The 122294-nt window shown below is 44.2% G+C and overlaps 3 protein-coding genes across 3 annotated transcripts in view; 1 reads left to right on the top strand and 2 right to left on the bottom strand.

Annotated features, from left to right (window-relative positions):
- Positions 1 to 1790: 1790 nt before the first annotated feature.
- LOC138357699 (srfA-induced gene J protein-like) lies at positions 1791 to 3666 on the bottom strand. The gene is made up of 4 exons (XM_069314687.1): positions 3655 to 3666; positions 2886 to 3218; positions 2292 to 2426; positions 1791 to 2093 (listed from the first exon to the last, which is right to left on the bottom strand). The coding sequence occupies exons 1-4, from the start codon at positions 3664 to 3666 to the stop codon at positions 1791 to 1793; spliced, it is 783 nt and encodes a 260-aa protein (XP_069170788.1).
- Positions 3667 to 3876: 210 nt separating this feature from the next.
- LOC138357698 (alpha-2-macroglobulin-like) lies at positions 3877 to 79037 on the top strand (the record flags this gene model as incomplete). Its single annotated transcript, XM_069314686.1, is given in 16 exon segments — positions 3877 to 3940; positions 12663 to 12888; positions 14282 to 14510; positions 20575 to 20801; positions 29133 to 29215; positions 31383 to 31498; positions 32156 to 32168; positions 32171 to 32286; positions 32289 to 32307; positions 34932 to 35065; positions 50726 to 50830; positions 57885 to 58158; positions 58904 to 59055; positions 61749 to 61961; positions 72185 to 72586; positions 78852 to 79037. Coding segments are annotated over 16 exon segments (2409 nt in total), but the record flags the coding sequence as incomplete, so codon positions are not given.
- A 23849-nt stretch (positions 79038 to 102886) lies between these two features.
- The window catches only part of LOC138357585 (alpha-crystallin A chain-like), a 78173-nt gene continuing 58765 nt past the window's right edge, over positions 102887 to 122294 (bottom strand). The window contains exon 6 of the mRNA XM_069314544.1: positions 102887 to 103202. Within this exon, the coding sequence (XP_069170645.1) occupies positions 103131 to 103202 (72 nt within the window). The 3' untranslated portion in view covers positions 102887 to 103130. The remainder of the gene's footprint in view (positions 103203 to 122294) is intronic.

The raw sequence follows: 122294 nt of genomic DNA, 5'->3' as shown, positions 1-122294 counted from the left end.
AACGTACCTGCCAAGTTGTCTGCCGGCGGCCTGGCGGAATGTGGTCAACTTTAATTAACCTTTTCGCATTTCAAAAGTTTTAGGGCAGGAGTTTTAGGTTAGGTGTTACCTGCCGTCCTGTTCTGTAATGGCGACTTGGTTGGTCTCTGTTGTGGTCGAGTTGACGAGTTTTCTCTGGTGGGTCTCTGGTATGGTCGAGTTGACCAGTTTTCTCTGGTGGACGTCTCTGGTGTGGTTGAGTGAACTAGTTTTCTCTGGTGTTGTCGAGTTGACCAGTTCTCTCTGGTGGGTCTCTGGTGTGGTCGAGTTGACCAGTTCTCTCTAGTGTGGTCGAGTTGACCAGTTCTCTCTAGTGGGTCTCAGGTGTGGTCGAGTTGACCAGTTCTCTCTAGCGGGTCTCTGGTGTATCCGACGGCCTTGACGTATGGGTGTTTGTATTAATGATATGACATTTGTGATCAGATGGGATGTTGTCATGTATGTGTTCTTGTTGCAAGATTTCAATGACAGTTCTCGAATCTGTGTGTATGATAACATGTTGTTGGTGCTCAGCAAGAGCATGTTCCAAAGCCTTTTGAATGGCTAGCATCTCTGTTTGAGAAGTTGAACACCCGTTTGAGAGTTTCTATCTAACTACAAACTTTCCTGCCTTAACTGCAGCTCCGGTTTCTTGTCCCTGCTGGTCTACTGATCCATCTGTGAAGTAAATGATGCTTTCAGATGCCAAGTTTGATTCTATATTCATCTGTGCAATGATGCATAGACGATGAGGATTAGTCCTAGTTCTTTATTTACTTGAATAGTCATAATCTTAGTCTGGTGCCAGGGATTCCCATGGGGCTGCAAGATGAGGTCTGCGTGTATTTCGTGCTATCCCTTTGTAATTCTATTTATAATTTCGAATGTATTGCATGGAGAGTCCACCTGGTTTTTTTAAAGCTCTTCTATCCCAAGTAACTTCTCTAGTGATTATATTTTTGAGTGAACTGATTATTAGTCTAGTAAATATCTAGGTCAGCATGCAGGCAGAATTCCCTTTTACCATTATCTCAACCCCATATTAGTTTAGTTTCTAGTCTTAGGTTCTGTATTTTTAGTCCATCTGGGAGTCCCTGTTATGACTCGCTTGCATCATTTTGAATAACCTCAACCATTGCCCACTGTTCATTGTTAAATGTTCCTAGTAATGTTGCTATGCCGTTGGCAGTACCTACTGCTCTAGTGAAGTCAAATATGTACTAATGCAGACCTCCAGTTTTCCACAGAAGCCTATTTAAGACCTTCAGTCCTGCAACATGATGATAATGGGTCTGTAATTGCCAGGTTCTTTTGGCTTAGGAAACGGAATTATGTCTGCTTTCTTCTAAGAGGTCGGTAGTTTACCCCAGATGCATCTATAGCGTCCAATATGGCTTATTCTCCAGCGGGAAAACCTTCTTGTTTGGTGAAGGGAGTGCCTCATTCGTTGAATGTAGCTATGTTCTCATGATTAGCTGTCAACCTCTCATGATTTACTTGCTCTGACCGTTGCAGTAAGCAGATGTTTAAGCTGCTCTCTCTGGAAATTGGAGAGGAAGTGTCTCAGCCTCTTGTAATGGTTGAATATATGTCTGTGGTCGGAATGATCACCCTGATATGGCTTTAATCTGGTCTCATGTCTCTCCAAGACTATTATGTTCATTAGAGTTTGACACCACTCAAACTATCTTGGTTCTTTCATCTCTTTAGAAACTCATCTTGCTTCAGATATCACTGCTCTTAGCAGAGTTCTTCCTTCTTTCAGAGGCTTTCTAAAGATGTTGACTCAGCTCTTCCTCTTTAACTTCTTTACTGTAGAACAAATAATTCTTTCGTTTTGTATTATCTGGGATGATGACTGGAATTGCTTTGCTGCAGCTACAATGACTTCCTTGAGTCTCGTGTATGTTCACATCTTCAGGTGGCGAGTGGTGGAACGATATTGTACATTTTTCCTGGAAGCTCTTGCTTGGTTCATCACTGACCTGGAAGCTTTTGCTTGGTTTGACCTCCTGGAAGCTCTTACTTGGTTCATCGCTGACCTCCTGTAAGCTCTTACTTGGTTCATCGCTGACCTCCTGGAAGCTCTTACTTGGTTCATCACTGACCTCCTGGAAGCTCTTACTTGGTTCATCACTGACCTCCTGGAAGCTCTTAATTGATTTATCACTGACCTCCTGGAAGCTCTTACTTGGTTCATCGCTGACCTCCTGGAAGCTCTTACTTGGTTTATCGCTGACCTCCTGGAAGCTCTTACTTGGTTCATCACTGACCTCCTGGAAGCTCTTGCTTGGTTCATCACTGACCTCCTGGAAGCTCTTACTAGGTTCATCGCTGACCTTCTGGAAGCTCTTCCTTGGTTCATCACTGACCTCCTGGAAGCTCTTACTTGGTTTATCACTGACCTCCTGGATGCTCTTACTTGGTTCATCGATGACCTCCTGGAAGCTCTTCCTTGGTTCATCACTGACCTCCTAGAAGCTCTTACTTGGTTTATCACTGACCTCCTGGAAGCTCTTGCTTGGTTCATCACTGACCTCCTGGAAGCTCTTGCTTGGTTCATCGCTGACCTCCTGGAAGCTCTTACTAGGTTCATCGCTGACCTCCTGGAAGCTCTTACTTGGTTCATCACTGACCTCCTGGAAGCTCTTGCTTGGTTCATCGCTTACCTCCTGGAAGCTCTTGCTTGGTTCATCGCTGACCTCCTGGAAGCTCTTACTTGGTTCATCACTGACCTCCTGGAAGCTCTTACTTGATTTATCACTGACCTCCTGGAAGCTCTTACTTGGTTCATCGCTGACCTCCTGGAAGCTCTTACTTGGTTTATCGCTGACCTCCTGGAAGCTCTTGCTTGGTTCATCACTGACCTCCTGGAAGCTCTTGCTTGGTTCATCGCTTACCTCCTGGAAGCTCTTGCTTGGTTCATCGCTGACCTCCTGGTAGCTCTTGCTTGGGTCATCACTCACCTCCCGGAAGTTCTTGCTTGGGTCTTTGCTGACCACCTGGAAGCTCCTGCTTGGGTCTTTGCTGACCTCCCGGAAGCTCTTGCTTGGGTCTTTGCTGACCTCCCGGAAGCTCTTGCTTGGGTCTTTGCTGGCCTCCCGGAAGCTCTTGCTTGGGTATTTGCTGACCTCCCGGAAGCTCTTGCTTGGGTCTTTGCTGACCTCCTGGAAGCTCTTGCTTGGGTCTTTGCTGACCTCCTGGAAGCTCTTGCTTGGGTCTTTGCTGACCTCCTGGAAGCTCTTGCTTGGGTCTTTGCTGACCTCCTGGAAGCTCTTGCTTGGATCTTTGCTGACCTCCTGGAAGCTCTTGCTTGGGTCTTTGCTGACCTCCTGGAAGCTCTTGCTTGGGTCTTTGCTGACCTCCTGGAAGCTCTTGCTTGGGTCTTTGCTGACCTCCTGGAAGCTCTTGCTTGGGTCTTTGCTGACCTCCTGGAAGCTCTTGCTTGGGTCTTTGCTGACCTGGAAGCTCTTGCATGGGTCTTTGCTGACCTCCTGGAAGCTCTTGCTTGGGTCTTTGCTGACCTCTTGGAAGCTCTGGCTTGGGTCTTTGCTGACCTCCTGGAAGCTCTTGCTTGGGTCTTTGCTGACCTCGAGTCTTGCCTAATATTCAGTTATCATCGTGTGAAGGACGTACTAATAGTAGCATTGATTCGTATTAAAACAACTGGAGACAACGCCAGATATATTATGCAGTTTAATTTTCTAGCAGTTAGTGAAGTTTCTTGACATTATCGTTTGAATTATTATTGGTATTGATGTTCTTGGTAAGTTTTGTAATAAATATAGTTCTTATAGTCTCTGTTATTTGTGAAGCCTTTCTGCCATTGTAAAACATGTATTAATTCTTTAACTTGTTTTTCAGAACTCTGGTTTGTTCGTCTTCAGCGACTTGACACTAGAGACGAGACCGTGCGAGGAAGGTAATGTTCACTTCTCTTCATCAACGGCCTCTCTTCCCAATGTCAAATTATCAATGTTTATTTTATCATTCAGCTGTTTTTCTCAGACTTCTAATTGTAACTGTTACATGATTGTAACTGTCTGTATTTCTACAAATATTTTTCACTGTTATTTGTACAGCATATTTACTGCCAAACAAGACCAGGAGCACCTTTCTCCTCCTACTTCCATAAAATCACATCATATTCAGCATGTAATAGAATTCGGAAGTAATAAGTCACAAATTTGAAATGCACATTAGTTGTCCATTTAGATTTTTCAACTGTTAACATGTAAATTTATATTTTTATATCAGCTCTAAGTAAAAAGCCCGAAATTTATAATAGTAGTAGGCATCCTTCAGTCTCGGGAGACTATGGAGTTGCGCCCTAGTTGTCAATCCTGGTGCAGCGTCTGGTGTGACTGATGAGGCCAATCCGAGAGTGGCAGTCCATCCCACACCGAGCACAAACGAAGTCCGATTCTGGTCTGTCTTCCTGGTTACCGGCTTTCCTTCTCTGTCTCTTTGCCTCTGATTCCTTGGCAAGTGACTCCTCGAACTTGGAGAGACCTCGTTGAACAGACTGCCTCCAGGCTGAACGGTCTGTAGCCAGTGTCTCCCATATAGCAAGATCGACGTCCATGGCTTTCAGGTCCCTTTTGCATACGTCTTTGTACCGTAGCTGGGGCTTGCCTACTGGACGCTTTCCCTGCCTCAGCTCTCCATACAGGAGATCCTTGGGGATCCTGCCGTCGCCCATTCGCACAACGTGCCCGAGCCAGCGCATTCGTCTCTGTTTCAGCATTGTGTACATGCTGGTGATTCTTGCTCTCCCCAAGACGTTGTTGTTTGTCACCTTGTCCTGCCAGGTGATGTCCAAGATGTGTCGAAGGCAGCGCATGTGGTAGGCATTCAGCCGTCTTTCCTGACGGGCGCGGAGTGTCCAAGACTCACTGCCATAAAGGAGAGTGCTCAGGACACAGGATCTGTAAACCTGAATCTTAGTATACTCAGTTAGCCTATTGTTGGCCCACACTCTCTTTGTCAGTTTGGACATGGTAGTAGATGCCTTACCGATGCGTTTGTTTAGCTCCGTATCAAGAGAGAGGGAGTCAGAGATTGTGGAGCCCAGGTACACGAAGTCGTGAACAACTTCCAGTTTGGAATCAGAGATGCCGATGTCAGGTGGGGAGTCCACTCCTTGTCCCATGACTTGTGTTTTCTTCAGACTGATGGTGAGTCCGAAAGCCTGAGAGGCCTCGCTGAAGCGGGTTATGAGCCGTTGGAGGTCTTCAGCTGAGTGGGCAGTGACTGCTGCGTCGTCGGCAAAGAGGAAGTCGCGCAGACACCTCAGCCGAACCTTTGTCTTGGCTCTCAGCCTGGCGAGGTTAAAGAGCTTCCCATCCGACCTGGTCCGGAGGTAAATGCCTTCCGTGACAGATCCGAAGGCGTGCCGCAGCATAACTGCGAAGAAAATCCCGAATAGGGTTGGAGCCAGTACGCAGCCCTGCTTTACTCCACTTCGGATGTCAAAGGCGCCTGATGTTAGGCCATCAAAGACCACGGTGCCCCTCATGTTCTCATGGAAAGATCTGATGATGCTGAGGAGCCTGGGTGGGCATCCGATCTTGGGGAGGATCTTGAACAGGCCATCCCTGCTGACGAGGTCGAAGGCCTTCGTCAGGTCTATGAAGGCTACAAAGAGTGGCTGCTTCTGTTCCCTGCATTTCTCCTGCAGTTGTCTGAGGGAAAAGACCATGTCGATGGTGGACCTGCCAGCTCTGAATCCACATTGTGATTCTGGATAAACTCTCTCTGCAAGTACTTGGAGCCTCTTCAATGCGACTCGAGCAAACAGCTTTCCGACAATACTGAGGAGGGAGATTCCACGGTAGTTGTTGCAGTCGCCCCTGTCACCTTTATTCTTATACAGTGTGACGATGTTGGCATCCCTCATGTCCTGTGGCGCATCTCCTTCTTCCCAGCAGAGGCAGAGAATTTCGTGCAGCTCTATGAGCAGGCTACCTCTGCAGCACTTCAAGGTCTCAGCAGGAATGCCATCTTTGCCAGGAGCTTTACCAGAAGCAAGGGAGTCTAGGGCATCGCTGAGTTCTTCCAGGGTCGGTTCACTGTCGAGCTCCATTAACACAGGCAGACACTCAATGGCGCTCAGGGCATCTTCGGTGACTACATTGTCCCTGGCGTATAGCTCAGAGTAGTGCTCGACCCAGCGCTTCAGCTGCAGTGTCTGGTCCTGAATCACCTCGCCAGTGGCAGATTTCAGAGGAGCGGTCTTCTTCTGGATTGGGCCGAGGGCCTGCTTGATGCCGTCATACATTCCCCTTACATTGCCTGTATCCGCTGCAGTCTGTATCTGGGAGCAGAGCTGGAGCCAATAGTTGTTGGCACATCGCCTGGCGCTCTGCTGCACTTTGCAGCGGACGGCCCGAAGGATCTGTAAGTTGCGCCGACTTGGGCAGGCTTTGTAGGCTGCCAAGGCGTTTCTCTTCTCTTCGATTACAGGTGTCATCTCTTCCGAGTGAGCCTCGAACCAGTCTGCCGACCTGCCGGTCTTCTTGCCAAAGGTGGAAATGGCAGCGTTGAACACAGCGTCTCTGAAGTGCTCCCATCTTTTACAGGCAGTGACCCCAGCTGGGCCAGGAAGAGCTTCCTCGAGCACGTGTGCAAAATCTTCCACCTTGTCCTGGTTGCGGGTCTTGGTGGTGTCGATGCGAGGTCTGCCCGCCTTTTTCGAGTGATGAATCTTCTTTGGTTGCATCTTGACCCTGCTACATACCAGGGAGTGGTCGGTGTCACAGACAGCACTCTGGTAGCTACGCGTAATCTTGACGCTGGGTAGACTTGCACGCCTGGTAAGAATCAGGTCAAGCTGGTGCCAGTGCTTGGATCTGGGGTGTCTCCAAGATACTCGGTGTTGAGGCTTTCTGCCGAAGAACGTGTTGGTGACACAAAGACCATGAAGGCAGCAGAGTTCTAGCAGACGTTGCCCGTTCTCATTCATCCTTCCTATGCCGAATTGACCCAGGCAAGTGGGCCAAATGTTGTGCTCGGCACCCACTCTGGCGTTGAAGTCGCCGAGGATGAACAGTGGCTCCTTTACAGGGATTCTCGCTATGACTCTGTTGAGGTCATCGTAGAATTTTTCCTTTGCCTCTGCTGGAGAAGTCAGGGTTGGTGCATATGCACTAATTACATTGACTGGTCCTGTTTGGGAGTACAGTTGCAGAGACAGAAATCGTTCGGTTTCCCCCATCGGTGGCATAATGTGTCCCAACAGTGCATTCCTGACGGCAAATCCCACACCATGTTCTCTGGTCTCATCTGGAGGTTTTCCTTGCCAGAAGAAAGAGAAGGTCCTCTCTCTCACAGATCCTGATCCTGGGAGCCTGGTCTCTTGGAGAGCAACAATATCCATCTGCAGCTTGCTCAGCTCCCTATCGATGATTGCTGTTTTTCGGGCGTCATTGATTTCTTGCAGGTCGTCAGAGAAACCTGGTGTCAGTGTCCTGACGTTCCATGTGCCCAGCTTTAGGGCAGTTGATATTTTCTTCTTTGGTTTGGTATTGCTTGGTGCAAAGTTGTCGGGCCGCTTGTCAGTTTTCACCCTAAACCCCACGCACCCAGTGAGGTTAACGGACCGTGGCGAGGCAACACCTTATTGGCTGGGGTTTGCCCAGCTTGAGGCGGGCGGTAGCTGCCCAGTGGGGCGCGATGACCCCTCCCACCGTCGGAAGCAACCCCTGGCGTCACACTCTTCGCCAATCGAGCAGAAGACTTAAAACCGGTAGACTGTCGCTTCCCGTGTTGGTTCGACGCTGTGAGGCGAAGCTGGAGTGTCCTCTCCAGGGCGCAAAGCCTGGGTAAGTAGATATGGAGGAGAAGCTGTTACCCATGCAGCAGGTCCCCCCTCTCCACGTTGCTGAAATTATCCAATAGAGAGGCAAATGCCAATACGCATGGTTCCAGCAACGTCGCAGGAGCTGCCAGAACGAGGTCGACGTCAACAACGAACTGCCTTAGGGGCTCCAACTCCGGATTTTTCCTCGAGGTTGACTCCTGAAGCCTTCCCAAAAACAAGGGTATGGCCGCAAGGCAGCGGAGGTTTAAAATCAGGGTTTTCCTTCCCCTAGATGGGCTGCCTTCCCAGGCTATCGAGTCCCATCTACACGGATGTTAATTTGTTAAATTACACCAAATTTATAATACTATAATATAATATAATACAAATTACGAAATTTATAATACTAGTAATAATAATAATAAGATATTAATTAAGTCAAACTCAAAGACAAATTTTAGCTGATCCTCGAGTTCTCACACGCTTGAACAGAATAAACTTAACATAGTTAGAATGCAGAAACATTTCACAGCCTCGATTCGAAACAAGCAATTTTAAACGATTTTTAAGCAATTTTTTCCTCCCAGTCATAGATGTACAAATATCGAAGGAATCAAGTATTTGTAATTTGACACAAACACAATAAATGTGTCATATGTCCATCACGAATTTAAGTGTCTCCAACAATCTCTGTTATAGCGATTGTTTGTTAGATAATATAAGTGATAAAATTACACATTTTAGTTTGCTTCAAGCTCAGTAATGTTAGTCCACATTAACATAAGCAAATGTTCTGCAATTACTCTCTTAATGACCAGAGTAATTGGATATGCTGACTCAGACTGGAGGCGTGGGTCTGTGGTGTAGGTGCACATGTTACCCCTGCTAGTGTTGTGCACACTACCGTGGTGTAGGTGCACATGTTATCCCTGCTAGTGTTGTGCACACTACCGTGGTGTAGGTGCACATGTTACCCCTGCTAGTGTTGTGCGCATGTTACCCTTGCTAGTGTTGTGCACACTACCCTGGTGTAGGTGCACATGTTACCCCTGCTAGTGTTGTGCACACTACCGTGGTGTAGGTGCACATAATGTTACCCCTGCTAGTGTTGTGCACACTACCCTGGTGTAGGTGCACATAATGTTACCCCTGCTAGTGTTGTGCACACTACCCTGGTGTAGGTGCACATGTTACCCCTGCTAGTGCTGTGCACATGTTACCCTTGCTAGTGTTGTGCACACTACCCTGGTGTAGGTGCACATGTTACCCCTGCTAGTGTTGTGCACACTACCTTGGTGTAGGTGCACATGTTACCCCTGCTAGTGTTGTGCACACTACCGTGGTGTAGGTGCACATGTTATCCCAGCTAGTGTTGTGCACACTACCGTGGTGTAGGTGCACTTGTTACCCCTGCTAGTGTTGTGCACACTACCGTGGTGTAGGTGCACATGTTACCCCTGCTAGTGTTGTGCACACTACCTTGGTGTAGGTGCACATGTTATCCCTGCTAGTGTTGTGCACACTACCGTGGTGTAGGTGCACATGTTACCCCTGCAAGTGTTGTGCACACTACCTTGGTGAAGGTGCACATGTTATCGCTGCTAGTGCTGTGCACACTACCGTGGTGTAGGTGCACATGTTACCCCTGCTAGTGTTGTGCACACTACCGTGGTGTAGGTGCACATGTTACCCCTGCTAGTGTTGTGCACACTACCTTGGTGTAGGTGCACATGTTACCCCTGCTAGTGTTGTGCACACTACCTTGGTGTAGATGCACATGTTACCCTTGCTAGTGTTGTGCACACTACCGTGGTGTAGGTGCACATGTTACCCCTGCTAGTGTTGTGCACACTACCGTGGTGTAGATGCACATGTTACCCCTGCTAGTGTTGTGCACACTACCGTGGTGTATGTGCACATGATGTTACCTGGCTGGTGTTGTGCACACTACCGTGGTGTAGGTGCACATGTTACCCCTGCTAGTGTTGTGCACACTACCGTGGTGTAGGTGCACATGATGTTACCCCTGCTAGTGTTGTGCACACTACCTTGGTGTATATGCACATGTTACCCCAGCTAGTGTTGTGCACACTACCGTGGTGTAGATGCACATGTTACCCCTGCTAGTGTTGTGCACACTACCGTGGTGTAGGTGCACATGTTACCCCTGCTAGTGTTGTGCATACTACCGTGGTGTAGGTGCACATGATGTTACCCCTGCTAGTGTTGTGCACACTACCTTGGTGTAGGGGCACATGTTACCCTTGCTAGTGTTGTGCACACTACCGTGGTGTAGGTGCACATGTTATCCCTGCTAGTGTTGTGCACACTACCGTGGTGTAGGTGCACATGTTACCCCTGCTAGTGTTGTGCACACTACCTTGGTGTAGGTGCACATGTTACCCCTGCTAGTGTTGTGCACACTACCCTGGTGTAGGTGCACATGTTACCCCTGCTAGTGTTGTGCACACTACCTTGGTGTAGGTGCACATGTTACCCCTGCTAGTGTTGTGCACACTACCTTGGTGTAGGTGCACATGTTACCCCTGCTATTGTTGTGCACACTACCTTGGTGTAGGTGCACATGTTACTCTTGCTAGTGTTGTGCACACTACCGTGGTGTAGGTGCACATGTTATCCCTGCTAGCGTTGTGCACATTACCGTGGTGTAGGTGCACATGTTACCCCTGCTAGGGTTGTGCACACTACCCTGGTGTAGGTGCACATGTTACCCCTGCTAGTGTTGTGCACACTACCTTGGTGTAGGTGCACATGTTACCCCTGCTAGTGTTGTGCACACTACCTTGGTGTAGGTGCACATGTTACCCCTGCTAGTGTTGTGCACACTACCTTGGTGTAGATACACATGTTACCCCTGCTAGTGTTGTGCACACTACCGTGGTGTAGGTGCACATAATGTTACCCCTGCTAGTGTTGTGCACACTACCTTGGTGTAGGTGCACATGTTTCCCCTGCTAGTGTTGTGCACACTACCGTGGTGTAGATGCACATGTTACCCCTGCTAGTGTTGTGCACACTACCGTGGTGTAAGTGCACATGATGTTACCCCTGCTAGTGTTGTGCACACTACCGTGGTGTAGGTGCACATGTTATCCCTGCTAGTGTTGTGCACACTACCTTGGTGTAGGTGCACATGTTACCCTTGCTAGTGTTGTGCACACTACCGTGGTGTAGGTGCACATGTTATCCCTGCTAGTGTTGTGCACACTACCGTGGTGTAGGTGCACATGTTACCCCTGCTAGTGTTGTGCACACTACCTTGGTGTAGGTGCACATGTTACCCCTGCCAGTGTTGTGCACACTACCCTGGTGTAGGTGCACATGTTACCCCTGCTAGTGTTGTGCACACTACCTTGGTGTAGGTGCACATGTTACCCCTGCTAGTGTTGTGCACACTACCTTGGTGTAGGTGCACATGTTACCCCTGCTATTGTTGTGCACACTACCTTGGTGTAGGTGCACATGTTACCCTTGCTAGTGTTGTGCACACTACCGTGGTGTAGGTGCACATGTTATCCCTGCTAGTGTTGTGCACATTACCGTGGTGTAGGTGCACATGTTACCCCTGCTAGGGTTGTGCACACTACCCTGGTGTAGGTGCACATGTTACCCCTGCTAGTGTTGTGCACACTACCTTGGTGTAGGTGCACATGTTACCCCTGCTAGTGTTGTGCACACTACCTTGGTGTAGGTGCACATGTTACCCCTGCTAGTGTTGTGCACACTACCTTGGTGTAGATGCACATGTTACCCCTGCTAGTGTTGTGCACACTACCGTGGTGTAGGTGCACATAATGTTACCCCTGCTAGTGTTGTGCACACTACCTTGGTGTAGGTGCACATGTTTCCCCTGCTAGTGTTGTGCACACTACCGTGGTGTAGATGCACATGTTACCCCTGCTAGTGTTGTGCACACTACCGTGGTGTAAGTGCACATGATGTTACCCCTGCTAGTGTTGTGCACACTACCGTGGTGTAGGTGCACATGTTATCCCTGCTAGTGTTGTGCACACTACCTTGGTGTAGGTGCACATGTTACCCCTGCTAGTGTTGTGCACACTACCGTGGTGTAGGTGCACATGTTATCCCTGCTAGTGTTGTGCACACTACCTTGGTGTAGGTGCACATGTTACCCCTGCTAGTGTTGTGCACACTACCGTGGTGTAGGTGCACATGTTATCCCTGCTAGTGTTGTGCACACTACCGTGGTGTAGGTGCACATGTTACCCCTGCAAGTGTTGTGCACACTACCGTGGTGTAGGTGCACATGTTATCCCTGCTAGTGTTGTGCACACTACCTTGGTGTAGGTGCACATGTTACCCCTGCTAGTGTTGTGCACACCACCGTGGAGTAGGTGCACAACGCTGTACGCATAAGGTAAATGTTAATTAGTGACACCAACATGGATTATCAACAAAAACAGCGCCAGCTGCTGGTCCTTGATGAACGGGGAAGCAAAAACACTTCAATTACGTATTTAGTAAAAATAAACAAAATATTAACGTTGAGCGAAATAATGTTTTGTGTGTTAAAAGAAAAAGTGTGTGTTATCTGCAACTTTTTAACAAATATTTATTAAAATAAAATAACAATATATGAATAAATTATAATGGAGTGTAAGTATGTTTGATATGTGACCGCCTGCCTGAGGAGGGCAGGAAATGTGTGGTGGTGGAGACAGTGTTGCTTGTGAAGTATTGCTAGCTGGGCTGTGCTGGGAGACCCGAGACACGCCGGCTCTCGCCTCAATTATATTAGAGAGGTGGGGGTAATTACTTAACTTGAATCATCTGATGAACATAAAAACTCTTGACTTTACAGAGCGTCTTCAGTTTTTGCCCCTCCCCCCCTTGGTATGGGAACATAGACCTGTGGGTGGTTTTGGTGGCGGCCTCGCTGGTGATATTGCGCCCGCCGCCGCCCGGCCTCAGTCACCCCCGCCGGCCTTCGCCACAGACAGCGCCAGTAAGGAAGGCAGCGAACAACAGCCAGATGTTCCTAGGACCAATTTCCCGGAGACTTGGCTCTGGGACATCATCGTTGTCCCGTAAGTCTCCAACTTATAGATTTATGTGTGAAGGTGTTCCGTTTTGTTTGTCTGTGAACACTGACCTTCACAGACCATATTGGGGGCTGTATTTGGTCTTTATTTTCAAAGGTTTCCAGCAATAGTTCAAATTCAAAATGCATTATAATCCACTTTCATGCAGAACACGACAACTGACATTTCATTCTACTTAAAGAACTTCACACTTATCTTCCTCTAGTGTCACGCATTCATGCACTGTTTATTGGTGGGTGGAGGGGCTGGGTGTCGACGTGTCGGTGGGTGGAGGGGTTGGGTGTCGACGTGTCGGTGGGTGGAGGGGCTGGTTGTCGACGTGTCGGTGGGTGAAGGGGTTGGGTGTCGACGTGTCGGTGGGTGGAGGGGCTGGTTGACGACGTGTCGGTAGGTGGAGGGGTTGGGTGTCGACGTGTCGGTGGGTGGAGGGGCTGGTTGACGACGTGTCGGTGGGTTGAGGGGTTGGGTGTCGACGTGTCGGTGGGTGGAGGGGCTGGTTGACGACGTGTCGGTGGGTGCAGGGGTTGGGTGTCGGTGGGTGGAGGGGCTGGTTGTCGACGTGTCGGTGGGTGGAGGGGCTGGGTGTCGACGTGTCGGTGGGTGGAGGGGCTGGGTGTCGACGTGTCGGTGGCTGGAGGGGCTGGTTGTCAACATGTCGGTGGGTGGAGGGGCTGGTTGTCGACGTGTCGGTTGGTGGAGGGGCTAGGTGTCAACATGTCGGTGGGTGGAGGGGCTGGTTGTCGACGTGTCGGTGGGTGGAGGGGCTGGGTGTCAACATGTTGGTGGGTGGAGGGGCTGGTTGTCAACATGTCGGTGGGTGGAGGGGCTGGTTGTCAACATGACGGTGGGTGGAGGGGCTGGTTGTCGACGTGTCGGTGGGTGGAGGGGCTGGATGTCAACATGTCGGTGGGTGGAGGGGCTGGTTGTCGACGTGTCCGTGGGTGGAGGGGCTGGGTGTCGGTGGGTGGAGGGGCTGGTTGTCAACATGTCGGTGGGTGGAGGAGCTGGTTGTCAACATGTCGGTGGGTGGAGGAGCTGGTTGTCAACATGTCGGTGGGTGGAGGGGATAGCTGTCGACGTGTCAGTTGGTGGAGGAGCTGATTGACTGTGTGGAGTTGCACGTGATGGTCAATTGTTGTACTGTAACCGGAGGGTGATGGGAAATTGGTGCAGCGTAAATTACGGCCTCCTGAGATGCGTAAGTATGATGAGGATGATGAACACTCCTTCACTAATCATCACTTCTACTGGGAAGTTCTCAGTAATAATTGAAATCAGAATATGTATATAACCAGTGTTGTAATAATTTTGAACTTGGTTACAGTTTTGGCATTAAGGTGTAAATGAAATAATTAGTGTTGTATGTGGTTATTGGCAGGTCGTCAGGCGTGAGCACCCAGCAGGTGACTGTACCGGACACCATCACACAGTGGGTGGGCAAGGCCGTGTGTGCCCACCCACAGAAGGGCGTAGGACTCTCCCAGAGGATGTCCATCACCACCTTCACCCCCTTCTTCGTCGACCTCACCCTTCCCCCCTCTCTCAAGCGTGGAGAGATCCTCCCCGTCAAGATGTCTGTCTTCAACTACCTCGACCAACCCATACCTGTAAGTCCGCCTCTTTATCTCTGACTTGCCATCAACACTCACACACACACACACACACGCACACACACAGACACACACACACACACACACACACACACACACACACACACGGGGCCTCGTAGCCTGGTGGATAGCGCGCGGACTCGTAATTCTGTGGCGCGGGTTCGATTCCTGCACGAGGCAGAAACAAATGGGCAAAGTTTCTTTCACCCTGAATGCCCCTATTACATAGCAGTAAATAGGTACCTGGGAGTTAGTCAGCTGTTATGGGCTGCTTCCTTAGGTGTGTGTGTGTGTGTGTGTGGTGTGGAAAAAAAAGTAGTTAGTAAACAGTTGATTGACAGTTGAGAGGCGGGCTGAAAGAGCAAAGCTTAACCCCCGCAAAACACAACTAGGCGAACACACACACACACACGCAAACACACACACGCAAACACACACACACACACACACACACACACACACACACACACACACACACACACACACACACACACACACACACACAACGACGGGTAGTAGGCCAGCGACGGTAGGAGACACACGCGATTAGCGAGGTCCGCGGAAATTCGTCAATTTCTCGGGACATTGAAGGATTATTGAGGCTAGATCACACCTCTCGCAGTGTGTAGCTAGCAAGGTGCTACATAGCATAGTCATATCGCTAGCGATAGTGCAAAAAAAACAAAGTGTAGCTAGTGGAATCACCGGTGCATACAGTGTGGAGGACCGAGTAGTGACCTGACCTGACCTGACCTGACGGCCAGGTGGGACGGCCCGCCGTGGAACTGCTGACTGTGTTTGTTGGGTGGTGACTGTGACTCCAGAGATTTGTGTAGAAAAGAATCGACATCGTCAATCTACTAGCACTAAGAGAATCACCAAGTGGAAAGGCGACGACTGAGCACCATCGTCAATCATACATCATCATTACTCATCTAGTTGTGTGAGCGGGAATCATACTAGTATGTACCCCCCCTCTCTGGTCAAGTAATCAGGTGTACAGTGTGAGGTAAAATATTATCAAATTCTTGTTCAGGATAGTATATATATATTTAAAATCTCGGTGTGGCTCATTCTGGTTAGAAGTTACCGCTTCCGGGAACTAGTAACACACGTAAATGCACGCACGCACGCACACGCACGCACACGCACGCACGCACTCAAGCCCACACGTATGTATGCACACACACACACACACACGCACACACAGGCTAGAAAGGATTAACACCTTTCGTGGAAAGGAGATAAAACCTCTCATAATCCACCCCTCTCTCTTACCTGCTGTAAGCTGAACACCTCACCTCCTAGTAACCCCATCCCAAGCGCACACACGTTCTCTCTCTCTCTCTCTCTCTCTCTCTCTCTCTCTCTCTCTCTCTCTCTCTCTTGCTCTCTCTCTCTCTTGCTCTCTCTCTCTCTTGCTCTCTCTCTCTCTTGCTCTCTCTCTCTCTTGCTCTCTCTCTCTCTTGCTCTCTCTCTCTCTTGCTCTCTCTCTCTCTTGCTCTCTCTCTCTTGCTCTCTCTCCTCTTGCTCTCTCTCTCTTGTTCTCTCTCTCTCTCTTGTTCGCTCTCTCTTGCTCTCTTTTGCTCTCTCTCTCTCTTGCTCTCTCTCTCTCTCTCTCTTGACAAGGGACAAAATGGCAGGAGGCCGCAACAGGGAGACGGGAAGCAGCCAGGAAGATCAAACAAAGGAATTGCTAACCCAAGTTCTGGAGGAATTCAGGAGGGAGATGAATGAAATGTGGATTACAATTAACAATCTGCAAAGTGAGCTAGCATCAGCAAGGGAGGAGATCAAATCTCTCACAGAGAAAAATAAAGAGACTGAGCATCAGATTATCATCTAAAGGGAAGGTGGGAATGTTACATTGGAAGGAAATGCCTCTGTACCTGATACACTTGCGGATATACTGAAAAAGAGCTCAGAAGCAATGGACACAGTGAGGGAGGTAGCGATGCAAGCAGCTACGTCACAGGAAGCAGCAAGGTGCACCACTCAACTGCTGGAGAGAAAAAGATCAGTGGTAGTTGTAGTCATCAAAGAACAGGAAGGATCCAACAGGCAAGAATGGAATGGCAAGGATAGAGAGGCAGTACATGGGCTACTGAAGGGGTTACAGATGGTAGGGGCTGTACATAACATAGAGAAGGTTTTCTGGTTGGGCTGGTACAACAAGGACAGAAACCGACTTTTAAGGTGGTGTTTACAACTAATCCACGAAGGAGGACATTCTCAAAAGGAGAGTCGTCTGCAGCATATGGAGGGATACCAAAAAAGTATTCCTGCAGAGGTACAGGACGAAGGAGGAGAGAGCCAGGGCAGCAGAGCAAGGAGAAAAGCGCAGGGAGTGAGGAGCAAACCAGGAAATCACAGCCCTCAACACAACAGTCCCAGAGGCAAGAGGAGAACCCAAAACCAGCATCCAAGCAACACCAGAGGGGAGGGCAACACACCACCCCCCTCTGCATAGAAACCCTCCCTTCCCCTCACCCTACCTGCCCCCACCAAACCCTCCCTCCCCCCCCCCCCCCCGCCCCCATTCTGACCCTGACACCCCTTCATTCCCATCATGTCCCCCCTCCCACCTTTTTCCCCCTGTCCCCCCTCCCCCTTCATCCCATACCCTCCCTATCCCTCCTCCCCCCTCACCCCGTATCCTCCATGTCCCCCCTACCTCCTTAACCCCACCCTACCTGTCCCCCCTTCCCTTAAACCCCCCACCCCAAAATCTCTGAGACCCTGCAAACCACCTCACAGATCCTCTCACCCACGGAACAGCTTCCCACACCAGCAGAATGCTTGCCAAGAAAGGGACATGAAAATGAACAGAAGAAAGTGAGCTTCAAGGCGATGTACACTAACATAGATGGGATTTCAAATAAAACAAGTGAACTTGGAGAATGGGCACTAGAAGAAAACCAGACATAATAGTACTCACAGAAACAAAGTTAACGAAAATCATAACAAACACAGTGTTTCCTCAGGGCTACTATGTAGTGAGGAAAGAGAGAGAAGGGAGAGGAGGAGGTGGTGTAGCTCTGCTACTAAGAGAAGGTTGGAGTTTCGAAGAGATGGTAATTCAGAACTGTGAAGGTTTCAGTGACTACATTTCAGGCACCATAGCAACTGGAGGACAGAAAATTATTATAGTAGTCATATATAACCCCCCACCGAATGACAGAAGACCCAGACAGGAATATGATAGAAAAACTTGGCCACCATCAATATAATAGAGAGAGCAGCTTCTGTGGCTAGCAGGAACGGATCCAGACTTCTAATCATGGGAGACTTCAACCATGGGAAGATAGATTGGGGGAGCAGAGACCCACATGGAGGCCCAGACATGGAGAGCTAAGCTGCTGGATGTGGCAACAAGAAACTTTCTAAGTCAACACGTCAAGGGACAGACAAGAATGAGAGGAGGGGATGAACCAGCCTTGCTTGATCTGATATTTACCCTAAATGAGTCGGATATAAGGGAAGTTAAGTTGGAAGCCCCCTTGGGAATGAGTGATCATAGTGTATTGAGCTTTGAGTACCTGGTTGAGCTGGGAATTATCACCCCCAAAAAAGAACTGGGAACCAAAGGGCTGGCGTACCGAAAGGGAAACTATGAGGAAATGAATAAATTCCTATGGGATATACATTGGGACACAGAACTCGGAACCAAGTCCGTACAAGACATGATAGACTATGTCACCCAAAAATGTCAGGAGGCTGTAAGCAGGTTTGTCCCAGCCCGACAGGAAAAACAGAGAAGCAAAGGAAGAATCCGTGGTTTAATAAGGAATGTATGAAAGCAAAGGAGCTGAACAAAAGGGCATGGAGGAACTTCCGTAATAACAGAACACCAGAAAGTAGAGTGAGATACCAGAGAACCAGGAACGAGTATGTCAGTGTGAGAAGAGCAGCTGAGAAAATGTATGAAAATGATATAGCTAATAAAGCCAAGACCGAACCAAAGCTACTACACAGTCACATCAGGAGGAAGACAACAGTGAAGGAACAGGTGATGAAACTTAGGGTGGGCGAGGACAGGTACACAGAGAATGACAAAGAGGTGTGTGAAGAACTCAACAAAGGTTCCAGGAGGTCTTTACAATAGAAGAGGGAGAAGTCGCGGCGCTAGGAGAGGTGGCAGCAAACCAGGTGACCTTGGATAGGTTCGAAATTACAAGAGATGAGGTTAAGAAGCACCTATTGGAGCTGGATGTGAGAAGCTGTTGGGCCGGACGGAATCTCACCATGGGTATTGAAAGAGTGTGCAGGAGCACTTTGCTTGCCACTCTCCATAGTGTATAGTAGGTCACTGGAAACGGGAGATCTACCAGAAATATGGAAGACTGCTAATGTAGTACCAATATACAAAAAGGGTGACAGACAAGAGGCACTGAACTACAGGCCAGTGTCCTTAACTTGTATACCATGCAAGGTGATGGAGAAGATTGTGAGAAAAACCTAGTAACACATCTGGAGAGAAGAGACTTTGTGACAACCCATCAACATGGGTTCAGGGAGGGTAAATCTTGCCTTACAGGATTGATAGAATTCTACGATCAGGTGACAAAGATTAAACAAGAAAGAGAAGGGTGGGCGGACTGCATTTTTTTGGACTGTCGGAAAGCCTTTGACACAGTACCCCATAAAAGGTTGATGCATAAGCTGGAGAAACAGGCAGGAGTAACTGGTAGCGCGCTCCAGTGGATAAGGGAGTACCTAAGCAATAGGAAGCAGAGAGTTACAGTGAGGGGTGAGACCTCAGAATGGCGTGAAGTCACCAGTGGAGTCCCACAGGGCTCTGTTCTTGGGCCTATCCTTTTTCTGATATACGTAAAAGATCTCCCAGAGGGTATAAACTCATTCCTCTCAATGTTTACTGAAGACGCCAAAATTATGAGAAGGATTAAGACAGAGGAGGACAGCTTGAGGCTTCAAGAAGACCTGGACAAGCTGCAGGAATGGTCGAACAAATGGCTGTTAGAGTTTAACCCAAGCAAATGTAATGTAATGAAGATAGGGGTAGGAAGCAGGAGACCAGATACAAGGTATCATTTGGGAGATGAAATACTTCAAGAGTCAGAGAGAGAGAAAGACCAGGGGGTTGATATCATGCCAGACCTGTCCCCTGAAGCTCATATCAAGAGGATAACATCAGCAGCATATGCCAGGTGGCTAACATAAGAACGGCCTTTAGAAACTTGTGTAAGGAATCTTTCAGAACATTATATACCACATATGTCAGACCAATCCTGGCGTATGCGGCTCCAGCATGGAGTCCATATCTAGTCAAGCATAACACTAGACTGGAAAAGGTTCAAGGTTTGCCACCAGACTAGTACCCGAGCTGAGAAGTATGAACTACGAGGAGAGACTACGGGAATTAAACCTCACTTCGTTGGAAGACAGAAGAGTTAGGGGGCATGATCACCACATTCAAGATTCTCAAGGGTATCGACAGGGTTGATAAAGACAGGCTATTTAACACAAGGGGCACACGCACTAGGGGACACAGGTGGAAACTGAGTGCCCAAATGAGCCACAGAGATATTAGAAAGAACTTTTTAGTGTCAGAGTGTTGACAAATGGAATGCATTAGGAAGTGATGTGGTGGAGGCTGACTCCATACACAGTTTCAAGTGTAGTTATGATAGAGCCCAATAGGCTCAGGATCTTTACACCTGTTGATTGACGGTTGGGAGGCGGGACCAAAGAGCCAGAGCTCAACCCCCGCAAGCACAACTAGGTGAGTACAGTCTTCTAGGCTTCCAGCGACACAGACTGTGCTACACAGTCTTCCTGGCGTCCAGCGACACAGACTGTGCTACACAGTCTTCCTGGCTTCCAGCGACACAGACTGTGCTACACAGTCTTCCTGGCTTCCAGAGATACAGACTGTGTTAGGCTTTGCTCCTTCTTCTAACAGTGACTTACGATAATGTCTAACCTCCTCATTCTAACTTAAGTCATGCCATTCACAGATCATCCTGGAGCGGTAACTGCTTCAAGTCACTCAAAACATTAATGATGCCATTCATTCTATGTGTCTACTGTCTTGGTTTAGGTGTCTGTGAGGGTGCAGGAGAGTGAGGAGTACCAGATCTTGGAGGAGGCGACTGAGCAGATTGTGCTCGGGAAGCGTAGCTCTTGTGTCCCGGCACACGACAAGGTCGTTCACATAGTGAGGATCAAACCCCTGGTGATCGGAGAAGTCAACATTAGCGTAGCTGCCTTCGTCGACCATGAGTACTCGCAGCCCTGCGGCTCCGGAGATTCATCCATCAACAGAAGGTCAGCAAAATATTCCTTCTTTCCTCACTACTCATCAGTTCAAGTCATGATGAGGATTTTAATAATAATAATAATATATATATATATATATATATATATAATAATAATAATAATAATAATAATAATAATAATAATAATAATAATAATAATAATAATAATAATAATAATAATGATAATACACAAGTAAATAATCTTTATGTGATAATATCTATGATAAAATCAATTTGAGCAATGCGGCAGAGTGAAGAACTCCATTACCAGCCTGAGTGCATAGGGATTATCCTTTGCCCCTGCCAGAGTGCATGGCAGATTATCCATAGGTAATGGATAATCCGCATGCACTCTGGCTGGGGAGATGAGGCTGCAGAGTTGGGGAGCTTCATGCTCTCCTCTGCAGGCTGAGGTTCTGTTCTTTGGTCACTGGTGGGCGGTTTGTTCGTTGTTGTCTTCTACTTCTCTGGCCAAGAATGATTCAGGTGGTTCCCGGAGGGGTCCCGAGATGACTGATGCCTGGCAGGTCTTCGTGCTCCCGATTCTGCCGTGGGTGCTATGTTGGCAGACCCCACTCCCTGGGTATCCCGTTCTTTGTGTCAGGAAAGCTAAGCAGCTGTGGTCTGCCCTCAGGCCTCTGATATTCGTAAATATGCACTTTGGCTGCAGTTTTTTCTTTAAAAATGTCGAGGACTTTGGGGCTTAGAGGTTTACATGGTTTAACCGGGTCTTGTGGGCCCAACACAGTGGGCTCAGTATCCAAGAACAGCGCCAATTCAACGCCGAATCAACGTCATCAACGTTTAATTTACTTTGATAATGCTGATGCATCGTCGAACCAGCACCACTCTTGGATATTGTGCTCACTGGGGATTTGGTGAAAGTTCCTGGTCCCAGTCGGTCTTGTTTGACCTAAGACCTGCCGTTTCTCCTCATCCTCCCTGATTAGTTCCTTGTTTGCCTTCTGCTCTTTAGTTAGCTTCAAGAAGCCATGAAGCGGCTCCTCCACAAAACTATCATTGAATATAATAAAACGCCTCGTTCTGGTGGCTCCCAGACTCCATCCCTGCCAGGTTAGTCAGTTCCTTGTGCATCACTCCGAACTGACCTGCAACAGGCTCTTGGCAGGGCTTCGAGCCGATTGGTGCCGGCCATAAGTATTAACGGGCGTGACTAGTTTTGAGTGAACAAATTGTTTGGAATGAATAGTTTGGCAGGTTTGATGCTTCATTTCCCATGAACTCTGCAGTTGTCTGTCAAGCTTGACTGACTTTCTGGATGGATTCCTCAGTGAGGATGTTGACAAGTCACCTGCTTCTTGCACCTCACTCAAGAGGCCAGGTTCTGGCTTTGATCTCCATATAACATCTGATTTTTCTATCTACTCTGTGATTGTGAAAAAGTAAAGCAAAGTAAGGAAGAAAGGAGGGGATAAGGTTGGATAACATGGATAAAGTTGAGGGGGGAACTAAGGTAGAGAGAAGCGAGTGGGGATAAAAACGGGGGCGAACTGGAAGAGTGGAGGTAGGAGGAATGAAGTAGGAGGGGGAAGGAAGGAGGGATAAGAAGGAGTAGGGAGAGTAGACAAGACTGTTATTCTGTTATACTATCTATGATGTTATACTATACTGATATTCTAAGATGTTCTGATGTTTGCTGCCACCACCTGTCATTGAAACTAAATATAAATTCCACTTAAACAATGTGACAGGAGTACTGTTTAATTTATCACTTTCTAAATAAATTCCTAAGTAAACCCGACTGGTTAAGTGAGGCGAGGTGGCGCGCGAGCTCCTCTCATCAAGCCACACCTTCCCTCACTCACCTCACGGTGCCCTCACTCTCGTTCCTACCTTGTTCATCTCGTTATTTCTCTAGTCTTAACTCTTACTTGAGGGGACATTGGTTCAAAGAGAGGACTGAACAAAAGTCAAGCTTGTTATTCTACACATAGAAATTTATCGAATCAAATTATTTAAAATTATTTCAATTTACAGCAATTGATATTTAACATTTTAACATCCAATTATTTAACATAATATTGACCAAATTAAAAAGGGGGGGGGGGGTACCCACTCCATGCACGCCCACACCATACATGGCTAAATGGTTTAGACTCTACTAGCTTGTCACCACTAAGACACACTTCTGGTTTAAGACAATGCATAACTGAACTCTTACCTCACTAACAAGTTCACCCAGGGGTGGGTGATGGTGTTACGGCCCTCTCGGGACGCAACGGGGTTCTTGCTCTGATGTTGTTAGAGGAAGATATAGGTATCCGTTCCCAAGCCAGTAGTGGCTATCAAGGGATGAGATCCGTGACGCAAGTAACTTAAAAGGGAGTAGGGAAAGAAAGTCAAGAACTTAATATTATACTTAACACCATCACCGATTAAATATATAGAATAAAAGAGTACACAAGGGGGAGGGATATTAACACTTTACAAGGGGATCAACACTGTAGTCTTCTGCTGGAGACTATGGATCCTCGAAGCTAGGTGCTGAGTCCGCGGTGCTTTCTTCGTGGCCTCAAGACGTGTCCTCTGAGAACGCCGAGCCTACCCTGGCCACAGGTCAGCCACAACACACGTCCACTGGGGGCACCGTCGTGGAGGCCGTCAACCACACGTCCAGCAGGTCTGCTGGCAGGTACTGAGCCACCAAGGCTGGTACGGCCACTCCACGAACGATAAAAGGGGTACGCCCTAGACAGGAGTCTCGTGTGATATCACCAATCACCCTCCTGTCCTCAATACCCCAGTGGATTATCGTCTCCAACCGTCGGTCCCGGGTAAATCCTTCCACTGCCACTCCACTGGCAGGCTTAACACACCACAGTGTTCTTCCGGGGGGACGACGTCACAACAGCTGCAGCAAACTTCACAGTATGGAGACTGGCTGCCTCGGGTAGACTGACTCCACCTTCAACACAGTGGTCCCAGGTCGGCTCTGTAAGCAGACACGTCATCAATAACAGGGACACTAAAACACCACACTTACAGGCTCAGATACAAACGCCCGACATATCCACTCCATAGATGGCGCTGTCGTCGGAGCACCACCTCACCAAAGGTCAGGAGCGGCGGTGTTGAGCGCTGAACCAGACTGGAAACTGGTCCTCGAGGCCAGTACACGCTGTCCTCACTAGGTGTCGTCGTTCGTTTGGCGGGGGTTTCGGGAGCTGACCCACAGATGGCGTGTTTGTCACTGCTCCAGGCACGGACGCTGGATCCGGGTTCGTAACACCTCCCCACCAAAAGGAATTTGGTTTGGGGTTCTATAAAAAACACAAACCAAATTAGCAGGGCGACACAACTCCAAATGGACTTACTTATACTATGAACTGGAGTGATGAGGCTGTCTTGTCCACAGAACTTTTCTACTAGCCATTTCCGGCACAACGGGAACTTGCAGATAGAAGGCAATGATCTGCCTGACGTAATCTTCCACGTCTCCACTGCGATGTCAAGCAGGGGCATCATCTCACACCTCTCTAGTACGGATTGGTTTTGACACGATCTGGGGTGACTCGACACTTCCCTATGTCGTAGCACCGATGATGGCTGACCACAGACGGCATTTCTGGTGCCAGTCTGATGGTCCTTCAGGGAGACAGGAACCTGGAATACAGGGGTCTGATAATTCAGAGTGATAGCGACAATGGGCAAGTCAGTACTTACTATACACTCTTCTACTAGGCCCACACCTAGTTCCAACAGGGCTGCTTGCTCACCGAAGATTGCATTCGCTCTGCCCCCGTTAGGTCGACCAACGTTCCGTATAACGCTGTGTTGAGGCTCAGCAGTCACGCGGGGGGTGTCAACCTGTTGGAAACAGTCACTCACATTATCACATATCGTACCTCCTGTATCATCTATTACCTCCCAGGTCCCTTCTTCAACTGCAACACTTGCAGTACAAATCTCCAATCCCTGGGACCTCTTCGCGATGTTCATGGGAGCCATCATTCGTCGGGTCGTCCACCGGTCCTCACTGAGAGCACAAACGAGAACACATACGAGAATCAAACAAAGTATCGCTAAGAAACAAGAGGCCAATTGAGGGATAAGCTTCCCGAGCCAGTCATGTCCATAGCCGGCAACATCCACACGCCTGGCTTGGACCGAAGAGGGCACTAGACCTTTTGAACACACCGCACCTACCTCTGACGTCTGGGGAATCTCTGGCTGGTTCACTACACGCTGTAACTTGCCATACCGCAAGCACACATCCGCCTTCGCTCCAGACTCGTTGGTATCCGTGGGTGCCCGCACACAAGGCCTCTCTTCTTGCTCAGGTACCTCTGCCTTCTTAACTTCATGTTCCTCGTCGAGAGAATCAGGAGACACTGCTAGAATATCGTCGATCTGCGGGTGAGAGGACAAATTAAATATGTTCACATCCGGGTCTGTCTTTACCAGGACATTACCATTGCCTGTTACCTCAGACCGTGCTGTTCCGGTAGACTCGTCCGCAACCTTGGGAAGATTGATGCTCCAATCTGTCACCAAGTCGTTGGCTAGTACCACGTCAATCCCAGCCACAGGGAGGGTATCGACTACTGCCAACACACATGTGCCGCTGAAATAAGGCGTGTCGAGATGTACTGGCACTAAGGGGGCGATGTACTGCGTCCTAGGAAACCCAACCAGGATCACCTCTGGTCTCCCATCCACACTTACTCCCTCGGGTAACGAGCTCTTCACAATCAGGGACTGGGCTGCTCCACTATCTCTGAGCACTACAATTGATCTACCAGTATGATCACTCGTTACATACCCGGTTGAAGTGTGAGGGGCCAACAAACTTGGTCCTTCCTGCGTCGTCGTAGACTGGTTTCCTACTGGTGATGTAACACAGCTCATCAACATCACCTCCCTTCGTGCGCTGCCACCTCTTCTGCCTCGGCACCTAGCGGCTATGTGCCCCTTCTGCCCACAAGTCCAGCACACCATGTTCCTCCTCGGACTACGGTGTTTCGGACTACTAGGACTTGTTCTTCGAGGGCTACTTGGGGGAGTCTTCTTAGCACTTTGTGGGACGGGTCTTTCTTCTTCTTCGTGAGGTCTGTCAAACCGGCGCTGGTAATTCCTCGGGACGTACTTAGCAGACGGCCTATGAGTCAGGATGTACTCTTCAGCCATGGTGGCTGCTGCACTCAAGGTCTCTACCTGCTGTTCCTCCAAGTACGTCTTGAGGTCTCCAGATAAACAATCCTTGAAGTCCTCGAGCAGAATCAGCTGTTCGAGGTCTTCCCTGGTCTCCACCTTCCGAGAGGCACACCATTCTTAAAAAAGTCGCTCCTTGATCGTGGCGAATTCGGTAAAAGTGTGCTCTGAGGTCTTCTTCAGGTTTCTAAATTTCTGCCTGTACGCCTCAGGTACCAATTGGTACGCCATGAGCACAACCTTCTTCACCTTGTCATAATCGCTGGAGTCGTCAAGGGATAACGTAGAGTAGGCGATTTGGGCCTTCCCAGTCAAGACTGACTGTATCATGATGGCCCAATTCTCCCTTGGCCACTCCAAAGAGGCAGCGACTTTCTCGAAGGCTGCGAAGAACTTCGAAACTTCTCTCTCGTTGAATTTGGGGACCATTTTGATATTCCTTACCGGATCGAAACCGCTTACTCCAGTTTGTCTCTGTCCAGCGCCTAATCTTAATACTTCTAGTTCATGTTGTCTCTGTCTTTCTTTTTCTTCTCTCTCTCGCTGTTTCTCTTCTCTTTCTTCTCTCTCTCGTTTCTCTTCTCTTTCTAATTCTAAATGCCTCATCGCCAATTCTTTTTCTTTCATCTCCATTTCTTTATCTTGTCTCTCTCGTTCCAATTCTAACTTCTTCCATTCAATTTCTCGATTAATTTCCAAGGCACGCATCTTGACTGTTAGGAAGCTGATATTAAGCTCACCTGCATCACTGTCAACGTCACTGCCCTTATCTTCCTTTTCCGTGGAAGCTATTTCCTCACCTTCCCTTGTACTAGGAGTCTCGCCTTCCTGTTTCTCTTCTGCCTTCAGGTGCCGGTGAACCTTGGACAAGATCTCCACACGGGAATCACTGGCACGGATCTTGATCTCCAGGTAGGCGCTCACTAGTACAAGTTCCGGTTTGCTCAGATACTTTAATCTGGCAAGACAGTCCTCTCTGTTCAGAAAAGCCTGAACATCGTCCAGATCATCGATGGTAGCTTTTTCTGCCATTGTCACAGATGGAATACTCCACTAGCACTTAACACACTGCTTACACGTTAGCACTTAACACACCGAGCACTGTTCTACGCCAATATTGCACCAAACACTGCACTTGCCAATATTGCACGTAATCACTCCGGGCACCGCACTACCCAATATTGCACCGAGTCCAAGCGAACACATCGCTCTACAATATTGCACTGAATCACTGAGCATCGCACTAGTCAATATTGCACTTAATCGCTTAATCACAGCGAGCACCGGACTGCACAATATCGCACTTAGTCACTGAGCACTGCACAGGACGTATAACGTCACAATCGTCACACAGGGGGAATTATATACAGGGATTACGCCACTTCACCACCCCTGTCAAACATACTTAACAAGGGGACGGATCCCGCTGGGGATGCCAATTATGTTACGGCCCTCTCGGACGCAACGGGGTTCTTGCTCTGATGTTAGTTAGAGGAAGATATAGGTATCCGTCCCAAGCCAGTAGTGGCTATCAAGGATGAGATCCGTGACGCAAGTAACTTAAAAGGGAGTAGGGAAAGAAAGTTTAAGAAACTTAATATTATACTTAACACCATCACCGATTAAATATATGATATTAAAGAGTACACAAGGGGGAGGGATATTAACACTTTACAAGGGGATCAACACTGTAGTCTTCTGCTGGAGACTATGGATCCTCGAAGCTAGGTGCTGAGTCCGCGGTGCTTTCTTCGTGGCCTCAAGACGTGTCCTCTGAGAACGCCGAGCCTACCCTGGCCACAGGTCAGCCACAACACAGGTCCACTGAGGGCACCGTCGTGGAGGCCGTCAACCACACGTCCAGCAGGTCTGCTGGCAGGTACTGAGCCACCAAGGCTGGTACGGCCACTCCACGAACGATAAAAGGGGTACGCCCTAGACAGGAGTCTCGTGCGATATCACCAATCACCCTCCTGTCCTCAATACCCCAGTGGATTATCGTCTCCAACCGTCGGTCCCGGGTAAATCCTTCCACTGCCACTCCACTGGCAGGCTTAACACACCACAGTGTTCTTCCGGGGGGACGACGTCACAACAGCTGCAGCAAACTTCACAGTATGGAGACTGGCTGCCTCGGGTAGACTGACTCCACCTTCAACACAGTGGTCCCAGGTCGGCTCTGTAAGCAGACACGTCATCAATAACAGGGACACTAAAACACCACACTTACAGGCTCAGATACAAACGCCCGACATATCCACTCCATAGATGGCGCTGTCGTCGGAGCACCACCTCACCAGAGGTCAGGAGCGGCGGTGTTGAGCGCTGAACCAGACTGGAAACTGGTCCTCGAGGCCAGTACACGCTGTCCTCACTAGGTGTCGTCGTTCGTTTGGCGGGGGTTTCGGGAGCTGACCCACAGATGGCGTGTTTGTCACTGCTCCAGGCACGGACGCTGGATCCGGGTTCGTAACAGATGGCTAATCACCAGCCCGGATGGAGGAGCTGGTTGGATGTACTCACCTTTGCAAAGGTTCTACTCTCACTGCTCAACCACCTCGCTGGCCGAGCCAGGGGTGGGTACTCTCGCAAGCCAGAACATGGCTTCTTTGTTGAAAGTACTGCCGTCAGCAAAGCTGTGCAGGCTCACCTCACCAACTACCACCTCGCTCTCGACTAACACGCACACACGTATACACTCACACACAATTACAACTCACAATTATACGTGAAAGAGTGCAAAATACTTGCACTGTTACATAAGTGCAAAATACTTGCACTGTTACATAAGAGCAAAATACTTGCACTGTTACATAAGTGCAAAATACTTGCACTGTTACATAAGTGCAAAATACTTGCACTGTTACATCCAGCAGGCCAAAGACCACTTGGGCTCCACCAGAAAAGAGACATTTCATTACATTTAGCACTTTTTTCTAGATTTTTATCCCTTTTTGTAAAAAAAAACTCGTAAAAAAAAAATAGAAAATTTTAAGAATAGTGAATAAGGGTAAACCAGAACCTAGAGATTAGCACACTCCAAGAGATACACTTAATTCATCCAATACAATCATAATAACTTTGTAACAGTTCTTCATAAACTAGCTAAACAGTATGCTAGTATAAATAGAACGAGGTGGTTTAAGTACTTTCCTATAATCGTTTTCAGAGACTCACTGATAAAACCCATCACAGTGGAGGCCGAGGGGTTCCTGAGAGAGAAGACCTGGAGCAAGTACATCTGCTCTAAAGGTAAGGATTTACCATCATTGTTGTGTAGCCGTGTACCACCCTCAGTGATCAGTGTGACTGTCACCCTCAGTGATCAGTGTGACTGTCACCCTCAGTGATCAGTGTGACTGTCACCCTCAGTGATCAGTGTGACTGTCACCCTCAGTGATCAGTGTGACTGTCACCCTCAGTGATCAGTGTGACTGTCACCCTCAGTGATCAGTGTGACTGTCACCCTCAGTGGTCAGTGTGACTGTCACCCTCAGTGATCAGTGTGACTGTCACCCTCAGTGATCAGTGTGACTGTCACCCTCAGTGATCAGTGTGACTGTCACCCTCAGTGATCAGTGTGACTGTCACCCTCAGTGATCAGTGTGACTGTCACCCTCAGTGATCAGTGTGACTGTCACCCTCAGTGATCAGTGTGACTGTCACCCTCAGTGATCAGTGTGACCGTCACCCTCAGTGATCAGTGTGACTGTCACCCTCAGTGATCAGTGTGAGTGTCACCCTCAGTGATCAGTGTGACCGTCACCCTCAGTGATCAGTGTGACCGTCACCCTCAGTGATCAGTGTGACCGTCACCCTCAGTGATCAGTGTGACCGTCACCCTCAGTGATCAGTGTGACCGTCACCCTCAGTGATCAGTGTGACCGTCACCCTCAGTGATCAGTGTGACCGTCACCCTCAGTGATCAGTGTGACCGTCACCCTCAGTGATCAGTGTGACCGTCACCCTCAGTGATCAGTGTGACCGTCACCCTCAGTGATCAGTGTGACCGTCACCCTCAGTGATCAGTGTGACCGTCACCCTCAGTGATCAGTGTGACCGCCACCCTCAGTGATCAGTGTGACTGTCACCCTCAGTGATCAGTGTGACTGTCACCCTCAGTGATCAGTGTGACTGTCACCCTCAGTGGTCAGGTGACTGTCACCCTCAGTGATCAGTGTGACTGTCACCCTCAGTGATCAGTGTGACTGTCACCCTCAGTGATCAGTGTGACTGTCACCCTCAGTGATCAGTGTGACTGTCACCCTCAGTGATCAGTGTGACTGTCACCCTCAGTGATCAGTGTGACTGTCACCCTCAGTGATCAGTGTGACTGTCACCCTCAGTGATCAGTGTGACTGTCACCCTCAGTGATCAGTGTGACTGTCACCCTCAGTGATCAGTGTGACTGTCACCCTCAGTGATCAGTGTGACTGTCACCCTCAGGGATCAGTGTGACTGTCAACACTCGGCTCGTTACTTAAGCTCTAGGCCCAACTCTACATTGGTGCTTCACGCGTCTCTAACGACCAGATCATTTTGCATGATCATATGCCATCAGTCCCATCTCTCTCTTACACTAGACTCCTTGAGATGTTTGGTGATATTGACCTTGTCATTATACTGATAACCGATAATTAATAATAATAAACAGATAAATCACACTAATGTGATATATATCAGAGACTATCACCTGGAGCTGTTTAGTGAGTGGTGACCAAGGCGCTGCCAGCCGCTTACTCCACCGCGGTACAGTGGTAAGGTCAGGCGTCGGCAGCTCACAGGCAAGGAAAAGGTGGTAGAAGAAGAATGCTTGAACAATGGGTAGAAGAAGGATGCATGAATAGGGTACTGGAGAGAGGGGAAGATTGGAAAAGGTGTACAGGAGAGAAGGTATATCTGTAAAAGAGAATGTCTGCTTGTTAGTCTATCTTCGGTTGGAGGCGATGGTTGTAATTAGCCTCATTCAACTTTCCATGGTGAATTGTTATTGTATTGGTAATTGTCAAAGGTGGATGCATTCGGCTCCTCATGCCCCTCTTTAAGTTGGATTTGCTCCTGTTGCTACAAACACCGACTCTAAGGACAATCAAACCAATATTATTAATTTCATAGTTTGCTCACAGCAGATTTCTCGGCTGTTACTGGATGGAGGGAGGTAGGATGGGAATGAGAGAGAATTAGGGAGTTGGAGTGAGGAGGAGGGGTTGAGGGGGGGGGGGAGAGACCGGACATCGCTGGGTACCCCATCTAGAGTTATATATTGCAGTCCTCACACTGCTCTACCAAAATTTTGTTCCAGTGCTAGTCATTATTTTTGTATTAGAAATGACCTACACAAGACTTGTTTTAGGAAATACTCATTGTATATTGTTTAGATATTTGGTGAAGTATATTTGTTGTTGTTGCAGACTTTGAGACTTGGCGAGGAACTCGCTGGAGGCGTGGGAGCTGGAGACCCCACAGGTCATGGTGGAGGGGTCAGAGCGAGGCTGGGTCACGGCCGTCGGTGACCTCATCGCTCTCACACTCGAGGTACTCACTCACTCATGTTCTCTGTGATAGTTATGTGTAAACCTTAAACCATAGGGACTATCTTGTTGAGAGATCAGTGTAACAAGGTGAGCAATATCCCCCCATATGTTGGTTACATACTAACATGCATCAGAGTAAACATTAGTGCAGCTCAATACCATTGTCAGGTAAGATATTCTGGGCTCTCATATCACCTGTTTGGGCTTCATGATCTCTTTATATACACTAATTGATGAAAATAAAAAATTATATGCCTTATCGACTTTCATGCTGGATACTATAGAACAATTAATGCTCCATTCTCTATTTTTAGAAAATTTTGTAGTGTCCCTTTCTTTTGAAGTTAAGTAAATTAATGAAAACAATTATTTTTCAAATATTTAGAACAATAATTCAATCTCCGTTTTAATATCATCTTATATAGTTCTTATAGTAGTCATTTTAAATATAATTTTCCTTCTGATTTGACATCACAAGAAATTATTACACTGTAATTTCTTGTGAAATGAAAGAGACTTGCTGATGACACTAATAATAAAGTGTTGCATGCACTTTACATACACCGTGTTTGCATGCATACAACGGTGGATGCTTGGTGCATGTGCAAACGGCTTCTTAACACATTATAACCCAGAATATTTCCATAATTCCTTGAAGAATTTGGGGAGCCTGATCGGATGCCGTACGGGTGTGGGGAGCAGAACATGATCAACTTCGTGCCCAACATCTTCATCATGCAGTACCTGAAGGCCTCCAACCAGACCACCCCGGAGACCACAAGGAGGCTTCCCTCACCTACATGAAGACCGGTAACCTCATTATTATCTCTATCTATGTAAGGACAGTTAAGCCAATATTTCTGGCTATGGTCGGTCTGAGGTCTGACAACGTGGGTGATGACTGGTCAGTACCTGCTGTCCCTCAAGCTAAGTAATGTTGTTGTTTTAGATTCAGCTACTCGGAACAAAAGTTCCAAGCAGCACGGGCTATGGTGATCCCGTATTAGTCATCAAAACTACGGCCCACAATGGTTCCTGGACGTGGCCCATGTTTAAAACCTGAGTTAATACTAAACGCGTTAGTTTACTGTGAACAAGTTGTGGGCCGGAGTTTACATGTGCTTCAGAACAACTCTGGCTGTCTCGTCAGCAAACTCTAACAATGTGGTATACGTCTCTTATTAATATCGTCGTCAGGCCAGAGATAGTCCGTACTTGGGCTTATTCCAGGTCCCCCGTAGTCAACTATAGCTAACCCTGGTGGCTCTACTACACTTTAGAAACTCTCGAGTACCCTTATTTACTGCTAGGTGAGTACCTATTTACTGCTAGGTGAGTACCTATTTACTGCTAGGTGAGTACCTATTTACTGCTAGGTGAGTACCTATTTTCCCTAGGTGAGTATCTATTTAATGCTAGGTGAGTGGATTTAGGTGGATTTACACCTATTTACTGCTACTTGATTACCTATTTTAACCGCTAGGTAAACATCGTGCGCAGGGAAAAAATGTCCAACCGTTTCTGTCCGACCTAGAGAATAAATCCCGAGGTTATTAACCAAATACGTAGACCACTGTGCTAACAATAAGCATTTGAAACTACACGAACCAAACTAAGGAAGGGAATTATCAGGAGATAGCGCCAAGTCATCACGACTATATAGCACTTGGAAGGGGTCAGGATAAGGATTTGGAATGGGACGGGGGAAGTAATGGTGCCCAACCAATTGGACAGTTGGGGATTGAACGCCGACCTGCATGAAGCGAGAACGTCACTCTACCGTCCAGCCCCCAAGTGGTTGGGTACCAAACTAAGGAGGTATATGCTAATTTTCACAAAAATTATAATTGATAAAATACCTTTAAAACGCCGAAATTTGTACTCTACTGTCGATGGCATCCAGAGTGTGGAACACCGCGGGGACCAGATGCCGGGTTACCACTTGATTGGTATCTGGCTGGCTCACCGTTACAGCTGGCTCATTGTTACAGCTGGCTCAGTTAGAGCTAGCTCAACGTTACAGCTGGCTCGCCGTTACAGATGGCTCAGTTAGAGCTGGCTCAACGTTACGTTACAGTTGGCTCACCGTTACAGCTGGCTCAGTTACAGCTGGCTCACCGTTGCAGCTAGCACAAAGGTACAGCTTGCCTCACCGTTACAGCTGGTAGGCAGTTACAGCTGTAACGGTCGGCAGCTGGCTCATCGTTACTGGAAATTATAACAGAGTGTGGAAGTAGGCTACAGGGCAGACACAGCTTCAGAAGAGGAATTTCAAGATTTACATATCGTGAAAAATATGGTGAAAGTCCAAGCTCTTATAATGGTAGATTTTAATCACTACACAATGGATTTTGGGTGAATCCAAAATCACAAGCCGAAGAGGAACAATTTCTCTTGGCCTGGTACAAGACTCATATTTTTATTCAGCACGTGGTACAGCCCCACACGAGGCAGCAACACTCTGGACCTTGTGCTAACACCAGAGGAGGTCGTGGTCGATCAACTCAGCAAGAGAAGCACGCCCGTTATATTCTAAGATAGAACACAATTATAGAAACCCATATAAAGGTCTGGAACGATAACGTTCTAGACTGCTTTCGAGGAGTTCCTGTATGATGCCGTTCCTGTATCACAGAATGATACAGAAACTGCAAAATATCTCTTGGCAGTCAGAGACGTGAAGCTTCGTGGGGAAATTTAAAAAATTTAACACTGAGCTTGGATCTGAGTGAGTACAAGAAGGAAAAGTAAAAGGAGGAGGAGGTGGATGACGGGTTGTCACCAGTGCTATAACAGCAAGGCAAAAACCTCTGAAAGAATTAAGAGTCCACCAGGAGGCACACGGGTTCACACATATAGAAGGGCTTTTATTTCTCTGCTCAGGGCACAAGAACAGGTAAAAGGAACTATGAAAGAAAACTTGCTCAAAATATAATGAAAGGTCCAAAGTATATTTATGCCCACCAGAGAAGTAGAATAAAGACAAAAGACTCGATAGGACCCTTCGCAGATAAGTCCAACCAAATTTCAATTAATGATAAAAAGGCAGCCAACGCTATGAATACTTTACATCAGTGTTCACACTAGAAAGATTAGACAATTTAAAAAATACAAACAGATGTTTTAAGCAGAGGAAGAAAATGAATTAAGCAATATTCCCATAACGTGCAAAACAATCAGGAAGACCGTCGAAATACCCGTCGAAGTCCTGGGTAAATACTGGTATGGAAACATGTTTGTTGATTTGTGTTACAAATTTCGGGATACCGTAACAGACGTGTAGATCACTTAATTGTTTCTAGTGCAGGTGAGACATGTATATGGCTATTGGCTTTCTGTTTTTTCTTTAATTTTTATGCTTTTGTTATAAGAGCGTGTTGTAGTAACTAGTTAATGTATTAGTTGGCAATAATTACATTAGTGGCTGCCTGCAGGGTACCAACGGGAGCTCCTCTACCGTAGAGGTGACGGCTCCTTCAGCGCCTTCGGCAACGCTGACGACTCCGGCTCCACCTGGTTATCGGCCTTCGTCCTCAAGTCCTTCAGCCAAGCCCAACAGTTTATTATGGTGAGTGGACCTCCTCTTGCTGTGTTTTACATTACTCTACACTCAAGCATTCATTCTAAGCCAATTGTTTCACGCCAAGCTAACTTGAACTTCCTAGCGTAAATGGCGGTCAACAGACGGAGCCCAGCAGATGGAGCCCAACAGACAAAGCCCAACAGACGGAGCCCAACAGACGGAGCCCAACAAACGGAGCCCAACAGAGGGAGCCCAACAGACAGATCCCAACAGGCGGATCCCAACAGACGGAGCACAACAGACGGAGCACAATAGACGGAGCACAACAGACGAATCACAACAGATGGAGCCCAACAGACGGATCCCAATAGACGGATCCCAACAGACGGATCCCAACAGACGGATCCCAACAGACGGATCCCAACAGACGAATCCCAACAGACGGAGCCCAACAGACGGATCCCAACAGACGGATCCCAACAGACGCATCCCAATAGACGCATCCCAACAGACGGAGCCCAACAGACGGAGTCCAACCGACGGATCCCAACCGACGGATCCCAACAGTCGGAGTCCAGCAGACTGATCCCAACAGACGAAGCACAACTGACGGATCCCAACAGACGGAGCCCAACAGACGGAGTCCAACAGACGGATCCCAACAGATGCATCCCAACAGACGGATCCCAACAGACGGAGTCCAACAGACGGATCCAACAGACACATCCCAACAGAAGTAGTAGGGATGGCAGTCCACAGGTCATTTTTTTAGGGGGGGGGGGAATTACCTGTGCGGGCCAGGGTTTTCAGGTAAATTTAGAAAATTACCTGTGCGGGCCAGGGTTTTCAGGTCCAAAATCACCTGTGCGGGCCAGGGTTTTCAGGTCCAAAATCACCTGTGCGGGCCAGGGTTTTTCAGGCGAATTTGGAGAGTCACAAGATTTGGAAGTAAGGAGTTCTTATCAGAAAAATAATTTCCGAGATCTTAGAAGTTTGTTAAAGTTCTTATAATGAAAATAAGTATGAAAATCTTAAAGAAAATTTTTAGAAAATATCGTGTTTGTGTCACAGCATTTCCAGGTGAACTCTACGGACATATTTTGCCTGTTTTCAACTTCTGAAAAAGTTACCTGTGTGAGCCATGGTTTTCAGGTCCAAAGGGAAAAAATCCCCTGTGAGGGCCCAAGGTTTTCAGGTAAATTTAGAATATGTTTATGACCAAATTTTGTAAAAAAGACCATTTTCAGAGAATATTGTCTTAGATGATTTGTTAAGGAAAACAGACAACTTAGCCATAACATTTAGTTTTATATCCATTTACGGTTATTTCACCTGTAAAGACCAAAATTGAACAGAGTCCTGTAATCTGCGAAAATTTGACAGAGTCCATTTTATACCCAATTTTCGTCAGAATCCACTTTGCTAGCAAAATTAGTCAGAGACAGTTTTAAGCTCAAATTTCATCAGAGTCCAATTATCAACAGAAATTCGCCAGAGTCTACTTTGAGAGCAAAATTAGTCAGAGACAGTTTTTAGCTCATATTTCATCAGAGACCATTTTATACCTAAAAATGAGCAGAGTCCACTTTGTGAGCAAAATTAGTCAGAGACAGTTTTAAGCTCATATTTCATCAGAGTCCAATTATCAAGAGAAATTCGTCAGAGTCTACTTTGAGAGCAAAATTAGTCAGAGACAGTTTTAAGCTCAAATTTCATCAGTGTCCTGTAATCTGTGAAAATTCATCAGAGTCCAGTTCTTGATCGAAATTCATCAGAGTCCAGTTTTCTAGCAAAATTCGTCAGAGTCCAGTTTATACCGAAAATTCGCCTGAGTTCACTTTGTGCCAAATAATCAGAGTCCAGTTCATGATCGAAATTAATCAGTCCAATTAAAGACCCAAATTTGACAGAGACCACATTTTCGCTACTAGCAGTCCAATCCCCCTGAAATTTTAAACAGTCATATTTCAGACGTAGTAAATAAGATCAAGTCAGTTACTGAGCTCCAGCTCTTGTCCCCCTGTATTTGCATATTTTCTCTACATTCAGCTGTGTTCTTCACATTTTTCCATGTTTTCTGTGTTCATTCCATGTTCTACAAATGTTCACAGCATGCTCAGTTCAAAGTTTTTCTGCCGTTTTCCCCGTATATTCACTATGTTCTTTGTCATGTTTTTCATGTACATCATATGTTCTCTGTATAACTTTTATACTCAATATTCATGCTCTCAATGTTCTTAGCTTGTTCTTCACATGTTCAGTGTTCATTCTTTGTATTCCCTATGTTCCTTATCATGTCTTCATATTCTCTATAAGTTCTTATTCCCTGCATGATCACTCTATTCATCAACTTTTTCTTACATGTTGTCTGTGTTCACCGTATGTTCACTATGTTCTTTGTCATATTTTTCATGTACATCATATGTTCTCTGTATAACTTTTATACTCAATATTCATGTTCTCAATGTTCATAGCTTGTTCTTCACATGTTCAGTGATCATTCTTTGTATTCCCTATGTTCCTTATCATGTCTTCATATTCTCTATAAGTTCATATTCCCTGCATGTTCACTCTATTCATCAACTTTTTCTTACATGTTTTCTGTGTTCACCGTATGTTCACAGTGTTCATTCCCCTACTTAACCTCAATTTTTTATGTTCTTTGTTTCTTTAAACCAATTTGTTTCTTCCATTCACTAACTAGTTCTTTGTCAAATAATATTATACTGCAATACAGTTCCCTCAACAATTTTAGTTACCCAGTTTTTATTTGCAAACTATGTCAAAGTATTTCTCGTAGTAAACTTAATAGTTCCACCAACCCCGTTCTTAAACAAATCTACACTTTATTCAGTTCCAAATTTACAAAGACAAACCTTTCTTGTAACTTCTTAACTAAAAATCTTTCACCAATCAACTAAAACATAGTCACTTTCCTCTTTTCTCAACTAAACTTATTATCCATTCAACCAAAAAATAGTCAAAGGAATCTTTCCAACACTGTTCATAACTTCACTTATTCCCTAGTCATCAGAAAATAACCGTGTTCTTCATGTTTCATTGTCATGTCATAACTAAAATTATCCAACAATCAACAGAAAAAGTCATATTCATCATCATTGTTCCTAACTAAAATTATGTTTTGTCAAGTAAGAAAAAATACTCAAAGATATCTTTCATCGCTGTTCTTAACTGACATTATACTTCGGGGAGCACAAAATAGTCTCCCTCGTCATGTTTTGTCTTTTTCCTTAACTAAAAGTATTCATCAGTCAACTAAAAAATAGTTACTTCATCATGTTTCCTTGTCATTTCGTAACTAAAATTATATGTCGCTAAGTAAGAAAAATAGTCAAATGTAACTTTTTCAGCATTTTCGTAAAAATTATGTCGTTAAGTAAGAAAAATAGTCAAAGGTGCTCTCCGTAACACCAAAGTTACTCTTCGAGACATCAAAGTTACTCTTCAATACATCAAGGACTTACTCAAAGACACCAAAGTTGCACTCAAAAACATCCTTTGAGACATCAAAGACATCAAAGACACCTCTCAAGGCATCAAAGACACTCTCAAACACACCAAAGGCACTCTTCGAGATATCAAAGTTATTCTTCGAAACATAAAAGTTGCTCTGTAAGATATCTTCGTTCATCAAACTTATTCTCAGAGATATCTAAAGTTATTCTCAGAACAATCAAAAGTTATTCTAAGACAACAAAAGTTATTCTCAGAGCTACCCAAAGCTATTCTCAGAGTCATCAAAGCTATTCTCAGAGTCATCAAAGCTATTCTCAGAGTCATCAAAGTTGTTCCAAAAGACGTTAAAAATTAATCTCAGTCATCAAACTTGTTCTCAAAGTCATCAAAGTTAATCTTAGAGTTATCAAAGGGAATCTCTAACTCACTTTTGTTCATCAAAGTTGATCTCAGAGTTAACAAAGGTAATCTCTAACTCACTCTCGTTCATCAAAGTTGTTTCAAAGACATCAAAGTTAATCTCAGAGTTATCCAAAGATATTCTCATGTCCACAAAAGTTATTCCAAGAGACGTCAAAGTTAATCTCAGACATCTTCGTTCATAAAAGTTATTCTCAGAGACATCTAAATTTATTCTCTAAGACATCAAAGTTATTCTAAGAGCTATCAAAAGTTATTCTCAGTCATGATATGTTATTCTCTAAGTAACCTTCCGTTCATCAAAGACATTCTCTAAGCCCTCAATGTTATTCTCTAAGATAACAAAGTCATTCCCAGAGTCATCAAAAAGTTATTCTCAGAGTCTCCTTCGTTATTCAAAGAAGCCTTCTGAGACATCCTCGTTCAACAAAACTTTCCTCAGAGCCATAAAAAAAGTTAAATACGGTCATCAAAGTTATTCTCTAAGTATCTTTTCGTTCATCAGAGAAGCTTTCTAAGACATCTTTGTTCATCAAAGTTGTTCTCTAAGACATCAATGTTGCTTCTCTAAGGCATCAAAGGTGTTCTCTAAATCATAAAAGTTAATCTCTAAGTCTCCTTCGTTCATTAGAGAAACTTTCCAATCCATATTCGTTGACCAAAGTTATTCTCAGAGTCATCAAAGTGATCTCTAATTCACCTTCGTTCTCCAAAAGTTGTTCTCTAAGACACCTTCGTTCATCAAAGAAACTCTCCTTCTTCCATCATGTTATTCTTTATGACATCTTCAGTCATAAAATTTCTCTCCAAAATGTAACTAGTTCAGCTTTTCATACCCAACCTGCACTTCTGTTAAAATATATTTCCTTAGTCGCTTTACCCTAAAACTGTTTTCTGAACTACACTGTTCAAACCTACGTAACCTATCCTCTCCACCCAATGTTACTTAGTTAACGTAACGTTCCTAAACCTAACTTTACCTATTCTAACTTAACTTACCTTACCTTTACCTATCTTACCTAACTTAACCTGCATAACATAACTTTACCTCTCCTAACATAACTTACCTTACCTTACCTATCTTACCTAACTTTACCTATCCTAACATAACTTAACCTGCATAACATAACTCTACCTATCCTAACATAACTTACCTTACCTTACCTATCTTACCTATCCTAACATAACTTACCTTACCTATCATACCTAACTAACCTAACCTAACTTACCTACATTTACCTAACTTATCCTGCTTAACCTAACTTACATAACTTAACCTAACCTAACCTGCATAACCTAACTTTACCTGTCCTAACTTAACTTACATTACCTTACCTAACTTACCTGCTAAACCTAACTTTACCTATCTTAACATGACTTACCTTACATTACCTATCTTACTTAACTTAACCTGCTCAACCCTTCGTTCTCCAAAAAGTTGTTCTCTAAGACACCTTCGTTTATCAAAGAAACTCTCCTTCTTCCATCATGTTATTCTTTAAGACATCTTCAGTCATAAATTTTCTCTCCAAAATGTAACTAGTTCAGCTTTTCATACCAAACCTGCACTTCTGTTAAAATATATTTTCTTAGTCGCTTTACCCTAAAACTGTTTTCTGAACTACACTGTTCAAACCTACGTAACCTATCCTCTCCACCCAATGTTACTTAGTTAACGTAACGTTCCTAAACCTAACTTTACCTATCCTAACTTAACTTACCTTACCTTTACCTATCTTACCTAACTTAAACTGCATAACCTAACTTTACCTCTCCTAACATAACTTACCTTACCTTACCAATCTTACCTAACTTTACCTATCTTACCTAACTTAACCTGCATAACCTAACTCTACATATCCTAACATAACTTACCTTACCTTACCTATCTTACCTAACTTTACCTATCCTAACATAACTTACCATACCTTACCTATCATACCTAACTTACCTAACCTTACCTAACTTATCTTGCTTAACCTAACTTACCTACATTTACCTAACTTATCCTGCTTAACCTAACTTACATAACTTAACCTAACCTAACCTGCATAACCTAACTTTACCTGTCCTAACTTAACTTACATTACCTTACCTAACTTACCTAACTTACCTGCTAAACCTAACTTTACCTATCCTAACATGACTTACCTTACATTACCTATCTTACTTAACTTAACCTGCTCAACCTAACTTTACCTATCCTACCTTACCTTACCAATCTTACCTATCTTTACCTATCTTACCTAACTTACATAACCTAACCTAACTTATCCTGCTTAACCTAACTTACCTAACTTAACCTGTATAACCTAACCTGCTTAACCTAACTTACCTTACCTTACCTATCTTACATATCTTACCTTACCTTACCTATCTTACCTAACTTACCTAACTTAACCTGCATAACCTAACTTTACCTATCCTAACATGACTTACCTTACATTACCTATCTTACCTAACTTAACCTGCATAACCTAACTTTACCTATCTTACCTTACCTTACCTATCTTACCTAACTTACCTAACCTAACCTAACTTTACCTATCTTACCTTACCTTACCTATCTTACCTAACTTACCAAACCTAACCTAACTTATCCTGCTTAACCTAACTTAACTTACCTTACCTATCTTATCTAACTTACCTAACTTAACCTGCCTAACCTAACTTACCCTACCTTACCTAACTTAACCAGCTTAACCTAACTTACCTTACCTTACCTAACTTATCCTGCTTAACCTACCTTACCTAACTTAACCTGCTCTACCTAACTTACGTAACTTATCTTACCTATCCTAACCTAACCTAACTTGCTTTACCTAACTTAATCTTACATTCCCAAACTGATGTATCCTAACTTATCTAGTCCAACCAGACATGATCTAACTTACATAATTATTCCTGCTTGTCTTTGTGTTTCGTCAATCATTGTCTCATATTCATTTACTCATTTCAAGGGTTAATTTCTCAAATGGACATTTTTTGCATTTCAAGTGTTATTTGTTTAAGATTGGGTGTTTAACCATTTCAAAGGATTTTTGTTATATATGGGAATTTACTCGTTTCAAGGGCATATTTCTCAAATGGTCATTTTTGCAGATGAAGGGTTATTTGTTAAAGTTCATCAAGTTGCTCATAAGTTGTATTTATATGTTTGTTATTATTTATTCTTATTCCCCAACCCCTTAACCTAACCTCTTATAATCTTAGTGTATTTAGTAGGTTCTATCATATGTTCTTATTCCCCAACCCTTTAACCTAACCTTTCAGATGTAGTTTATTGTGTTTTTTGACGTATTTGTTGAATATATTATCCTTTTCCTAACATTTCAGATGTAGTTTTGTTTCTCCTTTTTGTATATTTTTACCCAAACCCACCATCCCACTTAACCTTCTTTCCTTCTTTTACTTTGTTTTCACATATAAGTTCATTCTTTATCTTAGTAATAATAAAATTACAATAGTAAAGAATCAGATCTACTAAGACTTGAAATTGAGAAAAACAAGAGAGCAAGTGAGTGAGAGCATGAAACGAGGAGAAAAGAGTAAGAGAGAGGGGGGGAGGAAGAGCATGGGAGCACTAGACTTGAATTTGAGAAAAGAAAAACTAAGTGAATGGGAGCATTAAGACTTGAATTTGAGAAAGAAGAGAGCATTTGAGCAAATGAGTGAGAGAGGAGGGGAGGAAGAGAGAGAATAAGAGAGAGAGATAGAAAAGGAGAGTTAGAAGGAGTAGGAGAAACAAAGTAAAAGAAGGAAAGAAGGTTAAGTGGGATGGTGGGTTTGGGTACAAATATACAAAAAGGAGAAACAAAACTACATCTGAAAGGTTAGGAAAAGGATATTATATTCAACAAATACGTCAAAAAACACAATAAACTACATCTGAAAGGTTAGGTTAAAGGGTTGGGGAATAAGAACATATGATAGAACCTACTAAATACACTAAGATTATAAGAGGTTAGGTTAAGGGGTTGGGGAATAAGAATAAATAATAACAAACATAATAAATACAACTTATGAGCAACTTGATGAACTTTAACAAATAACCCTTGATCTGCAAAAATGACCATTTGAGAAATATGCCCTTGAAACGCGTAAATTCCCATATATAACAAAAATCCTTTGAAGTGGTTAAACACCCAATCTTAAACAAATAACACTTGAAATGCAAAAAATGTCCATTTGAGAAATTAACCCTTGAAATGAGTAAATGAATATGAGACAATGATTGACGAAACACAAAAGACAAGCAGGAATAATTATGTAAGTTAGAACATGTCTGGTTGGACTAGATAAGTTAGGATACATCAGTTTGGGAATGTAAGATTAAGTTAGGTAAAGCAAGTTAGGTTAGGTTAGGATAGGTAAGATAAGTTATGTAAGTTAGGTAGAGCAGGTTAAGGTAGGTTAAGCAGGATAAGTTAGGTTAAGTTAGGTAAGTTAGGTAAGGTAAGGTAAGTTAGGTTAAGCTGGTTAAGTTAGGTAAGTTAGGTAAGGTAGGGTAAGTTAGGTTAGGCAGGTTAAGTTAGGTAAGTTAGATAAGATAGGTAAGGTAAGGTAAGTTAAGTTAGGTTAAGCAGGATAAGTTAGGTTAGGTTAGGTAAGTTAGGTAAGATAGGTAAGGTAAGGTAAGATAGGTAAAGTTAGGTTAGGTTAGGTAAGTTAGGTAAGATAGGTAAGGTAAGGTAAGATAGGTAAAGTTAGGTTATGCAGGTTAAGTTAGGTAAGATAGGTAATGTAAGGTAAGTCATGTTAGGATAGGTAAAGTTAGGTTATGCAGGTTAAGTTAGGTAAGTTAGGTAAGATAAGTAAGGTAAGGTAAGATAGGTAAGATAGGTAAGGTAAGGAAAGTTAGGTTAAGCAGGTTAGGTTATACAGGTTAAGTTAGGTAAGTTAGGTTAAGCAGGATAAGTTAGGTTAGGTTATGTAAGTTAGGTAAGATAGGTAAAGTTAGGTAAGATTGGTAAGGTAAGGTAAGTTATGTTAGGAGAGGTAAAGTTAGGTTATGCAGGTTAAGTTATGTTAGGATAGGTAAAGTTAGGTAAGATAGGTAAGGTAAGGTAAGTTATGTTAGGAGAGGTAAAGTTAGGTTATGCAGGTTAAGTTAGGTAAGATAGGTAAAGGTAAGGTAAGTTAAGTTAGAATAGGTAAAGTTAGGTTTAGGAACGTTACGTTAACTAAGTAACACTGGGTGGAGAGGATAGGTTACGTAGGTTTGAACAGTGTAGTTCAGAAAACAGTTTTAGGGTAAAGCGACTAAGGAAATATATTTTAACAGAAGTGCAGGTTTGGTATGAAAAGCTGAACTAGTTATATTTTGGAGAGAAATTTTATGACTGAAGATGTCTTAAAGAATAACATGATGGAAGAATGAGAGTTTCTTTGATGAACGAAGGTGTCTTAGAGAACAACTTTTGGAGAACGAAGGTGAATTAGAGATCACTTTGATGACTCTGAGAATAACTTTGGTCAACGAATATGGATTGGAAAGTTTCTCTAATGAACGAAAGAGACTTAGAGATTAACTTTTATAATTTAGAGAACACCTTTGATGCCTTAGAGAAACAACATTGATGTCTTAGAGAACAACTTTGATGAACAAAGATGTCTTAGAAAGCTTCTCTGATGAACGAAAAGATACTTAGAGAATAACTTTGATGACCGTATTTAACTTTTTTTATGGCTCTGAGGACAGTTTTGTTGAACGAGGATGTCTCAGAAGGCTTCTTTGAATAACGAAGGTGACTCTGAGAATAACTTTTTGATGACTTTGGGAATGACTTTGTTATCTTAGAGAATAACTTTGAGGGCTTAGAGAACAACTTTGATGAACAAAGATGTCTTAGAAAGCTTCTCTGATGAACGAAAAGATACTTAGAGAATAACGTTGATGACCGTATTTAACTTTTTTATGGCTCTGAGGACAGTTTTGTTGAACGAGGATGTCTCAGAAGGCTTCTTTGAATAACGAAGGTGACTCTGAGAATAACTTTTTGATGACTCTGGGAATGACTTTGTTATCTTAGAGAATAACTTTGAGGGCTTAGAGAATGTCTTTGATGAACGGAAGGTTACTTAGAGAATAACATATCATGACTGAGAATAACTTTTGATAGCTCTTAGAATAACTTTGATGTCTTAGAGAATAACTTTAGATGTCTCTGAGAATAACTTTTATGAACGAAGATGTCTGAGATTAACTTTGACGTCTCTTGGAATAACTTTTGTGGACATGAGAATATCTTTGGATAACTCTGAGATTAACTTTGATGTCTTTGAAACAACTTTGATGAACGAGAGTGAGTTAGAGATTACCTTTGTTAACTCTGAGATCAACTTTGATGAACAAAAATTGAGTTAGAGATTCCCTTTGATAACTCTAAGATTAACTTTGATGACTTTGAGAACAAGTTTGATGACTGAGATTAATTTTTAACGTCTTTTGGAACAACTTTGATGACTCTGAGAATAGCTTTGATGACTCTGAGAATAGCTTTGGGTAGCTCTGAGAATAACTTTTGTTGTCTTAGAATAACTTTTGATTGTTCTGAGAATAACTTTAGATATCTCTGAGAATAAGTTTGATGAACGAAGATATCTTACAGAGCAACTTTTATGTTTCGAAGAATAACTTTGATATCTCGAAGAGTGCCTTTTGGTGTGTTTGAGAGTGTCTTTGATGCCTTGAGAGGTGTCTTTGATGTCTTAAAGGATGTCTTTGATGTCTCAAAGGATGTTTTTGAGTGCAACTTTGGTGTCTTTGAGTAAGTCCTTGATGTATTGAAGAGTAACTTTGATGTCTCGAAGAGTAACTTTGGTGTTACGGAGAGCACCTTTGACTATTTTTCTTACTTAACGACATATAATTTTTACGAAAATGCTGAAAAAGTTACATTTGACTATTTTTCTTTCTTAGCGACATATAATTTTAGTTACGAAATGACAAGGAAACATGATGAAGAAACTATTTTTTAGTTGACTGATGAATACTTTTAGTTAAGGAAAAAGACAAAACATGACGAGGGAGACTATTTTGTGCTCCCAGAAGTATAATGTCAGTTAAGAACAGCGATGAAAGATATCTTTGACTATTTTTTCTTACTTGACAAAACATAATTTTAGTTAGGAACAATGATGATGAATATGACTTTTTATGTTGATTGATGGATAATTTTAGTTATGACATGACAATGAAACATGAAGAACACGGTTATTTTCTGATGACTAGGGAATAAGTGAAGTTATGAACAGTGTTGGAAAGATTCCTTTGACTATTTTTTGGTTGAATGGATAATAAGTTTAGTTGAGAAAAGAGGAAAGTGACTATGTTTTAGTTGATTGGTGAAAGATTTTTAGTTAAGAAGTTACAAGAAAGGTTTGTCTTTGTAAATTTGGAACTGAATAAAGTGTAGATTTGTTTAAGAACGGGGTTGGTGGAACTATTAAGTTTACTACGAGAATTACTTTGACATAGTTTGCAAATAAAAACTGGGTGACTAAAAATGTTGAGGGAACTGTATTGCAGTATAATATTATTTGACAAAGAACTAGTTAGTGAATGGAAGAAACAAATTGGTTTAAAGAAACAAAGAACAAAAAAAAAAATTGAGGTTAAGTAGGGGAATGAACACAGTGAACATACGGTGAACATAGAAAACATGTAAGAAAAAGTTTATGAATAGAGTGAACATGCAGGGAATATGAACTTATAGAGAATATGAAGACATGATAAGGAACATAGGGAATACAAAGAATGATCACTGAACATGTGAAGAACAAGCTAAGAACATTGAGAACATGAATATTGAGTATAAAAGTTATACAGAGAACATATGATGTACATGAAAAACATGACAAAGAACATAGTGAACATACGGTGAACATAGAAAACATGTAAGAAAAAGTTGATGAATAGAGTGATCATGCAGGGAATACAAAGAATGAACACTGAACATGTGAAGAACATGCTAAGAACATTGAGAACATGAATATTGAGTATAAAAGTTATACAGAGAACATATGATGTACATGAAAAACATGACAAAGAACATGACTCTGACGAATTTTGCTAGAAAACTGGACTCTGATGAATTTCGATCAAGAACTGGACTCTGATGAATTTTCACAGGCCTCTGAGACTTTGGCCTTAGGCGATCTGAGGGGGCCCCTGAATGAGCGTAATAACGATAGTGTGCCCCAGAGTGAGCGTTTGGCTGTTTTATTAATAGCGAGAATGATTGGCGAATACTGGGAATAAACTCTTTTATTATAAATTGTGTAAACTAAGAATTAGATGACTAAATAAATTATAAATAAATAAATATGTTTTATTAACGCCTAATGTATATATATAAATTATTACGGTGGCGAACACTGACAATGACTGGTAGATGACAGGGCAGGTAATCAGGTGATGATTGCCTCGGGCAGATAGCCTGGAGCAGGTAGCTGGGGCCAGCTTAGATAGTCTCGGAGACAGTTTCAGTAATAAAGGTTACATTGAGATGCTTCGGTTGATTTGTATAAAACTAACTGGTTAATGAAAAAAGGAACAAAACATTACGATGTCAGAAAAATAGGAAGAGAGAATAATATGAAGAGGAGAGAGAGAGGGTGGAGGGACGGTCCAGATATTATGGAGAAGATAAGATAAGATAAGAGGCGACCTACACGAAGCGTCTGGCTGGCTGGCCTAAGGTAAATAAAGGTGACGCGAGAGATTGTGAGGTAAGGGGGGGAGGGAGGAGGTGTGAGGTACAAGCGGGAGAGGCAGGGGGAGGGAAAACCCTGGCCCGCACAGAACATTTGGGACCTGAAAACCCTGGCCCGCACAGGTGATTTTCTAAATTTACCTGAAAACCATGGCTCACACAGACGAATTTTGTAAGTTGAAAAACAGGTAAAATATGTCCGTAGAGTTCTCCTGAAAACCCTAAAACGCTACACACGATATTTGAATTTCTCCCGTATGGCCTTTAACAAACTTCTAAGTCTCGGAAATTATTTTCATCATAAGAACTTTAACAACTTCTAAAATCTGTGACACAAAATTTACCTGAAAACCCTCACTCTTACGCGGGATATTGAACCTCCAAACCTTGGCCCGCACAGGTGATTTTGGACCTGAAAACCCTGGCCCGCACAGGTGATTTTGGACCTGAAAACCCTGGCCCGCACAGGTAATTTTCTAAATTTTCCTGAAAACCCTGGCCCGCACAGGTAATTTTTTCCCCCCCCCCAAAAAAAAATGACCTGTGGACTGCCATCCCTACTATTAACAGACGCATCCCAACAGACGGAGCCCAACAGACGGAGTCCAACAGACGGATCCCAACAGACGGAGCCCAACAGACGGAGTCTAACAGACGGATCCCAACAGACGGAGCCCAACTGATGGATCCCAACTGACGAAGCCCAACAGACGGATCCCAACAGACGCATCCCAACAGATGGAGTCCAACAGACGGAGTCCAACAGACGGAGCCCAACAGACGGAGCCCAACAGACGGAGTCCAACAGACGGAGCCCAACAGACGGAGCCCAACAGACGGAGCCCAACTGACGGAGCCCAACAGACGGAGTCCAACAGACGGAGCCCAACAGACGGAGCCCAACTGACGGAGCCCAACAGACGGAGTCCAACAGACGGAGTCCAACAGACGGAGCCCAACAGACGGAGCCCCAGGAGTTTGACTGTTTTGGGTGCAGTGGTGAAGTTTTGTACGTTCGGACACTGCTTCTATAAGTACTACACAATTGTTAATATCGGATTGTATTTCCACACCCTAAAGCGATGAGACCAATTCATCACTATTGGCTGAGCAATCAGTACAATAATCTAGCAATATCCTCATCACAAATGCGGCCACTGGGACAGGTAGACTGATCGTATTGCTCATGACGGCTGAGAAGGTTCTGAGGCAAGACTGATCTTTTGAAATGTTGGCAGTAGGTCACTAGAGACCTGTGTTGGTAACAATAATAAACATTTTATCTACTGAATGGATTTCCGGATTGCCAGATGTTTAGGTCGATACCCAGCACACACACCTGATACCCAGCCCACACACCTGATACCCAGCCCACACACCTCATACCGAGTCCACTTACCTGATACCCAGCCCACACACCTGATACCCAGCCCACACACCTGATACCCAGCCCACACACCTGATACCCAGCCCACACACCTGATACCCAGCCCACACACCTGATACCCAGCCCACACACCTGATACCCAGCCCACACACCTAATACCCAGCCCACACACCTGATACCCAGCCCACACACCTGATACCCAGCCCACACACCTGATACCCAGCCCACACACCTGATACTCAGCCCACACACCTGATACCGAGTCCACACACTTGATACCCAGCTCACACACCTCATACCCAGCCCACACACCTGATACCCAGCCCACACACCTGATACCCAGCCCACACACCTGATACCCAGCCCACACACCTGATACCCAGCCCACACACCTGGTACCAAACCCACACACCTGATACCCAGCCCACACACCTGATACCCAGCCCACACACCTGATACCCAGCTCACACACCTGATACCAAGCCCACACACCTGATACCCAGCCTACACACCTGATACCCAGTCCACACACCTGATACCCAGCCCACACACCTGACACCCAGCCCACAAACCTGATACCCAGCCCACACACCTGATACCCAGCCCACACACCTGATACCCAGCCCACACACCTGATACCCAGCCCACAAACCTGATACCCAGCCCACACACCTGATACCCAGCTCGCACACCTGATAAACCAGCCCACACACCCGATACCCAGCCCACACACCTGATTCCCAGCCCACACACCTGATACCCAGCTCGCACACCTGATACCCAGCCCACAAACCTGATACCGAGCCCACACACCTGATACCCAGCTCGCACACCTGATACCCAGCCCACAAACCTGATACCCAGCCCACACACCTGATACCCAGCCCACACACCTGATACCCAGCCCACACACTTGACACCCAGCCCACACACCTGATACCCAGCCCACACACCTGATACCCAGCCCACACCCCTGATACCCAGCCCACACCCCTGATACCCAGCCCACACACCTGACACCCAGCCCACACACCTGACACCCAGCCCACACACCTGATACTCAGCCCACACACCTGATACCCAGCCCACACACCTGATACCCAGCCCACACACCTGATACCCAGTCCACACCCCCTGATACCCAGCCCACACACCTGATACCCAGTCCACACCCCCTGATACCCAGCCCACACACCTGATACCCAGCCCACACACCTGATACCCAGTCCACACCCCCTGATACCCAGCCCACACACCTGATACCCAGTCCACACCCCCTGATACCCAGCCCACACACCTGATACCCAGTCCACACCCCTGATACCCAGCCCACACACCTGATACCCAGTCCACACCCCCTGATACCCAGCCCACACACCTGACACTCAGCCCACACACCTGACACCCAGCCCACATATGTAAAAATTAAAACACGACGACGTTTCGATCCATCGTGGACCATCACACATAATGGTCCAGGACCGACCCATACATCAGGGATTTTTCATTTTCAAATGTTTGGGTTTGGTATTTTTTCCTGAGATGTAATTACTGAGCTGCCATGAGCTGTGGTAATACTATCAATTAAACGCCCAAACGCTGCTAATTGTCGTTGAAGCAAATAGCAATAACTTTCTTACTCCTGTCTTATTTGGTGTATACTGTATACTACTTCCTAAATCTGACTGTTGTTGGTAATTGCAGATTGACAAGAATGATTTGAACCAAACAAGCACTTGGCTTCAGTCTAATCAGAGAAAGGACGGTTGCTTCAACAACACTGGTAAAGTCTTCAGCAAGGCCATGAAAGTGAGTATTTTTCTCATGCATAACACCGATTGAAAGAGAATCATTTGGAGAAATGTGAGAATTTGAACCATCATTCTGGTGAGTCCCAAACGCTCTAGAACGCCAGGTCACATCCTGCATTGTTATAAATTATTTCCTTTTTGTAATATAACGCTATTGTAATTTATTTGTTTATTGATTTAATGTTAAAAATATAAAAAAGGACGTTGAATAAATATACACCAGTATTATGAAGGAGACTTCAACAAGTTCCATATACATAATGCTGGAATAATGTGATCTGTTGTGGCATTACTCTTTCATGCCACACATGTCACACATGTGTGATATGTCACACGTTGAAGGCTAAAGTCTCATTTATGTGGGACTTAAATGAGGAAATTAAATGGACTGGAACTTATTAAATGATACTTTAAAAAAAGAATGCAAAATAGATGAACTTATAATTCCTTAGCTTATACAAAGTCCTGCCAATCCTCTTGTCTTGGGATGCCATGTGGGCTTTACTTATTAACACCAGGATACTGATGGAAGAAACACAATGTACCTGTTGGCATTTAAAACACATCAGCATTGTAGTTTACAATGGATTACATGATAAAACACAGTTCAGTGACTCTAAATATTGGTTCTCTTTTAGTATCAATAGTTCTGTCAGTCTAACCTCGGTCTTAAACTGCATAGCTAATAACTGAGAGCATGTGTAGTAATTATAACAACTAGTTATATGATACAAGCAAGATATTATATGCAAATATGCAAGCACTTATGATAAATTAATGATAAATGTGATAGCAATTGATAATTTATACAAATGAATTATATATATATATATATATATATATATATATATATATATATATATATATATATATATATATATATATATATATATATATATATATATATATACATTATATATATATATATATATATATATATATATATATATATATATATATATATATATATATATATATATACAGATATTTGTACATATATTCAGAACAAATTGTAAAGATTAAGATAGGTGCTCACTTGATTGCTTGATTTTTCCCCTCTACATAACGATTAACAATTTATATGGACATATTAAGGTCATAAGAGCATGCAATTTACCAATTTACATTCTACAAACACTTAATAACTGATGTTTGTAACTAATAATTATCCAGTTATTAACTATAATTACTATTATAATAATAACTGTAATAACTAGTAATAACTAGTAAATAACTAGTTATAACTAATTATAACTAATTATTACTAATAACTAGTTAATACTAATAACTAGTAATAACTATAATAACTAATAAATATCCAAATTGAGAACTGATGCTCAACTGACCAGTTGCCAGATTATCTCTCTTCTGATGAGATTAGCCACAGTATTTTAATGATATAACCGCATTGCTGCAGTGAATAGATACACGCTGTAGAGTTTTTATGAGGATTAAGCTATCCGTGGTATTGGTGAGCGGTCAACAGTCAACACATGCTGGGGGGTACCGCTCTCTACACTCGTATTTAGATGAATGTATCAGTAATTTCTTCTGATTTATAGTTCACCACGTCCCTGAGTGTCTTAGGGAGCTATTCTGGTGATTATTATATTGTTTGTGCGGTGTTAGTCTTATTATAAAAGTCTCAAGCATCGTCACGTGTTCACTCTGTATGTAAACAATGGGTTCTGGGCCTCAAGGCGCTCGTGGACGCTTGCTCTCGGAGGTAGTTCCTCCCTCTCTCAAGTGATAGAGGCCAACATTGAATATGGATAAATAATTGTTAATGTCTAGACAGAATATTGAGATCAATCGGGATTGAAAGATGAATATGTATTGGATCTAATGAATATAGGTAGTACTAGTAGTACAGATTGATTCTTTATTTAAAACTTGAAAATACATCACCAGAAGCCCAAAACATGTTGCAATGGTACTTCAATTAAGACAGCTTCTTATTGAACCTTATAGATCCTTGAAGATAAACGAACAAAGTCACGTAGGCATCCATAAGCCTAATGGTGGACGTGACCGTTGTGGTATTGTCGTGTAGGATCTAATAGATGATTTTGATATAATTCTGATGTAGGATTCAGATGTATGATATAGAAATAATTATTCTGATGTACTTCATTTCTATGATTATAATAATGATGTAGTTGGCGGAAATTTTCCTCACACTGAATGTTTACATAAACAATAATCATTTGAAGCACCTTTTTTCCGATCACATGTCTCTCAGCAAATCTCTCCAGAGATTTTTCGCTCTGGTTTGACGTTCTGGACTCTTCATGCGTGGAGTTTCTTACTCTGATCTTTCGCCATCTGTATGGCGAGCTATAAATAAGCTTAAGAATCATAACTGCCTCATTTGTCGCAGGGGCAGTATAAGGTTTCACTCATTTGTATCACTTTATGGTTTGCCTTCAGTTTTGGTGGTCCTCTCTCTTTTAATCTAAGTTGTTTGTTGGTCAACATTATGTGCTGAATACTGTCGCCTCTTTGTAATTCGGTCTAGGAGGAGCTACTTTTGCTGTCCTTTAGGGTCTATACTATCTTGACATCATTTTCCAAATTGTCCCGTGCAATTGTTCACCTTTGGCCTGCTCATTTTACTCCTTGACCATCTTGGTCTCTGGATCAGGGTTTTGTCGTCTCCTCTGTTCTCGGTTGTCCCTTTGGTCTATGACTTCTCATTGGAGGTCTTTGTTTTTGTTGGGCATTGCTTCCAGTTGTGGTGTTGAGAAGCTTCTCGCTCTCCTCTGGAAGTGTGCGTTTTGTTCTTTCGTCCATGGCGTATTTTTTCCTCTGTTTTTTTTTTTTTTTGGTCAGATTGAGACGGTTGGCGTTTAGATGGGCCCTTTGGGTATTGGTCCTTGATTTGTTTGGAAGGGAGTGCATCCTTTGTTGTCTGATTGCAGCACTTCACGGTTTTGTATTTAGAAAGCCGCAGTGTGTCTTTGGGCACGTGTTATTTGGGACCTTGCGGCTTTGGCGACAGTATTTTCTAATTTTTCGTGGGCTTCGTTTTTTAAGGGCTCTTTGGATATACCACGAATCATTTCATTACCTGGTTTTCTTGGTCCCTTTGAGCTTGTGTTGACCTTGGAAGGAGTTTCCCTCATATATGTCAAAGATCTACCCACCAAAGGTGGGCTGATCTTTGCTCTCTTCCCTGGTAAGTCCCATTTTTAGCTTTTCAGAGGTAAGCTACAGGGAGCCACAGTTCAGCCCCTCCTAGAAAAACTGCATTATATAAAATGAAACCCCTCTTCTGAGGGTCATTGGTGGGCCCATTATTTTTTTTTTATTTTTTAAAAATAAAACAAATACCAAAACACACAAAACACAAAAGAAATCCGGTACATATATAAAATAACAATGAAGAACAGTAAACAGGGACAGTAACAGGAACAGTAAACAGCATCAGGAACAGTTAAAAACAAAAAAAAAACATACACAAGCGACACATAAAAAATATAACACAATACAGGGCAAAACCCCGATATCCCGACACGGGCATCATTAAAACCAAGTCTAAACAGAACACAGATACTTAGTAACATATAACAGAACACAGAAAAATACATAAAATAAAAAACATAAATAACATAAAACACACTCAACCGAATACAGAAAACAGACACATAACAGACGTGGATAGATGACCACGCACACAACGCCAACCACACCACGCACACACATTAACAAAGGAGCACAGGACAAACACACGACACAAAAATATATACATAGAGACAAAAGTACAGAAAACCCTGAACACGCACACGAAACACCCACGCAAACAACAAGAAAAATACACACACAACCACCCACACCACAACTGCACACCACACACCAACATAACACCCAGATACAAAGAGCACAGGCCAAGGCGGACCAGGACCAAAAAAAAGCTGAAAAACTAAAAAACTGAAAAACTCAGGTCCACGCAGAAGCCGAAAACAGCCCCCAAACCCACACTCCCCATGCACACCGACACACTCGGTGCCCGGAGGCACCAAAACACACCACACACGCACAGGAGCAGCACCACCACAAGGAATACACACACAACCACATGCAACCCCCGCCAAGGAGGCCCAAAGGGACGGGGAAGGGAACACACAGCTAAAGCAACCCCCTGAAACCTCCTCAACCCCCCAAACCCATAACAACGCCCCAACCCCTCCCACGACCAATCACCACCGCCCAACCACCGACGCACCGACGCACTCTAAAGCAACCCCCTAACATAGGCATCCGTAAACCACTGACCAAACTCTGCAGGAAAAGCGCGTTGCAACCACCACCAGGTAAACCACATGCACCCTCACAAAAAAAAAAAAAAAATGCGAGTGACCCCATAACCCTCCCGCCTCCCAACCCACACACAAAACACATAATCCACAAACAAAACACAACCTTTTGCACACCCTCTGCGAACAACCCAGAAAATGCAAGAACAAAAACTGCAAAACACCACTCCGACACTCCGGTCCACAAAACATCTCCAGGACATCCTGATACCAGGCAACCAACCCCTGCAACTGGTCACAAAAATAAAAGACATGCACCTGCGATTCACTAAAGCCACAGTGCACACACGCCGCAGAATCACGCAAGCCAAGCAAACAAAACCGTTCATTTGTCACCAGCGACAACTGCAGAAACTGCAACATTAACTCCCGCTGCTGAGGCGCCAAGACCCTCCCCCTCAAACACGACCAGATGCCACCCCAATCCAACACGGTAACAAGTCCTCCGAGGCAACAACACCCCATATACAGCCTTACACAAAAAGGAAAACAAAGAAAGGATGACGGCAGAGCGCCCGAAGAATCTCCACAGCCCAAGAATAAACAGGGGGGGTAAACAAAGCTACCTCCCAACTAACCTCCAAATTAACCAAGCAAAGCAACTGAACCGAATGGAGCAGAAAAAAACAGCGCATTTACCCCCCCATCCTCGCCTAGAACCAGCCCCTGACACAGCGAGACCCAGAAGAGGGCCCTGGCCTTAGTAAAGACGTCGGGAATACCAACACCTCCCTCCCTCACCCCTAACACCAGCGTCGAATGACATACCGGCTGATAATGACCACACCACACATACTTGTACACCAGCCTCTCCAGATCCAAGGCCTTCCGGCGATCCAAAGGAAAGCACCGAGCCATCAACCACCACACTCGCAACAGAACCTTACACGCAACAACCAACGCCCGCTGGTAGATCGTCAACTGACGACACGACAATAACCCAACCGCAACCCCAACTGAACGAGAGACAGCTCCCCAATTCCTCTTCATGGAATGGTCATAAGAGGCAAACCAGGTAACCCCAAAAACCCGAAGCGACAATACCACCGGAAACCCCGACCCCCCCTACACCAGGCGGGAGGCCCATTCACCGATACCCATCAAACACAACTTTGCAGGATTTGCCCCCGTGGCAGACTCAAACCGCAGGAGAACGTCCTGAACAGCACCAACCGAACCCACTGAAGCCACAAACAAAACGGTATCGTCAGCATACCTGCAAATAGGCTGCCGAAGAGGCCGAAGGCAGAAGAGGAGGCACAATCAAGGAACATGCCTTGACCGCCCGAAAAAGACGTTCCTGAAAAATCACATACAAGAGCATAGACATGGGGCACCCCTGATGCACAGAACGGCAAATCGAAAAAAGGAACTAAAAAACCCATTCACACAAACGCGACTGTGACACCTGGCATACAACATGCGCACCCAATCCACAAACATCGACGGAAACCCAAACCGCTCCATCGCACGGAGCTCAAACGTCAACGACACCCGATTGAAGGCCTTCGACCAGTCCAAGCTGATCATCGCCGCTGAAAAGCGATACTCGGACGAGTACAGAAGCACGTCACGAATCAAAGAATTGCAATTCACAAGGGCACAACCAGGAACACCACAAAACTGCTCCACAGAGAGCACCGCCGCCCGACAACGCCACCGCGACAAGCTAAAACCTTAGACAAAATCTTATAATCAACATTGAAGAGCGTAATAGGCCTCTAATTCGAAAAAAAACTGCAAATCGCTCGGCTTCGGGAGCAGCCGCACGATCCCGTCATAATAGGAGTCAGGCAGGGCACCCACCTGCAGACAAGCCTGCACCACCTCCAAAAGGACCTCTCCCAACACATCCCAAAAGGTAATATAGAACTCAATGGGAAGGCCATCCACACTGGGTACCTTTCCCGTACGAAACGACCGGACCTCATCCAGGAGTTCCCCCAACGAAACATCCCTCACCAAGCGGGCACACTCCGCCTCTGACAAACCAGGGTACACCCATCCAAAAAAAAATCTGCGAGCACACCATCCCCTTGCACCACCCCATAGAGCGCCTTCAATTCCCGCCGCATGTAAAGCAGAACCGCCTCCATGCAAGAAAAAACAGAACCATCAGGTGGCCGAAGGCCCGTAAGAAGAACAGAATCCCTCGCAGCCTTCTCACACCCTAAAAGAAAGGGGAAGAGCCTCTCCCATCCACATGCTCAGCCACACGAGCACGCACCCGAACACCTTCAGCCAACTCTGTATGCAACCTACAAATACGCTCCTTACACTCAAAAATCTCCCCAAAGCAGTCAACCCCAGCATTCAACCGCACATACACACTAGACAGTCGAGCCTGAAGCAACCCGCAGCAGGCCAAACCTCCTGGCTGCCTCCTGCTTAGCGACAACGCCAAAAAACCTCCAACACTTCACCTTACACCACTCCCATCAAACGAAGAGAGAAGAGAAGGCAGCCCTCCAGGCACGGATCCCAACCAACCAGACCCAAAACTGGGCACATATACGCGGACAACGTAACAACCAACAATTAAGTTTCTTCCAACCCAGACCTGACTCCGGTCACCAACAAGTACCACCAACAAACAATGATCAGACAAAGATTTTCAGAATGAAATAATTGAAAGTAAGTTATGTGTTAGGAACTGATGATTGAATTTGCAAGAACATGCAGTAGAGTTCAACATTCAGGCGATCCTATAACAATATGTTATCACATTTCTAACAGGGAGGAATTGATGGAAGTGACTCTCCCGTGCCTCTAACAGCCTATGTGATGATTGCTCTCCTTGAGGCGAATGACAAGTCATGCAGCCAGGCCGACTGTTTGGCTGCCCAGTGTCTACAAGCAGACTCCTCCTCTGACCCCTACGTTATGGCGCTCAAAGCCTATGCTTTCGCCTTGGCTAAGCTTCCTGAAGCCGAAGTAATTCTCCAGAAATTGCTGGAACAAGCTGTTGTGACAAAGAACTCCACTCACTGGGAGCTGCCCAAGGGACCAGGTATAGTCGGGGGGAAGAAGGGTATAAGGTGTTACCTTAGTAAGTGCGTAAGCACTATATTTATTTCCTCTTTAACTTTGCTTTCGACTGAATAATCATGCTGGTTGTACTGACAAGTAGTTATGGTTATAATTTTAGGCGAGCTTGATAGGCCTTAAATAAAGCTAAAATACAAAACAATATTGAGATGAATGTCATTCATTATTGTTTTATTAAATGCAACTCCTAGAATAATTTATATTTGAAAATAAACACAGGTAAATCAATATAAATATATCTAATCAAAGAACCCGTGTATTGTGGCTTGATATTTGCAGCCTAATCAAAATATTCACGTAATAAATTTTGTTCGGTTAAAAAGAAGTTTTAAATATAATTTTAGTTTTAAGATGATTGTTTACAGCATTTATTTTAATTTATTTTACATTTCATTCACGTAGACCATCAGAGCCTCGAACCAAATGCCACAAAAGCAGACAACTTTAGTTCTACCAACCAGGCTACAAGCACCACAACTGGTATCTGACTGAGAAACCAGCTGTCTCTCTGAGCTCCTCCCTTATTGTGGGTGCTCGTAGCTTGGTTGGTAGAACAAGTCTTCTGCTTTGTTGGTTCTGGGTTCGAGGCTCTGATGGGCAAAGCGAAAAAAAAATTATTATCTACGTGTCTTGTGGTCAGGGATATATTTTTCCTGTGTCCAAATGATTGATATGTTTCATACAACAATTACTTATTGTATAATCAGGCAAGACGAAGGCTGTAGGGGTGGAAACAGCTGGCTACGCCATCATGGCCATGATGACCCTTGACCCTAAACAATACGAGCAGCAGGCTAGGAAGGTGGTCAAGTGGATCACGGCGCAGAGGAATGGCCAAGGAGGATTCTATTCCACACAGGTAATATTCTCCTTCATTACCCACATGCCTTGCCTATACATCCATCGTCGTTACCCAACATGTCTTGCCTATACAACCATCGTCGTTACCCAACATGTCTTGCCTATACAACCATCGTCGTTACCCAACATGTCTTGCCTATACATCCATCGTCGTTACCCAACATGTCTTGCCTATACAACCATCGTCGTTACCCACATGTCTTGCCTATACAACCATCATTGTTACCCACATGTCTTGCCTATACAACCATCATTGTTACCCACATGTCTTGCCTATACAACCATCATTGTTACCCACATGTCTTGCCTATACAACCATCATTGTTACCCACATGTCTTGCCTATACATCCATCGTCGTTACCCACATGTCTTGCCTATACAACCATCATAGTGACTCAACATGTCTTGCCTATACAACCATCATTGTTACCTACATGTCTTGCCTATACATCCATCATTGTTACCCAACATGTCTTGCCTATACAACCATCATAGTGACTCAACATGTCTTGCCTATACAACCAACCATTTTATTGCATGGAAATTTAGCAGAATTTTGTTTACTTTCATGTTCTTTAGCAATAGAAGAACTCGTATGATTTCTTTTGAACAAAAGAAATGCTGATATGAAAGAAACTGACAAAGAAATATACACAAGTTGAGCACTGTGGAGCGGAAAAACATATTTCTGGGCGGTCCTCTATGTAGCAGCCCAGTATAATAAGTCCTTGTACCACAGAACCTCCAGTATATTAAGACTTTGTACCACAGAACTCCCAGTGTATTAATTAAGTTCTTGTATCACAGAACCCCCAGTGTATTAAGTCCTTGTACCACAGAACTCCCTGTGTATTAAGTCCTTGTTCCACAGAACTCCCATTGTATTAAGCACTTGTACCACAGAACCCCCCAGTGTATTAATCCCTAGTGCCACAGAACCCCCAGTGTATTAAGTCCTTATACCACAGAACCCCCAGTGTATTAAGTCCTTGTTCCACAGTCCCCGCGAGCTCCAGATGTTAAGGCGCAGTAGACGGCTGTCTGGTGTTGCTCCCTCGGTGGTGGTAGTGGCGGAGTCTGAGCCTTGCCTTTATTCTGCGGTTTCCTTCATGTGTTTTAGGGATGTGTTAGGATAAGTGGAAGCCACTGTTTTGTGCTGCTTTTCTGTCTTCTTCCCGTTATTTGTGTTTAGAGTTAGATTTGTAACCTTAAATAAGGAAATCAGGGGTCTGGTGTTACTGGCGGTGGGACTCGAGTGCTTCACTATAGTCTTGATGGTTGCCATGTTTCATGAGGGGCCCCTTACATTCTGACCTGCCACCGGTAGTTGACTTTTGGAGTTCTTTATCCATGCTCTCCTCTTAAGTGGAGTAGGAAACTCGTTCGTTATTCACGTGTTGCCTGCCATGTTTTGTGAAATATATGATCTATTCTCAGGTTATCTTGAGATGATTTCGTTGCTTAGCGTCCCCGCTCCCCGGTCCTCAACCAGGCCTCCTTTTTGTTACACATCCCCAGGAAACAACCCGTAGCAGGTGTCTAACTCCCAGGTACTTATTTATTGCTAGGTAACAGGGGCATCTGGGAGATAGAAACATTTTGCCCATTTGTCTCCACCTCCACCGGGATCGAACCCGGAACCTCAGGACTACGAATCCGAAGTGCTGTCCACCCAGCTGTCAGGTGCCTGACAGGCATAATGGCGCCCTGATAGCTAGGCATGATGTAGGCATAAAGTTTATACCGAAGTTGTGTGAAAGTGTTATACGACAATGAGTACTGGGAAGACGGGATACCACGAGTGTAACTCTCCTCCTGGAATTACACTTAGATAATTATCCCGTCCACTGGTTGGTGTTCACTGTTACTTGGATTTCTCGCTGAGTATACAGATAAAATATCAGCCCCTTCGACTCCTGTCTGGGTCCTCGCTTCAGGTGTGGGTGTTGCCTGTACCTGGGATGTCTCGTCACACACAGGCAGGACTAGCCTTGTTGCAGGTGGTGCTTCAGGTGTGTGTGTTGCCTGTACTCGGGACGTGACGGGCGCACCACATCTCCTCACATGTCTAGAATAACTGTAAACAATACTAAAGAGGTCCCTCTATTCTACTAATTAAATTTACATAATGGAGCGGTACTTGGGGATGTGGCAACAGTGAGAAGTTGGCCGTATTTTGTGAGTTGTGTTGCTGAGACAACACTAGCTCCTTGTCTTGATAGTGTTTAGGTGAAAAACGTTTAAGGTTGACTGCAAAACATGTTTGTATGAACAAGATGGATATTACATTTGTGAAATTTGTCTGCATATTAAAAACGAATGGAACCTTAGCTAATTAAGAAATTAATATTGCTAACCAAATGTAAGAGTTAGGGTAGTTTGATGGTGAGAGCTGTGGGTTAGGTAATATGAGAAACACAAGTACTTTGAGAATATCAGCATGAAGAGGGGATTGTGCGAAGCAAGTGATTGACATTACACAATACTTGCACCTGTACATATATTACTTGTAATTGTTCAACGGAATTATGTTTACTGAAACTTTTCCAAATCTATGGTGTTGAATCTGAAACTGATACATAGGTACACAATGAAACATATTTTCAGTTAAAGGAAGCATCGTGAATGTTAGGGGAAAATCATAATTGAAAAAGTCTTTGCTAACAGGACGTTTTGTGCCCAATACGCAGGATACGGTGGTGGCCCTCCAGGCGCTGGCACTGTACGAGACCCACTTGTACCAGGGACCTCTGAACGTGGTGGCAACGGTGACAGCTAGCGGCCTGGCACACCCCTTCACCGTCACCGACGACAACAAACTGCTGCAGCAGTTGGTAAAGCTGCCCACTGTTCCCACCAAGGTCTCCATCACTATGGAGGGCCAGGGATGTGCTGTCTTGCAGGTGAGCTTACTCTGTTAGTCTTTCTGTGTACGTGTGTTTGTGGCTGTGTGAGTGTATGTGTATGTGCGTGTATCTGTCGCTGTGTGAGTGTATGTGTGTGCATGTGTCTGTGTACGTGTGTCTGTCGCTGTGTGAGTGTATGTCAGTGCGTGTGTACGTATGTCTGTGGTTGTGTGTGCGTGTGACTGTGGCTGTGTGTGCGTATGTGTGTGTGCGTGTGTCTGTCGCTGTGTGAGTGTATGTGTGTGCATGTGTCTGTGTACGTGTGCTTGTGGCTGTGTGAGTGTGTCTGTCGCTGTGTGAGTGTATGTGTGAGTGTGTCTGTGTACGTGTGTTTGTGGCTGTGTGAGTGTATGTGTGTGTGTGTGTGTCTGTCGCTGTGTGAGTGTATGTCAGTGCGTGTGTACGTGTGTCTGTGGTTGTGTGTGCGTGTGTCTGTCACTGTGTGAGTGTATGTCTGTGCGTGTGTACGTGTGTCTGTGGTTGTGTGTGCGTGTGTCTGTGGTTGTGTGAGTGTATGTGTGTGTACGTGTGTCTGTGGTTGTGTGTGCGTATGTGTGTGTGTGTGTCTGTCGCTGTGTGAGTGTATGTCAGTGCGTGTGTACGTGTGTCTGTGGTTGTGTGTGCGTGTGTCTGTGGTTGTGTGAGTGTATGTCTGTGCGTGTGTACGTGTGTCTGTGGTTGTGTGTGCGTGTGTCTGTGGTTGTGTGAGTGTATGTGTGTGTACGTGTGTCTGTGGTTGTGTGTGCGTATGTGTGTGTGTGTGTCTGTCGCTGTGTGAGTGTATGTCAGTGCGTGTGTACGTGTGTCTGTGGTTGTGTGTGTGTGTGTACTCACCTAGTTGTACTCACCTAGTTGTGCTTGCGGGGGTTGAGCTCTGGCTCTTTGGTCCCGCCTCTCAACTGTCAATCAACAGGTGTACAGGTTCCTGAGCCTATTGGGCTCTATCATATCTACACTTGAAACTGTGTATGGAGTCAGCCTCCACCACATCACTTCCGAATGCATTCCATTTGTCAACCACTCTGACACTAAAAAAGTTCTTTCTAATATCTCTGTGGCTCATTTGGGCACTCAGTTTCCACCTCTGTCCCCTAGTGCGTGTGCCCCTTGTGTTAAACAGCCTGTCTTTATCAACCCTGTCAATTCCCTTGAGGATCTTGAATATGGTGATCATGTCCCCCCTAACTCTTCTGTCTTCCAACGAAGTGAGGTTTAATTCCCGTAGTCTCTCCTCGTAGCTCATACCTCTCAGCTCGGGTACTAGTCTGGTGGCAAACCTTTGAACCTTTTCCATTTTAGTCTTATGCTTGACTAGATATGGACTCCATGTTGGAGCCGCATACTCCAGGATTGGTCTGACATATGTGGTATATGATGTTCTGAAAGATTCCTTACACAAGTTTCTAAAGGCCGTTCTTATGTTAGCCAACCTGGCATATGCTGCTGCTGTTATCCTCTTGATATGAGCATCAGGGGACAGGTCTGGCGTGATATCAACCCCCAGGTCTTTCTCTCTCTCGGACTCTTGAAGTATTTCATCTCCCAAGTGATACCTTGTATCTGGTCTCCTGCTTCCTACCCCTATCTTCATTACATTACATTTGCTTGGATTAAACTCTAACAGTCATTTGTTCGACCATTCCTGCAGCTTGTCCAGGTCTTCTTGAAGCCTCAAGCTGTGTGTCTGTCGCTGTGTGAGTGTATGTGTGTGTACGTGTGTCTGTCGCTGTGTGAGTGTATGTGTGTACGTGTGTCTGTGGCTGTGTGCGTATGTGTGTGCGTGTGTCTGTCGCTGTGTGAGTGTGTGTGTGCGTGTGTCTGTCGCTGTGTGAGTGTATGTGTGTGCGTGTGTCTGTGGCTTTGTGTGCGTATGTGTGTGCATGTGTCTGCCGCTGTGTGAGTGTATGTGTGTGCGTGTACTCACCTATTTGTGCTTGCGGGATCGAGCATTGACTCTTGAATCCCGCTTTTCCAGCCATCGGTTGTTTACAGCAATGACTCTTGTCCCATTTCCCTATCATACCTACTTTTAAAAGTATGAATAGAGTTTGCTTGCACAACCTGTTCCCCAAGTGCATTCCATTTTTCCACTACTCTCACGCTAAAAGAAAACTTCCTAACATCTCTGTGACTCATCTGAGTTTCCAGTTTCCACCCATGCCCCCTTGTTCTGTTATTATTACGTGTGAACATTTCATCTATTTCCACTTTGTCAATTCCCCTAAGTATTTTATATGTTCCTATCATATCACCTCTTTCCCTTCTTTTCTCTTGTGTCGTAAGGTTCAGTTCCCTCAGACGCTCCTCATATCCCATCCCTCGTAACTCTGGGACAAACCTCGTCGCAAACCTCTGAACCTTCTCTAGTTTCTTTATGTGTTTCTTCAGGTGGGGGCTCCATGATGGTGCGGCATACTCTAAGACTGGTCTCACGTAGGCAGTGTAAAGCGCCCTAAAAGCCTCCTCACTTAGATTTCTGAATGAAGTTCTAATTTTCGCCAGTGTAGAGTACGCTGCTGTCGTTATCCTATTTATATGTACCTCAGGAGTTAGATTAGGTGTCACATCCACTCCCAGGTCTCTTTCTCGATTCGTTACAAGTAGGCAGTTCTCCTTCATTGTGTACTGTCCCTTTGGTCGCCTATCACCTGATCCCATTTCCATAAGTTTACATTTACTAGTGTTGAACTCCAGTAGCCATTTCCCTGACCATCTCTGCAACCTGTTTAAGTCCTCTTGGAGGATCCTACAATCCTCATCTGTCACAACTCTTCTCATTAATTTTGCGTCATCCGCAAACATAGACATGTAGGATTCCACTCCTGTAAACATATAATTTACGTAAATTAGAAAGAGGATTGGGCCCAGCACCGATCCTTGAGGTACTCCACTCGTTACTGTTCGCCAGTCCGACTTTTCGCCCCTTACCATTACCCTTTGGCTCCTTCCTGTTAGGTAGTTCTTCACCCATGCTAGGGCCTTTCCGCTTACTCCTGCCTGCCTCTCAAGTTTGTGTACTCCTGCGGTACTGTATCAAAGGCCTTTTGGCAGTCAAGAAATATGCAGTCTGCACAGCCTTCTCTGTACTGCCTTATCCTTGTTACTTTGTCATAGAATTCTAAAAGGTTTGTTAGGCATGATTTACCTGTCCAGAACCCATGTTGGTGCTTGTTTACAAACCCAATGCTCTCCAGGTGCTCAACAAGTCTTAGCCTAATTATTCTTTCAAGTATTTTGCAGGGGATGCTTGTCAGTGATAGTGTGTCTGTGTACGTGTGTCTGTGGCTGTGTGTGCGTATGTGTGTGCATATGTGTGTGCATGTGTCTGTCGCTGTGTGTGCGTAAATCTGTCGCTGTGTGAGTGTATGTCTGTGCGTGTGTCTGTCGCTCTGTGTGCGTATGTCTGTGGCTGCGTGTGTGTATTCACCTAGTTGTGTTTGCGGGGGATGAGCTCTGCTCTTTCGGCCCACCTCTCAGCTGTCAATCAATCAACAGTTACAAACTACTAATATTTTCACACACACACACACACACACACACACACACACACACACACACACACACACACACACACACACACACACACACACACACACACTCACACACACACACACACACACACACACACACACACACACACACACACACACACACACACACAGGGGCCTCGTAGCCTGGTGGATAGCGCGCAGGACTCGTAATTCTGTGGCGCGGGTTCGATTCCCGCACGAGGCAGAAACAAATGGGGAAAGTTTCTTTCACCCTAAGTGCCCCTGTTACCTAGCAGTAAATAGGTACCTGGGAGTTAGTCCGCTGTCACGGGCTGCTTCCTGGGGTGTGTGTGTGTGGTGTGGGGAAAAAAAAAAGTAGTTAGTAAACAGTTGATTGACAGTTGAGAGGCGGGCCGAAAGAGCAAAGATCAACCCCCGCAAAAACACAACTAGTAAACACAACTAGTAAACACACACACACACACACACACACACACACACACACACACACACACACACACACACACACACACACACACACACACACAGAAGAGTAAGGGGAGACATGATCACTACCTACAAAATCCTCATGGAAATTGACAGGGTAGCTAAGGATAAACTGTTTAACACAGGTGGTACACGAACAAGGGGACACATGTGAAAACTGAATGTCAGAGTGAGTGACAAATGGAATGCATTAAGAAGTGATGTGGTGGAAGTTGACTCCATACACAGTTTCAAGTGTAGATATGATAGAGTCCAATAGGCTAAGGAACCTGTACACCTGTTGATTGACGGTTGAGAGGCGGGTCTAAAGAGCCAGAGCTCAACCCCCGCAAGCACAATTAGGTGAGTACAATTAGGTGAGTACACACACACACACACACACACACACACACACACACACACACACACACACACACACACACACACACACACACACACACACACACACACACACACAGGGACTTCGTGACAAATCGCCAACATGGATTCAGGGAGGATAAATCTTGCCTTACAGGCTTGATAGAATTCTACGATCAGGTGACACAGATTAAGCAAGAAAGAGAGGGCTGGGCGGACTGCATTTTCTTGGATTGTCGGAAAGCCTTTGACACAGTACCGCATAAGAGGCTGGTACATAAGCTGGAGAGACAGGCAGGTGTAGCTGGTAAGGTGCTCCAGTGGATAAGGGAGTATCTAAGCAACAGGAAGCAGAGAGTTACGGTGAGGGGTGAGACCTCCGATTGGCGTGAAGTCACCAGTGGAGTCCCACAGGGCTCTGTACTCGGTCCTATCTTGTTTCTGATATATGTAAATGATCTCCCGGAGGGTATCGATTCATTTCTCTCAATGTTTGCGGACGATGCTAAAATTATGAGAAGGATTAAAACAGAAGAGGACTGTTTGAGGCTTCAAGAAGACCTAGACAAGCTGAAGGAATGGTCGAACAAATGGTTGTTAGAGTTTAACCCAACCAAATGTAATGTAATGAAGATAGGTGTAGGGAGCAGGAGGCCAGATACAAGGTATCATCTGGGAGAGGAAATTCTTCAGGAGTCAGAGAAGGAAAAAGACTTGGGGGTTGATATCACGCCAGACCTGTCTCCTGCAGCACATATCAAGCGGATAACATCAGCGGCATATGCCAGGCTGGCCAACATACGAACGGCATTCAGAAACTTGTGTAAAGAATCATTCAGAACTTTGTATACCACATATGTCAGGCCAATCCTGGAGTATGCAGCCCCAGCATGGAGTCCATATCTAGTCAAGGATAAGACTAAACTGGAAAAGGTTCAAAGGTTTGCCACCAGACTAGTACCCGAGCTGAGAGGTATGAGCTACGAGGAGAGACTACGGGAATTAAACCTCACTTCGCTGGAAGACAGAAGAGTTAGGGGCGACATGATCACCACATTCAAGATTCTAAAGGGGATTGATAGGGTAGATAAAGACAGTCTATTTAACACAAGGGGAACACGCACAAGGGGACACAGGTGGAAACTGAGTGCCCAAATGAGCCACAGAGATATTAGAAAGAACTTTTTTAGTGTCAGAGTGGTTGACAAATGGAATGCATTAGGAAGTGATGTGGTGGAGGCTGACTCCATACACAGTTTCAAGTGTAGATATGACAGAGCCCGATAGGCTCATGAATCTGTACACCTGTTGATTGACGGTTGAGAGGCGGGACCAAAGAGCCAGAGCTCAACCCCCTCAAACACAACTAGGTGAGTACAACTAGGTGAGTACACACACACAATACACACATTAACTGGTAGGGCGCTCCAGTGGATAAGGGAGTACCTAAGCAATAGGAAGCAGAGAGTTACAGTGAGGGGGTGAGACCTCAGATTGGCGCGAAGTCACCAGTGGAGTCCTACAGGGCTCTGTACTTGGACCTATCCTGTTTCTGATAAAGGTAAATGATCTCCCAGATGGTATAGACTCATTCCTCTCAATTTTTACTGACGACACCAAAATTATGAGAAGGATTAAGAAAGAGGAGGACAGCTTGAGGCTTCAAGAAGACCTGGACAAGCTGCAGGAATGGTCGAACAAATGGTTGTTAAAGTTTAACCCAAGCAAATGTAATGTAATGAAGATAGGGGTAGGATGCAGGAGACCAGATACAAGGTACCATTTGGGAGATGAAATACTTCAAGAGTCAGAGAGAGAGAGAAAGACCTGGGGGTTGATATCACGCCAGACCTGTCCCCTGAAGCTCATATCAAGAGGATAACATCAGCAGCATATGCCAGGATGGCTAACTTAAGAACGGCCTTTAGAAACTTGTGTAAAGAATCTTTCAGAACATTATATACCACATATGTCAGACCAATCCTGGAGTATGCGGCTCCAGCATGGAGTCCATATCTAGTCAAGCATAAGACTAAACAGGAAAAGGTTCAAAGGTTTGCCACCAGACTAGTACCCGAGCTGAGAGGTATGAGCTACGAGGAGAGAGACTACGGGAATTAAACCTCACTTCGTTGGAAGACAGAAGAGTTATGGGGGACATGATCACCATATTCAAGATTCTCAAGGGAATCGACAGGGTTGATAAAAACAGGCTGTTTAACACAAGGGGCACACGCACTAGGGGACACAGGTGGAAACTGAGTGCCCAAATGAGCCACAGAGATATTAGAAAGAACTTTTTTAGTGTCAGAGTGGTTGACAAATGGAATGCATTAGGAAGCGATGTGGTGGAGGCTGACTCCATACACAGTTTCAAGTGTAGATATGATAGAATCCAATAGGCTCAGGAACCTGTACATCTGTTGATTGACGGTTGAGAGGCGGGACCAAAGAGCCAGAGCTCAACCCCCGCAAGCACAACTAGGTGAGTACAACTAGGTGAGTACACACACACACACACACACACACACACACACACACACACACACACACACACAGGAAGCAGCCCGTACCAGCTGTCTAACTCCCAGGTACCTATTTACTGCTAGGTAACAGGGGAATCAGGGTGAAAGAAACTTTGCCATTTGTTTCTGCCATCACTGGGGATCGAACCCGGACCCTAGAATTACGAGTCCAGAGCGCTGTCTACTCAGCTATCAGGCCCCCGCGATAGTTGTACTCACCTAGTTGTGCCTACGGGGGTTGAGCTTTGGCTCTTCGGTCCCGCCTCTCAACTGTCAGTCAACTGGTGTACAAATTCCTGAGCCTACTGGGCTCTATCATATCTACATTTGAAACTGTATGGAGTCAGCCTCCACCACATCACTGCCTAATGCATTTTATTTACTAACTACTCTGACACTGAAAAAGTTCTTTCTAATGTCTCTGTGGCTCATTTGGGTACTCAGCTTCCACCTGTGTCCCCTTGTGCGTGCACCATCCCATGTTAAATAATCTATCTCTGTCTACCCGGTCAATTCCCCTTAGAATCTTGTATGTGGTGATCATGTCTCCCCGAGCTCTTCTGTCTTCCAGCGACGTGAGGTGCAGTTCCCTCAGCCTTTCCTCGTAACTCATGCCTCTTAGTTCTCGGATTAGTCTAGTGACATACCTCTGAACTTTTTCCAGTTTCATCCAAGGTACATGCTCCATGCTGGGGCCGCATACTTCAGGAATGGTCTTACATATGTAGTATACAAGGTTCTGAAAGAGTCCTTACACAAGTTTCTGAAGGCAGTTCTGATGTTAGCCAGCCTCGCATACGCTGCCGATGTTATTCTTTTGATGTGGGCTTCAGGAGACAGGTTTAGTGTGATATCAACTCCTAGATCTTTCTGTCCGTTTCATGAAGGACTTCATCTCCCATTCTGTATCATGTGTCTGGTCTCCTATTTCCTCCCCCTAGTTTCATTACCTTACATTTACCTGGTTTGAAGTGTATGTGGCTGCGTGTGTATATGTCTGTGATTGGGTATGCGTATGTCTTTGGCTGTGTGTGCGTGTGTATGTGCATGTGTGTACTCACCTATTTATACTCACCTACTTGTACTCACCTATTTGTGCTCACCTATTTGTGCCTGCAGGATCGAGTATTGACTCTTGGATCCCGCCTTTCTAGCCATCGGTTGTTTACAGCAATGACTTCTGTCCCATTTCCCTATCATACCTAGTGTTAAAATTATGAATACAGTTTGCTTCCACAACCTGCTCCTTAAGAACATTCCATTTTCCCACTACTCTCACGCTAGAAGTATACTTCCTAACATCTCTGTGACTCATCTGATTTTCCAGCTTCCACCCATGTCCCCTCGTTCTGTAACTATTACGTGGGAACATTTCATCTATTTCCACTTTGTCAATTCCCCTAAATATTTTCTACGTTCCTATCGTATCCCCCTTCTCCCTTCTTTTTTCTAGTGTCATAAGGCTCAGTTCCTTCAGGCGCTCTTCATACCCCATTCCTCTTAACGCTGGAACGAGCCTCGTCGCAAACTTCCAGTTTCCTTACGTGTTTCTTCAGGTGGGGACTCCATGATGGCATAGCATACTCTAAGATTGGTCTCACGTACCAATGGGGCGCCTGACAGCTGGGTGGACTTCGCTTCGGATTCGTAGTCCTGAGGTTCCGGGTTCGATCCCCGGTGGAGGCAGCGACAAATGGGCAAAAAGTTTCTTTCACCCTGATGCCCCCTGTTGCCTAGCAGTGAATAGGTACCTGGGTGTTAGACAGCTGCTACGGGCTGCTTCCTGGGGGTGGATGCCTGGTCGAGGACCAGGCCGCAGGGACACTAAGCCCTGAAATCATCTCAAGATAACCTCAAGATAACGTAGGCAGTGAAAAGTGCCCTAAAAGCCTTCTCGCTTAGGTTTCTGAATGATGTTCTAACTTTTGCCAGTGTAGAGTACGCTGCTGTCATATGGGTGTGCATATGTCTTTGGTTGCGTGTGCGTATGTCTGTGGCTGTGTGCTCACAGCGATAGAAGCAAGCTTAATATTCATTGTAGGTACATTGCTTGAAATTATAATCACAAAATTCATTTGTGTGTCTTTAAAAACATAAATTAATAAATGAAACACAATGTAGTTTCACTAAGAACAGACCATGTTTCGCTAAATTACTTTCACTCTTGTTTTGTTTATTTTTAGCAGTTTATTACAAAGAATATCTGGGGGGGGGTCATGGTTAGTATATATTTAAAGCCAAACAATTTGTATATAAATGTATGATTTATGCAGTACAGTTTTGGTCATCATACTTTAGGATTAACATTAATTCACTTAAACGAGTTCAGCGAAGGATAACTAAGTTTATCCCACAAACTAGAAACATTCCATATTCAGAAAGGTTGAAAAACTTAGTTTACATTCGGTAGAAAAGTGAAGAGTTAAGAGTGACAGAAATGAATGGGCGTAACAAGGAGGATTGTAATAAGCTATTAAATATATCAACGCAAAATAGAACACGAAATAATGGATATAAATTGAATGGGTTTAAATTTATAAAAGACCTGGGTAAATACTAGTTTGAAAACAGAGTTGTTGATTTGTGGAACAAAGTACCAGGTTACATATTAGACGTGGGATCCCTTGATGGTTTCAAGCGTAGGATAGACATAGATAGAAGAGGTTGGGTGAATATAAACAGGAGCTGCCACGAGTGAGGCAATAGTCCTTCTGCAACGTCCTTAATTCTTGTTCTCATGTTCATAAAGGTGGTATTGACTGTCAGCTTCTCATGGTGGAAGTTGGCGTGTATGAGGCCAAAGGTTCATAAAGGTGGTATTGACTGCCAGCTTCTCATGGTGGAAGTTGGCGTGTACGAGGCCAAAGGTTCATAAAGGTGGTATTGACTGCCAGCTTCTCATGGTGGAAGTTGGCGTGTAGGAGGCCAAAGGTTCATAAAGGTGGTATTGACTACCAGCTTCTCATGGTGGAAGTTGGCGAGTATGAGGCCAAAGGATCATAAAGGTGGTATTGACTGCCAGCTTCTCATGGTGGAAGTTGGCGAGTATGAGGCCAAAGGATCATAAAGGTGGTATTGACTGCCAGCTTCTCATGGTGGAAGTTGGCGTGTATGAGGCCAAAGGTTCATAAAGGTAGTATTGACTGCCAGCTTCTCATGGTGGAAGTTGGCGAGTACGAGGCCAAAGGTTCATAAAGGTGGTATTGACTGCCAGCTTCTCATGGTGGAAGTTGGCGAGTATGAGGCCAAAGGCAAGCCAAGTAATGAGCTGCGAGATTGTAACAATTGACATGCAGGCTTAGTGCATTCTGATAATTATTGCATTAACAATTTGTTTCAGGCTGTTCTGCGGTACAACATTCCTGAGGCTGAGGCGAGTGACGCCTTCGACATGACCGTCAACACAAACACCGTGCCGGATGACAAGTGCGTCACTAAGCGCATCACTGTGTGCGCCTCCTACCGCCTCCCGGACGGCAAGTCCAATATGGCCGTCATTGAGGTCAATCTCATTTCCGGTTACATCCCAGAGAAAGATGATCTGAAGGAACTTCTTAAAAAGGATAAAAATATAAAGCGATATGATGTAGATGGCAGCAAGATAGCTTTCTATATTGAAGAATTAACTGCTAAAGACACTTGTGCAAACTTCCGTGTAATAAGAGACATAGAGGTGGAGGAGGTCAAGCCCGGCACAGTGCGTCTCTATGACTACTATCAGCCAGAGTTCCAGATCTCAAAGGTCAGTCCATCGTTCCGGGTTGTCTTTCCTTCCTCATCTTTCCTCAACAGCAAAATGCTATTTTTTATTCTGCTAAATATTTATAACTTAAATATAAAAAAATGAAATTAAATGAATTGACTTTCCGATAGAATATAATTTTTTGTAATAATTAAATTTGTCTTATTTAAAATGTATTGCATCACATTTTTATTACTGGAATAGTTTCCAGTTTCAGTACAAATTGATTTTGCTCTGTAGCTTTTGAACTATTCATGTATTCTTTCATAGCACTCCTACGTTATAGCTAGACCGAAATTGTACTTACAGATCTCTTAGAGCTTATGTATAATTATGGGTTGAATGTAACGAAATGGCCCTTTTTGGGCGGCCTAAATAGCTTGCCAGGCCCCGGCACTACTGACCCGTCACACCTCTGGACTTGTTCCCACCCACCCAGACACAGGAAAATAATCTGGTGAGCTCATAGTGGCGATAGGGATCCTAGAGTAACCTCATAATCGGTAAATACAGCCCAGGAAGTACTTGTGAACGAAGACAAATTGGGTGTCATTATGAGAGAGAACAGGAAACAAGGGAAGAAGTTGGTTGCTGAATGCCAACATACTACGAGCCGCCTTAAAGCAGCCCCGAACAACACAGGGAACAACTACAGGAACAGGGAGCAAACGAGGCCGCCCAAACAAGCGAATTTCATGACTTTAAATGTTTGATTTCTGGGCTGGTCTTCGGTAGCTTTCCGGAGCAAATACCCAACAACGCCTTCCAAATACAAATATTTATTCAGGTAAAGTACATACATACAGGGTGAGATACAAAAGTTGATGGATTTATAGATAGAGCTAGTACATACAATGCCTAAAGCCACTATTACGCAAAGCGTTTCGGGCAGACTTAGTGACGAAAACCAACTTTGAGCTGCAAGAGAGAGTTATAAAGAAGCACAAAGATGAAAGGCTGGCCAGTGAGGGGTGAGAGGCCGGGACCACAGAGCTTGGGGGAACGAACAGCTGATAAAGGTATCCCAGGTCCACAGACAAGGCGAGGGACTAGCAATATGCAATAGATAACGAGCAGCCAACACTGTAATAGCGTCTTCAACCCACAGCTCGAAAGTGTACAGCACACAGCTCTAAATATCTTACTATCACACCTAGACAGCGGCTTGTATGAGGGAAAGATTACAACACTGTCTGCAGGTATCAGTATAGTAGAGGACAAGGTCACCTGACACAACCTGACCTATACCCAACATGTAAACATTAGCGCATCAAAAAGTGTGACTGTTATTCTCAAGGACCGACAGACCGTCGCCACACAATTCCTGAACTGACTCTAATTGTTTCAGTGAATATCGTAAATAAAACAATTTATGGTGTTTCACCCCCACAAAGGGAACGAGGAGGAGTAGATGCCCTCTATTAAAACCCTAATCCCCCGTCCTCCACACATAACGGAGGGAGGATGGGTACAAATGTCTTTTATAAAAACCTTGACCCCCCCCCTCCATCAAAAGTTGGGGGGAGGGGGGGTTGATGGGAAACCATCTTGGTGGGGTTTGATGATAGGAAAGTTTGATTCGATGGGAAACGAACTCCCATCGTTTTACAAACACAATGGACGAACTCAGAAGAAGGGACTAGGCTTCTACAATACCGTCACTTACCCCACAAGGATCCACCGCTAATATGTCAGAAACAGCAGAAGTCTGAGGCCAAGGTTGTTTAATAACCCTTATCAAAGGCGGTGGCAGAGGCAAATAAAGATGCCAGCCGATCTCCCAGCCCCAGACAGTAAAACAAAGAATTTAACTCAAGTCAGCATACCAAAACTTCAGGATTCTTAAAAAAGAGGAGGCTCGCCTCCCACAGTGTTGGCCACAATTGAAGACTTGCAAAAGCCAAAACCTTGAGGTGTCTGGATGGAGTACAATAAGTGTCTGATGCTGTCATCCTGGAGGGCGGCTCAGCCAACATAAACAAATAGCAACAACAAATTTTGCTTCCCTGAAAGCTGCAAGCAGCATTAACCGAGTTAATACTGCTTGCAAATCCACAAGGGCCGTGACGAGGATTCGAACCTGCGTCCGGGAGCATCCCAGACACTGCCTTAATCGACTGAGCTACGACAGGGTAAAAGGGTTGAAACCGAAGTTCTACTGAACTTACTGGATTCCATAGCCTCTCCGAGGCACAAACCAGGCTTTTACACAATGCCCCCCACCCCCCTGCACCCGAGCTATGTCAATAGGCTGTTCTCCCTCTTCGCCCTTACATCATCACACTCTGATGCTCCCGGACGCAGGTTCGAATCCTCGTCACGGCCTTTGTGGATTTGTTCATTTGATGCATCACGTTAGTGTGATCTCTGTGTGTGAATTCTGCTTGTATTAACGAATCAAATGATACAGAAAATCCCAAAACATACAAAACATTATTATGAAAAATGTTTGGTTAACCAGCCACCCAATCCCAATGGGAACTATATGGGTGATTCATTAATAAACGTCCAGACGCACCGGACACAAGGGGAGCGTGGGCCAACTCAAGAAAGTACAAACGAGGAAAAAGTAGACGGTGCCACTGATATCAATCCCACGAATCCATATCTTCCACTCAAGTGGAATCGTATAAACGAGCAAGATACATCGTTAAACAAGGCACGACGAAGCACGAATATACTGAAAACAAAACAAAATATGCACACAAGGCACACCTACCTGACTTGTGTTCACTTAATGGAACAACGTCCTGCTCTCTCTTGTCCAAACTGCGTTGTCCATGTCCAGCCTTAAACCTCCTTGTCGATTGCCCTGATTTTCTGGCTGTTCGTGTGTCTTCCTTTCCTAATCTCTCTAGGAGTCGTTGTCTCTGATTACAATCATTGGTGAATTCCATACCATTGATATCGTTCACCTTAGGCCCCTTTTGTTCTCGTATTGGCATCTTGAGTGATATAATGCTCCGTTTGAAAATCTTGCAACACAGACGGTGCTACATTGACTTCTGGCTTGGCGGCTACTTTGATAATTATTTGTGTGCACAAGGACCTTTAGAATCTCCCCTCAACAAGTCTGGGTTGAGGAACCAAGTATTATTCAGACACCGGGGCAACTGAAGCCCACACTATAAGACGATAGCTCTGCTGCAGAAACAGGAAACGAGCTGATGTCAGGGAAGATAAATCTGAAATACATTCAGGGCGAACTACATCCTTCCTACTTCTTTCTTCTTAACTGAACCACAATCGTGAAAAGTAATGACAAATAAACCTAAGGAAGCTATCTGCCCCATACCCCATAAGATAAAGACAATATATGTCCCAAGTAACGTTAACTCCTCCTATGTTAGACAACAATGATGGTCATTACAAAAGAGCGTCTTGGGGCCAGCTATGTGAGTCAGCCGGACTCGCAAGTGAAACAAACACTAAGCTGACTTTAGCTGCCATTTGGTGATGCTCTTGGATACTAATGCATGTTATCTTGACATTTTTTCTATTTTTATTTATAAAACAAATACTTGACAAGGAAAACATTACAACATTAAGGCACCGAAGCACCAAAAGAAAAACCTTACACCAGCACACACCAACCAGCAACATAACACCAAATGACATGCAAGCAACACAAAACAAATACAATACAGATGACACACCAAAGCTGAACATCCGTGAACACAATAAAAACACAGTGGACAATTTTCATAGTGCAAAACGTAAATGAGAATCCATGGAACAAAGCAAAATTCATTAGAAAACACAAATTTAAACTGCACAACCCAGAGGAGGCGCGCCAAGTTACATACATTAAAAACCACACAATGGCGAAAAATTAAACATTTAGAAGCAAAGGTACAAAGTTAAAAAAAGTACAATACACACACACACAACCCATGGAACACCCGGCACACACAGTACAGAAACACGCGATCATTCGACCGGAACACACAGGAAGGGGCCTTGTAGCCTGGTGGATAGCACGCAGGACTCGTAATTCTGTGGCGTGGGTTCGATTCCCGCACGAGGTAGAAACAAATGGGCAAAGTTTCTTTCACCCTGAATGCCCCTATTACCTAGCAGTAAATAGGTACCTGGGAGTTAGTCAGCTGTCACGGGCTGCTTCCTGGGGTGTGTGTGTGTGTGTGGTGTGGAAAAAAAAGTAGTTAGTAAACAGTTGAGAGGCGGGCCGAAAGAGCAAAGCTCATCCCCCGCAAACACAACTAGGTGAAAACAACTAGGTGAAACACAGAACACCATGAGAAACACAACACAGAAGATAAATGTAACACACAAGGAAAACACATTACAGTATGAACAAAGCACAAAAACAATGTACACAAAGGTCTAAACTAGGCAAACAAAACAACCACATAGCAGACAATACAATAAGTTATAAACGTTCCGGGAGCACGTAATGCAAGCACAAAACTACGCATATTTATCGGGAAACTCCTTCTTCGGAAACCGCAAACAGTATGCCTCCCAAACGAGCTTGACATCATCAGACACTGGTCTACGAGGCGATGCACAAGGCTGAGGCATCAGCTCCGGCACCCCATAAACAAAACACTGCACCCTCGGTACCCAAATAGTATAGGGGCACCACGGCACCGGATACACCCAGCTATCCACAGTAAGTTCCAAAGTCTGCGACGCATCGAGCGGGACTCCATTGGCCGATACCACAGGGAGGGGGTGCAGCACGAGGGGTTCGAGCACCAGGGGACGGACAAGGGTAGCCACAGAGGTCCGTATTGATAGTCACACGGTTCTTTATTCCAGAGGGGACCACAGGGGACCACAGGGAATGCACATTTGCCAGGGCCTCTACCACCGGGCATAGGATCAGAGGGCTCCCGGCGCACAGGTTTCGTGAGGACCACCACAAGGTTACGACCACTAGGGGCAACCTCCCAAGGAGGGGAGGCACTAGCAGCAGGCGTCGTAGGCGCCACAGGAGGCCGCACAGGCCCCTCCATCACATCATCCTCCGCAACTTCACACTCTGCAGCCCACCCACGAAGGGGCGACACACTCCTAGTCCTCCGGGAACGCTTGGACAGAGGCCGCTGATCATCCAAACTGTAGCCCGCAGCAAGAGGCATCCCAGTAGAGCCCACGGCTGGCCACAAGTCACTAGGCAACACACGATCCGTAAAAAACATCAGCCTCACCCACAGGGGGTACAGGCCCACACCCTTCAGGCAACACAGGAGCCAGAGACAGGGCCGGCGGAGGCGAAGGAGCCGGCGAAGGCGAGGAAGCCGACAGCGGGGGCGGGTCCGCACCCCCCACCACCCCGACACCCACACCACTAACCGCACTAACTGGAGCGGCACCAATCACCGTAACTGTCCTCTCACAAGGGGTACCATCCACAACTGATACATCCTCACGCTTGGGCAAGGGAGGAAAATCCACTTCATGAAACACATTTACCCGATCATACATCTGAGTGTCGCAGGCAGCAGCCAAATGTCCAACGTGGCCACATTTAAAACACGTCCGAGTCTGCCCACGGTAGGAGAAGCAGACCGTAAAGCCAGCAAGCGCGAGAGAAGAAGGCACATTCCCATGAAGAACCATCTTACCCGTTTTGTAACCATTACCGAGCCCTTTGACGTCCCCGATTGTGTATCTACAAGCACAAATAGAGTCTACACGCCCATACCTGGCAAGAGCCTGACGGAGAAGATCCTCAGACATTTCAAATGGCGCATTCTTAATAGACACGTATGTGTACTCCACACTCAAATTCGTCACAGTCACAGAGCCAAGACCGTTGCTCAGCCCCACCACCTTGTCCTCATACTGGTCGAGAAACCTCCGGAACAAGCCACTCTCGGCGAAGTTCACAACTACTCTGTCGTCACGAACAACCTGTAGACCGACGAGATCTTCCACTTTCATACCCATAACCGCAAACAGAGTGTTGCTGATGACGTCAATATCCACCCGACAGGTAAATGTCAGGCCAGCCGAGTCCTTCCTCCTTAGTGGCGGCACGTAAGTCCCCATACTGAGACTGAAAAACAGTCACCCTGCAGTGGCAAACAACCACCCGTCAGGGCAACCAACAATCACCCAATCGCTGAAAACTCTGATGCAGTGAGGAGTTTGTAAAAAATGGTAGACGTTGCTGTGAAAGGTGAGAAGTAATAGGTGAAAGAGGTGAAACTGGTTCAATAGACTCAACTTTATTATTTATATGGTCGTAGTTTACCACAACCAAAATATTAATATATATTTTCTTCTCTCATTGCAGAGCTACACGCTTCCTCCTCCAACTGAGTGCCGCTAGGACATACACTTCTGATAGTATTCCTAGTATACTAAAATAATGCTAGGATCAATAGCTTGTGTTGGGATAACAACTGATGCTAAGACTGACATTCATTCATTCATAAATTTCTAGAAGATTCCAACGTTGCAAAAGTGGTGGACTATGTTAACGAACACATCCGACTTCATCCTACAGTTATCATCTCTCCGTTATTATCTGTTTGCCTTGCAATAATGTTTGCCTATCATTTTATTACCAATCAAAAGGGACATCTGCCAGTTACTTGTGTATGTATTATCTCATGTCTTTTTTGGTTATTGTGCATTTTAATTTTCCATCGTTAATGAAAAGTCTGTTTACACGTACGTATATCAGCAGTATCAGTTGTGTGTATTCTGAGTGAGAGTAAACATGTGCCTTATTGTTTGCAACTGGAACAATTAAACAGTTTTTGTCAAAAAATAGTATAATCCTTCTCCGGAAATGCCATTTATTATACATAACTCCTCTAGTTTTTGGCAACCACAGCAAGTCTTTCCATTTGCTCCGATCCTGTGCTGTCTTAAACCTTTGCAGGTATAAGGCTAAATATTTGTTGCAGCCAAAATTGAGAATATTGAGATTTGTAGTTTTGTCACTGACCTATAGAGAGAAACCTGGTGTTTCCATCTGTACCAGTGAACTTAATCCTACTTGGAACTTTAGTCGAAATAGTTGATGAAGAGGTATTGTAATTTTAGAGTAAGAGGTACAGATTTTTGGTCAAGACTAACGTCTCTAATTAAACTAATTCATAGAGTATAGTCTCCACAATGTATAATATCGAGCTCATTCGTTCATTGCCTTGTATAGTTAGTTTAAGTTAATAATCCATTGTGTCGGGGGACAGACAGCCAGAGTATATTTATTATATAGGTTTATATCGAGGTCCTCCCCATCCCCCCGGGGTCGAACTACTGACCCTTCCCAAGATGAAGCCCCACAAGAAGCTGACTAACTACTGAGTACCTACTTACTGCTAGGTGAACAGAGTCATTAGGTGATTCTCGGAGTTCCCGATTGTGAGTCGGGAACGAACCCGACTGTACTACCAGGACCCTAAAGTCTCTATCAGGTAAATCAACTTAAAATATTATGCCGAGTGCTATTTTTGCGCATATTTGAAGGTGATTGAACACTGTTTGAAGTTGAGTTTTTATATAGAAATGGAAAAAATAGAAAACAGAGATGTCTTGCATTTTACCCAAATCGACCTCCAGTTTGAAAATACGATGCATATTGGAAATATTACTCCTTACCGTTATATTTTTACTGTAATTCAGGGTGATTGCACATATTTGAAGTTTTAAATTACATCTTTTTATATGGGAAATATGACTATAGGTGAAAATAGAGATTTGTCATATTTTACCCATATTGATCTGAAGTTTCAAAACTATGATGGCTATTTAAAATCTGATGCTTTAGTGCAATTTTTGTAGTGTAATTCAGGGTAGTTGCACACATTTGTAAGTTTCACAATGGATGAGAAGACTTTTTAAAGACAAATGCGATCAGTAATTAAAGGAAAGTTATCTGACTGGAAATGTCCCCAGCGGAGTACCATATAGTTCACTACCAATAGTAATGTGTATTAACTATATAAATGGATATCTGCTAGAGGGCATACAACATTATATGTTTGCAGATGATGCAACATTGGAGTAGAGAGTTTGGGAATTAGAAGACTGTATTGACCTCCAAAATGATCATGACAAAGTGAGTGAGTGTAGCTATACATGGCGAATTGATTATGTATCTCATTCCATTATGTAAACAAATAAAATGGAATGCAGAATAGCGGAAAACAGGCCAAACACAACCTACACATTATGTGAAAAGATAATAAACACCTGTGACAAAGTTTTGGGGTGATTCTGAATAGTAAACATTTTTTTATAATATAAAATTATAAAATAATTACAATAAAAGGAAAGCTACTAAAGAACATTGCGGTACACAAACACCACCAGACACAGTGGGAGAAACAGTGAACCAAACCAAGATACAAACATTCACCATACCAATACACAAAAAATAAAAATACATACACAACGTTAATACAAAACACCGGTTCCAAGGGCACATTAGATAGTTGCGCACTAAATTTACTCCAACCACACAAGTGGAACAAAGATAAGGTACCACAACAACCACACAAGTGGAACACAGATAAGGTACCACAACAACCACACTAGTGGAACACACATAAGGTACCACAACAACCACACTAGTGGAACACATATAAGGTACCACAACAACCACACAAGTGGAACACAGATAAGGTACCACAACAACCACACTAGTGGAACACACATAAGGTACCACAACAACCACACTAGTGGAACACATATAAGGTACCACAACAACCACACAAGTGGAACACATATAAGGTACCACAACAACCACACAAGTGGAACACAGATAAGGTTCCACAACAACCACACTAGTGGAACACACATAAGGTACCACAACAACCACACAAGTGGAACAAAGATAAGGTACCACAACAACCACACTAGTGGAACACACATAAGGTACCACAACAACCACACTAGTGGAACACAGATAAGGTACCACAACAACCACACTAGTGGAACACATATAAGGTACCACAACAACCACACAAGTGGAACACAGATAAGGTACCACAACAACCACACAAGTGGAACACAGATAAGGTACCACAACAACCACACTAGTGGAACACACATAAGGTACCACAACAACCACACTAGTGGAACACATATAAGGTACCACAACAACCACACAAGTGGAACACATATAAGGTACCACAACAACCACACAAGTGGAACACAGATAAGGTTCCACAACAACCACACTAGTGGAACACACATAAGGTACCACAACAACCACACAAGTGGAACAAAGATAAGGTACCACAACAACCACACAAGTGGAACACAGATAAGGTACCACAACAACCACACAAGTGGAACACAGATAAGGTACCACAACAACCACACTAGTGGAACACACATAAGGTACCACAACAACCACACTAGTGGAACACATATAAGGTACCACAACAACCACACAAGTGGAACACATATAAGGTACCACAACAACCACACAAGTGGAACACAGATAAGGTTCCACAACAACCACACTAGTGGAACACACATAAGGTACCACAACAACCACACTAGTGGAACACAGATAAGGTACCACAACAACCACACTAGTGGAACACAGATAAGGTACCACAACAACCACACTAGTGGAACACAGATAAGGTACCACGACAACCACACTAGTGGAACACAGATAAGGTACCACGACAACCACACTAGTGGAACACAGATAAGGTACCACAACAACCACACTAGTGGAACACACATAAGGTACCACAACAACCACACTAGTGGAACACAGATAAGGTACCACAACAACCACACTAGTGGAACACACATAAGGTACCACAACAACCACACTAGTGGAACACAGATCAGGTACCACAACAACCACACTAGTGGAACACACACAAGGTACCACAACAACCACACTAGTGGAACACAAATAAGGTACCGTAAAAACAGAGCACTAAAAACACATAACAGTATATACAGAAATCATAAGACATAATAACATACACAATCGTCCTCAACTAACGGAGGCCGTTACCACCCACCAAGATACGTAACAAATACAGAAAACATACCATCATAATAAATCCCTACAAGGGAAATCTAATATAGAAAATGGACCAGCCCACACAATGGCAAGAATAAAAATACATATTGCAGTTCTCATGGCAAGGCTGGACACCACCCAGCAGCATGACAAGCAAGGGCGGACACCCAACTCAAGGGTCCAGTAACAAAGCCTAACACAATAAAACCTACATCAGCCGATTCACACAAATATCCAATCAAAATAACAGGATTATGGAAACCCATATAATCATTTAAGGGTGAGGACGCAGCCTCAACCCACGGGTTAAGAAAACAATACAACGACTAACGCCGCCGCCTGCTAAACCCTATAAGACTCGAGCAGCAGCAACATAAGCCGCTGTGAACCACTGAGAGAGAACCTTCGAATCGCTGTAGCCACCACATCGTGTAGTGCAGCCTACCCTTCAAGGACCCAAATAACTGAGTCACATCGTACCTTTCTAATCTACTGACCCACAAACAAAAAATGTAGTCGGACGCCAATATCCCTAATATGTTACAAACTCTACTATTCCCTCCCGGAAACGAGAAGAAGAAAAATCGCAGCAAATCTACCCGCAAATCCGACCCACAGAAGGTAACATTCATACCCCGAACCCAATCTACCAAACAAGAAACCCGCCGACAAAAGTAAAACACACGAAGTTGAGTCTCGCCCGCCCCCCTAATGGACACAACCAGCTGAGCCCACAATACCTAACATAAATAACCGCTCATTGGTAGCCAGAAGCTCATGAAGAAATCGAAACATCAACTGACGTTATTTAGGGGCCAGAAACGGCGCCCGCAGAGAGCCGCACTCCGCCCCCCAATCAAATAACGGGTACAACCCTTCCAAACGGTGGGCCACACGATTCAAAAGCACCCGATACACCTTCCGACAACCAAAAGACATACCCATGATACCATGACAAGGGGTGAAGGATGAGTACCGCACAGGAGTAGACCGACAGCGTGACGAAAGCTACGTCCATACAGACTGGCACCCCCATTAGATAACTCACCCGCATGGAACTGAAGTACAGAGCCAGGGAATTGAGACCATTCCCTAACTCAAGCACTCTAGGAAACATCACCCAAAAAAAAGCCATCAACTTTACATGCACATCAGCCAGCACTATCCCACCTTCCGCCAGACCCTGACACAAGGAAGACCTGCGAACCAGCGGGTGGTAGCGGCCACACCACACATACCGAAAAACAATCTTTTCTAAATCCAGCGCACGGGCCCTGATCAATGGGAAACAATGAGCTAAATACCATACCTTAGAAAGAACTCGACAATAGACTATTAGCGCTTGCTGAAAAATCGTAAAGACCCTCTTGGACAGCATCCCCACCGCCCCCTCCACTGAGCGAGCAACCACCACCTAATTATGCAACAAAAATTCCTCATAAGAAACAAACCATGTGATTCCCAGCATACGAACTGATCGCACCTCCGGCAGCCACGACCCCTCCCACAAATCCCGACCAGCACAACTACCCAGCCCCCTAATACAAGATTTTTGGCGAGTGGTGACAGCACCTGTGGCCAGCTCAAAACTATACACCACGTCCTGCACACCTACCACTGAATCCACTGTAGCCACAAACACAGTCGTATCATCAGCATACCCACCCACTCTCAGGTTAAACCTGTTGGGCAACTGTGGAGAGACGATAGAGCCACTGGCCCGCACCGCTCGAAACAACTGTTCCTGAAATATTACCTACATACATAAGCATCGACAGGGGGAAACCCTGCCGAACCGAGCACCCAACGGAAAACGGAGTATTAAACAACCCATCCACATACACTCTCGACTACAACACCCCGCATACAACAAATACGCCCCTAATGTTTAAACTGGGGGGGCAACGCCAAGCCTCTCAAAACCCCACAATACAAAATCAATGACCACATGGTCGAAGGCTTTGGACCAGTCCATTTTGATCAAAGCTGCCAAACCCCTAGACTGCAACATATAGACAATCAGATCCCGGACCAGGTGTTGCAATGTACCAACTACCTACCCGACACCCCACAAAACTGTTCCCATAAAAGCAGGGAGCCCACCACTGACTGAAAGTGATTCACTAACAGTTTTGATATGATCTTGTAATCCTAATTGAGAAGCATTATTGGACGCCAATTAGCAAGGAACACGTCGCCAGGTTTAGAAAAGAGCCGCACAATTCCAAGCGATTGTTGTTGTTGTTGTTGTTGTTGAGTTAGAAGCGACGACGATCGTGGGATCGGATGCGCCCCAGCGTACCCGGGAAGGGTGAATCGCGAAGCCAGGAAAGGCAAAACGCCAAGCCAAAATGCGAAACGAGTGACGCGAAGCACTAGAAACGAATATGCCACATGGCAAAGAAACGCACAAAGGGAGAGGCAGAAGCACATAATATAACAGGGCAAACAAACAGTCAGAGAGGCACACAGCATGTCATAGAGCAAATACACAGGAAATCAGAGCACATACTTGCCCGGGAACCTGGCCCACGGGAACCGTACATTGAACGCCTCCCAGAACACCCATTGCAAAGGGTCCCATCCATCCACCGGGGATGCCATAACATCCGGAACCGGGGCAACAAACACCTGCAAACTGGGGACCCAGATGGTAGTACTCATGAGGCGAGAAGTCGCTACTCGCGCCCACAGCAAGGGAACTTGCCTACCATGAAAGTACTCCAGTCTGTCAGACAGCAGTAACTCAGCAAATCTTCGACCAGTGACCCGGCGGCATCACAGACGCCGGCAACACGTCCCCCAGGGCCCCAACGCACACCCTCACACAGGGGTACCCGCGGCCCCGGGCACACCACCAGAGAACAGCAGGGAACCCGGACAGCGCGCATCCTTCCATAACGTCACCACCAGGCCACGCTCAGCACCAGAGTCCACACCATCCCTGGCAAGGGAAGCCAGCACCCTCCACTGCGGAGAGTCCCCCGGCGGAGTAAGAACCGAAGGCACGTCCGAGACATAGGCACCAGCACCAGCCGGCACATGGACCTCCGCCACCACGAACCGCGGAAACATCGACGTATCAGTATCCACACCGTCAATACCCAAAGACTCGCAGTCACTGAAGTCACCAACGTCGGCCCAAGCAGAAGACGACCGCCGGGAACGTTTGGGCACTGGCCGGATATCGTCAGAGCCGCTAAATGACCCAGAAAGACGGGTACCACGAGCCGGATGAACCGACGCCCGACACAGAACGGCAGCAGCCTCTACCACAGGGGGAACCGGGCCACACACAGCAGGAGGCTCCGCAGCCACCCCAGCACCCAGCACATCCGGGGCCCGAGTCACGGACACAAAGCCAGGCGCAGCGTCAGAAGACGAGGGAGAAGACAGTGACGTCACACAGGGAGCTCCAGGAAGGCCCACGAGAGCAGCTGGGACAGCAACAGGCTCAGGCAGACCAACCGACGGTACCACAATACCCGGAGGAGGGCCGGCAACAACCGGAGGAACGTCAGGCGCCGCCGTGGGAGCTGCAGTAGCAAACAGGACGCGCACCCCCTCATCATCATCACCGGAGACTGCCTCCACAGGGAGCGGCGGGAAATCCTCGTCTCGGAACAAGTTGACAGGAGCAGCTGGGGCCCTCAGAGCAACCGGCAGCCTGATGCCCCAACAGGCCACACCGGAAACAGGTACGAGGGCTGCCGGGCATAATACACTCGGACGTAGTATCCCATAAGCCAGACAGAAGAAGGTATATCCGACCGCAGGCGCATCCCCAACGTGCGAATGTTTGCTCGCCTCCCAGCATACTACCCGGAGGAGAGCGTGTTCACCCGCACACTGACAACAGTACCAAACCCCCCGAAGTAACACCGTAGGTCATCAGGGAACTCCAGGGGCACACCATGTACACGGACATAAGTCAGGGCACCACTGCGGTCCGAAATCGCCACAGAGCTGGCATCATCTGGCAACGGCAACGTATGCCCCCCGTACCGACGGAGCAAGTCCCGGTACTTCTCCTCCCTCATGAACTTAATAACAACCCGGTGGGCCATAACAAGCTCCACACCGTAGATAGCTTCCACCGGGATACGAAGCATGTCACACATTACCGTCTCGATGGTCGTATAACCAGCCTTACAAGTGAACTCCAGGCCCACGGAGTTCACACGCTGAACAGGAGGAAGATGGCCCCCAAAGTCAGTACCGCCACGTCAACGCAGCCAAGCAGGCAACAAAACTCTCCAAGCGATTGGACCCCACCAACCGCATGTGCGAAAAACAAAACTGGACCACCTCCCTGAAATCAGCTCCAATAATATCCCAACATGTCACATAAAACTCAGCCGACACCCCATCAAACCCAGGCACCTAGCCCTTTCTCAAGGACCGTACTACATCCTAGACCTCTGTAAAACCAACCTCACCCTCCAAAAAACGAAGAGTCCAACGACGACAACCCAGGAGAACCAAACCCAAGAACAAATTCCTCCATACTCTGGTCCCCCCTCCCCCTCGACCCTCCTATAACGTTTTTCAAGCTACCGCCGACCATACAAAAGCACACCATCCGTATTCGACAAAATTGAACCATCAGGCATACGAAGACTAGTCAACAACACCGACTCACGATCCTCCTCTTCTTTTTAGAGCAAGAACTGTGAAATACGTTCCCCAAACAACCGCTCCACCACCCTAGCTCGGACCTGCACCCCCGCGGCCATCTCCTCCAACTCCACGAATCTGGTCTTTACACAACAAAATCTCAACAATAAACATCCTCTTCCACTTCTCTTTATACCAATCCAAAATACAAGGGAAACTACGTTTCCTTTAGACATTCAAAGCTCACCGTTCATGAACGTCGGGACACTGCAGCATCAACCCGTTCTCGGACCAAGTCCATTCTATCCAGTGGTCGACCCCAAACACGCATTCATCAATTTTAACATTCTGTTCATTCATGACTGAACTTTTCTCAAATATAAACTAATGTTATTTTATATTAGCAAATTGTACATATTTAGGCACTGGTTAGGTTAGATTAGGTGTTTAGGTTCAACTGTCGATTATTTGTATTTGTAGTACGTGGGTGAAGCATTTACAGCATTGTGGTTCGAACAAAATTCGTCAGTGAAACACTTGTTCCGGAAGTGTTTGAATGAAATCAGTTGTGAGTCATGTGTAAACCGTTTCTCATTCGTAAACAGGAGGTTTGGCGGCTGGATTAACTAGCTTGGGTCTTCGTATGCGAGAACAGGCTGAACTATCGGGCGACGGGAGCTCCGACTGTAACTGGAACATCACTCAGGGAATCATCAACAGAATCAGGCAGAATGAGGGGCTCAGAGAAGGGGAATCACCCAGAGGCTTGGCAAGCACACCCCTCTTCAACATCATCCGCAAGTCACGCCCCTCACGACCTTTGGCACCAGTGCGGGACTGACATTCCAAAACTGGCAAGGGGCAACCACTCTTTGTACTTGGTACCCAAAAACCACCGCTTCCACCACCACCACTCCATGTACCACACGGGACACGGAACAGGCACCCAACCACCGACTCCACGCCAAGCTCGTCGACTGAGGACCAATACATGGGCACGTCCTGCGGCCAGCAGCAAACTCTTCAAGGCATCCTGGGAGGAGCCTACACTTGACCAGCAAATTTCAGAACAATGTTTAAATATATGGACGGAGAATAATTAAAGAAATTTCAAGCAACCAGCTGTGACTCCTATATCAGACTACGAACAGCTACATCGAGCAGCCTGGATGACCAGATCACCAACTGCAGGGGGCATCGTCAGAGACCAGGCAGCCGGCAACGTTGATCCTCGGAATCATTGACAGGCAGCTAACAGTATCAAAATTGAGATATGCAGCAGTGGTGTGGTGCCCATATCTCAAGGTTCACATAAACATATTAGAATGAGTGCAAAGCCATGCCTCAAAATGGCTGCTGGAACTTTAAGAACACGAGCGATGAGGAGAGGCTTGAGGAGGTATTTCTAGAATATACCAAGAAAGCACATGACCGCTACATACAGAATAGGAATGGAAATCGAGGAAATTGACAAAGGAAACTTTGTTGAACATGCAACGTCAGAATCATGAGATCATAAAGAAATGGTTACTGAAAAATATAAGAACGTTCTCCTTTTGTAAACAGTGATAGACGATTGGAAGATATTATGTGAGAAGGCGCTAGATGCCAGAACAATCAGTAGTTTCAAAGTGTTATATAGCAAAGAATGCTTGGAAGACGGGACACCAGGAGAGGAGCTCTCATCATCTAACTACTCTTAGGTAATTGCACACATTCAAATACACACACGCACAACGAGCTAGGGTGATAGTACGACTGTTTTCAGTGAACCTCTAAACACACTGAAGATTGACAACACATCTTTTTTTGGACGCAACTCAAACCTTAACTCATAGGTGACGTGTGATAAATGTCACCTAATCTCGCTGGACATTGAAGTAGCCATAGATATGCACTATGCACCAGGCCCAGACTCCTGGAATTCCATTATTAAAAAATCACAAAAAAACTAGTTACAGGCCCTAAAGCCCGTACCGTTTGAAGCCCACATACTTCTCGGGTCATAGGAATGAAAACATTTCCACCATTTTGTCATAGCTACTCTTAAGTAAGCCTAACTCAACCCAAACTAATCAAACAGAAATACAAGAACAATTTGTGTGTTTTATATATTGTATGCACAAGATGTGACGTCATAATGCTTTCCTGCTCAGGTTGTATATTCTACTAATACAGCATCAGAGAAGGGAACGAACTATCAGGAGAAAGCGCTAAGCTATTACGTCTATATAGCACTTGGAAGGTGTACTAACAAGTAAGATCACAAAACACAAGGAATCACAGTCTACATAACCCTGGCCAACATAACTTCAGAACAGGCACTCCTGCTTATCACAATAGCTTGACCACTGTGGCATGGCCTTAGGTACCATGGAAGACAAGCGAAACGCTGATGTAATATACACAGACTTTGCAAAAGCTTTCGACAACTGTGACCATGGTGTTGTTGCACACAAAATGCATGCAAAAGGAATTACTGGCAAAGTAGGGAGTTGGATCTTTAACTTCCTAAAGAACAAAATGATAAGTGTAATAGTCAACACAGTAAAATACGTATCATCTACAGTGAAAAGCTCAGTCTCCCAAGGTACCGTACTTGCTCCGGTACTTTTTCTCATCCTAATATCAGATATAGACAAGGATATAAACTACAGTAATGCATCATCATTTGCAGATGACATGACGATTTTCATGGGAGTAGACTGTATAGAGGACACAGCAAACCTCCAATCTTTTAGGTCTTTCAATAGGTCAATGAAAATAATATGACGTTTAATGAATAAATTTCAGCTACTGTGCCATGGAGAAAACGAAAATATCAAAACAGACACAACATATAAAATGCAGTCAAATTACACTGTTGAAAGAAAAAACAATGTAAACTATTTAGGAGTTGTGGTGTTTTGTGTTGTTGTGGATGGTCTTGGTTGTTGGGTTGACATAAAGCCATTGTTTGGTTACCGACTTTAATACTTGACTAACAGTAAATGACCAGCAGCGGGCTACCGTGGTGAGCCTCCTGCACGCTGTTTACATACAGCAGCTGTGTGAAACACCCGCAAACACACAGTTGTGTAGTGTACTCACCTATTTGTGCTTGTGGGAGTTGAGCTTTAGCTCTTTGGTCCCGCCTCTCAACCGTCAATCTAATTGTGTACAGATTCCTGAGCTTCTCGAGCTCTATCATATCTACATTTGAAACTGTGTATGGAGTAAGCCTCCACCACATCACTTCCTAGTGCATTCCATTTACTAACTACTCTGACACTGAAAAAGTTCTTTCCAATGTCTCTGTGGCTTATTTGGGTACTCAGCCTCCCCTTAGTTGCTCATTAACCTCCAGCAAGTGAGGATGTGTTGCTCCTCTCTCCAGCATGTTCACTTATCTATAACTCCTTATATTAGCCCACTGTCTCAATAGAATATCTTCCCTATATTCATATACATTCTCTATGATCGCTGGGCACACGATCAAGCACTGGCAAATATTCTACCAACTAATCAAATGACCTTACTTTAGAATTAGGGAAGTGAGGGCATCTGCCCTCTGATGCTCCAAGATGGCATCACTCTTGGCAGCCCAACAAAATCACTTCAGGTCTGCCTCTCACAGCTTATCTCCTCCTGACTTGAGTACACAAAGACTCCTGGCAGGCTTCACACAAAAATACCTGCTTACTCTCCTCCACTCGATTATATAACACATTAGAGTTCCACACAGGCAAGACCACCAACTAGGCTGTCTCTAATATCTTCATAAATACTGATAAATGACGTCCGTCACGTCCTCGGCAGCTTCCTCCCCAGTTGTACACTGTAGCCTTCACTCATACACTTTATCCAGAACAGTATTCATCTATCTTCCCAGGAGACAGTGACGTACATCCATTCCCGACGACTGTGGCAAAATGCAGACACTTTATTCTCTTTAATTTTCATAAGATGCTCATCCTCTGCTTGTATGCTTTTAAGTCACTCACTGTCGTTTACCTAATATTTTTTCTTCCTCTGACCTCCTAATTTCTGGTCAGGTATGCAGAATAACCCTCACTTGGTAGACTCTATTCAGCAGGATACCTGGGGTTCACATTGTCCTTAATATTAGACTCTGTGCCAGTTCTCTCCCTCTGGAAGATGTGGAAAATTCTACCCACTATATCTATATTATTATCTAAGAAATGTATTATTTCTATATCATATATAAATTATATTAAAATCATCTCAGAATCCCTACAGATTCACTATATCCTACATCTGGATCCTAGATGACAATGCCTATGATCACAAATGCCTTAGGGCCCAAGGTGTCTACGTTACTTTGTGCATGATTTCTCAAGGATCTAAAAACTTCGAGAAGAATATCTTAATTAAAAAAACGATTGGAACAATCAATCGATTTCTGGTAAGGATTAAATTAAATCCTTAATAAAACGCAATAGTACTAGCATGTACTACATATAATCTTTAAATCTCATATCTAATTATATTATAATCACATCTTATCTCAATCATATGTTTGGAGAGTAAAAATAATCAATAAATATACATTGGAAGCTATCCTCTCTAGGAAAGAGGGAGGAGCCAACTCCTGAGTGATGCGACCTATGGGACGCTCCGGGGCATAAAGCGTTTGTTTACATATAGAGTGGAAACGTGTGACGGTGCCTTGCGAACATTATACTGAAAAGGACGCCATTATAACATATCATTATCACCAGTGATTATTCTCTAGAACTGGGTGAGTACTTGGACAATATCTACACAGAAAAATCCTAGTACTTTGATAAATAGGAGTGTCGAGTGGAGCACACCAAGTAACGCCGCCTCCACCACACCTATCTTATCCGATTGCAAATGCAATTATGGACATAATCAATTAACAACGCTACCAGAATAATAAACAGCGAAGCTGTGACATAAAATATAGTGCCTAAACTCGACAAGAGAGTTAAGCAGTCTGGCAACTCAACAGACAGGCACCCGGCACTCAGACATAAGTATATTGAGTTATTTTGATGTATTAATTGGCCAATTGCATGCTTGTATAACCTTGATATATCCAATAAGTCTGTTTGTCGTTACAGAACGAGGCAACGCCTCATATTTCAGTAAGTTTTTATTAATATTACAGTGACTGAAGCTTTTCAATGTATATAGACACTCATGAGTGTCATTGTCATTGAAAGTCAAGTCAAGCTCAACTGAATCTCTTCATATAAATTGAATATATATCTGTATATATATAATATACATTAAGTTAACAATTGCTAACTTAGTTATCTTTATTTTATCATATACGTTTATCATATTGAATATATTGTCTTGTACTTAGTTAATAGTATTTGGACCACATTTAAGGTCATTTGATTGCATATTCACATACACTGTATCATACCTCTATAATACTAATTGTTGTTTATTAGATTAAGAATACTGGCTGTTATAGGTATGGTGCTAGGCTGGACTGTACTCACCTATTTGTGCTTGCAGGGGGTTGAGCTTTTGCTCTTTGGTTCCGCCTCTCAACTGTCAATCAACTGGTGCACAGATTCCTGAGCCTACTGGGCTCTTTCACATCTACATTTGAAACTGTGTATGGAGTCAGCCTCCACCACATCACTGCTTAATGCGTTCCATCTGTTAACTACTCTAACACTGAAAAAGTTGTTTCTAACGTCCCTGTGGCTCATGTGGATACGCAGTTTCCACCTGTGTTCGCGTACCACCAGTGTTTAATAGTTCATTCTTGTCTACCCGGTTGACTACCCTGAGGATTTTGTAGGTAGTGATAATGTCTCCCTTACTCTTCTGTCTTCCAGTGTCGTAAGGTGCATTTTGTAACCTGTGTACATGTTTAGATCCTTGATTTAAACAGCACCAGTGTTAAGTTATAGAACTGAGTTTATTAAATCTTATCCCAGTATTTACAATACAAGCTGATGTGTAAAATTTTCTGCAGGTGGATTGTGGATCTTCAATCAACTTCTCCATTCACCCTTAGGGACCCCCTCTTGCCCTTTACAGCCCACAGTCTGTCATTAGGAAAAGAGGAGCTAGGTTTTATAACCCTAGCTAGGGACTTTAGTTAAATTAATTTTGCATACAGTAATTTTTTAATTAAGTACTGTACAAGTCCCTAGTAGTTCTCCTCTCATATCTGTCCCGACAATTTTCCCACACTGCAAGCGGATGATGGAATGGGGGGAAAGGGAGAGAGGATGAGGGGAAAGGGAGAAAGGATGAGGGGAAAGAGAGATATGATGAGGGGAAAGGGAAAAAGGATGAGGGGAAGGGAGAGAGGATGAGGGGAAAGAGAGATATGATGAGGGGAAAGGGAAAAATGATGAGGGGAAGGGAGAGAGGATGAGGGGAAAGGGAGACAGGGTAATTTTTGCCTCACTGGACTCAATTCTCTGCCCAAGATTTCGAAGGAAGTTACAAACTTTCCCTTATTTCAGGCCTCAAATTCTGGACAATGCCATTCTGGCCATCTTTCTGAGCCTCAGTAACCAAAGCTTACCGTTACCGTTGTCACGTTACCGTGACAGTGTAACCGTTACACTGTCACTGCCGGAGTCCTGAGTGTTGGTATGGCTGCTTGTTGCTTGAGCCTGACGAATTAAAGGTCACTCGGTTGACCACGCAGTCGTCCGGTTCACTGGTGCTGTTTGATGCTGACCTTTCTGCTGTTCTCCCGGTGTCTGAGTAAGAGCTCTTGCCTGCTCTGTAACATTTGCCAACCGGGGAACATCCATACTCGGCCTCTTGCTACACACAGCTGAGCTAGCGTTGTGAACACCTCCACAGTTGCAGGATCGGGGGAACTATTTTCTCACCCAGCTGAAGTTTGTTTCTGCACTTATCAGAGAGGTGAGACTTTCTGCTGAAATGACATCATAGATAATGTTGACAGCTCCAAGATTTATGCCCCCTTCTGCAACATTGCAGACATATTATGGGCTCTTCCACATACTTTGCCACATGCCTGTAGCCAGCCCCGGTGATGAACACTTTCTCGGAAACTTTACCTCTCACTAGAGCCACCAACTGATTCCTAGATTCACCTTTAATAAGGTGACGCTTGGCCCACACAAATCGTTGGTCGTCAAGGATGAATTCGGGGGTTTGGAATCTGAGGGTATTTGTAAACAATCACCTTGTCAGTTTCTCATTCTCCTCTCATATTTTTACGACATTTTCACGATATTCTTGACGGGTCAGACACACGACAGCCTCCACAGGCTGTTGACTACCGTTAAGTGAGGTCTGTTCACACCCTCCTTCACAACAATGGCTCGAACTTTCGGTGCTCTCTTCCTATGTTGACTGTCCACAGCAGCTTCTGTTGGTAGGTCATTGTGCGTGAGGTAGGGAAGAGAAGTCTCCACCTCCACTCACCGTCACCTTCCTGGGAAAGCTTGTGATAGTTGTGCTATGGTTTCGTCGACACTAGTTTGATCATTCTCAGCGTTGTTCTTCATTCTCTTGTCTTTACCGTTAGTTTCATTATCACTGTCTACACTATGCCTAAGATATTGTCTTCTCCGTTTCTTCTGTCCCTTGGTTAACACTTCCTGATAATCCTTATATATTGCTGATTGGCTACTTTCTGAGGTTGTGTCCATGTCAATATTGCTGTGGGAGTAACCAGTTCCTCTGTTGTCCAAGATATTTGAACTTGAAGGTTGAGGTGGGGACACGACGAGGTGTTGGGTGGACAGCAGCAGGCACATGTCCACACGCTACGTGACCACACAGCCAACTACACATTTATTTTACATGAAAATCATATCACATAAAAAAATAAACAGAAATAAAAACGTGATGTTCTTCGATCTCTAAATATTTTGCCACACTCGGCACATTTATAGGTCTTTAATCTATAAACATAATACTGAAAGGCGCAGTATGTGTGTAGCATTTTCCTTCAGGATAATTACACAGAAAAGAGATGTTATGAAACGCATCACAGTCTCGCGTCAATCTTGATGCTTCAATAGTGTTTCTTAGAGTTAGACTAGATGTGAGTATTTGGCAGTCACAGGTTGTGCTTCTTCTCTATGACAGCACTAGGGCGCACAATAAATTGCAGCTCACACACAATAATGCTGGCGTTCTTAGGTTTAGGCCCAAAGTGAAGTAGAAGAAAACCGCATTAAGTACGATGTCGGGATACTTCCAAACCTCGAATGACTTTCGTGTGTGTCCATGTTTATTCATTTGATACAAGTGCAAAACTTTTGCTATTTTCAGTCTCAAACAATTGCCACTGCATTACCAACTGAAAAACAAATAAAATTCACCCAGGGCTCTGCCCGATCCGTTTTCTGTAACAGTTACCTCACAACCGTTTTCTGCAACTAATAGTGTATGCAGCAAAGCACAACCTAATCTATATTACATTGCTTACAGGTTATAAAATTCTTGAAGGTTAATCCTTTATTCAATACTAATTATTAATTACTAAGAGCTATTAAGGCTTCCGATAGGTAAATTACTGTACTCCGACAGGATGCAACTATAAAAGCGGTTTAAATCGTTTAGAAAATCGCTATTTTTAGCCTAGATAACATAACATTTAAAAAGGATCATAAGCTCACCACATTCAAAAGCGCATATCTAATATTTCATGACATGAGATTACAAACAGAACATTTATCTATGATCCAAGAGAGTTGAAAACTTCAGTAAAGTTCATATATCAAACCGCAAAAAAAAAATTGTACCAACATACATATATCTAAATGTTCTTTTACCAAACCGCAAAAGTACCAAAAAAATAATTATTTTTCCATTAATTCCTATAATAATTTCTGAAAGCTAAGAACGTACGATTCATGACTATTGCCAATTGTCACTATAGGTACTATCTAAACAGGAGGATGCGTTGTCAAGAGTCATATTTCCATCAGGCATCGTATTTTAAAAACTGCATTTGAGTTTGGGCAAAATCTGACCAATCACAATTTTTAACTTATATACATATTTTCGGTATAAAATGTCGAAATTTAAAACTCTAAATACGTGCAATCATGATCAGCAACTTGCAACCGTCACAGCCGGACGTGTTCTCGTTGCTCCAGCTCTAACTCTCGCACCTAGCACTGCCAGATGGGTAAATAATTGGCATCAAGACTTGCGTCACTCAAGACGGTCCGACCCCCCCCCCCATCTCAACTTGGTGTTTAATGCCGAGTAGAGACGGTAGGCCATCTCCAGTGACGTGTAGTCTTTGAGGGGAGACCCATCGTCCACCAGGAAGTTTACCATGCGCCACAAACGCTACAAGGTCCGGGGAACGCCCCTTGACGAGCACCCGTTCTCCAATACATCTCTCCTGAAGGTATTTAGAGAATTTACAGAAGTGACACCCAACGACATCAGACAGGAAGGCACTGACATCCTCTTCTTCTTCTATAGTGAGGAGGACCTCGACAAAGTTCTGTTCTACAGCCCCACCTTTTCTCAGACATCACCTTCATCTCAACTTCCCACGTCAGTACCTTGCTGCACGCTTTGTCATTGTTCATGATCTCAGCCAGTGGATCGCAGAACAAGATCTAGGAGATAAAAGTGCATTCATGAACGACTTCAATGAATCCAACCCGGGCTTATGGCTCCAGGAAGCTAACTTCATCAACAGATATCACTCCTTGAAGCTGACCTTCCAGACCGTAGATTCGGCTACTCTGGCTATCAGAAATGGTGTTTACAGCTTCGGTATCCACATTCCTCAATTCCGTGTGAAGATGGAACGTTTCCACATCGTTAACCAGTACCTCCGGTGCTACGAGTACACCCACTCCACCAGCATGTGTAATCAGCGTATTCAGAAGTGTAGCCTCTTCTCAGCTGATCACCATTATTCTATCTGCACGTCAGAAACACTATGCGGCGATCATCCTGCAATCTTCATTCGTTGTCCTCATAGACAAGAAGTCATCAAGAACATGGAGAAAACCACATCTTCTGCCGGAGCTAGTACCTCTGATGCAACCAACCAATCAGCGACCACCTCAACTTCAAATTTCAACGTCCAAGCCACCATTTTCCCAGAGCTTCCGGGAGAACGACCCACTGCTACTGCTACTTCTACTAGCCAGTGGGAGCCCAGCTCCCAACCAACCAGCCACACATCGAGCCAGCCACTGCCACCTCCAGCCCACCCCGACCAATCACTATACAGCACAGTTCAAGCGTTGACATCAGCGGCCAGTATGATAGTTGGCAATAACCCCCAAGTATATGTTAGAATTCTAAATATTCTCTACAAAGCAAATGGTCTCCCAGCTTTCAACGTTCCTGATGAAGTTTACACCAACACCACTTCAACCACTAGTTCTCAAGATCCGGATCCGGTCTCGGACATCACCGTGAACGCCGCCGTGCTGACGGATCTACTATCAACAGCTGCAACGCCGGCTCCTCCAGCAACATTATCACTAGCCACCCAGACGCCGACGCCTCCTCCATCGACAACTGCCACAGTTCCACCTATCATGTGTGAACCCTCTGAATGTTCTACATCAGCTGCAGGTCCCATCAAGCCTCAACAAGCAAGAACTCATCCCTCAAGATCCAGCACCTCTGCTTCTGAGTCAGCCGACTCATCGGATGAGGACGTCTCGGTTGGAACACCATTACCTCCACGGAAGCACCCCAACACAACCGAAGATTTCCTGCTGGACACTACCTCCAACGATAGCCTCACCATGTCAACGCATAGCAAGACCAACAGACCGGCCAGGAAGCCTGGGAAGAAGAAGTAGAACACCGACGATCTACACCTGAGAAAATCAAGTAAACAGAAGAACACCGACGAAATGCTATAAAGAACGCCGCGACGAGAAGCCCTGCCTCCTTAAGACACATCAGCGAGCAACCATGAGAAACTCCACTTTACCACCAAACCACAGCGCCAGATGCAATTCTTACCCACTGTGGTTGGGCCACCGAATTTTCTCCCCCCTCTTCGACTTGTCTCTAGTTCCTAGTTCAAGATTTCTGCATCCTCGCCCCTGTCTTCAATTCCCTGCTTGACTGCTCTAGGATCCATGGAACGCAGAACGTGTAATCACCGTGAATTAACAAAAAAAAAAATAATAATTCTCAGGAGTCATATTTCCTATAGGCATCGTATTTTGAAAACTGGAGGGGGACTTATGCAAAATCTGACCAATCACTGTTTTCTCTAATTTGCATATTTTCGGATTAAAAAGTCGTAATTTAAAACTCCAAATACGTGCAATCACCCTGAATTCCGGGCAGAAATAACGCTGAAGCGTCATATTTATTTATTTATTTATTTATTTATTTATGCATATACAAGAATGTACATAAGGAATGTGAGGATACAATTATGGTAATTACAGTCTTGTATAGCCCATATTATTCATCGTATTTTTAAAACTGCAAGAGGATTTGGGGAAATTCTGACCAATCTCCGTTTTCACTAATTTGCATATTTTTGGTATAAAAAGTCGTAATTTAAAATTCTAAATTCGTGCAATTACCCTTAATTCTCCCCGTAAATAACGTTCAGGAGTTATATTTCTGAGAGGAATCGCATTTTGAAAACTGCAGGGGAATTTAACTTAACGGGGCCTCGTAGCCTGGTGGATAGCGCGCAGGACTCGTAATTCTGTGGCGCGGGTTCGATTCCCGCACGAGGCAGAAACAAATGGGCAAAGTTTCTTTCACCCTGAACGCCCCTGTTACCTAGCAGTAAATAGGTACCTGGGTGTTAGTCAGCTGTCACGGGCTGCTTCCTGGGGGTGGAGGCCTGGTCAAGGACCGGGCCGCGGGGACACTAAAGCCCCGAAATCAACTCAAGATAACCTCAAGATAACATAATTTTCTTCATTAGGCAGCTGCTCGCCCTTTCTTAGCAATTCGTAATTTCGTAATCTGAGCTTGGCTTCCACACATATAAATTAATAATCATAATAAATCAATACTCTCACTTTTCACTGCGTCAGGCATACCACATGTATTTATTCCTCTTGTTAGCCAACAGGTTTCCTCTTTAGTGATTAATCTTCCTGCGAATCAACACCAGAACTATCTATCAGTTTGGCCTCGAGTAAGTACAGTCCTCTTCAAGTCCCACATAATCGATGCTGCCTCTACCATGAACGAACTGCGTCCACCATTTATGAACCTGTAATTTTATCGTAACAAAATAATATAATTTCAAAAACCGCTATACAGTTGTTAAATAAAACTCTTCTTATAACCCGAACATCACCAGTCGGTCTGCATCAGAAATCTTCACGTGCCTGCAAACCCCCATCAGTCAATCACCGACTACCGCTGCACAAGCATGTGTCGCTCCCGCCTTCATCATGTCATTTCATTTTAAACTCCTTATATAATCTCCTTATTTATGCAAACATTTTTAATTTACACTTCACACACAATCACTGTGAACTTGATATTTATGCATTAGGCAACCTATGGTAATTTAAAAGGCTCTTACCGCAAAATAATGACTTGATGACGCTTGCTGGTCGACGTAAAAAAAGGCGCTCTTCCAAGTGGCCCATACAAGTTAATTTTGACTGTCACTGTTGACTTTTTTATGTGTTGACTTGAGTGTGGGAGCGGGGGGAGGGGGTCAGTGCACAGGTACCAGATGTTCACCTGCCCAAACGATCATCTTGAAGGTTACATAGAGGCCTCTTCTTGGCCCTAACACAGTGGACCATCACGAAACGACCACCCAACTGGCTTCAGGTCACCCCTTTTCGTCGTCACTCTCCGAGACACACTACTATTCGTCCTCCCACTTTTCCAATAGTCGTTTTTCTCATGAGGTGATGCCCGAGGAGGGAGGGGAAGAAGCCATATTGAAAATGGAACTGTGTTAATGTGTCAGCTGACATCCCGAGTATTGTGATCTACAAGTTATTCTCGTGGAGCTGAGCAGCTCAGATTGACACCATCGGTTCCTGGGAAGTCATTTTCTGTTCAATGTTGTTGTGTTAGAGTTCTTTCATTTATTTATATACTGTAGCGGTTATAATGTATGCCTAATAACACCAAAGGATAACCAAATTTAATATCATCCCAAAAGTTATATTATTTGAATAATTCATAGAAACTGAATACATTATAGTAGTAGATTTTATGGTGTTACGTGTTAACAGGTAAAGTGAGACTGTGGAAGTTACTAATGTGGAACATTATCTAGTGAAACGAAACAACATGACTGATTCTTGTCCGGATCTGGTCCTAGATTCACGAAGCTCCATGTATGTCTTCGTAAGTAAGTGTGCTATGAAGGTTCCTAAGTATTGCCTAAGGACGTTCCTACGTCCAGTTCAGAAAGATGTACTTACGAAGATTTTAGCAATTTCACTTAAGTCTCGTTAGAGGTCACTAGGGCGTTTCGTTTGGCCAATCAGAGAGAAGGTAGCATTTTTCACCTTACAGCTGTAGCCAATCATGACGCTGACATATCGGAGCTTACCCGTGTTCAATTGCCACATATTTACATCAAATTTTCTTATAAAATTTGTACATTTTGAAGTAAAACTAGGTTTTTCAACTTCTACAGCCAGCACCGTCATTGCAGTAAACAAATATGTTATATATTTTTTTTTACCTACGTAATTCTAAGAGATATTGTGTGGCTTTCCTTTTCGCTTCCAAGACTTGAGAAGCGATGGTATTTATTTACGTATACATTTACCTAAATTTACCCAAGGGCCACAAACTATCTAGTGGCCTCGACGAGGACAGAAACAAGCCACCTCGTTTTTCAAGGTCCCGCCAATTGTCCTAATGATATTTTCTAGCTGGATTTTGGCATTAACGGCTTCAGCATTTAGGCAGTTCAATGGGTTTATAAACCTCTGGGTGAAAAAAACATGTTTTCAGTCCTACTTAAGTGGACATACTCTCCAACACTATATTTGTGATTTCACTGTTATCAGTGACTTCAGTCCAAATGGTATGAGGTACTTTGAGCTCTGTAATTACTTCATACACTCAAGATTATTGGAAGATATTCTTGTGCTGTACCAAGATTTTGCTAGTGGGGGCTAATATTTATTATTACCAATATTATCCTTATTAAATCATAAATGTTAACCATGGATCATTAAGATCCCATATTGATATGTAATGTTAGTAATGTTGACCAAACGACACACTAGAAGATGAAAAGACGACGACAATGTTATTAATACTGTATTCTTTTGAATCATTAAATTGTGCAGTATGTCTCAATTTTTCACTTCTTTGGATATACAGTAGAAATGATAGTTTAAAAAAAAACTAAAAATTTGTTGCATTATATCTTTTATGTTAATAACTGGATCAATATTTTTACAGCTGACAGGATTTGTTTTACTCACAGGTGCATTATCTGCTAAAAAAAAAAAAAGGTTTATTGTTACACACAATGCTGCTACATAGCCTTCCCGGCTTGGTGCCTTCTTTTGATAATTACTTATTGTTACACACAGCCAAATTGTGTAACAGGAAGAGGTCTTGGACCCCTGCTTCTTCCCCCCCCCCCTCTCTCTCTCTTTTTTAACAAGCCATAATAGTCCATATATGTAGTCATAATTATATGCCTAGGTATTCAATGACAAAAGTTTTTGAAATTTTTAGCCTTACCTAACATCATGTGTGCAGCATAATTTTTCTTTTATGTCTCACCCAGATTTAATTTAAAAATTAAACCAAACAAAATCAATTAATAATGGGTATGTATAGCTAAAGTACACCGATAGCTATACTTATTGCTAGGTGAACAGGGGCATTTGGTGGTGGTAAATGCTCCCACTAGCACGGGATCATCACCTCTAATATTTCATGTTCATCAGTGTTTATTTACTTTAATTACTACTGGTATAATATATTGCTATTATAAAACTAATTGTACTATCATAAAAGACATATTTACTACAAGTTTCAAGTTGAGAATGCTTATATAGCTAACAATAAGGACTCCTTCTTGATGAGACTCTCCAGCTAAAATGTTTATTTATAATAAAATTGATCCTCCGTGTTGTATAGTAAAGAACAATTGAGTTATATCTAGTTTACGTAAAGCTACGTGTGGTCGAGAGTGTCCTTAGCGCGATGGTGTGTACTTACGAAGATTTTCATACTTAAATGCCAACCTGAATACCGACGTAGCCGCAAGAAAGTTGCTAAGAAGGAAAACGCTCGTAAGTACGAACGTAACTGCTTCGTGAATCTGGCCCCTGTATCTTAACGACGCCATGATCCACGTGACTGAATAGAGTCCGGCTTGGATACTCAGAACTTCTACTATGACAGCTAAGCTGTGATATGTTTTAAATAATACCCATAACGTTGGTAGATTGAAATAATATGACTTTACAATAATTAATCCAACTAATAATAATAACTCATTGATTAATTTTCGTGTGGTTGAAATTATAAATCCTTAAATTGTATGAAGTGGAAGTTTATCAGTGAAGATTACTAATAAAATATACAGTCTGCTTAGAAAGAATAATTAAATATCAGAGATTAAATTTAGTCTAAATAAATACAAAGGAATTATTCACTGGTAAACTTTCCTATATATGAGGCTACATGAGTTCATAACACTGGCCACTCAATCTTTGCCAGAAATATAAATTTAGATGTAAGAAATTACAAGATATGAATGAATGATGTGTATAATGGTGTAGCAGGTTTACAGGAGAGAATAAAACAATAAATCAGTAGGGATAACTGGATATTATTAACGAGTTAGTAACTATGAATAGCTTGTGTGCAAGCAATTTAAATACAGTAATGTCGAAATTAGATCCTTGGTACATGAGTTGTGTGTTCAAAGAACTGTGATCCAGGCTAGCCTGTGAATCTGCCGTTGTCGTAAAGCTTCAGAAGCTGTGAAAATATCTAGCAGAAGCTGGTATAGTCCCTTAGGACGAGGTGAAAGTTCATTAGATAGACTGCTGGCTACACCTTGCTGGGCTCGTCAGTCTTCCGGATAGGCACGTCCCGTTGTGTAGGTTGGGGTGGCTCCACAGGCTGAGAAAACAAAGGGAACTTCAGCATAAAATGATATACGAGCTCTTATAGCTCCCAAACATCTCTCACTCTCACATATCTATACAAAAGATGTGGGAAAAACCTGCTGGGATTGATATAAGAGGAGACTACTAGGGACTTGTACTGAACTAAATTAAAAAATTACTGTCTGCAAATTAATTCATCTAAAATCTCTAGCTAGGGTTGTAAATCCTAGCTCCTCTTTTCCTAATAACAGATTGTAGGCTGTAAGGGACAGGTGGGGTGAATGAATTAGTTGATACACGTTCCAGTCCACATGTAGACAGGGATCTCACATCAGCTTGTATTTTATACAAGGATAAGATTTGATAAATTTAGTTATATGACTGAACACTGGCTCAGTTTAAATCAGGGATTTAAACATACATAGTCTAACCTAGCACCATAACCATTAACAGCCAATATGTACTTATACTATAAACAACAATTTAAATAGTAAAAGTATAATAAATGACTTTAAATGTATTCTAAGTACTAAAATTATATTCAATTCAATGAACTTATATGATAACTTATAAAATAACTAAGCAAGCAATTGTTAACTTAATTTATATATTCAAGTATATATGCAGACATATTTATATTCAATTTATATGATTATGTAGTCAGCTTGACTGAATCCTTTTCCTCACAATGGACACTCATGAGGCTTTATTTATGCATTGCGGCTGAATCTTTTCTGACACAAATGGACACTCATGAGATCTAGTGCTTGGATAAGGACCTACTGCTCTTCTACAATATTAATAAACTTACTGAAAAATGAGGCGTTGCCTCGTTTTTTAACCGACAGACAGATTTATAGGATATTAAAGTCACACAAGCATACAATTGGCCAATCATATACCAAAATAACCTTCAATATACTTCTCTGCCAGTCGGAGTGCCTGTCTGACAGGGTGCCAGACTGATTAACTTTCTCTTGTTGAGTTTAGGCACGATATTTTATATCACAGCTTTGCTGTATGATGATCTGGTAGCGTTGCTACGTGATTGACCCTGCAGTTGCAGAAGAATGATAGTTGATGAAGATTAGGAATGAAGGTGGTGGAAACCGTGTCACTATGAGCTTCACTATATACTCCTATTTTATATAAATGTTCTAGGATTTTCCTTGTAGATATTGTCCAGGTACTCCCCCAGTTCTAGAGAGTGTTCACTGGTGATAATAATATTAGATAAGGTGTCCTTGAACTGGTAATGTTCGCTAAGGATCCATCACACTTGTTCACAGTTGTCAACAACGCGTGGTGCTGTCGGGCTTCGAGGGCGCTTCTCCCCCAGATCCCCTCCCATGCCCTCAGAGCACGGAAGTCTTCTATAAGTATTGATTGATTATTTTTACAGTTTAGACTTGTGATTGAGATAAGATGTGATTATAATATAATTAGAAATGGGATATAAAGATTAAAAGTAGTACTTGATAGTACTACTGATTCTTATTAAGGATTCGATTTGTAATCTCTACCGGAAACGAATCAATGTTCCAATAGTTTTTCAATTAACCAATCCTTTTAGAAGCTTCTGGATCCATGAGAGATCATGCACTATGTCACGTAGGCATCTATAGGGCCCTATGGCGTACGGGATCATAGTGGCATTGTCATCTAGGATCAAGCTGTATAATGAATCTATTATGATTCGGATATGATTTTGATATGATTTGATACGATTTTGATATGATATAGATATAATATAGAAATTATACATTTCTTAGATGATTATTAGATATGGTGGGTAAAAATTTCCCACAAAAGACTTGAATGCCCATATTTTTATGACTGCAGGAGGGATGGTGTCGACAACGCATTTTTTTCATTCAAAGTCAAGATGAATTAAAAAACACAAAGGGTAAAGTTTAGATGGAATTGCGAAGAAATTATTCAATATCTATGTCTAAAAGTCATTGATTTCGAGAATCAATGACTGAATATATTTGGGAATAAGAGAATTGATATCCCTCATCTTTTACACTTGTCACTGCTCTCAGAGATGTTCCTCACCCTTCTCACAGTTCTCTCTCTCACTACTCACAAACTTCTCTCTCACTGCTCACATACTTCTCTCTCTCTCTCTAATTTGTCAAATAGTTCTCTCTCTCTCTCTCTCTCCTACTTGTCAAATAGTTCTCTCTTTCACTGCTCACACAGTTCTCTCTCTCACTGCTCACACAGTTCTCTTTCTCACTGCTCACACAGTTCTCTCTCTCACTGCTCACACAGTTCTCTCTCTCACTGCTCACACAGTTCTCTCCCTCACTGCTCACACAGTTTTCTCTATCTCACTGCTCACACGGTTCTCTCTCTCACTCCTCACACAGTTTTCTTTCTCACTGCTCACACAGTTCTCCTTCTCACTGCTCACACAGTTTTCTCTATCTCACTGCTCACACGGTTCTCTCTTTCACTGCTCATATGGTTCTCTCTCTCACTGCTCACACGGTTCTTTCTCTCACTGCTCACACAGTTCTCTTTCTCACTGCTCACACAGTTCTCTCTCTCACTGCTCACACAGTTCTCTCCCTCACTGCTCACACGGTTCTCTCTTTCACTGCTCATATGGTTCTCTCTCTCTCACTGCTCACACGGTTCTCTCTCTCACTGCTCACACGGTTCTCTCTCACTGCTCGCACGGTTTTCTCTCTCACTGCTCACACAGTTCTCTCTCACTGCTCACACAGTTCTCTCTCACTGCTCACACAGTTCTCTCTCACTGCTCACACGGTTCTCTCTCTCATTGCTCACACAGTTCGTTTCTCAGTACAGTTACTGTCTCTTACAGGTTATGAACACGATTAGAAAAACGGATCAGTCACTTAAATAAAGTATAAAGTTACAGAAAGCTGGTGGCCAGGAGCTGATGCATGACCCAGGAAGTACATTTAGCCGAGTAAGTACTCATACACACATACAGGTGTGGTCACCTGTGTGTGTCACACACACACACAGAGGGAGGTGGTCACGTTACGCCGCGCTCGCCAATGAGGCTTCATATTTCGGGACATCAGAGGGATACACGTGAAATTCGGTGTTCAGTGATAATACAAAATGCCACACACCAATTAAAAACTAGCATATTTATGGATTGTGTCCGATAGGGAATATTAGACAAGATCAGGGGTACGACAACAGTGCCAGGACAAGCACGTGGGCCACTGCATGGTCAGAGTGTACACAACTAGATGCGATAGTGAAGATCATACCAAATAGTGAATAGGATAGTGAAGAAGTGAATCTAAACGTGTGGCATTAGAACAATATCGGTGCTAAGAGGAACAAGAAGCAGAGTACTGGTGATAGATAGCGACAAGTTGGAGGGACCTACGCCTGGCAGCGGCGTGGATGGGGACAGCAGTCCTACACCCGACTGTCAACAGTACTTTTAACACCTGTTTGTGCTGTGGGATGTTTTGAATTGATGGTAAGGTAAGGCCTCTCACAAAGGCAGTCAGTCAAACAGTGTTCAGTGTTATTGCTTATTAATAGTTAGTCTTGGATATAAGTTAACAAACGGAAACGATCCTCAAAGGAAATATTCGGCTCATGTGGGAACTAGTTTGTGGCACCGAAGTGTGAAAAAAACACCTTACCCTACACCGAGACAACTCCCCACCCACTTCTCTCACCCCCACCCTCTCCCATCATAGCAACAACAGTACACACAGCCTCCCAACCATATGGTCCACACCCTCCCATAACCCTCCCACTCTAATCCGCCCCACACACCTTCACCATCCCCTCCCTCTCTTCCACCTCACCCCCCCCCCATGCACACTCACACACATCTCTCTCTCTCTCTCCCTCCCCCCAATGAAAAAAGCTGCCTATGATCCGACAATCCTAAGGCGCATAATAGAAGAGCAAATGTATAGCATAGCAGTAGCAGGAGCCACCCACATCTTCACAGACGGATCGGTGGACACAGAAAATGAGAGTGCTGGCGCTGCTCTTTGCACGACCAGCGTACAGGCATATTGGAGACTGGGAGGACTAGTATCATCAACCCAAACTGAGCTGTTTGCCATACAACAGGCATTCGCATATGTGATTGCACAAAACACTCAAAATGCAATCATACACACAGACTCAAAAGCTGCACTTCAAATACTAGGACAAAAACAGTATGGAAAGATAATGTGGAAATAATTACCACCATTTTGTATCTTGGAGCAGTCGCTAAAGGTAAAGGACTCAACATAACTTTAAACTGGATCCCATCCCATATTGGAATCCCATTAAATGAAAAAGCTGATGAAATTGCTAAATTGGCAACTCGTCATCCAGTGATACATAAAACAATTCAACCCAGCCTAGAGAACATAAAAAACATCATCACCAAAAAACTCTCACATTTCAACAAAGCCTACCTGCACCAGAGAATAGCTGAAGGTTCGCCATCTGCAACATGGTATCTTCAGGCAACCAAATTAGAAAGGTTAAATATCCCAAAAGGAATCCACAGGGAAATAGCAGTTAGGCTATATAGACTACGTCTAGGTTACAGATGCAACTGGGAGATTGGTGAACCCCGACAGAGAGAGTGCATCTTCTGCCAAACTGTCACAGAAAAGCCATTACTTCACTCTCTTCTGGAATGTGAAGCAACCAATGACCTTAGAAGAGCTTTAAGAGTTCCTGAATCATGTAGTGGCCACCCTGAAGCCATCAACACAGCCACTCTCCTGGTCAACAAAGGTGTCCAGCAGCTGGACACCCTTATAAAGACTGTGAAGCAGTATCCTCCTCCGCGATAACAGCTTGATGGTTAAATGCAACCTCAGAATACTGAGAAAAAAAAATTGTACCACTTACGGGCTATTCATGCCCGTGCCACCTCTTGGGTGGCTTAATCTTTATCAATCATCAATCAATCCCCCTCCCCTCTCTCCCCCCCCCTCTCTCTCTCTCTCCCACTTCTTCCTCTCTCCCCCTTTTCTCTCCTCGCCTCTCTCTTTCTCTCTCTCCCCCCTTCCTCACTCTCTCTCCCCCCTCTCTCTCTCTCCTCTCTCTCTCTCTCCCTCTCTCTATCTCTCTCTCTTTCTTTCACCCCCCCCCATTCTTTTTCTCTCCCTCCGTCTCTCTCTCTCTCTCTCTCTCTCTCTCTCTCTCTCTCTCTCTCTCTCTCTCTCTCTCTCTCTCTCTCTCTCTCTCTCTCTCTATCTCTCTCTCTCTCTCTCTCTCTCTCTCTCTCTCTCCTCTCTCTCTCTCTCCCTCTCTCTATCTCTCTCTCTTTCTTTCACCCCCCCCATTCTTTTTCTCTCCCTCCGTCTCTCTCTCTCTCTCTCTCTCTCTCTCTCTCTCTCTCTCTCTCTCTCTCTCTCTCTCTCTCTCTCTCTCTCTCTCTCTCTCTCTCTCTCTCTCTCCCCTCTCTCTCTCTCTCTCTCTCCCCTCTCTCTCTCTCTCTCTCTCTCTCTCTCTCTCTCTCTCTCCCCTCTCTCTCTCTCTCTCTCTCTCTCTCTCTCTCTCTCTCTCTCTCTCTCTCTCTCTCTCTCTCTCATAGGGTAAACATGGAAGGGGCACGAACTCGGGGTGACAAACGCAGGATGACAATCACGGCTGGAACAAACTCAGAGGATGGAATGGAACAGGAAGCCTGGATGAAGGGAGTATTCCAGCAAATGTGGGATGAATTCAGTGAAGGACTGAGGGTAATGAGGGAGACAGTAGCCTACCTGCAGGATGAACTAAGGGCAGCAAAGGAGGAGATAAGATGCCTGAAGGAGACTTCTTCTCCACAATACCAGACACAAGCCGTACCTCAGGGAGATGGGAATGCTACTGTGGAGGGGACCTCCACAACACAGCTCTCATTTGCTGAAATGCTTAAAAAGAGTCCTGAAGCTAGGTCTGCAGTTAGGGAAGTTGCCATGGAAGTGGCTCCTCTCAGGAAGCAGCTAGATGTACTAGCTGGCTGATAGAGATAAAAAGAGCAGTAGTAGTAGCAGGCATTAAAGAGCAAACAGGGACTAGCCCAAAGGAGCGGAGAGACAAGGACAAAAACATAGTTACCGAGATCCTTAAAGAGGTAAGGATGGAGGGAAATGAACAAAATGTTGAAAAGGTTTTCAGGCTTGGAAAGTACAACAAGGACAGAGACCGGATGATAAAAGTGGTCTTCATGAGCGAAATCATGAAAGAGGAACTGTTAACAAGGAAGAGCGGTCTAGCAAATGTACAGAAGTTCAAAAAAATATTCCTGAAGAGGGATATAACAAGGTAAGAGAGAAAGCAGGCAGCAGACGCGAGGAAGGATCACAGGGAGAAAGGAATCAGAGAACCACAACCCCAAACCCTTCATTCTCAGAGGGGAGTGGGGAATCCTCCTCAAACAGTGCAATAGCCACAGGGAGTGGGGCACCACACCCACATTCTACCCAACAGATACCCTACCTGCCCCGTCCCCTGTCAGCCCCCACTAAGTACCCACCTAAGGCACTCTACCCCCACCCACCCCCCTCCTCCCACTCCCCCCTCGCCCCAGGACCTCCCTTCTCCCCCATCCCCCAAGCCCTCCCTTCTCCTCATGCCCTCCCATCTCTCCCACCCCCAAGCCCTCCGTTTTCCCCCGCCCCCCTAATCCCACCCCATCTAAGCCTTCCTCTCTCCAGCACTCCCCTAAACCCTTCCCTCTTCCTCACCCACCTCAGCCTTCCCATCCCCCCCACGCCTCCCCCCTTTTCTGCCCCCCCTTCTCCCCCATCCCCCCAAGCCTCCCCTCCCCCCATGCTCCTCCATTTCTCGCCCTCTCACCCCCCAACCCTCTCAACCCCCCTCTACCCTCCCCCCTCTCACCCACTCCCCTTACCCCCCCTTCCCCCCTCTCACCCACTCCCCTTACCCCCCCTCCCCCCACCCCTCCCAAGCCCTTCCTCCTCCACCAGTCTCCCCATACCAGATCCTCCCAGCTCCTGCTCACCCCAGATCCCACAGGTCCCCCCCCCCCCCCCCAGAGGAGAAGCAGAAGAGAGTCAGTTTCAGGGTAATGTACTCGAAAATTATGGGATCACAAGCAAGACAAGTGAACTAAGGGAAAGGGCACAAGAAGTTAACCCAGATGTAATCGGACTCACTGAAGCAAAACTCTCTGGAATCATAACGAATGCCGTGTTTCCCCAGGAGTACACAGTAATAAGGAAAAAGAGGGAAGGTAGGGGAGGAGGTGGAGTGGCCCTACACATGAGAAAGGAATGGAGTTTTCAGGAGATGGCAATACCGGGCTGTGTGGGTTTCAGAGACTACATAGCAGGCACCATGACAATGGGAGGACCGAAAATAGTAGTAGCAGTGTTATATAACCCTTCACCAAATGACAGAAGACCCAATCAAGAGTATGAAAGCAACAACATGGCAGTTAACACTATAACTGAGAGGGCAGCCTCTGCTGCCTGTAGAAATAGATCCCACCTGCTCATCATGAGGGACTTCAATCACGGTAAGATTAACTGGGAGAACAAGGAACAGCATGGAGGCGAGGATACGTGGAGAGCCAAACTATTGGAGGTGGTGACTAGAATCTTTTTAACCCAGCATGTCAGAGAACCCACAAAGATGAGAGGAAATGATGAACAAGCGAGACTCGACCTATGTGGGACATTTGGGGCTTGAATCTGATTATTTAAATATTAATGTAGTAAATTAAATTACGAAGGACCACCCGCTTTTATAGTAAAGAGGGAAACTGAGAATTTCTGATCATTAGATAATTCCTAGATGAACCAGTAACTATGGATAAAATACTAGAGAATATGATCATAGAAATAATTAATGGGCTGTATAATTAAATGAATCAAACCCTCAAACACCTACATTGGGGGGTTATTACTGGAAGTCAGTACGTCCAGGAACTAGTGTGGTTCGTTCACTAATCCAAATTATAATAAGCTAATCCTATGAATTATAGTGAAACTAATGTCATTACCATAAATGGGAACATAGATTATAGTATAATAATGATAGTCACAATAAACACATGTTAATCCTGAGGAATTCTGCATGTAAGTAATTCAGAAAGTTCATGAATGAATACAAAGAATCTTAGCTTAAAGACGATTCCTTTATGTAAGCCACGACGCTTCCTCTAATTCCCTGAGCTCGGCTGGCTGACGAATGGGATGGATTAACATGGGAGAAGGCGGCAGGGAGAATTCTTCTCACGTGCTGCAAGACAAATATTTACAGTAGCAACTAATTAAACTACTGAATCTCTATATTCAAGAATTTAAGAGTTACAGGTGATAATAAGTAATCACCTGTGGTTTGGTGTTATCATGCTTCGTCACGGTCAATCACCCAGCTACTACACTACACTTTACCAGATGCATCAAATAAAGATAAGATACTTAGCTAATATGGGCACTGTATAAGTTTTAAGATTGCCGAAATTCGCGTCCCCAGGCTCTGGCTTCAGCCTATCCTGGATAATGGCGCACTTCCCTGACCGGTCACGTGTAGTCAGGAACCAGATTAAAAAGGTTCCTTATGTTACACCAGCACCAGTTGAAGATATTATCTGCGAGGCTGTTCACGCCTCACAGTGGCGACTTTCATCTGAGGATGGATAACGTCTACCCTGATGGCTGGGCAATGGTGTCTCCTCGTGAGCACAATACGGGTAGGTCTGCCTCAGAGCTTCCCTCCACGTGTACTGGCTTGGTCCTCCTCACCCACGCCGCGTCCCGCGTTCATTAAACAAGTTATTGTCACGAACATTAATATTTCTCGCATTTATGCTTGAAATGTTGGAGACTGGACGGGTTTATTATTTAGAAGAGGGAAATATTATTATTTGCCAGTTTAGTGATAGTAAACGTATAAGGGAGAGGAATTAATGTCTCCCCATGGCATTCACTCGTGACGTTAACTTTTATTACTCGATAATCGCTATGACTCTAACGCTCTATTCGGCTCTTAGTTGGAAGTCAATTTATCTGTAATTAATTATCATACAGAATGCCTTGGTTATAGAGAATCGAATTTAATTCTCAGATACATTGGGTATAATGTGTTTATTGTAATAAAATCTGACGCAATACTGGCGTCGGATGACGTGAGAATTCTAGCCTACTGCACAGATGAAATTATTAGTACATGAGAATTCTACGTGGTGTTAATTTTACTTACTACAATAATTAGTAGAGTTAGTAATAATTAATGAGAATACAACAGTGTTGGAAATTTCCAACATAACTCCGGGGCGAGGATTCTAGGGTCGTAGTGTACTGTGGAGTACTGACCTATCCCGAAGTGACGTTAAGATTAGTACATTCGTATGTTAATATGTTAGTATGTTAGTACACACATAACGAACGTCCCGGATTTAACAAGGACTTACCAGAACTTGAGTCTTGCTATTTACATGTCAAATGAAACATGTTGCTTATAGCCTACACAATATTTATAGATTTTAACTCACACAATTTAAAATAACAGAATCTACTGTGATGGGATATCCTGGGTCATAGTGACGTGTAATGTTTTGTTACGTGATATCATATCGCAGCATCATCATAGTTATCTAAGTGGGATGTGAAGGAAATTACTATTGTTCAGAGTTGTAATAGGCTTGCAAATTCCGCCTACATTGTTGAGCAGCAGCTCTAGTGGGGCGGTTGCTTGGAGGATCAGAATTATTACCCTCGGAAATTATTGGAGAAACTGGATCTGGCTGATATTCTTGCTCAGTCAGTTCAAGGGGAACCAGCTTCTCTAAAGTTTTTAGAGTAGTGTTGCCTCGGCATAAAACTTTAACTACTCTTAGGACACCTTGATGATCTGGATGAATGGTAACAATTTTACCTATAGGCCACTCTGACCTTGGTCCATCACTGTCGACTAGTACTAGGTCTCCTGGTTTTAATTGCACCTTATTGTAAGGACTCGAAGCTCCGTAGTGGTACTCTCGTAGAGCTGTGAGGTACTCTCGAGTCCACACCTCATTCCACCTGTTAATAACTCTAGAAAGATGCTGGTAGCTTTCCACCAAGTCTCCTCTGGTCACATGTGATGGGTCTACAGGGTCCTCTTCGGCTAAAGGGATGAGAGGGCGCAGTAGACCTCCATGGATCAAGTGTGAGGGGCTCAGGGGTTCTCTCTGGGTGAAATCATCAGACAGGTAGGTTATTGGGCGGTTATTGACTTGCGCCTCGATTTCCACAACAATAGTTTGGAGTTCTGAGTAACTGACCTTTTGTCGGTGTAAAGTTTTCCTTAGACACTTCTTGACTGTGCCTACCATTCGCTCATAGAACCCACCTTGCCAAGGGGCTCTCGGTGCTATGAATTTCCAGTGACATTGTCGTCTCTGTAGGACTGACTGTACTTCTGGGTGGTTCCAGACTTCTCGCAAACAACTTTCTCCTGCCACAAAATTAGAACCGTTGTCCGATATCATTAATTTAGGACACGATCGGCGGGCAGCAAATCTGCGGAAAGCTTGAATGAAAGCTTCAGCACTCATGTCTGGAGTGACCTCTAAGTGTACGCCTCTGGTTGTAGCACACGTAAAGAGACAAATGTACGCCTTCACTGGTATATTATCTGGGTTACCAGTGAGGAGTAAGGCTCCTGTATAATCAACACCAGTGGTTTCGAAAGGACGAAGATGAACCACTCGCTCTTCTGGGAGTGGTGGAGGTCCTGGGTAAGGACATACTCTAGCGTCGTATCTCTTACAGATTACACAAGATTTAATAATTGTCTTAACAGTCTGACGACCTTGAGGAAGCCAGTACTTTTGTCTAAGGTCGGTGAGAGTATCTAAAACTCCACCATGTAAGGTACCATATTGATGGTGGTGTAAGACAAGAAGTTTAGTGATGATGTGGTGACGAGGTAGAAGAATTGGATTCTTTGTGTCCAAGTCAATTTTTGCATGTAGCAAACGTCCTCCACATCGTAGTATGTCATGAGTGTTGGCATCGTACCAGATGCCTAGAGACTTAGTTAATTTATCTGGAAGATTCTCATATTCACTTCCATATGTCTCTTGTTGTGCACGTTTGATCCAGTAGAGGATAGGATTGGGAAACTTATGTCGAATTCCTACCTTAGCAAGGAAATCAAACACGTGTGCAGTCACTCGTAACAATTTGCTTAAGTTAGAATAATGGTGAGGATCAATGGCTAATGTTCGTTGAGGTTCTGGTTCTTTCATGGGAGTGGTGATATATGTCACTATGACTTGTGGCTTTTGTTTGGGCCACTGACCACCAACAAGCCATGAAGGTCCATTGAACCACAGCGAAGACTTGGCAAGTTGTTTTAATGTTAACCCTCGAGATAAATAATCTGCAGGATTGTCCTTAGTAGGAACATGTCGAAATTTATATCCAGCAGATAAATCATGAATCTCCCTGACGCGATTACTGACGTAACGAGTTTTGTTGTTATTGTTTCTTACCCATTGTAAGACTGCCTCGTTGTCTGACCACACTACAATCTCACCAAAGTGGATATTATTGAGTGTTTTTGCCAGGCAATGAGCCAATCTTACTCCCACTAGCAATGCAGTCAACTCCATCTGAGGTAAAGATCTCTTCTTAATGGGAGCAACTCTTGCTTTAGATGTGAGTAAAATTGATTGTGCACTGTTAACTAAATAGGCTACTGCGCCATATGCTTTGCCAGAAGCATCGCATAAAACGTGCAAATTGGTGGGTAAGTTTGGTCCAGAAGCATTACGAGGAAATTTCAAAACGCCTAACTGATTAAAATCCGTTGAGAGTATTTGCCATTTGGCTTGTAACTCACTTGGTAATGGATCATCCCATCCCATATGTTTCTGCCAGCACTCCTGCATTAGGAGTTTGCCCCTTATTAATATAGGACTAAGTAGGCCTAAAGGGTCAAATGGTTGACTGACAAATGAGAGCAGTGTTCTCATGGTAAGGGTTGAATTATCAGTTTGCACTGACTTGACATTCATCTCGTCAGTGCTGGTGTTCCATTCCACGCCTAGAACCTTTAATTGACTGGGTACCTGATAATCTGGAAATTCTTTCTCGATTACCTGGTTAAGCAGTTTATTATTTGAGGCCCATGATTGTAGTGGCATATTGGCTCCTAACAGTTCACGGTTAGCCTCATGGTAGATTTCTACCAGATCAGCTTGATCATTAGTTGTCCCCTGGAAATTGTCGACATACAAGTTGTCGCTAATGTCTGCCTTATAAGGGCTGTTTGATTTCCTCAAATGCGTGTCTAATGTTGCTTGCAAAAGAAACGGTGAGGACGTAGCTCCAAATAATACTGAGGCAAAACGATAGGTGATTACTTCACTGTTAGGATCCAGTGGATCCTTAAACCAGAGGAATTTTGTGTAGTCACGCTCTTCCTTCTGTAACCCTACTCGGAGAAAGGCTTCGCTGATATCAGCTGTATAGGCAAAAATGCCATGCCTGTGCGAAATCGTAACAACACATCATGTAGCCTTTGTGTTAGGCTAGGTCCCGTTTGGAGACATTCATTTAAAGACACACTGCTTGGCTTTACTTTAGCACTGCAGTTAAAGACAATACGAATAGGTGTTGTCAATGAGTCTTTCACCACAGCGTGGTGAGGTAAATAATGACCTGTTTTTCGGTCATCGTGTTCGACAACTTCAATGAACTTATTGTTAAGTTGTTGTTGGATAAGTTGATGATACATGTTCAGTTTGTCTGGCTGCTTCTGTAGTCGTGTTAATTGAGACTGCAATTGTGAGGCTGCCATAAAATAATTCACTGGAAGTTGTGGATGATCCAACTTCCATGGGAGTCTTACCCAGTATTGTTTATTTGAGTAGACAACTGTATCCAGATATTGCTGGTAAGTCCACATATCATCAGGACTTGGTTGCTCAGGGATGATGCCTAAGGTGTCTAAATCCCTCAAACGATGTATTGGTGGGTCAGACTCAATATCCTCAGATATTTCCCTGAAGCGTAGTGGTGACTGTTCTAAGCCTAGTCACGCCACAATTACATTATTGGATTGTTGGTTTGTGGACGCTGGACCTTGTCTGAAAAGCACTGGTCCTGTGAGCAATTTGCCTCCTGCGGACGACAACAAATTCATACCATGTTGCCTAGTGCATCCAGTTATAAACTTATAATAATGATCCGCGCCTATAAGTATTCCAATATCTGTGAGGCAGTCAGAATTTATTTTATAATCTGCTAGCCTCATGCGGTTTCGTTTAAGGTGTCTCGCAGTGCGAGCTAATCCTGTGACCTGTAGGTCTGTAGGAATCTTATCCACTACTACCGCTTGGATTGGACTAGTAGAAGATCCTAGTCTTACTAATACTTTAACTACCTTGTAGTCACGAGGTCCACTATTTGACAAGAAACCAGAAATATTTAACCTCACACTTTTGGCAGGTTTTAAATTTAACTCATCTACCAACTGTTGTGTAATGAAGGTTTTCTGTGAACCTTGGTCAAAAAGACCTCTAGTGTTAATTCTAGATCTTCGGTTTATTAGTTTAAGTTGAGCTGTAGGCAGAGTAGTATTATTGCCTGACTCAGTAGCAAGTACATTTACTTCGTGATGCACTTTGCAATATTGCACTGCAGTAGAATTCTCTCCAGTGGTCATGGTTGGTGTAGAAGATTTTCTACATAAGGCGTAGTGGTGTACACCTTGGTTACAGCGGTTGCAGGAACGTAGCTGCACTGCACATTTCTTGGGATCATGAGAGCCCATGCACTTGGTGCACTTGTGCAACTCTTGTAACCTTTTAACCCTAACATTATAAGTAGGATAAACAGAGCATTGATAAGTGGTGTGTCCCTGATTGCAGAACAGACACTTTCTCTGATTAATAGACTTAGTCTCTTTAATAAATAAGTCATTGGTTATCTCTGAAGGAGACACCGAATATGTACCTACGTTTCCACTTCTTTTCCCAGTGGATGGAGCAGGTTTGGATTTATATTTATTAGACTTACTCTGAGTCTGTTTAGGTTTGACTGAAATATCAGTACTAGTTGGTTTAGACTCAGGTTTAATTTTATCATGAGTCTTTAACCTGTAAACCGTGATCCTCAATTCCTCGAAAATTTGGTCAAGAGTGAGAAACTCGGTATTATAATGTGAGCAGAGCTCTGTCAAGACATTTCGAGGTAGTTTCCTCTGTAATAGTAGCTTGATAGACCATTCTGAAGCAGGTATATTAACTTTAGTACCTAAGGCCTTTACTAGAGACTCTACTTCTAGTCTGAAGCTTTGAAGTGACTCTGGTCTACTATTTGGTGCATTCAGATCTAGCAATTGATAATAGAGGGTAGCTATACTTAACTCTTTGTTGCAATAGTTCAACTTCAGGAGTTTTATAGCTTCCTCATAATTACTCTCATTAAGAGTAAGGTTATGTATGACCTTTTTAGCCTCTCCTGTGAGAAGACTAAGTAGGTATGAAAATTTAGAAACCTTGTCTAGAGACGGTTTCTTATGGATGTGAACTTCAAAGGAAGTCCAAAAATTGTCCCAATTTTCTGTATCTAATCCTGAAAATGTAGGCAAGTCTAGAGTAGGTAAACGAACCTCTGGTAGTTGATTATTGAAGTGAGACCCAGTGTTACTGGTATTGGATCCAGATTGTTTTGCTAATTGAGATAATTATATCCTGAGTCTCATCTTCATATTGGGAGATGTCGTCTACAATTTGACTTGCTTCATCAGGATCAGTTTCTACAGTATTTAGTAGATCAAGGTAAGATTTACCTGCAGATCTGACTTGATCAAATTTCAGTTCAGCTACTCTAACTGATGTCTCTAAGTGATAAGAGTCAATGGGAGTATCTTTAGTTAAGCCCTCAGCCTTATTAATTAATCTGGTCAAATGACCTTTAAGGCTAATGTAGGTTCTCCTCAATTGCTCAGGAGTAGCCATGTTGGGCTTAGGTTCAAACTTCACAGTGTCAATATATGTATTACTAATGAAGCTTGGGTACTTGTTCATTAGTGGACAAGTAACATTAAATGTAGCCTAATTTAAGGTGACTACTTTATGTTTTTCCTCACTTGAGGTTGAATGTACCTACCTACCTAACAACAAATAGCTAGATATTTTGTGCACTGTCTGAACTTCACCATTAGTTCTCGTCCAGTTAGCTCATCTATATCACCATCAGAGTTAATGGAGATTATCCAGCAATACACAAAATAGATACACAAAAATAATGCATACAAGAGAAATATTATGGAGACACTCTAATCAGAGTTATCTCAAAATTTAATCCCACCCTGTATAGGGTCAGCACAAATAATATAATACATACAACACTGACTAACTTAGGTCTAGTCGTAATAATTCCTAACTAAGAACTATAAAATTATTTAATCTGGGCTTGTACCAAATTCAGCACAATCTCAGCCTAAATTCTACCTACTAACATGGGTAAAGATTATTGTGGTGCAGTAAGGTGAGTATAGTTGTGCTGTATTTTTGTTTTTTTTGTTTTATAAGAGTGCTCTTGCACACACAGGTGAAACAATTATGTACAGTTAAGTTTGGCTTGCTAGCCACAGCCGTTTGTGATGGTTGATGGTGTTAATTAACTTGTCAACCACATGCAACCTAGATTCCCCTGACAAGTGTACACTATCTCTGGTCAGGTTCTGTCTGTAAGGTCTGGCTGTAAATTGGATATATGTGGCATCCAATCTCACTCGTTTTTTCAGCCTGAAATTTATGTACTTAGTTGCTCTCAGGTAGTATTCTGGGGTTACTCCCCAACGATTATCTTGACTTGGTTGGCGAGGTTCCACTAATGTGAATACTACCGATTCACTGATAAGCTTGAAAGAAGAAATTATGGCTTTGAGGTGTTTGATCACCTCGGCTGGATGACAAGTGGGGTGGATGTCATTACCACCTAAGTATATAATGGTTAGATGGTGAGGCTACTCTAACGCAGGTGTTAGGGTGGGGGTTATTATAAATGTTATGAGCTGTTGCTCCTGGTGACCTAAAGATTCTCACCTCTGTGTGAGGTATAGGTCTAAGTATTGTGGGTAATTGGCTATGACCCACTAAAGCTACCTTATACATGAGGTGAAAGTAGCAATATGTTAGTGTGATCTAGGCTAACTGATGTGTTACACTGTTAGTTGACTCAATTAATTAAATAGTTAGTCTAGCTTCTATCACACAAGGATTAGTTATTAATGATTAATATTTTAATTATAAATTTAATGCCTATCCGGTTCGAAGGACCATAATGTGGGACATTTGGGGCTTGAATCTGATTATTTAAATATTAATGTAGTAAATTAAATTACGAAGGACCACCCGCTTTTATAGTAAAGAGGAAAACTAAGAATTTCTGATCATTAGATAATTCCTAGATGAACCAGTAACTATGGATAAAATACTAGAGAATATGATCATAGAAATAATTAATGGGCTGTATAATTAAATGAATCAAACCCTCAAACACCTACATTGGGGGGTTATTACTGGAAGTCAGTACATCCAGGAACTAGTGTGGTTCGTTCACTAATCCAAATTATAATAAGCTAATCCTATGAATTATAGTGAAACTAATGTCATTACCATAAATGGGAACATAGATTATATGTATAATAATGATAGTCACAATAAACACATGTTAATCCTGAGGAATTCTGCATGTAAGTAATTCAGAAAGTTCATGAATGAATACAAAGAATCTTAGCTTAAAGACGATTCCTTTATGTAAGCCACGACGCTTCCTCTAATTCCCTGGGCTCGGCTGGCTGACGAATGGGATGGATTAACATGGGAGAAGGCGGCAGGGAGAATTCTTCTCACGTGCTGCAAGACAAATATTTACAGTAGCAACTAATTAAACTACTGAATCTCTATATTCAAGAATTTAAGAGTTACAGGTGATAATAAGTAATCACCTGTGGTTTGGTGTTATCATGCGTCGTCACGGTCAATCACCCAGCTACTATACTACACTTTACCAGATGCATCGAATAAAGATAAGATACTTAGCTAATATGGGCACTGTATAAGTTTTAAGATTGCCGAAATTCGCGTCCCCAGGCTCTGGCTTCAGCCTATCCTGGATAATGGCGCGCTTCCCTGGCCAGTCACGTGTAGTCAGGAACCAGATTAAAAAGGTTCCTTATGTTACACCAGCACCAGTTGAAGATATTATCTGCGAGGTTGTTCACGCCTCACAGTGGCGACTTTCATCTGAGGATGGATAACGTCTACCCTGATGGCTGGGCAATGGCGTCTCCTCGTGAGCACAATACGGGTAGGTCTGCCTCAGAGCTTCCCTCCACGTGTACTGGCTTGGTCCTCCTCACCCACGCCGCATCCCGCGTTCATTAAACAAGTTATTGTCACGAACATTAATATTTCTCGCATTTATGCTTGAAATGTTGGAGACTGGACGGGTTTATTATTTAGAAGAGGGAAATATTATTATTTGCCAGTTTAGTGATAGTAAACGTATAAGGGAGAGGAATTAATGTCTCCCCATGGCATTCACTCGAGACGTTAACTTTTATTACTCGATAATCGCTATGACTCTAACGCTCTATTCGGCTCTTAGTTGGAAGTCAATTTATCTGTAATTAATTATCATACAGAATGCCTTGGTTATAGAGAATCGAATTTAATTCTCAGATACATTGGATATAATGTGTTTATTGTAATAAAATCTGACGCAATACTGGCGTCGGATGACGTGAGAATTCTAGCCTACTGCACAGATGAAATTATTAGTACATGAGAATTCTACGTGGTGTTAATTTTACTTACTACAATAATTAGTAGAGTTAGTAATAATTAATGAGAATACAACAGTGTTGGATTCGGTGTTGGAAATTTCCAACAACCTAGTCTTCACTCTGAACGACCCCGACATAAGAGAAATCGGTTTTGACGCCCCAGTAGGAATGAGCGACCACAGTGTACTGGTGTTTGAGTACTTGATTGAAGAAGGGTTATTGAACTCGAGGAGGGAGACCGAAAACAAAAGGTTAGCATACCGAAAGGGAAACTATGAGGGGATAAGAAAATTCCTAACAGATATAGCATGGGAAACTGAGCTCAGGGGAAAGACGGCCCAAGACATGATGGACTACATCATGCAAAAGTGCAAGGACGCAGCAAACAAGTTTGTCCCAGTCCAAAAGGAAAACAGTGAAATGAAGATGAGAAACCCATGGTTTAATCAGAGATGTTGGCTAGCTAAGCTGCAAAGTAAAAGGGCATGGAGAAACTATTGGAGTAACAGGACACTTGAGAGCAGAGAAAAATATCAGAATGCCAGGAATGAATATGTCATGATGAGAAGAGAGGCAGAAAGACAATACGAAAACGACATTGCAAGCAAGGCAAAGACTCAGCCTAAATTGTTGCATAGCCACATCAGGAGAAAAACAACAGTAAAGGAACAGGTTATGAAATTAAGAATAGGGGAAGAAGGATTAACTACAAACAACAAGGAAGTGTGTGAGGAACTGAATAAGAAATTACAGAAGGTCTTCACCTTAGAGCAAGGAAAAATCCCAGAGATAAGAGAGGCAATAGCTAACCAGGAACCACTGGAAGAGTTTGAGATTACTAGCAGGGAAGTAAGAAAGTGTTACCTAGAGTTGGATGTGACAAAGGCTATAGTCACAGATGGAATCTCCCCTTGGATACTAAAGGAAGGAGCAAAAGAACTGTGCCTGCCACTCCCCATGGTGTACAACAAATCACTGGCAACAGGGGAACTGCCAGAAATTTAGAAAGCAGCTAACGTAGTCCCGATATACAAGAAAGGGGATAGACAGGAGGCACTGAATTACAGGCTAGTGTCCCTAACCTGCATTCCATGTAAGCTGATGGAGAAGATTGTGCGAAGAAAGCTAATGGAACATCTGGAGCGAAAGAACTTTGTAACACAGCATCAACATGGGTTCAGGGATGGCAGGTCCTGCCTCACAGGGTTTCTTGAATTCTACGACCAGGCAACAAAAATCAGTCAAGAAAGAGAAGGGTGGGCAGACTGCATATTTTTGGATTGTCAGGAAGCCTTTGATACAGTACCACACAAGAGGCTAGTGAAAAAGCTGGAGATGCAGG

This window comes from Procambarus clarkii, chromosome 79 (assembly GCF_040958095.1).
Source record: "Procambarus clarkii isolate CNS0578487 chromosome 79, FALCON_Pclarkii_2.0, whole genome shotgun sequence".
In the NCBI taxonomy this organism is placed as follows: Eukaryota; Metazoa; Arthropoda; class Malacostraca; order Decapoda; family Cambaridae; genus Procambarus; species Procambarus clarkii.
Note: the sequence above shows the minus strand (reverse complement) of the source record. Positions and strands in the feature narration are given on the sequence as shown.

Coding starts and splice junctions, on each gene's coding strand:
- LOC138357699 (XM_069314687.1), bottom strand. Junction 2,427..2,885: donor CAAGCAAGAGCTTCCAGGAG/GTCAGTGATGAA, acceptor AAGAGCATCCAG/GAGGTCAGTGATAAACCAAG. Junction 2,094..2,291: donor CAAGCAAGAGCTTCCAGGAG/GTCAGTGATGAA, acceptor AGCTTCCAGGAG/GTCAGCGATGAACCAAGTAA.